Source organism: Ascaphus truei, unplaced genomic scaffold, assembly GCF_040206685.1.
Source record: "Ascaphus truei isolate aAscTru1 unplaced genomic scaffold, aAscTru1.hap1 HAP1_SCAFFOLD_792, whole genome shotgun sequence".
NCBI lineage: Eukaryota > Metazoa > Chordata > Amphibia > Anura > Ascaphidae > Ascaphus > Ascaphus truei.
Genome location: NW_027457127.1, coordinates 42,846 through 176,440, shown reverse-complemented (window position 1 = coordinate 176,440; position 133,595 = coordinate 42,846). Strand labels below are relative to the sequence as shown.

Below are 133,595 nucleotides of genomic sequence, written 5' to 3'. Positions count from 1 at the left end.
AACATGGGGAGGGGAGAGAGGGTGGGCGTGACTGGGTAACATGGGGGAGGGAGAGGTGGGCGTGACTGGGTAACATGGGGGGGGGATGAGGTGGGCGTTGACTGGGTAACATGGGGGGAGAGTGGCGTGACTGGGTAACATGGGAGGGAGAGGTGGCGTGACTGGGTAACATGGGAGGGAGAGGTGGGCGTTGACTGGGTAACATGGGAGGGGGAGAGGTGGGCGTGACTGGGTAACATGGGGAGGGAGAGGTTGGGCGTGACTGGGTAACATGGGGGGGAGAGGTGGGCGTGACTGGGTAACATGGGGAGGGAGAGGTGGGCGTGACTGGGTAACATGGGGGGAGAGGTGGGCGTGACTGGGTAACATGGGGGGGGAGAGGTGGGCGTGACTGGGTAACATGGGGGGGAGAGGTGGGCGTGACTGGGTAACATGGGAGGGAGAGGTGGGCGTGACTGGGTAACATGGGAGGGAGAGTGGGCGTGACTGGGTAACATGGGGGGGAGAGGTGGGCGTGACTGGGTAACATGGGAGGGAGAGGTGGGCGTGACTGGGTAACATGGGGGGGAGAGGTGGGCGTGACTGGGTAACATGGGGGGAGAGTGGGCGTGACTGGGTAACATGGGGGGGAGAGGTGGGCGTGACTGGGTAACATGGGGGGAGAGGTGGGCGTGACTGGGTAACATGGGGAGGGAGAGGTGGGCGTGACTGGGTAACATGGGGGGAGAGGTGGGCGTGACTGGGTAACATGGGGAGGGAGAGGTGGGCGTGACTGGGTAACATGGGGGGGAGAGGTGGGCGTGACTGGGTAACATGGGAGGGAGAGGTGGGCGTGACTGGGTAACATGGGGGGAGAGAGTGGGCGTGACTGGGTAACATGGGAGGGGAGAGGTGGGCGTGACTGGGTAACATGGGGGGGAGAGGTGGGCGTGACTGGGTAACATGGGAGGGAGAGGTGGGCGTGACTGGGTAACATGGGGGGGAGAGGTGGGCGTGACTGGGTAACATGGGGAGGGAGAGGTGGGCGTGACTGGGTAACATGGGGAGGGAGAGGTGGGCGTGACTGGGTAACATGGGGGGAGAGGTTGGGCGTGACTGGGTAACATGGGGGGGAGAGAGTGGGCGTGACTGGGTAACATGGGAGGGGAGAGGTGGGCGTGACTGGGTAACATGGGGGGAGAGGTGGCGTGACTGGGTAACATGGGGGGGAGAGAGTGGGCGTGACTGGGTAACATGGGGGGAGAGGTGGGCGTGACTGGGTAACATGGGGGGAGAGGTGGGCGTGACTGGGTAACATGGGGGGAGAGAGGTGGGCGTGACTGGGTAACATGGGGGGGGAGAGATGGGCGTGACTGGGTAACATGGGGGGGAGAGGTGGGCGTGACTGGGTAACATGGGGGGGAGAGAGGTGGGCGTGACTGGGTAACATGGAGGGAGAGGTGGGCGTGACTGGGTAACATGGGGGGGAGAGATGGGCGTGACTGGGTAACATGGGGGGGAGAGGATGGGCGTGACTGGGTAACATGGGGGGGAGAGAGTGGGCGTGACTGGGTAACATGGGGGGGAGAGGTGGGCGTGACTGGGTAACATGGGGGGGAGAGAGTGGGCGTGACTGGGTAACATGGGGGGGAGAGGTGGGCGTGACTGGGTAACATGGGGGGGAGAGGTGGGCGTGACTGGGTAACATGGGAGGGAGAGGTGGGCGTGACTGGGTAACATGGGGGGGAGAGGTGGGCGTGACTGGGTAACATGGGAGGGAGAGGTGGGCGTGACTGGGTAACATGGGGGGGAGAGGTGGGCGTGACTGGGTAACATGGGAGGGGAGAGGTGGGCGTGACTGGGTAACATGGGAGGGAGAGGTGGGCGTGACTGGGTAACATGGGAGGGAGAGGTGGGCGTGACTGGGTAACATGGGGGGGAGAGGTGGGCGTGACTGGGTAACATGGGGGGGAGAGGTGGGCGTGACTGGGTAACATGGGAGGGAGAGGTGGGCGTGACTGGGTAACATGGGAGGGGAGAGGTGGGCGTGACTGGGTAACATGGGGGGGAGAGGTGGGCGTGACTGGGTAACATGGGGGGAGAGGTGGGCGTGACTGGGTAACATGGGAGGGAGAGGTGGGCGTGACTGGGTAACATGGGAGGGGAGAGGTGGGCGTGACTGGGTAACATGGGGGGGAGAGGTGGGCGTGACTGGGTAACATGGGAGGGAGAGGTGGGCGTGACTGGGTAACATGGGAGGGAGAGGTGGGCGTGACTGGGTAACATGGGGGGGAGAGGTGGGCGTGACTGGGTAACATGGGAGGGAGAGGTGGGCGTGACTGGGTAACATGGGAGGGGAGAGGTGGGCGTGACTGGGTAACATGGGAGGGAGAGGTGGGCGTGACTGGGTAACATGGGGGGAGAGGTGGGCGTGACTGGGTAACATGGGAGGGAGAGGTGGGCGTGACTGGGTAACATGGGAGGGAGAGGTGGGCGTGACTGGGTAACATGGGAGGGAGAGGTGGGCCGTGACTGGGTAACATGGGGGGGAGAGGTGGGCGTGACTGGGTAACATGGGAGGGAGAGGTGGGCGTGACTGGTAACATGGGAGGGAGAGGTGGGCGTGACTGGGTAACATGGGGGGGAGAGGTGGGCGTGACTGGGTAACATGGGGGGGAGAGGTGGGCGTGACTGGGTAACATGGGGGGGAGAGGTGGGCGTGACTGGGTAACATGGGAGGGAGAGGTGGGCGTGACTGGGTAACATGGGGGGGAGAGGTGGGCGTGACTGGGTAACATGGGGGGAGAGGTGGGCGTGACTGGGTAACATGGGAGGGAGAGGTGGGCGTGACTGGGTAACATGGAGGGAGAGGTGGGCGTGACTGGGTAACATGGGAGGGAGAGGTGGGCGTGACTGGGTAACATGGGGGGGAGAGATGGGCGTGACTGGGTAACATGGGAGGGAGAGGTGGGCGTGACTGGGTAACATGGGAGGGAGAGGTGGGCGTGACTGGGTAACATGGGAGGGAGAGGGTGGGCGTGACTGGGTAACATGGGGGGGGAGAGATGGGCGTGACTGGGTAACATGGGAGGGAGAGGTGGGCGTGACTGGGTAACATGGGAGGGAGAGGTGGGCGTGACTGGGTAACATGGGGGGGAGAGGTGGGCGTGACTGGGTAACATGGGGGGGAGAGAGTGGGCGTGACTGGGTAACATGGCGGGGAGAGGTGGGCGTGACTGGGTAACATGGGAGGGAGAGGTGGGCGTGACTGGGTAACATGGGGGGGAGAGGTGGGCGTGACTGGGTAACATGGGGGGGAGAGGTTGGGCGTGACTGGGTAACATGGGGGGAGAGGTGGGCGTGACTGGGTAACATGGGGGGGGAGAGGTGGGGCGTGACTGGGTAACATGGGAGGAGAGGTGGGCGTGACTGGGTAACATGGGGGGGGAGAGGTGGGCGTGACTGGGTAACATGGGGGGGAGAGGTGGGCGTGACTGGGTAACATGGGGGGGGAGAGGTGGGCGTGACTGGGTAACATGGGGAGGGAGAGGTGGGCGTGACTGGGTAACATGGGAGGGAGAGATGGGCGTGACTGGGTAACATGGGGGGGAGAGGTGGGCGTGACTGGGTAACATGGGGGGAGAGGTGGGCGTGACTGGGTAACATGGGAGGAGAGGTGGGCGTGACTGGGTAACATGGGGGGAGAGGTGGGCGTGACTGGGTAACATGGGGGGAGAGGTGGGCGTGACTGGGTAACATGGGGGGGAGAGGTGGGCGTGACTGGGTAACATGGGAGGGAGAGATGGGCGTGACTGGGTAACATGGGGGGGAGAGGTGGGCGTGACTGGGTAACATGGGAGGAGAGGTGGGCGTGACTGGGTAACATGGGGGGGAGAGGTGGGCGTGACTGGGTAACATGGGAGGAGAGGTGGGCGTGACTGGGTAACATGGGGGGAGAGGTGGGCGTGACTGGGTAACATGGGGGGGAGAGGTGGGCGTGACTGGGTAACATGGGAGGGAGAGATGGGCGTGACTGGGTAACATGGGAGGGAGAGGTGGGCGTGACTGGGTAACATGGGGGGTAGAGGTGGGCGTGACTGGGTAACATGGGAGGGAGAGGTGGGCGTGACTGGGTAACATGGGGGGAGAGGTGGGCGTGACTGGGTAACATGGGGGGAGAGGTGGGTTTGACTGGGTAACATGGGGGGAGAGGTGGGCGTGACTGGGTAACATGGGGGGGAGAGGTGGGCGTGACTGGGTAACATGGGAGGGAGAGGTGGGCGTGACTGGGTAACATGGGGGGAGAGGTGGGCGTGACTGGGTAACATGGGGGAGAGGTGGGCGTGACTGGGTAACATGGGAGGGAGAGATGGGCGTGACTGGGTAACATGGGGGGAGAGGTGGGCGTGACTGGGGTAACATGGGAGGGAGAGGTGGGCGTGACTGGGTAACATGGGGGGGAGAGGTGGGCGTGACTGGGTAACATGGGGGGAGAGATGGGCGTGACTGGGTAACATGGGGGGGAGAGGTGGGCGTGACTGGGTAACATGGGGGGGAGAGGTGGGCGTGACTGGGTAACATGGGGGAGAGGTGGGCGTGACTGGGTAACATGGGGGGGAGAGGTGGGCGTGACTGGGTAACATGGGGGAGAGGTGGGCGTGACTGGGTAACATGGGGGGGAGAGGTGGTCGTGACTGGGTAACATGGGAGGGAGAGGTGGGCGTGACTGGGTAACATGGGTGGAGAGGTGGTCGTGACTGGGTAACATGGGGGGGAGAGGTGGGCGTGACTGGGTAACATGGGGGGAGAGGTGGTCGTGACTGGGTAACATGGGGGGGAGAGGTGGGCGTGACTGGGTAACATGGGGGGGAGAGGTGGGCGTGACTGGGTAACATGGGGGGACAGGTGGGCGTGACTGGGTAACATGGGGGGACAGGTGGGCGTGACTGGGTAACATGGGGGGAGAGGTGGGCGTGACTGGGTAACATGGGGGGAGAGGTGGGCGTGACTGGGTAACATGGGGGGGAGAGGTGGGCGTGACTGGGTAACATGGGGGGGAGAGGTGGGCGTGACTGGGTAACATGGGGGGGAGAGGTGGGCGTGACTGGGTAACATGGGGGGAGAGGTGGGGGTGACTGGGTAACATGGGGGGTGAGGTGGGCGTGTGACTGGGTAACATGGGGGGGAGAGGTGGGCGTGACTGGGTAACATGGGGGGAGAGGTGGGCGTGACTGGGTAACATGGGGGGAGAGGTGGGCGTGACTGGGTAACATGGGGGGGAGAGGTGGGTGTGTGACTGGGTAACATGGGGGGGGAGAGGTGGGTGTGACTGGGTAACATGGGGGGGAGAGGTGGGTGTGACTGGGTAACATGGGGGGGAGAGGTGGGTGTGACTGGGTAACATGGGGGGGAGAGGTGGGTGTGACTGGGTGACATGGGAGGGAGAGGTGGGCGTGACTGGGTAACATGGGGGAGAGGTGGGCGTGACTGGGTAACATGGGGGGGAGAGGTGGGCGTGACTGGGTAACATGGGGGGGAGAGGTGGGCGTGACTGGGTAACATGGGGGGAGAGGTGGGCGTGACTGGGTAACATGGGGGGGAGAGGTGGGCGTGACTGGGTAACATGGGGGGGAGAGGTGGGCGTGACTGGGTAACATGGGGGGGAGAGGTGGGCGTGACTGGGTAACATGGGGGGAGAGGTGGGCGTGACTGGGTAACATGGGGGGGAGAGGTGGGCGTGACTGGGTAACATGGGGGGAGAGGTGGGCGTGACTGGGTAACATGGGGGGGAGAGGTGGCGTGACTGGGTAACATGGGGGGGACAGGTGGGCGTGACTGGGTAACATGGGGGGGGAGAGATGGGCGTGACTGGGTAACATGGGGGGAGAGGTGGGCGTGACTGGGTAACATGGGGGGAGAGGTGGACGTGACTGGGTAACATGGGAGGAGAGGTGGGCGTGACTGGGGTAACATGGGGGGGAGAGGTGGGCGTGACTGGGTAACATGGGGGGAGAGGTGGGCGTGACTGGGTAACATGGGGGGGAGAGGTGGGCGTGACTGGGTAACATGGGAGGGAGAGGTGGGCGTGACTGGGTAACATGGGGGGAGAGGTGGGCGTGACTGGGTAACATGGGGGGAGAGGTGGGCGTGACTGGGTAACATGGGAGGGGAGAGCTGGGCCTGACTGGGTAACATGGGGGGGAGAGGTGGGAGTGACTGGGTAACATGGGAGGGAGAGGTGGGCCTGACTGGGTAACATGGGGGGGAGAGGTGGGCGTGACTGGGTAACATGGGAGGGAGAGGTGGGCGTGACTGGGTAACATGGGGGGAGAGGTGGGCGTGACTGGGTAACATGGGGGAGAGGTGGGCGTGACTGGGTAACATGGGGGGGAGAGGTGGGCGTGACTGGGTAACATGGGGGGGAGAGGTGGGCGTGACTGGGTAACATGGGGGGGAGAGGTGGGCGTGACTGGGTAACATGGGAGGGAGAGGTGGGCGTGACTGGGTAACATGGGAGGGAGAGGTGGGCGTGACTGGGTAACATGGGGGGAGAGGTGGGCGTGACTGGGTAACATGGGAGGGAGAGGTGGGCGTGACTGGGTAACATGGGAGGGAGAGGTGGGCGTGACTGGGTAACATGGGGGGAGAGGTGGACGTGACTGGGTAACATGGGGGGGAGAGGTGGGCGTGACTGGGTAACATGGGGGGGAGAGGTGGGCGTGACTGGGTAACATGGGAGGGAGAGGTGGGCGTGACTGGGTAACATGGGGGGGAGAGATGGGCGTGACTGGGTAACATGGGGGGAGAGATGGGCGTGACTGGGTAACATGGGAGGGAGAGGTGGGCGTGACTGGGTAACATGGGAGGGAGAGGTGGGCGTGACTGGGTAACATGGGAGGGGAGAGGTGGGCGTGACTGGGTAACATGGGGGGGAGAGATGGGCGTGACTGGGTAACATGGGAGGGGAGAGGTGGGCGTGACTGGGTAACATGGGAGGGAGAGGTGGGCGTGACTGGGTAACATGGGGGGGAGAGGTGGGCGTGACTGGGTAACATGGGGGGAGAGATGGGCGTGACTGGGTAACATGGGGGGAGAGGTGGGCGTGACTGGGTAACATGGGGGAGAGGTGGGCGTGACTGGGTAACATGGGGGGGAGAGGTGGGCGTGACTGGGTAACATGGGGGGGAGAGGTGGGCGTGACTGGGTAACATGGCGGGGAGAGGTGGGCGTGACTGGGTAACATGGGAGGGAGAGGTGGGCGTGACAGGGTAACATGGGGGGGAGAGATGGGCGTGACTGGGTAACATGGGGGGGAGAGGTGGGCGTGACTGGGTAACATGGGGGGAGAGGTGGGCGTGACTGGGTAACATGGGGGGGAGAGGTGGGCGTGACTGGGTAACATGGGAGGAGAGGTGGGCGTGACTGGGTAACATGGGGGGGAGAGGTGGGCGTGACTGGGTAACATGGGGGGGAGAGGTGGGCGTGACTGGGTAACATGGGGGGGAGAGGTGGGCGTGACTGGGTAACATGGGAGGGAGAGGTGGGCGTGACTGGGTAACATGGGAGGGAGAGATGGGCGTGACTGGGTAACATGGGGGGAGAGGTGGGCGTGACTGGGTAACATGGGGGGAGAGGTGGGCGTGACTGGGTAACATGGGAGGAGAGGTGGGCGTGACTGGGTAACATGGGGGAGAGGTGGGCGTGACTGGGTAACATGGGGGGGAGAGGTGGGCGTGACTGGGTAACATGGGGGGGAGAGGTGGGCGTGACTGGGTAACATGGGAGGGAGAGATGGGCGTGACTGGGGTAACATGGGGGGGGAGAGGTGGGCGTGACTGGGTAACATGGGGAGAGAGGGTGGGCGTGACTGGGTAACATGGGGGGGAGAGGTGGGCGTGACTGGGTAACATGGGAGGAGAGGTGGGCGTGACTGGGTAACATGGGGGGAGAGGTGGGCGTGACTGGGTAACATGGGGGGGAGAGGTGGGCGTGACTGGGTAACATGGGAGGGGAGAGATGGGCGTGACTGGGTAACATGGGAGGGAGAGGTGGGCGTGACTGGGTAACATGGGGGGTAGAGGTGGGCGTGACTGGGTAACATGGGAGGGAGAGGTGGGCGTGACTGGGTAACATGGGGGGAGAGGTGGGCGTGACTGGGTAACATGGGGGGAGAGGTGGGTTTGACTGGGTAACATGGGGGGGAGAGGTGGGCGTGACTGGGTAACATGGGGGGGAGAGGTGGGCGTGACTGGGTAACATGGGAGGGAGAGGTGGGCGTGACTGGGTAACATGGGGGGGAGAGGTGGGCGTGACTGGGTAACATGGGGGGAGAGAGGTGGGCGTGACTGGGTAACATGGGAGGGAGAGAGTGGGCGTGACTGGGTAACATGGGGGGAGAGGTGGGCGTGACTGGGTAACATGGGAGGGAGAGATGGGCGTGACTGGGTAACATGGGGGGAGAGGTGGGCGTGACTGGGTAACATGGGGGGGAGAGGTGGGCGTGACTGGGTAACATGGGAGGGAGAGGTGGGCGTGACTGGGTAACATGGGGGGGAGAGGTGGGCGTGACTGGGTAACATGGGGGGGAGAGGTGGGCGTGACTGGGTAACATGGGGGGAGAGGTGGGCGTGACTGGGTAACATGGGAGGGAGAGGTGGGCGTGACTGGGTAACATGGGGGGGAGAGGTGGGCGTGACTGGGTAACATGGGGGGGGAGAGGGTGGGCGTGACTGGGTAACATGGGAGGGAGAGGTGGGCGTGACTGGGTAACATGGGAGGGAGAGGTGGGCGTAACTGGGTAACATGGGGGGGGAGAGGTGGGCGTGACTGGGTAACATGGGGGGAGAGGTGGGCGTGACTGGGTAACATGGGGGGGAGAGGTGGCGTGACTGGGTAACATGGGGGGAGAGGTGGGCGTGACTGGGTAACATGGGAGGGAGAGGTGGGCGTGACTGGGTAACATGGGAGGAGAGGTGGGCGTGACTGGGTAACATGGGGGGGAGAGATGGGCGTGACTGGGTAACATGGGTGGAGAGGTGGGCGTGACTGGGTAACATGGGAGGGAGAGGTGGGCGTGACTGGGTAACATGGGAGGGAGAGGTGGGCGTGACTGGGTAACATGGGGGGGAGAGGTGGGCGTGACTGGGTAACATGGGGGGAGAGGTGGGCGTGACTGGGTAACATGGGGGGAGAGGTGGACGTGACTGGGTAACATGGGGGGGGAGGAGATGGGCGTGACTGGGTAACATGGGGGGGAGAGGTGGGCGTGACTGGGTAACATGGGGGGGAGAGGTGGGCGTGACTGGGTAACATGGGGGGGAGAGGTGGGCGTGACTGGGTAACATGGGAGGGAGAGGTGGGCGTGACTGGGTAACATGGGAGGGAGAGGTGGGCGTGACTGGGTAACATGGGAGGGAGAGGTGGGCGTGACTGGGTAACATGGGGGGGAGAGGTGGGCGTGACTGGGTAACATGGGGGGAGAGGTGGGCGTGACTGGGTAACATGGGGGGAGAGGTGGGTTTGACTGGGTAACATGGGGGGGAGAGGTGGGCGTGACTGGGTAACATGGGAGGGAGAGGTGGGCGTGACTGGGTAACATGGGAGGGAGAGGTGGGCGTGACTGGGTAACATGGGGGGGAGAGGTGGGCGTGACTGGGTAACATGGGGGGGGAGAGGTGGGCGTGACTGGGTAACATGGGGGGAGAGGTGGGCGTGACTGGGTAACATGGGAGGGAGAGGTGGGCGTGACTGGGTAACATGGGGGGAGAGGTGGGCGTGACTGGGTAACATGGGGGGGAGAGGTGGGTTTGACTGGGTAACATGGGGGGGAGAGGTGGGCGTGACTGGGTAACATGGGAGGGAGAGGTGGGCGTGACTGGGTAACATGGGGGGAGAGGTGGGCGTGACTGGGTAACATGGGAGGGAGAGGTGGGCGTGACTGGGTAACATGGGGGGGAGAGATGGGCGTGACTGGGTAACATGGGGGGGAGAGGTGGGCGTGACTGGGTAACATGGGGGGGAGAGGTGGGCGTGACTGGGTAACATGGGGGAGAGGTGGGCGTGACTGGGTAACATGGGGGGAGAGGTGGGCGTGACTGGGTAACATGGGGGGGAGAGGTGGGCGTGACTGGGTAACATGGGAGGGAGAGATGGGCGTGACTGGGTAACATGGGGGGGAGAGGTGGGCGTGACTGGGTAACATGGGAGGGAGAGGTGGGCGTGACTGGGTAACATGGCGGGGAGAGGTGGGCGTGACTGGGTAACATGGGAGGGAGAGGTGGGCGTGACTGGGTAACATGGGAGGGAGAGGTGGGCGTGACTGGGTAACATGGGGGGGAGAGGTGGGCGTGACTGGGTAACATGGGGGGGAGAGGTGGGCGTGACTGGGTAACATGGGGGGGGAGAGGTGGGCGTGACTGGGTAACATGGGGGGGAGAGGTGGGCGTGACTGGGTAACATGGGAGGGAGAGGTGGGCGTGACTGGGTAACATGGGGGGAGAGGTGGGCGTGACTAGGTAACATGGGGGGAGAGGTGGGTTTGACTGGGTAACATGGGGGGGAGAGGTGGGCGTGACTGGGTAACATGGGAGGGAGAGGTGGGCGTGACTGGGTAACATGGGGGGGGAGAGGTGGGCGTGACTGGGTAACATGGGAGGGAGAGGTGGGCGTGACTGGGTAACATGGGGGGGAGAGGTGGGCGTGACTGGGTAACATGGGGGAGAGGTGGGCGTGACTGGGTAACATGGGGGGAGAGGTGGGCGTGACTGGGTAACATGGGGGGGAGAGGTTGGGTGTGACTGGGTAACATGGCGGGGAGAGGTGGGCGTGACTGGGTAACATGGCGGGGAGAGGTGGGCGTGACTGGGTAACATGGGAGGGAGAGGTGGGCGTGACTGGGTAACATGGGGGAGAGGTGGGCGTGACTGGGTAACATGGGGGGGAGAGGTGGGCGTGACTGGGTAACATGGGAGGGGAGAGGTGGGCGTGACTGGGTAACATGGGAGGGAGAGGTGGGCGTGACTGGGTAACATGGGAGGGAGAGGTGGGCGTGACTGGGTAACATGGGGGGGAGAGATGGGCGTGACTGGGTAACATGGGGGGGAGAGGTGGGCGTGACTGGGTAACATGGGGGGGAGAGATGGGCGTGACTGGGTAACATGGGGGGAGAGGTGGGCGTGACTGGGTAACATGGGGGGGAGAGATGGGCGTGACTGGGTAACATGGGGGGGAGAGATGGGCGTGACTGGGTAACATGGGGGGGAGAGGTGGGCGTGACTGGGTAACATGGGGGGGAGAGGTGGGCGTGACTGGGTAACATGGGGGGGAGAGGATGGGCATGACTGGGTAACATGGGGGGGAGAGATGGGCGTGACTGGGTAACATGGGGGGGAGAAGTGGGCGTGATTGGGTAACATGGGGGGGAGAGATGGGCGTGACTGGGTAACATGGGGGGGAGAGATGGGCGTGACTGGGTAACATGGGGGGGGAGAGGTGGGCGTGACTGGGTAACATGGGGGGGAGAGGTGGGCGTGACTGGGTAACATGGGGGGAGAGGTGGGCGTGACTGGGTAACATGGGGGGGAGAGGTGGGCGTGACTGGGTAACATGGGAGGGAGAGGTGGGCGTGACTGGGTAACATGGGGGGGAGAGGTGGGCGTGACTGGGTAACATGGGGGGAGAGATGGGCGTGACTGGGTAACATGGGGGGGAGAGGTGGGCGTGACTGGGTAACATGGGGGGGAGAGGTGGGCGTGACTGGGTAACATGGGGGAGAGGTGGGCGTGACTGGGTAACATGGGGGGGGAGAGGTGGGCGTGACTGGGTAACATGGGGGAGAGGTGGGCGTGACTGGGTAACATGGGGGGGAGAGGTGGTCGTGACTGGGTAACATGGGAGGGAGAGGTGGGCGTGACCTGGGTAACATGGGTGGAGAGGTGGTCGTGACTGGGTAACATGGGGGGGAGAGGTGGGCGTGACTGGGGTAACATGGGGGGGAGAGGTGGTCGTGACTGGGTAACATGGGGGGGAGAGGTGGGCGTGACTGGGTAACATGGGGGGGAGAGGTGGGCGTGACTGGGTAACATGGGGGGACAGGTGGGCGTGACTGGGTAACATGGGGGGGACAGGTGGGCGTGACTGGGTAACATGGGGGGAGAGGTGGGCGTGACTGGGTAACATGGGGGGAGAGGTGGGCGTGACTGGGTAACATGGGGGGGAGAGGTGGGCGTGACTGGGTAACATGGGGGGGAGAGGTGGGCGTGACTGGGTAACATGGGGGGAGAGGTGGGCGTGACTGGGTAACATGGGGGGAGAGGTGGGGGTGACTGGGTAACATGGGGGGTGAGGTGGGCGTGACTGGGTAACATGGGGGGGAGAGGTGGGCGTGACTGGGTAACATGGGGGGAGAGGTGGGCGTGACTGGGTAACATGGGGGGAGAGGTGGGCGTGACTGGGTAACATGGGGGGGAGAGGTGGGTGTGACTGGGTAACATGGGGGGGAGAGGTGGGTGTGACTGGGTAACATGGGGGGGAGAGGTGGGTGTGACTGGGTAACATGGGGGGGAGAGGTGGGTGTGACTGGGTAACATGGGGGGGAGAGGTGGGCGTGACTGGGTGACATGGGAGGGAGAGGTGGGCGTGACTGGGTAACATGGGGGAGAGGTGGGCGTGACTGGGTAACATGGGGGGGAGAGGTGGGCGTGACTGGGTAACATGGGGGGAGAGGTGGGCGTGACTGGGTAACATGGGGGGAGAGGTGGGCGTGACTGGGTAACATGGGGGGGGGAGAGGTGGGCGTGACTGGGTAACATGGGGGGGAGAGGTGGGCGTGACTGGGTAACATGGGGGGAGAGGTGGGCGTGACTGGGTAACATGGGGGGAGAGGTGGGCGTGACTGGGTAACATGGGGGGAGAGGTGGGCGTGACTGGGTAACATGGGGGGAGAGGTGGGCGTGACTGGGTAACATGGGGGGAGAGGTGGGCGTGACTGGGTAACATGGGGGGGGACAGGTGGGCGTGACTGGGTAACATGGGGGGGAGAGATGGGCGTGACTGGGTAACATGGGGGGAGAGGTGGGCGTGACTGGGTAACATGGGGGGAGAGGTGGACGTGACTGGGTAACATGGGAGGAGAGGTGGGCGTGACTGGGTAACATGGGGGGGAGAGGTGGGCGTGACTGGGTAACATGGGGGGAGAGGTGGGCGTGACTGGGTAACATGGGGGGAGAGGTGGGCGTGACTGGGTAACATGGGAGGGAGAGGTGGGCGTGACTGGGTAACATGGGGGGAGAGGTGGGCGTGACTGGGTAACATGGGGGGAGAGGTGGGCGTGACTGGGTAACATGGGAGGGAGAGGTGGGCCTGACTGGGTAACATGGGGGGGAGAGGTGGGAGTGACTGGGTAACATGGGAGGGAGAGGTGGGCCTGACTGGGTAACATGGGGGGAGAGGTGGGCGTGACTGGGTAACATGGGAGGGAGAGGTGGGCGTGACTGGGTAACATGGGGGGAGAGGTGGGCGTGACTGGGTAACATGGGGGAGAGGTGGGCGTGACTGGGTAACATGGGGGGGAGAGGTGGGCGTGACTGGGTAACATGGGGGGGAGAGGTGGGCGTGACTGGTAACATGGGGGGGAGAGGTGGGCGTGACTGGGTAACATGGGGGGGGAGAGGTGGGCGTGACTGGGTAACATGGGTGGAGAGGTGGGCGTGACTGGGTAACATGGGAGGGAGAGGTGGGCGTGACTGGGTAACATGGGGGGGAGAGGTGGGCGTGACTGGGTAACATGGGGGGGAGAGGTGGGCGTGACTGGGTAACATGGGAGGGAGAGGTGGGCGTGACTGGGTAACATGGGGGGAGAGGTGGGCGTGACTGGGTAACATGGGGGGAGAGGTGGGCGTGACTGGGTAACATGGGGGGAGAGGTGGGCGTGACTGGGTAACATGGGGGGGAGAGGTGGAGAGGTGGGCGTGACTGGGTAACATGGGGGGAGAGGTGGGCGTGACTGGGTAACATGGGGGGAGAGGTGGGCGTGACTGGGTAACATGGGGGGAGAGGTGGCGTGACTGGGTAACATGGGGGAGAGGTGGGCGTGACTGGGTAACATGGGGGGGGAGAGGAGGGCGTGACTGGGTAACATGGGGGGGAGAGGTGGGCGTGACAGGGTAACATGGGGGGGAGAGGTGGACGTGACTGGGTAACATGGGGGGGAGAGATGGGCGTGACTGGGTAACATGGGGGGAGAGGTGGGCGTGACTGGGTAACATGGGGGGGAGAGATGGGCGTGACTGGGTAACATGGGGGGAGAGGTGGGCGTGACTGGGTAACATGGGGGGAGAGGTGGGCGTGACTGGGTAACATGGGGGGGAGAGGTGGGCGTGACTGGGTAACATGGGAGGGAGAGATGGGCGTGACTGGGTAACATGGGGGGGAGAGGTGGGCGTGACTGGGTAACATGGGGGGGAGAGATGGGCGTGACTGGGTAACATGGGGGGGAGAGGTGGGCGTGACTGGGTAACATGGGGGGGAGAGGTGGGCGTGACTGGGTAACATGGGGGGAGAGGTGGACGTGACTGGGTAACATGGGGGGGAGAGGTGGGCGTGACTGGTAACATGGGGGGGAGAGGTGGGCGTGACTGGGTAACATGGGGGGGAGAGGTGGGCGTGACTGGGTAACATGGGGGGAGAGGTGGGCGTGACTGGGTAACATGGGGGGGAGAGGTGGGCGTGACTGGGTAACATGGGGGGGAGAGGTGGGCGTGACTGGGTAACATGGGGAGAAGTGGGAAAGGTTGGGGGGGAATTGATGGGGATGGGAAATGTTGAGAGTAGAGAGGTTGGTGGGGGGGAGAGGTGTTGGGGGGGAGAGTTTGGGTATAGTGGGGGAGATGCTGGTCAGTGTAATGCAGGCCTGCACAACATGCGGCCCGCCTGGCCTCTCTGTGCGGCCCGCCTGGCCTCTCTGAGCGGCCCGCCTGGCCTCTCTGAGCGGCCCGCCTGGCCTCTCTGTGCGGCCCGCCTGGCCTCTCTGTGCGGCCCGCCTGGCCTCTCTGAGCGGCCCGCCTGGCCTCTCTGAGCGGCCCCGCCTGGCCTCTCTGTGCGGCCCGCCTGGCCTCTCTGTGCGGCCCGCCTGGCCTCTCTGAGCGGCCGCCTGGCCTCTCTGTGCGGCCGCCTGGCCTCTCTGAGCGGCCCGCCTGCCTCTCTGTGCAGCCCGCGATGACTCCTGCGGGCGCCAGTTAATTAATTAAATAATTAAAAAAAAAAAAGTTTAAAAAAATGGCGGCGATTCATCCCCCTTTCCATTACCACCCCCCCCCCCTCCTCCACCCCTCCCAGCCCCGAGTTTTGCGGTGCGCGGGGGCAGCAGCAGCATGAGGAGGATGCGGCAGCTGTGAGTATTTTTTTTTTCAATAGCAGGAAGCCGGGGGCGGGGCTTAGTACCGGGGAGAGGGGATGTGCTGAGCTGATCTAAAAGAGGTGCTGTGTGTGGGTATAACGGGCTGGTGGGGGTGGGTGTGAAAAACGGGCTGGTGGGGTGGGTGTGAAAAACGGGCTGGTGGGGGGTGGGTGGTTATAATGGGCTGGTGGGGGGTGGTGTGAAAAACGGGCTGGTGCAGACGTGGGGGGGGGGGAGGCTGCTGACATGTGAGGGGGGGTGGGCTGCTGACATGTGAGGGGGGGTGGGCTGCTGACATGTGAGGGGGGGTGGGCTGCTGACATGTGAGGGGGGGTGGGCTGCTGACATGTGAGGGGGGTGGGCTGCTGACATGTGAGGGGGTGGGCTGCTGACATGTGAGGGGGTGGGCTGCTGGCATGTGAGGGGGGTGGGCTGCTGGCATGTGAGGGGGGGTGGGCTGCTGGCATGTGAGGGGGGGTGGGCTGCTGGCATGTGGGGGGGGCTGCTGGCATGTGGGGGGGCTGCTGGCATGTGGGGGGGGCTGCTGGCATGTGAGGGGGGCTGCTGACATGTGAGGTGCAGGGGGGGAAGTGATGTGAGGTGCAGGGGGAGGGTATGATGTGAGTTGCAGGGGGGGGAGAGAGTGTCATATTGAGGGGAGGGGGAAAGAGTGTCATATTGAGGGGAGGGGGAGAGTGTGTCATAATGAGGGGAGGGGGAGAGTGTCATATTGAGGGGAGGGGGAGAGTGTCATATTGAGGGGAGGGGGATAGAGTGTCATATTGAGGAGAGGGGGAGAGAGTGTCATATTGAGGAGAGGGGGAGAGAGTGTCATATTGAGGGGAGGGGGAGAGAGTGTCATATTGAGGGGAGGGTAGAGTGTGTCATTTAGGGAGGGGAGAGTGTCATATTGAGGGGAGGGGGAGAGTGTCATATTGAGGGGAGGGGAAGAGTGTCATATTGAGGGGAGGGGGAGAGAGTGTCATATTGAGGGGAGGGGGAGAGAGTCATATTGAGAGGAGGGGGAGAGGGTGTGATTTAGGGGAGGGGAGAGTGTTATATTGAGGGAAGAGAGACATGCTGACTTGTGGGGGGGATGCTGACATGGGAGGCTGACTTGGGGGGGCTGCTGACATGGAATGGACTGGGGGATGTGGAGGGGGTATTGTGTTTGATGTGGAGGGGATTGTGTGTTTGATGTGGAGGGGGGTATTGTGTGGGTGAGGGGGAGAGATGGGGGTATGAGAGATAGATGGGGAGTATCGTAAAGGTTGATAGTGAGGGGTTCTGGGGAGAGATATGAGGATGAGGATGAGGATGAGGATGAGGATGAGGATGATGAGGATGATGAGGATGATGAGGATGATGATTTAACCCGTGCGGCCAAATTTTTTTTCCTTGAGGCAGTTCGGCCCTTCTCGCTTTACGAGTTGGGCAGGCCTGCTGTAATGATTGTTATCTGTTGCTCACCTGCACTGCATCCTCTTGAGTGTGAATCTTACGGCCCGTTAGTAACCTGAGGGAGACACAGAGACCGAGATACTGATAGATACTGCATCAAGTCAGTGACACGGAGACCCTTTTCCCATACACCCCAAATTGCGGGGACCTTTCCGCTAGCCGGGACCCTTTCCCCAACCACACCCCAACACAGGGACCCTTTCGCCAGCCACTCCTCAACACGGGGACTCTTTCCCAACCAAGGACCCTTTCCTCAACACGAGGACCCTTTCCCCAACCACTCCCCAACACGAGGACCCTTTCGCCAGCCACTCCTCAACACGGGGACTCTTTCCCAACCAAGGACCCTTTCCTCAACACGAGGACCCTTTCCCCAACCACTCCCCAACACGAGGACCCTTTCGCCAGCCACTCCTCAACACGGGGACTCTTTCCCAACCAGACCCTTTCCTCAACACGAGGACCCTTTCCCCAACCACTCCCAACACGAGGACCCTTTCCCAACACGAGGACCCTTTAGCCAACCCCTTCCCAACATGGTGACCCTTTCCCCAACCACTTCCCAACACGGTGACCCTTTCCCCAACCACTCCCCAACACAGGGACCCTTTCTCCAACCACTCCCCAACACAGGGACCCTTTCTCCAACCACTCCCCAAAAGCAGGGGCCCTTTCCCCTATGTAAACTCAGAGACCTTTCCCATCGATCCCCCAACACACAGAGTATTCACCATATACGCCCAAACACAGAGACCCTTCCACCAACTAGGGACCCTTCACCAACCACCCATAAACACAGAGACCCTTCCCCCAACCACCCATCAACACAGGGACCCTTCCACAACCACCCATCAACACAGGGACCCTTCCCCCAACCACCCATCAACACAGGGACCCTTCCCACAACCACCCATCAACACAGGGACCCTTCCCCCAACTACCCATCAACACAGGGACCCTTCCCCCATATACCACCCAAATTAGAGACCCTTCCCCCATACACCCCAACACAGAGATCCTTCCCCTGTAATCCCCAACAGATACACTCCACCTCTCCTCCCCCCACTCCTCCAATGACTTGCACTTACTCAGCCTCGAACTGGTTGGGCGTGATGATGTCGGCGACCGGGACCACCAGGTCCTTATAGACCGGGAGCAGCTCCTTAGGGACATACTAACAGAGAGGGGAGGGGGGGGGGCATACAGCCAGTGAGGGGGGGCATACTAACAGAGAGGGAGGGAGGGGGGGCATACAGCCAGTGAGGGGGGGCATACTAACAGAGAGGGGAGGGAGGGGGGGGGCATACAGCCAGTGAGGGGGGCATACTAACAGAGAGGGGAGGGAGTGGGGGCATACTAACAGAAAGGGGGGGCATACTACAGAGGGGAGGGAGGGGGGGCATACAGCCAGTGAGGGCGGGCATACTAATAGAGGGGAGGGAGGGGTGGCATACAGCCAGTGAGGGGGGGCATACTAACAGAGAGGGGAGGAAAGGGGGGGGGCATACAGCCAGTGAGGGGGGGCATACTAACAGAGGGGGCAGGGAGGGGGGGCAAACAGCCAGTGAGGGGGGCATACTAACAGAGAGGGAGGGGGCATAGAGCCAGTGAGGGGGGGCATACTAACAGAGGGGAGGGAGGGGGGGGGGCAAACAGCCAGTGAGAGGGGCATACTAACAGAGAGGGGACGGAGGGGCATACAGCCAGTGAGGGGGGGTGGGGCGCATAGTAACAAAGAGGGGAGGGGGGAGGGATACCGGCAGTGAGGGGGGGGGCATACTAACAGAGAGGGGAGGGGGGGAGGGATACCGGCAGTGAGGGGGGGCATAGTAACAGAGAGGGGAGGGGGGGAGGGATACCGGCAGTGAGGGGGGCATACTAACAGAAAGGGAGGGGGGAGGGATACCGGCAGTGAGGGGGGGCATACTAACAGAGAGGGGAGGGGGGGGAGGGATACCGGCAGTGAGGGGGGCATACTAACAGAGAGGGGAGGGGGGGAGGGATACCGGCAGTGAGGGGCGGCATACTAACAGAGAGGGAGGGGGGGAGGGATACCGGCAGTGAGGGGGGCATACTAACAGAGAGGGGAGGGGGGAGGGATACCGGCAGTGAGGGGGGGCATACTAACAGAGGGGAGGGGGGAGGGATACCGGCAGTGAGGGGGGGCATACTAACAGAGAGGGGGGCATACTACAGAGAGGGGAGGGGGGAGGGATACCGGCAGTGAGGGGGTTCATACTAACAGAGAGGGGAGGGGGGAGGATACCGGCAGTGAGGGGGGGCATACTAACAGAGAGGGGAGGGGGATGGATACCGGCAGTGAGGGGGGGCATACTAACAGAGAGGGAGGGGGGAGGGAAACCGGCAGTGAGGGGGGCATACTAACAGAGAGGGGGGGCATACTAACAGAGAGGGGAGGGGGGAGGGATACCGGCAGTGAGGGGGGGCATACTAACAGAGAGGGGAGGGGGGAGGGATACCGGCAGTGAGGGGGGGCATACTAACAGAGAGGGGAGGGGGGAGGGATACGGCAGTGAGGGGGGGCATACTAACAGAGAGGGGAGGGGGAGGGATACTGGCAGTGAGGGGGGCATACTAACAGAGAGGGGAGGGGGAGGGATACCGGCAGTGAGGGGGGGCATACTAACAGAGGGGGGGGGCATACTAACAGAGAGGGGAGGGGGGAGGGATACCGGCAGTGAGGGGGGGGCATACTAACAGAGAGGGAGGGGGGAGGGATACCGGCAGTGAGGGGGGGCATACTAACAGAGGGGGGGAGGGATACCGGCAGGTGAGGGGGGCATACTAACAGAGAGGGGGGGAGGGATACCGGCAGTGTGGGGGGCATACTAACAGAGAGGGGGGGCATACTAACAGATAGGGGGAGGGATACCGGCAGTGAGGGGGGGGGATACCGGCAGTGAGGGGGGGGGCATACTAACAGAGAGGGGGGTGTATTGGGAGGATACTCAGGGCTATGGTTCTGTATTAAGAGATGCGGGGGGGGGGGGGGGTTCTCCTACCATAGACCCTTCCCCGTTCCATTTGTCTCCCATGACTGGATCACAGACTGGGGGGGGGGGTATGGAGGGAGAGGGTATGGAGGGAGAGGGTACGGAGGGAGAGGTACGGAGGGAGAGGGTACGGAGGGAGAGAGAAAGAGGCAGGGAGAGGGACGGAGAGGGGAGAGAGAGACAGATGAAGAGGGAGGGAGGAAGGAGGGAGAGAAAGATGGGGAAAGAGAGATGGGGAGGAAGGGGAGAGATGGGGAGGGAGGGAGAGAGAGATGGGGAGGGAGGGAGAGAGAGATGGGGGGAAGGAGAGAGAGAGAGATGGGGGGAAGGAGAGAGAGAGATGGGGGGAAGGAGAGAAGATGGGGAAGGAGGGAGAGCGAGATGGGGGAGGAGGGAGAGCGAGATGGGGGAGGAGGGAGAGCGAGATGGGGGAGGAGGGAGAGCGAGATGGGGGAGAAGGGAGAGCGAGATGGGGGGAGGAGGGAGAGAAAGAGATGAGAGGTTACACAGAGCCTTTACACTCCCCTCCCTCTCATTGCCCCTATGCCCAACACCACACTCCTTCTCACCGTATATAAGCCGCGGGGTTTTTCTCTTTCAGCTCCTGTATTATATCCACAACCCGAGCCAGAAGGAGACATCCCGAGTGTAACCTGCGTGGGGGGCAGGGAGACCCCAATACATCAACCTCCAACACAGACCCTCTTCCCACCCCCCAATACATCAACCTCCAACACCAACCCAGACCCTCTTCCCACCCCCCAATACATCAACCTCCAACACCAACCCAGACCCTCTTCCCACCCCCCAATACATCAACCTCCAACACCAACCCAGACCCTCTTCCCACCCCCCAATACATCAACCTCCAACACCAAGCCAGACCCTCTTCCCCCTCCCAATACATCAACCTCCAACACCAACACAGACCCTCTTCCCACCACCCAATACATCAACCTCCAACACCAACCCAGACCCTCTTCCCCCCCAATACATCAACCTCCAACACCAAGCCAGACCCTCTTCCCCCCCCCCAATACATCAACCTCCAACACCAACCCAGACCCTCTCCCCCCTCCCAATACATCAACCTCCAACACCAACCCAGACCCTCTTCCCACCCCACCCCCCTCAATACATCAACCTCCAACACCAACCCAGACCCTCTTCCCACCCCCCAATACATCAACCTCCAACACCAACCCAGACCCTCTTCCCACCCCCCAATACATCAACCTCCAACACCAACCCAGACCCTCTTCCCATCCCCCAATACATCAACCTCCAACCCCAACCCTCTTCCCCCCCCAATACATCAACCTCCAACACCAACCCAGACCCTCTTCCCATCCCCAAAACATCAACCTTCAAAACCAACCCAGACCCTCTTCCCCCCCCCCCCTCAATACATCAACCTCCAACACCAACCCAAACCCTCTTCCCACCCCCCGTCAATACATCAGCCTCCAACACCAACCCAGACCCTCTTCCCATCCCCAATACATCAACCTCCAACACCAACCCAGACCCTCTTCCCATCCCCAATACATCAACCTCCAACACCAACCCAGACCCTCTTCCCACCCCCCCAATACATCAACCTCCAACACCAACCCAGACCCTCTTCCCACCCCCCAATACATCAACCTCCAACACCAACCCAGACCCTCTTTCCCCCCCCAATACATCAACCTCCAACACCAACCCAGACCCTCTTCCCACCGCCCCCCCCAATACATCAACCTCCAACACCAAACCAGACCCTCTTCCCACCCCCCCCAATACATCAACCTCCAACACCAACCCAGACCCTCTTCCCCCCCAATACATCAACCTCCAACCCAGACCCTCTTCCCATCCCCCCAATTCATCAACCTCCAAAACCAACCCAGACCCTCTCTCCCCCCCCACCCAATACATCAACCTCCAACACCAACCCAGACCCTCTTCCCCCCCCAATACATCAACCTCCAACACCAACCCAGACCCTCTTCCCCCCCCCCAATACATCAACCTCCAACACCAACCCAGACCCTCTTCCCACCCACCAATACATCAACCTCCAACACCAACACAGACCCTCTTCCCCCACCTCCCCAATACATCAACCTCCAACACCAACCCAGACCCTCTTCCCACCCCCAATACATCAACCTCCAACACCAACCCAGACCCTCTTCCCCCCCTCAATACATCAACCTCCAACACCAACACAGACCCTCTTCCCACCCCCCAATACATCAACCTCCAACACTAACCCAGACCCTCTTCCCATCCCCCAAACCAAAGACACTCCAACATCACCCAGAAACAAGACCCCACATCATACCAGAGACCCCCACACACCAGCCACAGGCCCCACAACAATAGCCTATCAGCTAAAGGCCCTCACTCACCATCCAGACGGCCACTCACCATCCAGACGGCCACTCACCATCCAGACGGCCACTCACCATCCAGACGGCCACTCACCATCCAGAGACGCCCACTCACCATCCAGAGACGCCCACTCACCATCCAGAGACGCCCACTCACCATCCAGAGACGCCCACTCACCATCCAGAGACGCCCACTCACCATCCAGAGACGCCCACTCACCATCCAGAGACGCCCACTCACCATCCAGAGACGCCCACTCACCATCCAGAGACGCCCACTCACCATCCAGAGACGCCCACTCACCATCCAGAGACGCCCACTCACCAGCCAGAGACACCCACTCACCAGCCAGAGACACCCACTCACCAGCCAGAGACGCCCACTCACCATCCAGAGACGCCCACTCACCATCCAGAGACGCCCACTCACCATCCAGAGACGCCCACTCACCATCCAGAGACGCCCACTCACCATCCAGAGACGCCCACTCACCATCCAGAGACGCCCACTCACCATCCAGAGACGCCCACTCATCACCCAGATAATCTACATTTACATTATATTAAATACAAATAGTAGAAAACTTCTAAAGACTAAACAAAGTGGGAGCAGAAAGGCAGAAGCAGATAAGATAATAGTACGGGTAGAAAAAAACTTAAATGCATGCTTGCAAATGCAAGAAGCCTGACAGATAAAATGGGGGAGCTTGAATTAATAGCTGCAAGGGAGCAGTTTGAGATCATAGGCATTACTGAAACATGGTGGGATGAAACTCATGACTGGACAGTTAATTTAGAGGGTTATTCCCTTTTTCGGAAGGATCGAACAAATAGAAGGGGAGGTGGAGTATGTCTATATGTTAAACCGGATCTAAAACCTATTATAAGGGATGATGTTTATGACGGGAATGATGAAAATGTAGAGACTTTGTGGATAGAAATTAGCAGTGGAGGTAAAAGTATAAAGAAAATGTTTGTGGGAATATGCTATAAACCACCAAATATCGGTGAGATTGAGGAAGCTAAAATACTTATGCAAATGGAGAAGGCATCAAAACTGGGTCATGTTAGCATAATGGGGGGGTTTTAATTATCCAGACTATAATGATAATATCATGACATATGTATTTTCATTAATCTGGTGCTTCAGGGGTTCATGTGATTGGAGTTTGATTTAAAAAATAGACAGAAATGTTTTATGGTTAAAGCATTGGCCAGGCCTGGTTTAGGACGGATAGAATCTAGAGATAAGAATACATGTTTTGCCAGAGATGGGAGTAACACGACACTGTTTAAAGGGATTTCAAAGCATTCCTGGGAGAGTGTAATGGACACTCCAGGGGGCGTGACTGTCACATACCATCAAAAAGATATGAAATATGGAATCAGGGACTTGATAGCGATGCTCGCCCAGACGTCTCCTGCACTCTCCGCGAGTGGGAAATGGCGAATCCTTTTCTGTGCTGCTCGCCCAGACGTCTCCTGCACTCTCCGCGAGTGGGAAATGGCGAATCCTTTTCTGTGCTGCTCGCCCGGAAGTCTCCTGCACTCTCCGCGAGTGGGAAATGGCGAATCCTTTTCTGTGCTGCTCGCCCAGACGTCTCCTGCACTCTCCGCGAGTGGGAAATGGCGAATCCTTTTCTGTGCTGCTCGCCCAGACGTCTCCTGCACTCTCCGCGAGTGGGAAATGGCGAATCCTTTTCTGTGCTGCTCGCCCAGACGTCTCCTGCACTCTCCGCGAGTGGGAAATGGCGAATCCTTTTCTGTGCTGCTCGCCCGGAAGTCTCCTGCACTCTCCGCGAGTGGGAAATGGCGAATCCTTTTCTGTGCTGCTCGCCCGGAAGTCTCCTGCACTCTCCGCGAGTGGGAAATGGCGAATCCTTTTCTGTGCTGCTCGCCCGGAAGTCTCCTGCACTCTCCGCGAGTGGGAAATGGCGAATCCTTTTCTGTGCTGCTCGCCCGGAAGTCTCCTGCACTCTCCGCGAGTGGGAAATGGCGAATCCTTTTCTGTGCTGCTCGCCCGGAAGTCTCCTGCACTCTCCGCGAGTGGGAAATGGCGAATCCTTTTCTGTGCTGCTCGCCCGGAAGTCTCCTGCACTCTCCGCGAGTGGGAAATGGCGAATCCTTTTCTGTGCTGCTCGCCCGGAAGTCTCCTGCACTCTCCGCGAGGGATACACCATTCTGATATATCCCTGTAGCTTTGAATTCTCTTAACATTGAGGTTCACTCTGATTGTTTAGCCTGGGCAGGCACTGGTATAAGCCCGCTTAGCAGTCTCTGGGTGGAGGTGTAATATCTAGGGAAGTACCACGGACTGTTCTAGTCCGTGGGAACGGGCTTATAGAAGGGGCATTGTAGGCCCCGAAACGTTGCCCCCCTATATACTATCACCTTGACCTGAGCGTTTGTTAAATATTGTCTTTACCCACTTTTTTCCCCCTGTATTGTTCCATTCCCCTTGTTTCCCCTCCACCCCCCCTCTCCCACTGAATTGTTCATTAACTGGTTTTACTCCATGATAAATATCCTCTAGGCCCTTGTCAGGGTTGGCATCGTATCTGTATCATATTTTTCAATATATTATTGCTATTTCTGAATTGACGTTTTGCCTGGTTTTTCTTTAGTGCTGGGAGCCACTATATCTATTAGTTATTGTCTTGAGGGGGTCTGAGGTCCCTCTCTGTTCCCTTGCACCATTCACTTGACTTACATTGTGGTGGAGTGCCACCTAGCTCGCATACTTTTTGTATTACTTATTAACTGTTTTAATATATATAAAAATACAGTGCTTATTTTACAGAAAAGGTATTACAAAATAAACATACATACAGTTACCATATAAGGCAGAACAGCTTCTTAAAATAAAATGATAAACAGAAAAGAAAATCTATACTTTACCAAATGACAGATTTTCCCCAGAGAGGTCACTGGTCGGAAACAATGGAATATCCCGTATCTGGTCTCAAATAGTCCTCTGTGGACATCTGATTTTCAGAATACTTGCTCAGACTTAAATACAATTCTTTTCCATTGAACAAAACCAAAACCCAGGCCCTGTCGTAAATCAGTGGTGAGATTGACAGTCTTACAACAGAGTAAAACACCTCCCCCAAAGGACGTTTAAAACTCCTTTTCATATCTAAATGTACTCATAACTTCACTTCTGTAATATTTACTTACATGTGACACACATCAATACATTCCGGCACACATGGTGGTCCCAATGAGACTAAACATAACAGTGTAATCCTAAAATTAAGAGAAATATTAATATCTGTCTCTTAGTACCTGCTAGACCTCATGTGTCTGTAATCATTATGTGTGACTCGGTTCCACACATGTAATTTTTAGCATGTTCAGCAGAGGACTTCTCATGATATTCTCATATTTAATAAGGTCACCCTTGGTTTCATACCTTCTGCAGCCACGCCCCTGGCCATCCATACACACTATTCTGAGGCCAGAGTCACGTGTGTATGAATAGCCCAGATAGCTTCAACTCGTCCCTGTTACAAGCACAACAAGTACTTTGTCTTTTCTTCACTTTATTGGGGAAAGCATAGATACACAAAGGCACTTGCGGAAGATGGTGTTGTGAGAGAATGTCTCTATGGTGAATGTGCTTAATAGTAGGGAAAGGTGAAAAGGATGAGGCCTTGCCAGTAGAGAGGTAACAGAACGTACTCACTCAGCCAATGTTGGAAGTAAAAGGAAGTGTGAGGGAATTCTGGGTAGCAGGAATAGTCTTGGGACAGACTATCTGGAAACAAGCAAGAGGGGAGGGCAGAATAGCCCATTCTGAGAAGAATCTCAGAGGTTGCTGCAGCAACTCACTGGCTACCTGCTCACAGGCAGAAAGGGCAACATATTGATACATCACACAGGCACGGTGTGTGTATATGGAACAAATGCATGCAGCTGAACTTAAGGAGCTGACAAGCAGAAGGGGGATCAGGCAGAAATGTGATTCTTGTTCCATGACACTCCCCATCTGGTATCTGGAGATACCACTATATAACTGAAATATGTGGAACATATGTGCAATGCATAACAAAGATAACATCACATTCTCAAACAATGCAAGAGTCCATGTCCACATAGCGATGTGACACCGGCCAGTATCACTGGTTTCAAAGTCCCTTGGCCAAGGTTTTTTTGCAAAGGATGCAGGGTGGATGCACAGCTCCAGCTTAGCTGGTTGCACCACAATGTCTTTGTGTAAAAGTCTCTGGCACTGTTTTCTTTAAGCTTTGAGAGAGAACAGTCCTTTTGTCTCTGTAGTTTTACCCACAGAATGCATCACCTTGTAGGTATGCCAGTCGTGGTAGCCTGTCACTCTATCACCTGGCGTTTGGCAGAAGGAGATGGCTTTTGGCTCCTTGCGGAAGCGGAACAACACTCCTGGAAGACTGGTTGTCGGGTCTAGTCCAGTAAAGAGGGCGTCGTTCAGGGAGACTCCCTGGAGCTGAGCGCTGGGGCTGAACACTACCCGAATTTAATCGGATTCCTGAGGGTGGTAGACCCCAGATGACTGGAGGTACCAGCATTCTTCACATTCCTTCGTTAGAGGTGCTGGCTTTGCGTGGCCGGTAAGGAGTATCTTCTGGATGAAGGCCACAAAGTTGTTTTTGGTCTCCGGTTTCCTTTGTAGGTCGCAGCGGTGCGAAGTGAACTTAGAGTTGGTATGTTCTCCATTGTTGGGGAGGCGCCTTCTTGGTGAACAGAAGTGTAGCGGGTTCGCTCAACTGCCCGGTCTGTCTTTGACGAGCTCCTTGACCGTTAACCTCAGGAATCCTTTATCTTCCATCGATGGTTTTTGCTTGTCGTCGTCCCTTGTTGTCTGGAACGCTGTGCACCCTAAGTCATCGGTGCATTCCTCTTGCACGAGAACGTCTCCACGTATTTTGGGGATACGCCTTTGTGTCTCTTTGTTGACTGCCCTCAGGAGGTTGTTTTCTCCCTGTACATGACGAAGAACAGTCTCTTTTGTCCTTGTAAATCCTTTTGTGAAATGTCTCTGCAACTGTCTCCTTTTACGTGTGTGAAAGAACAGTCTTTTTGCCCCTGTGGTTTCACCTGCAGGGTACAATCCTTTGTGGCTATTCCAGCCGTGGCAGCTGGCTGATTTGTCGCTTGACATTGTGGAGAGGAATGGCTGTACGTCTCAGCTGTGTCATTGCTCTCAGGAGGACTGTCTGATTGTTTCTTTTCTCTTGGGAGATCCTTTTGTCGGTCACCTTCAGGAGGTTACATTCTTCCTTCGGTGGAGTCGACTCGTCATCCTTGTCTGAACCACTAAGCATCATAGGGCATTGTCACATCCCCCTGTGAGGATGTTTTTGTTGATCTCAGGGGTATGACCTTGTCTCTTCACTTGGACCTCCTGTCACTTGGAGATGGCCAAGACATGGTTCAGAGAGGGGTGTGTCCACATTCTGTTATCACCATTCTGCGGGCATCAACATAGTCTGGTTCGTGCCCTTTGTCGGTGCACACGTTGCCCACTATCACCCATCCTAGGTCAAGTCTTTGGGCGTATGGTGCGTTGTGGGGTCCGTTACGCTGTTTACTGACTTTATGTACCCTCAGGATGTCCCTACCGAGCAGCAGCAGGATCTTGACGCCTTGTTCTACCGGCGGGATGTAGTTGGCTATTCCTCTGAGGTGTGGGTGATGGCGTGCCACGTCTGTTGTGGGAATCTCGTCCCTGTTTGCGGTCATGTGTTGCACTCAATGAGTGTGACGAGAGCTATCTTTACTCTGTTATCCACTGAACGTATGACATAACCGCTTGCTCTTCTCCCTGTTGTCTCAGTTGACCCTGCGCAGGTTCTGAGGGTGTAGGGTGAGGCATTGTCTTGTGAGTTGAATAAGTTGAAGAATTCCGTCTTCGCCAATGATCTGTTACTTTGATCGTCGAGGATTGCATACATCCAAATAGTCTTCTCAGGTTGTCCCTGGGGGTCCACTGCGACAAGGCATATTTTGTAGCAGGACATTTTGTCACTTCCTTTTCCGCAAACCTCGGTGCTGAGACGTGACAGATGTTGGCTTTCCTTCCTCCCTGCCATGCTCCGCTACGGAGGATTGGTTGTTGAGTTGGTGGAGTATCAGCGCCTCTGGATGTAGAGATGTTACGTGCTTGTCACTTTTGCACACTGCACATTTGATGGCCTCTTTACAGTCCTTGGCTAGGTGAGTCGTGGAATCGCAGCACCTGAAGCAAACTCCGAATTCTCAGGGTAACTTCGTGCGTTCATCTAGGGACTTCCTCCTGAACCCAAAGCACCTGTTAAGTGGGTGTGGCTTCATGTGTATGGGACATTCCCTGTTTGGGTCCCTTGGTTTCTCGTCTCCGGCGATCGACTGATCGGGAGTAGTTTGGGTCGTGCGAGACACGTCCGTCCTGTGGACCGAGATGGTTGTTTGAGTGTTACCGTATCTCGCCACTGGTCTCTCATTCCTCAGGCTGCTTGCACTGTGTGTGGTTTGTGCACCCAAGATGAAACTGGGATCGTTCCTTGTCCTTGCCGCTTCGCGGATGAAGCTCAAGAAGAATGAGAATGGGGGGAAGGCGACATGCTTCTCCCTTTTGTATTTGGAGCCTTGTGAAATCCACCTTTCTTGGAGGTTGAAGGATAGCTTCTCCAAGATAGGTCTCACTCCACGAGCTGAGTCCAAGACGTTGAGATCTGTTAAGGAATGGTCTTTTCTTGCAAACTCCAGCTCTTGCAGCAGGTCCCCGAGTTCTCGTAACTTGGAGTAGTCTTTAGCTGTGATCTTGGGAAAGTTGTCGACTCTTTTGAAGAGCGAATCTTCCACTGCTTCGGGGCTACCGTAGCACTCTTCTAGCCTTTCCCATACTAGGTCAAGACCTACTTGGGGGTGGTTCGCATTTGCTGCCCCGAGTCTCTTCGCGTGTTCCATGGATTCTTTTCCCAGCCATTTGGCTAGCAGTCTTAGTTCTTCCCTATCTGAGATGCCAAGGCTCTTGATTGCGTCCTTGAATGCGAACTTCCACATACGGTAGTTCTCGGGACGGTCGTCAAAGTTGGTAAGTCCTGTTTGTAACAGGTCACGCCGGATCATGTACTTGGCCATGTCTGTCAGACCTGAGGCATCGGCGTGTTGGTCACGTTCTGAGGTAGTTGCTGGGAGGGTCCATGCGGTCGCCTCTTTCTTGGCGTGGTCGCGTGATGACTGCTGGTCAGTGTGAGGGGCCATGTTCTCCCGTGTGGGTGTACCTGGATAGCGAGCCTGTTGTGGTGCATCCGTGTGCGCGCTGGCGTGTGGATCACTGTTGCGGCTGTGGCTGTCCCAGGTAGCATGTACCCTTAAAGGAACAGCGTCTTCTCCACATGGACCTAGCAAGTCTTCGGTGTCTGTTGAGTCACTCCCTTCGTGTTGAGATGGTGCGCTGGTGTTTACGCTGAAGAAGCTCCTTACGTAGTCTTCAGTGCGTTGGATTGGATCCTCTGAGGCTATCCGTCTGTACGGTTGCTCCCCGCCATCCTGTCTCGTGGCTGCTTCAAAGACTTCGGCTTGGGCTATGGCGGCGGCAGCAGCTTCCCTTTCTTGATTTAGGGCCTCTAGGTTAACGTCCACCTCTGTCTTTTTCCGTGCAGTGGTGGCAGTGGCTGCAGCGGCGGTGGCAGCGGCTGCAGCGGTGGTGGCAGCGGCTGTCTGCTCCTCCTCTTCTAAGCGGGCCCTTTCTAGTTTCATGGCTGCCTCTTTCTGAGCGTATGCGGCCCTGGCACGTGCGGCCTCTGCGGTGGCTCGCGCCTTGGTGGCGTTTGCGCTTGCGCTAGACACGTGAGATTGCGCTGATTTTGCTGACCTTGACGAGTGTCGGGATGTGCTGGAGCGCTGCGATGCGGTCTCCAGCAAAAAGGTCTTTTCTCTTACTCTCGGCTTCCATGATAGAGGTTCGCACGCGGCTGTCACGTGTCAAGTCAATGTTATGCTGCAAGTCCCTTTTTTGCAGGCTTTCGCCGGTGTTAGCCCTGGCCAAGTAAGTGACGTATGCCTCTGACAGCTTTTGGTAGCACGAGTGATCTATTTTTAATTGAGTTATTGCCTGCTCGAGCTGTTGTACATAATTGCCAGCGCCGGTGACATCGCGAATCCCAAGTGTGGTTCTTTCCCATGCCAACTCTAATTTAGCGCGGTGTGCTTCAATGTCAGTTTCGTACTTTTCGCGCGCCTTTTGAGTGAGTGTGACTATCAGTTTAGGCCTTGGGCCTTCCTGCGCCTGTTGCAGTCCTGCAGCAATCTCTGTGTTTGAGTGGTTACTCTCCTGCGTTGTGTCTGGTGGGGATCTGAGTTCTGCCATGCTGTAGGTGTGTGTAGGCCTTTAGCCAGTGCTGTTACCTGCGTCAGCGATGGGCAACTGTCTCAGATGATGCCGAGCGGTGTCCTGCAGCGTTCGGGTGGCTGTACTCACAGGTGTCTGGTGGCTCTGACACGTGTTCTGGCGGGTGTCCGGTAGCGTGGCCCTTGATGGCGCTAGCCGTGGGGACGTGCGCAGGGGTAGGTGAGATGGTAGCTCCTCACTATGGAGCTGTGCAGAGGGTGAACTCAAACAGAAAAGGGCAATCAAAGTTCTGTGTAAGATGCCCTGTCTGACTGCAGCTCTGCTGCCTTGAGTGTAGGTTGCAGGCTGTGTGCTGTGTAAGCTGCTTGCTGTACTGCTAGAAGTAGTGTAGGCTGCTTGCTTGTACTGCTGCAGGCTGTGTGCAGTGTAAACTGCTTGTTGTTTTTAAGGCTTATGTTGTAGAAAGTCTGTGCTCTTTGGTAGCAAGCCTGCTGCCCTGTCTGGCAGTGTAAAGCTGCTTGCTTGTCCTGGGGTGCAGAGACTGTTCTGTATAGCATAAGGGTTATGAGTACCAGTTCCTGTGTAAATCTCCAAGACACACGGTCTCCTTTTCACTATTCTGAGGCCAGAGTCATGTGTAGTATGAATAGCCCAGATAGGTTCAACTCGTTCCTGTTACAAGAACAACAAGTTCTTGTCTTTTCTTCACTTTATTGGGGAAAGCATAGATACACAAAGGCACTTGTGGATGATGGTGTTGTGAGAGAATGTCTCTATAGTGAGTGTGCTTTGTAGTAAGGGCAGGTGAAAAGAATGAGGCCTTGCCAGTAGAGAGGTAAAAGAACATACTCACTCAGCCAATGTTGGAAGTAAAAGGAAGTGTGAGGGAATTCTGGGTAGCAGGAATAGTCTTGGGACAGACTATCTGGAAACAAGCAAGAGGGGAGGGCAGAATAGCCTCTTCTGAGAGAAATCTCAGAGGTTGCTGCAGCAACTCACTGGCTACCTGCTCACAGGCAGAAAGGGCAACATATTGATACACCACACAGGCACGGTGTGTGTGTGGAACAAACGCCTGCAGCTGAACTTAAGGAGCTGACAAGCAGAAGGGGGGTCAGGCAGAAATGTGGTTCTTGTTCAATGATATACCCCCTGCCAAGAAATGCTTTGAAGCTCGGTCTCCTGTGTACAGAACGTTGTCACGGGGGCTATATTTTACACCCACGTCTCCAGACACTGCCCTTATCTCCAGCCATACACACTAGGCCTGCAGAAAGGTGTTAACAGAGTAAAGCCACTCTTTGTACTTTCCACACCCAACTTCAATCAAGCCCTTTTGAATCTAAACACAAAGCTGGAAAAAGTCCTGAAGTTACAACTCCAACAGATGTTATTTTATAATAAAACTCCAATCCCATTAACCCCTTAAGCACCAGAGGGATTAATACCCAATATCTCATGACATTATCATGACACAGACATATTGCACTATTGTATATATGCTTTGTCTTTTTCATGTACCTGCGCTCCCCGAAATATCTGGGCATCTACAACATTCACGGATTGAGAAAGCAATCAGAAATTAGGGTTTGAGCTGCAAATTTACATTTATTATTAGGGTGCATTTTATCACTTAATTACTCCACCTACTACTGGTAATATATGCACTTTTTCTTGTATATCAAATACTATTAAGTCACTGTATTCCTATTTAAGTAATACCACTGATTATAATTAAGCGCCACAAGGATAACACTTTGCTTGTTTGCACAATATGTTGTTACAAACGGAGCCTGAAGAAGAACATTCAGAGCTTTTAAATGAACTTTTTGCGTTACTGGATGAGGCTGGCTACAATTGAACACACGAAAAGTGAAGCTGCTGCTGCAGCTAGAAGAAGTACAATTTCCTGGTGTACTTATTGGTCCAGGACAGAGGAGGCCATTGCAGGAAAGGATTACAGCTATTTCTCCCTCCAGGTGCCAAATACTCAAAGCATTCCAGTTGTTGGATTGGTACATTTTTCTAGGGATTTCATAGAAGGATTTGCTGAAAAAGCCAAACCTTTATATGACCTCCTGGAAGGTCCTGATTCACTTTTTGGTCCTTGGACAGATAAGCAGCAGAATGCTTTTCAGATACTTAAAAAAAGAACGTCAAGTTTATTTGTTTATAAAATATTTTACCAGGAAGTAATACATTGAGAGTTACCTCTCGTTTTCAATATGTCCTGGGCAGAGTTAAAATGACAAATAATACATGGTTACAAATAGTTACATAAGTGAACAGGGTATACATTATATACAAGACACTGCGTGCAAAGTTAAAAAAAATATATATTATAGGCGTATGAAACAGTTACAGACCAGATTAAAATGTGAGACAGCCTTAGATTTGAAAGAACTTAAACTGGTGGATGTGAGAGTCTCTGGTAGGTTGTTCCAGTTTTGGGGTGCACGGTAAGAGAAGGAGGAACGGCCGGATACTTTGTTGAGCCTTGGACCATGAACAGTCTTTTGGAGTCTGATCTCAGGTGATAGGTGCTGCGTGTGGTAGGGGTGAGGAGCTTGTTCAGGTAGCTGGGTAGCTTGCCCAGAAAGTATTTGAGGGTGAGACAGGAAAGGTGAACTTTGCGCCTAGACTCTAGTGATGACCAATCTAGTTCTTTGAGCATTTCGCAGTGATGTGTGTTGTAGTTGCATTGGAGAACAAAACGACAAATTGAATTGTAGAGGGTGTCAAGTTTGCTAAGGTGGGTTTGAGGTGCCGAGCCATATACTATGTCTCCATAGTCAATAATTGGCATTAGCATCTGCTGTGCGATACGCTTTCTGACCAGGAGACTTAGGGAGGATTTGTTCCTGTAAAGTACCCCTAGTTTGGCATAGGTCTTGGTTTTCAGGGTATCAATGTGCATTCTGAATGTTAAGTGGGAGTCAAACCATAAGCCCAGGTATTTAAAACTAGTGACAGGGGTTAGGGTGGTGTTAGCGTTGGTTCTAATCAGGAGCTCAGTCACTGGAAGCTTTACAAATTTAGTCTTGGTCCCAAATACCATTGTTACAGTCTTGTCAGTGTTTAAAAACAGTTTGTTTTGGGAAATCCAGTTTTCGAGTCTCAAAAAGTCAGACTGAAGTATACATGTTGAAGGTCAGAGAGGCTATGGCTGTGTGCATATAGGATTGTGTCATCTGCATACATGTGTATTGAGGCTTCCTGACAAGCTGTGGGAATATCATTAATGAACACTGAGAAGAGTAGGGGCCCCAGAACAGAGCCTTGCGGGACACCACAGGTGATATCCAGGGGGTTGGAGTTAGAGCCTGAGATGGACACATGTTGGGATCTTCCTGATAGGTAGGACTGAAACCAGTTTAAAGCATGCTTCCCTATTCCAGAGCTCTGGAGTTTGTTGAGCAGGATAGCATGATCAACTGTGTCAAAAGCCTTTGCAAAATCTAGGAATACTGCACCAGTGAGTTGTCCCCGTTCCATTCCACACTGGATTTCATTGCAAACTTTTAGCAGGGTAGTTACGGTGGAGTGTTTGGGGCGAAAGGCAGATTGGAATTGGCTAGGGAAATTTGTCTTGGTATAGTAATCGCTTAATTGGGAGTGGACACATTTTCCCATGACTTTGGATAGAATTGGGAGAAGTGAGATTGGTCTGTAGTTTGAGACAGTGTTTTTGTCCCCACTTTTGAAGATTGGGACAACTCTGGCAGGTTTCCAGGTCTTAGGGATATGGCCTGCAGACAGGATAGAGTTGACTATGGAAGCAATTGGTTTGGCAATGGCTGGGGCATCAAGTCTTATGAACCTAGATTGTAGTAAGTCAGGTCCACATTGGCTGCTTAGTTTTAGTTTGAGGAGCACTTGTATAATCTCCTCTTCAGATACTGGGCCAAATTGAAAATTGTGGGCAGTGTTGGGAGAGGGTGGGGTTATAGGGGTACTCCTAGGATGAGATTCATGTTTGGGGTTTGGGCTGCGTTTCGCTAATAAGTTAGTGGCACACCCCACAAAGTAATCATTGAATGCATTTGCAATGTCGATGGGGTTTGTCAGAGTAATATCCCCCTTAGTGATATTACTTGGTTGTTGATGGTTAGGAGGCTGGAATATATTGTTGATAACCTTCCAGAAGTTAGCTGGGTTTGATGTATTCTGGAGGAGATTGTCAGAGTAATATTGTGCTTTTGCATGCCTTGTTTGCCTTGTGCACATTTCCGCATGCATCTGTAGTGATTGAGATCCTTGGTAGTGCCAGTTACTTTGTAGCTTTTCCACAAGGTATCCCTGAGCTGGAAGAGTGCAATAAGGTCAGTTGTAACCCACGGAAGGTGGGCCCCCCGTACCCTTATTTTGCGTAGTGGAGCATGGGTATCGCAGAGTTTTAAGAACTCGGATTGGAAATAGTCGAGCGCAGAATCAGGGTCGGGAATTTAACCGATTCTGTGCCATGGGCAGTTGGTAAGGTCATCCAGAAACTGTTGTGGCTTAAAGTTTTTAAATGTTGTAGTGAGGAGAACTTTAGTGCTTGAATGGGGCAGTTTAATTTTCCTTACACAGTACACTATTGCATGGTCACTGAAAATATCAGGAAGGATGCCAGAGGATTGGATTCTTCTGGGGTTTGAGGAGAGAATCCAGTCTAGCAAGGAATGGTTGTGAGATTTCAGGTTTGTCCGTGTGGGTTGGGAAATGAGTTGTGATAGGTTAAGTGACTTGAGTTGTATCTGGATTTTGTGGTTTTTAGGGTCAAGCCAATTGAAGTTGAAATCCCCAAGAACTAGCAGCTCACTCTTCTCATTCAGAGGAAATGGAGCCAAGAAACTGGGTGATATCAGTCAAGGATTGTAGAGGGGCTTTAGGGGGGCGGTAGATGCCAGCGAGCAAGATGGGCTTAGAAAAAGGGAGGCATATTCTGCCAACTAGAATTTCAAAAGAGGGTGGGCTTGGGGGGCAATTTAACAGTGTAAATTGTAAGGTGTCTGCAATATAAAATAACACCCCTCCGCCTCTCTTAGACCTATCTCTCCTAAAAATGGAGTATCCCTGAATGGCGATATTTGCATCAGGGGTTTTAGGGGTTAGCCATGTTTCTGTAAGAACGATGGCTTTGGGTTTATGCATAAGGCACCTACATTAGCCACAGTCAATCCTTCAGCACCCTTTGCACTTCGAGTTTTTACGCTTGAGACGGCTGTGCCAGCAGCGCTCCTGCAGTTACAAGGCGGGATTAGGACAGTGGGGAACTTTTCAAGGATTTCATCATCTTAAAAGTAGAATAACGTGTACTACATCGAATGTTATTTACATGATCAGGTGCCCCTGTGGGCTTCGTTATATTGGCAAGACCAATAGAATGGTAAAAAACAGATATATTAAACACAAGAGCAAAATCGGACATTCTGCAGAAGAAACGGCTCTCGTTAAACATTGTAATGATTTTAACCAGTAGATTGCTTCGCTCAAACTCATGTTTCGAAGGCTGGAGCAGGGATAGAAAAGGATACTTTTTTGCTCCAAAGGGAACCATATTGGATATTCACTCTTAATACAGTACACCCTAGGGGACTGAATGACAAGTTATCCTTAAGTGCTTTTCTGACAGGGAGATGCTGCCAGTTTTCACCCCTGCATTATACCCTTTGCCCTACGATAGGTCCCTGTTGCTGTGTTTGCCGTATAACACAGGACAACAATCACGGTCCCTTTTTGTATAGCTAACGCTGGATATCATGTATCATGGTTAGGACACAATGATATTGCTCTCCAGTGGGTTATATCCAACATGATCAGGATATTTGAATCTAAGTAACTTCCGTTTTCAAATGTGATTTTCACTATTCACTTTTAGTCACACGAGGCATAGGGCCTGTTGATAAAAAGTGCTTATCTGCGGTCTCCTCCCCCTTCACATAGACATGCGGGAAGAGGTCTCCTCCTCCTTCACACAGACATGCGGGAAGAGGTCTCCTCCCCCTTCACATAGACATGCGGGAAGAGGTCTCCTCCTCCTTCACAGACATGCGGGAAGAGGTCTCCTCCCCCTTCACATAGACATGCGGGAAGAGGTCCCCTCCTCCTTCACATAGACATGCGGGAAGAGGTCTCCTCCTCCTTCACACAGACATGCGGGAAGAGGTCTCCTCCCCCTTCACATAGACATGCGGGAAGAGGTCTCCTCCTCCTTCACAGACATGCGGGAAGAGGTCTCCTCCCCCTTCACATAGACATGCGGGAAGAGGTCCCCTCCTCCTTCACATAGACATGCGGGAAGAGGTCCCCTCCCCCTTCACATAGACATGCGGGAAGAGTTCCCCTCCCCCTTCACATAGACATGCGGGAAGAGTTCTCCTCCTCCTTCACATAGACATGCGGGAAGAGGTCTCCTCCTCCTTCACATAGACATGCGGGAAGAGGTCTCCTCCTCCTTCACATAGACATGCGGGAAGAGGTCCCCTCCCCCTTCACATAGACATGCGGGAAGAGGTCCCCTCCCCCTTCACATAGACATGCGGGAAGAGGTCCCCTCCCCCTTCACATAGACATGCGGGAAGAGGTCCCCTCCCCCTTCACATAGACATGCGGGAAGAGGTCCCCTCCTCCTTCACATAGACATGCGGGAAGAGGTCCCCTCCTCCTTCACATAGACATGCGGGAAGAGGTCTCCTCCCCCTTCACATAGACATGCGGGAAGAGGTCTCCTCCCCCTTCACATAGACATGCGGGAAGAGGTCCCCTCCTCCTTCACATAGACATGCGGGAAGAGGTCCCCTCCCCCTTCACATAGACATGCGGGAAGAGGTCCCCTCCCCCTTCACATAGACATGCGGGAAGAGGTCCCCTCCCCCTTCACATAGACATGCGGGAAGAGGTCCCCACCCCTTCACATAGACATGCGGGAAGAGGTCCCCTCCCCCTTCACATAGACATGCGGGAAGAGGTCCCCTCCCCCTTCACATAGACATGCGGGAAGAGGTCCCCTCCCCCTTCACATAGACATGCGGGAAGAGGTCCCCTCCCCCTTCACATAGACATGCGGGAAGAGGTCTCCTCCTCCACATAGACATGCGGGAATAGGTCTCCTCCTTCACACAGACATGCGGGAAGAGGTCTCCTCCTCCTTCACACAGACATGCGGGAAGAGGTCTCCTCCTCCTTCACACAGACATGCGGGAATAGGTCTCCTCCTTCACATAGACATGCGGGAAGAGGTCTCCTCCTCCTTCACACAGACATGCGGGAAGAGGTCTCCTCCTCCTTCACATAGACATGCGGGAATAGGTCTCCTCCTTCACACAGACATGCGGGAAGAGGTCTCCTCCTCCTTCACATAGACATGCGGGAAGAGGTCTCCTCCTCCTTCACATAGACATGCGGGAAGAGGTCTCCTCCCCCTTCACATAGACATGCGGGAAGAGGTCTCCTCCCCCTTCACAGACATGCGGGAAGAGGTCTCCTCCCCCTTCACATAGACATGCGGGAAGAGGTCCCCACCCCTTCACATAGACATGCGGGAAGAGGTCCCCTCCCCCTTCACATAGACATGCGGGAAGAGGTCCCCTCCCCCTTCACATAGACATGCGGGAAGAGGTCCCCTCCCCCTTCACATAGACATGCGGGAAGAGGTCCCCTCCCCCTTCACATAGACATGCGGGAAGAGGTCTCCTCCTCCTTCACATAGACATGCGGGAATAGGTCTCCTCCTTCACACAGACATGCGGGAAGAGGTCTCCTCCTCCTTCACACAGACATGCGGGAAGAGGTCTCCTCCTCCTTCACACAGACATGCGGGAATAGGTCTCCTCCTTCACATAGACATGCGGGAAGAGGTCTCCTCCTCCTTCACACAGACATGCGGGAAGAGGTCTCCTCCTCCTTCACATAGACATGCGGGAATAGGTCTCCTCCTTCACACAGACATGCGGGAAGAGGTCTCCTCCTCCTTCACATAGACATGCGGGAAGAGGTCTCCTCCTCCTTCACATAGACATGCGGGAAGAGGTCTCCTCCCCCTTCACATAGACATGCGGGAAGAGGTCTCCTCCTCCTTCACAGACATGCGGGAAGAGGTCTCCTCCTTCACATAGACATGCGGGAAGAGGTCTCCTCCTTCACACAGACATGTGGGAAGATGAAGATGCTCTGAATGGATTCCAATGGCTCTCTCACGATGACAATGATCCACTTTCGTCACTACACAATAACACATCAGGAAGAAGATCTCCGAGGAGGCTCAACAGGACTGGCGGGAAAACGTGAAAAGAAAATATTATAACGATGTGGCCTGGTAAAGAAGATACCGATGACTGGGAAGGAAATTGCTATACGTAGCATCGGTTGCAAAGCAGACGGCAAGGGGAACAACAACCCTCAGGTTTATCCCAGAAAGGTGGGAGAGAAAGAGAGGAGGAAAGGGACGGAGAGAGGAGGGAAAGGAGAGAATGGAGGAGAAGGGGGAAAGGAGAGGAGGGGGGACGGAGAGAATGGAGCGAAGGGGGAGGGAGAGAATGGATGGAAGGGGAGAGGGGGAGAATGGAGGGACACAGCCCAGATCCAGCCAAGAACACGCACGCTCCCTAAAATTTTATGCAGGACAGCCTGCGCTCACGCTTGGAGAGCTGCTGACGTCACCACGCTCAGCGGCAGCGGGGACACAGCCTCGTGTACTTTGTTAGACAAACCACGAGGAGAAAGGGGGCGGAGTTAGTGATCAATAAATACAGTTATATCTTGATTAGTTTTTTTTCTTCCAAGTAGTCTGCAAGGAACATCAGCAGCACGTGAGTGACACAAGTGACACACGTCTCTCTCTGTTCTATCATTTCCATCTGTAAGTAACACTAAGAATAAACTAGAACTGTGTCTGCTGAATAACAATCCCCAGGCGCACGGAATCTTTATGCACAAGGAATAAGTGAAATTATTATAACAGTCGCTTCTGTAGAAGTTTTTTTTACTTTGTCATAAAACGGTCAGTCTCTCAGCTGATTGACGACAGGAGCGGCTTAGGTTGTTTCAGGGGGGGGGGGAGAGAAATCACACTTAAGTCTGTGCAAAGTATTATGAAAATCAGATTTGAACACAGGTGTGTTTTGGATGAAACACACGAATTTTCATTTCTGCGCCAGTGACCTCTCTGGGGAAAACCGGACATACTGCATAGTAACATAGTGCATAGTAACATAGTGCATAGTAACATACTGCTTAGTAACATACTGCTTAGTAACATACTGCTTAGTAACATACTGCTTAGTAACATACTGCTTAGTAACATACTGCATAGTAACATACTGCATAGTAACATACTGCATAGTAACATACTGCATAGTAACATACTGCATAGTAACATACTGCATAGTAACATACTGCATAGTAACATACTGCATAGTAACATAGTGCATAGTAACATACTGCATAGTAACATAGTGCATAGTAACATAGTGCATAGTAACATAGTGCATAGTAACATAGTGCATAGTAACATAGTGCATAGTAACATAGTGCATAGTAACATAGTGCATAGTAACATAGTGCATAGTAACATAGTGCATAGTAACATAGTGCATAGTAACATAGTGCATAGTAACATAGTGCATAGTAACATAGTGCATAGTAACATAGTGCATAGTAACATAGTGCATAGTAACATAGTGCATAGTAACATAGTGCATAGTAACATAGTGCATAGTAACATCGTGCATAGGGATTCCTGGTTTTGTTTTATCCTGTTAGTTTAAGAAACTGTCCCGCAGTTACTGTAATTGTATACAAAAAGTATGAAGGATAGACAGCACTCTATGTGGAACCCAAGTGCAAAGAAAGTGGGGAGTGGGCAACGGGAACAAGGAGGGACGTCCTCTACAGACTAAATGTACAAAAAAGTGGCGTTCCCAGCACTCGAAGGAAAAAACGGGAAAAACAGAGGAATTTAATTTAATTTAGCAAAGGTCTACACACACTGTACACTAATGCAGAATGTACGTGAGGTATACATCGTGTAAACGAGAATAACAAACATGCACACAAAGAAAATGAATAATCTATAACTATACGGAATGCAACACGATGGAAGGGAGGGAAGACGGGGCAAGGGGAAGGAAGGGAGGGAAGGCGGGGCAAGGGGAAGGGAGGGAGGGAGGGAAGACGGGGCAAGGGGCAGGAAGGGAGGGAAGGCGGGGCAAGGGAGGGAAGGAGGGGCAAGGGGAAGGAAGGGAGGGAAGGCGGGGCAAGGGGAAGGGAGGGAGGGAGGGAGGGAGGGAGGGAAGGAGGGGCAAGGGGAAGGGAGGGAGGGAGGGAAGACGGGGCAAGGGGAAGGAAGGGAGGGAGGGAAGACGGGGCAAGGGGCAGGAAGGGAGGGAAGACGGGGCAAGGGGAAGGAAGGGAGGGAAGGAAGACGGGGCAAGGGGAAGGAAGGAGGGAGGGAGAAGACGGGGCAAGGGGAAGGAAGAGAGGGAGGGAAGACGGGGCAAGGGGAAGGGAGGGAGGGAAGGAAGACGGGGCAAGGGGAAGGAAGGGAGGGAAGGAAGACGGGGCAAGGGGAAGCAAGGGAGGGAAGGAAGACGGGGCAAGGGGAAGGAAGAGGAGGGAGGGAAGGAAGACAGGCGAAGAAGTAATATTGCTGAAATAAATATACTGTTGAAATTACTGAAAAGGACTGGGGGGTTTATGGAGAGAGGAAAATTGTTAGTGTGCAGAATCCATCTTGTCTTTGTGTTATATGTCAGTATGCGTGTTGATGCAAGACTGAACTTTGCTCCAGAGGGGGGGGTATGGACTGTGCCTTGTTGCTCAAATACTCAAGTGTTTTGGTCAGCTAAAAGGAACCGGTTTAGGGTAGATGAATTGATCTTTGGAGTCAGTCTGAGATAGATAAGAAGACCTGTAACTTGGTTGGTTTAGAAGAGGATTATCCCTCGTGTTCAGGAATGCTGGGATGTGATGTGATTATATTCTGCCTGGTAACCCATGTTAAACAAAGGAATCTAACATGTATATACAGCCTGCGTGGGCCCTCCCGTGGCAGAGTGTCTAATGGACCACGTTCGTGTATGATCATACTCTGTGGTGTACGTACAGGCAATAAACTACTCATTATCAACGAACCCTTGTTTGCGAGTTTGTAAATATCGACAGGGTAAGGGGAGGGAAGGGGGGGAAGACGGGATAAGGGGAAGGAGGGGGAAGGAAGACGGGATAAGGGGAAGGAGGGGGAGGGAAGACGGGATAAGGGGAAGGAGGGAGGGAAAGACAAGGAACACAAGGTACAGGGGAAGGAGGTGGGGCAACGTTTCAGGGGCGCAGGAGGTAAGCCCCTTCTTCAGGCCCATTCCAAAGATCAAAGGTACTTCCCTTAGCCCCTACGGCAAAAACCCTCCCTCCCACACATACACCAACTCATATAATACTTCCCTCCCACACATACACCAACTCATATAATACTTCCCTGACACACACACACACACTAACTCATATAATACTTCCCTGACACACATACACTAACTCATATAATACTTCCCTCCCACACATACACCAACTCATATAATACTTCCCTGACACACATACACTAACTCATATAATACTTCCCTGACACACACACACACACACACACACTAACTCATATAATACTTCCCTGACACACACACACACACACTAACTCATATAATACTTCCCTGCCACACATACACTAACTCATATAATACTTCCCTCCCACACATACACTAACTCATATAATACTTCCCTCCCACACATACACCAACTCATATAATACTTCCCTCCCACACATACACCAACTCATATAATACTCCCTGACACACATACACCAACTCATATAATACTTCCCTCCCACACATTCACTAACTCATATAATACTTCCCTCCCACACATACACCAACTCATATAATACTTCCCTCCCACACATACACCAACTCATATAATACTTCCCTCCCACACATACACCAACTCATATAATACTCCCTCCCACACATACACCAACTCATATAATACTTCCCTGACACACACACACACACACACACTAACTCATATAATACTTCCCTCCCACACACACACTAACTCATATAATACTTCCCTCCCACACATACACTAACTCATATAATACTTCCCTCCCACACATACACCAACTCATATAATACTTCCCTCCCACACATACACCAACTCATATAATACTTCCCTGACACACATACACTAACTCATATAATACTTCTCTGACACACATACACCAACTCATATAATACTTCCCTGACACACATACACTAACTCATATAATACTTCCCTCCCACACATACACTAACTCATATAATACTTCCCTGACACACATACACCAACTCATATAATACTTCCCTCCCACACATACACCAACTCATATAATACTTCCCTCCCACACATACACCAACTCATATAATACTTCCCTGACACACATACACCAACTCATATAATACTTCCCTCCCACACATACACCAACTCATATAATACTTCCCTCCCACACATACACCAACTCATATAATACTTCCCTCCCACACATACACCAACGCATATAATACTTCCCTCCCACACATACACCAACTCATATAATACTTCCCTCCCACACATACACCAACTCATATAATACTTCCCTCCCACACATACACCAACTCATATAATACTTCCCTCCCACACATACACCAACTCATATAATACTTCCCTCTCACACATACACCAACTCATATAATACTTCCCTCCCACACATACACCAACTCATATAATACTTCCCTCCCACACATACACCAACTCATATAATACTTCCCTCCCACACATACACTAACTCATATAATACTTCCCTGACACACATACTAACTCATATAATACTTCCCTCCCACACATACACCAACTCCTATAATACTTCCCTCCCACACATACACTAACTCATATAATACTCCCTGACACACATACACCAACTCATATAATACTTCCCTGACACACATACACCAACTCATATAATACTTCCCTCCCACACATACACTAACTCATATAATACTTCCCTCCCACACATACACCAACTCATATAATACTTCCCTCCCACACATACACCAACTCATATAATACTTCCCTCCCACACATACACCAACTCATATAATACTTCCCTCCCACACATACACCAACTCATATAATACTTCCCTGACACACATACACCAACTCATATAATACTTCCCTCCCACACATACACTAACTCATATAATACTTCCCTCCCACACATACACCAACTCATATAATACTTCCCTCTCACACATACACCAACTCATATAATACTTCCCTGACACACATACTAACTCATATAATACTTCCCTGACACACATACACCAACTCATATAATACTTCCGACACACATACTAACTCATATAATACTTCCCTCCCACACATACACCAACTCATATAATACTTCCCTGACACACATATACTAACTCATATAATACTTCCCTCCCACACATACACCAACTCATATAATACTTCCCTCCCACACATACACTAACTCATATAATACTTCCCTCCCACACATACACCAACTCATATAATACTTCCCTGACACACATACACCAACTCATATAATACTTCCCTGACACACATACACTAACTCATATAATACTTCCCTGACACATATACACTAACTCATATAATACTTCCCTCCCACACATACACTAACTCATATAATACTTCCCTACCACACATACACTAACTCATATAATACTTCCCTCCCACACATACACTAACTCATATAATACTTCCCTGACACATATACACCAACTCATATAATACTTCCCTCTCACACATACACCAACTCATATAATACTTCCCTGACACACATACTAACTCATATAATACTTCCCTCCCACACATACACTAACTCATATAATACTTCCCTGACACATATACACCAACTCATATAATACTTCCCTCTCACACATACACCAACGCATATAATACTTCCCTGACACACATACTAACTCATATAATACTTCCCTGACACACATACACTAACTCATATAATACTTCCGACACACATACTAACTCATATAATACTTCCCTGACACACATATACTAACTCATATAATACTTCCCTCCCACACATACACCAACTCATATAATACTTCCCTCCCACACATACACCAACTCATATAATACTTCCCTCTCACACATACACCAACTCATATAATACTTCCCTCCCACACATACACCAACTCATATAATACTTCCCTGACACACATACACTAACTCATATAATACTTCCCTGACACACATACACTAACTCATATAATACTTCCCTGACACATATACACCAACTCATATAATACTTCCCTCCCACACATACACCAACTCATATAATACTTCCCTGACACACATACACCAACTCATATAATACTTCCCTGACACACATACACTAACTCATATAATACTTCCCTCCCACACATACACCAACTCATATAATATTTCCCTGACACACATACACTAACTCATATAATACTTCCCTCCCACACATACACCAACTTATATAATACTTCCCTGACACACATACACCAACTCATATAATACTTCCCTGACACGCATACACTAACTCATATAATACTTCCCTCCCACACATACACTAACTCATATAATACTTCCCTGACACATATACACCAACTCATATAATACTTCCCTCCCACACATACACTAACTCATATAATACTTCCCTCCCACACATACACTAACTCATATAATACTTCCCTCCCACACATACACCAACTCATATAATACTCCCTCCCACACATACACCAACTCATATAATACTCCCTCCCACACATACACCAACTCATATAATACTTCCCTCCCACACATACACCAACTCATATAATACTTCCCTGACACACATACACTAACTCATATAATACTTCCCTCCCACACATACACTAACTCATATAATACTTCCCTGACACATATACACCAACTCATATAATACTTCCCTCTCACACATACACTAACTCATATAATACTTCCCTGACACATATACACCAACTCATATAATACTTCCCTCCCACACATACACCAACTCATATAATACTTCCCTCCCACACATACACTAACTCATATAATACTTCCCTCCCACACATACACCAACTCATATAATACTTCCCTCTCACACATACACCAACTCATATAATACTTCCCTGACACACATACTAACTCATATAATACTTCCCTGACACACATACACTAACTCATATAATACTTCCCTCCCACACATACACCAACTCATATAATACTTCCCTCCCACACATACACCAACTCATATAATACTTCCCTGACACACATATACTAACTCATATAATACTTCCCTCCCACACATACACCAACTCATATAATACTTCCGACACACATACACTAACTCATATAATACTTCCCTGACACATATACACCAACTCATATAATACTTCCCTCCCACACATACACCAACTCATATAATACTTCCCTGACACACATATACTAACTCATATAATACTTCCCTCCCACACATACACCAACTCATATAATACTTCCCTCCCACACATACACCAACTCATATAATACTTCCCTGACACACATACACTAACTCATATAATACTTCCCTGACACATATACACCAACTCATATAATACTTCCCTCCCACACATACACCAACTCATATAATACTTCCCTGACACACATATACTAACTCATATAATACTTCCCTCCCACACATACACTAACTCATATAATACTTCCCTCCCACACATACACCAACTCATATAATACTTCCCTGACACGCATACACTAACTCATATAATACTTCCCTGACACACATACACCAACTCATATAATACTTCCCTCACAAACATACACTAACTCATATAATACTTCCCTCCCACACATACACTAACTCATATAATACTTCCCTCCCACACATACACCAACTCATATAATACTTCCCTCCCACACATACACCAACTCATATAATACTTCCCTGACACACATACACTAACTCATATAATACTTCCCTGACACACACACACACACACACACACACACACTAACTCATATAATACTTCCCTGACACACACATACACTAACTCATATAATACTTCCCTCCCACACATACACCAACTCATATAATACTTCCCTGACACACATACTAACTCATATAATACTTCCCTGACACACATACACCAACTCATATAATACTTCCCTCCCACACATACACCAACTCATATAATACTTCCCTCCCACACATACACTAACTCATATAATACTTCCCTCCCACACATACACTAACTCATATAATACTTCCCTGACACACATACTAACTCATATAATACTTCCCTCCCAAACATACACCAACTCATATAATACTTCCCTCCCACACATACACCAACTCATATAATACTTTCCTGACACACATACACTAACTCATATAATACTTCCCTGACACACATACACTAACTCATATAATACTTCCCTCCCACACATACACCAACTCATATAATACTTCCCTGACACACATACTAACTCATATAATACTTCCCCGACACACATACACTAACTCATATAATACTTCCCTCCCACACATACACTAACTCATATAATACTTCCGACACACATACACCAACTCATATAATACTTCCGACACACATACTAACTCATATAATACTTCCCTGACACACATACACTAACTCATATAATACTTCCCTGACACACATACACTAAATGGTATAATACTTCCCTCCCAAACATACACTAACTCATATAATACTTCCCTCCCAAACATACACCAACTCATATAATACTTCCCCGACACACATACACTAACTCATATAATACTTCCCTCCCACACATACACCAACTCATATAATACTTCCCTCCCACACATACACCAACTCATATAATACTTCCCTCCCACACATACACTAACTCATATAATACTTCCGACACACATACACCAACTCATATAATACTTCCGACACACATACTAACTCATAATACTTCCCTCCCACACATACACCAACTCATATAATACTTCCCTGACACACATACACTAACTCATATAATACTTCCCTCCCACACATACACTAACTTGTATAATACTTCCCTCCCACACATACACTAACTCGTATAATACTCACGGACACACATCACTCAGTATATACGTTATCAGTCAGTACTCAGTCGCTATATACACCTTAAATATCAGTACGCAGCCGGTATACACACGTTTCCCATCAGTATAGAGTCGGTACACACACGTTACCCGGCAGTACTCAGTTGTTATATTACACGTTACCTGTCAGTACGTAGTCGTATTGTGTGACTTGGTTTAGTTTCAGACCCTCGTAAAGTTCCTCCAGCCCCTCCGCGTTCAGCATCTGCCCTTTCCAGTGAGCATACCCTGGAGGGGGAGGGGGTGCGGTGAGTGAGAGACTGGGGGGGGGGAGACTTGGGGAGAGTTTGTGAATGAGGAGGATGATGGGACAGAGAGTGTGTGGGGGACAGGAGGAGACTAGTGTGAAGAAGGAAAGGGATGGATATTGAGGGCAGTGGGGGAGAGCGAGAGAGTGGGGGGGGAGAAGGGGAAGGGAGAGAAAGGGAAGGCAGAAGGCTGAGAGATGGGAGAGAAGGGGAAGGCAGAAGGCTGAGAGGGGGAGAGAAGGGGAAGGCAGGAGGCTGAGAGGGGGAGAGAAGGGGAAGGCAGAAGGCTGAGAGGGGGAGAGAAGGGGAAGGCAGGAGGCTGAGAGGGGGAGAGAAGGGGAAGGCAGGAGGCTGGATGGGGATAAGGGGAAGGCAGAAGGCTGAGGGGGGAGAGAATGAGAAGGCAGGAGGCTGGATGGGGATAAGGGGAAGGCACAAAGCTGAGGGAGAGAGAAGGGGGAAGGCAGGAGGCTGGAGGGGAGAGAAGGAGAAGGCAGGAGGCTGAGAGGGGGAGAAGGGGAAGGCAGGAGGCTGGAGGGGAGAGAAGGGGAAGGCAGGAGGGGAGAGAAGGGGAAGGCAGGAGGGGAGAGAAGGGGAAGGCAGGAGGCTGGAGGGGAGAGAAGGGGAAGGCAGGAGGCTGAGGGGGGGAGAAGGGGAAGGTAGGAGGCTGAGAGGAGGGGAAGGCAAGAGGCAGGGAGGGGGAGAGAAGGGGAAGGCGGGAGGCTGCAAGGGGGAGAAAGGGAAGGCAGGAGGCTGCAAGTGGGAGAGAAGAGGAAGGCAGGAGGCTGAGGGGGGAGAGAAGGGGAAGGCAAGAGGCTGAGGGGGGAGAGAAGGGGAAGGCAGGAGGCTGAGGGGGGAGAGAAGGGGAAGGCAGGAGGCTGAGGGGAGAGAGAAGGGGAAGGCAGGAGGCTGAGAGGGGGAGAAGGGGAAGGCAGGAGGCTGACGGGGGAGAGAAGGGGAAGGCAGGAGGCTGAGGGGAGGAGAGGAAGGCAGGAAGCTGAGGGGTGGTGGTGGGAGAGTAGGAAACGGAGGGTGTGGGGAGAGGAAATGGTATGCCATGGCATTGTCAGTGAAGTGCTCAGAGGAAGGAGCATATCATGACACACGCATGAGACACGGGGTAGTAGGGGAGGGGGGATAACTCACCCGTGTGGTTGGAAAACTGGACGGAGTTCACAGTGTCCACCTCAAACCCCAAAACCTGCAGAGAGAGGAGTGTAAGAAGAGACCCCAAAACTGAGTGTCAGGGGATGACCCCAAAACCCGTTTTTACTCTGTTGTAACAGCTGTTTTACTACAGGGGTGAGCTTATATTGTTTCAATGGGGGGGAAAAAAATAGTGGTGTGTTTTGGACCAAACACGTGAAGTCTCCTTTCTGCGCCAGTGACCTCTGTGGGAGAAAACAACAACATCCAGGATCACTCCAAAGAAAAAACTGATGCTGCTAAATGAAAACTAGCAAGTCCCACACAAGAAAACCAGATCCATAAATCACTAATAAATGTCCATGAACATCTCTCCCGTTCACTAATCCACTGATAAACTGAATGCTTTAATGGCACCCCTTAGAAGTACATGGTTATAGACTAACACGGGTAGGGGCTAAATGTGGTAGGGAGGAATAAATAGCAGTGATACCGCCGTGTCTCCTAAAAGGAAGCACAGGCTAAGTACACCGCTACCCTCCGCCACTGCCCTCCTAAACCCGGTGTCAACCACGGACACAAGAATCCTCTCACGGAGGTAGGGGAAGGGAGATAACTCACGGTCTTGACTCGCCGGTCTCCGGTCTGCGATGACGTCACTGGACTGTGACCCGGAAGAGGAAATCAGCGTGCTCCAGCCCAAAGGTGAATATAACAAAAATAGAAAGTTGCGAGGCGGTCACTGCTATCGCAGACACGCAATAAAAATAAAAGGTATTTATTTGTGCATATTACACGGAAAAGTCAGCTGCAGAGCAAACTCTGACGCGTTTCGTTCCTAGCAGGAACTTTGTCAAAGTGCTAGGAACGAAACGCGTCAGAGTTTGCTCTGCAGCTGACTTTTCCGTGTAATATGCACAAATAAATACCTTTTATTTTTATTGCATGTCTGCATTCATACCCCGGCGATAGCAGTGACCGCCTCGCAACTTTCTATCTTTCTATTTCTATTTCTGTGGGAGAAAAGCCTGACATATGATAACGTAATGTATAGGATGTTATGTTTTATCCTGTTATTTTAAGAAACTGTCCTGTATTTACAGTAACTGTATGTTCTTGTAATCCTTTTTCTGTAATCTAAGCACTGTATTTTTATAGATTAAAACATTTAATAAGTGATGCTTTGGGCTCTGCATGAACTGTTACACGCTCTGGAGAGAGTATTTACCTTTTCGGACACATTTTGCTACAACAGATGTGTGTTAAGTGCTTAGTTTTTTCTATAATAAACTGGGACCAGAGACGCCGGCAGATATATTAATGACATATTTTTGCATAATTTCTCGGGTGGTGGTAGCGTATAGATATGTGTAAGGATAAAAATAATATATGCCAGCTGTGTTCCCTTCAGGGACTGAAAAGGTTAAAACAATATATGCCAGCTTCATTTTTCTTAGGGACCAAAATGGTTAATATAATATGTTAGTTTTGTCAGTTTTAGATAAACTGTTTCAGTGTCTCAAACACGGGAAGTAAAACCGCTGAACTTTCGGTCACCCCGCTAATAACTGATTTACTTCTCAGGAATGGCATTTCCAGATAGGATATGTAACCTCAAGCGTCTACTCTGCATGTCTGAATTTAGCTTGTAACTGAGGTTTAGAACTGATGAGGTTTTTTCTGCTTGCCCTTCTGTATAAATACACCGCTCGCCTAATCATTAAACCGATGTAAGAAAGCAGCAGCCTGTGTGTGTTTCTGTGTTCTTACTCTCCGAGCTCGTGCCATCATATCCGAGAACAAGAATATTCGGTGCCGTGGTGAAATCTCCCCGGGTCGAGTTTAGGGTGTGGTGTACCTGCCCTACGAATCGATCACTTGGATCGGATCTAACAATATGCATGGAAGAAGGGGTACCTTGCATCGAAACGTAGCCCCCCTTCTCCCGTTTATTCCCCTGTCCCACTGTTGTCTTACACCTGTGTTCCTTTATCCCTCCCCCCTGGATTTTTCCCACTGTATAGTGTTAACCCCTTCCCCCACCCCCTCTCCTTTTAGTTGTTAGCTCTGTTGTGTGTATACACTGATTTTCCATTGTCTGTTTGTCCTCTATATTTGGCAGTTTGTACAATATATTCTTAATTTATTTGGCATAAACCTAGTGTCATTTTCTCAGTTACTCCGAGTGCTGGGAGCCCTCCAATCCATGTATATAATCCGACAGGAGGGGGTCCCCCCCATGTATATCTCAGACAGGAGGGGGTCCCCCCCATGTACATCTCAGACAGGAGGGGGTCCCCCCCATGTATATCTCAGACAGGAGGGGGTCCCCCCCATGTATATCTCAGACAGGAGGGGGTCCCCCCCATGTATATCTCAGACAGGAGGGGGACCCCCCCATGTATATCTCAGACAGGGGAGGGGTCCCCCCATGTATATCTCAGAAAGGAGGGGGTTCCCCCCATGTATATCTCAGACAGGAGGGGTCCCCCCCCATGTATATCTCAGACAGGAGGGGTCCCCCCCCCATGTATATCTCAGACAGGAGGGGGTCCCCCCCATGTATGTCTCAGACAGGAGGGGGTCCCTCCATGTATACAGTCACGTGAAAAAGAAAGTGCACCCTCTTTGAATTCTATGGTTTTACATCTCAGGACATAATAACAATCATCTGTTCCTTAGCAGGTCTTAAAATTAGGTAAATACAACCTCAGATGAACAACAACACATGACATATTACACAGTGTGTGTGTGTGTGTGTGTACACATGACATATTACACTGTGTCATGATTTAACAAAAATAAAGCCAAAATCGAGAAGCTATGTATGAAAAACTAAGTGCATCCTTACTGCTTCCATAGGAATTAACTGGTCTGGAGCATTCAGGTGTTAACACAATGCCAAGGAGGAAAGACATCAGCAATGATCTTAGAGAAGCAATTGTTGCTGCCCATCAATCTGGGAAGTGTTATAAGGCCATTTCCAAACAATTTAAAGTCCATAATTCTACAGTGAGAAAGATTATTCAAAAGTGGAAAACATTCAAGACAGTTGCCAATCTTCAGAGGAGTGGACGTATGACGAAGCCACTAATTGAGTCAGCTGTGCTGAAGCAGGGATATCCTGAAAATCTGGCCTGTTTGCGGCCCTCGAGGACTGGAGTTCTGCAGGCCTGCATTTAAGGGATCAGTCACAAGGAAAAACACAGTAATTAAATAAAATTAGGTTTATTTTGGATAAGACCTCGGAAACACACAAGAAAATACAAAAATATACACACTTACGGGGTCTGGGGAATGAGATCTACCTTTCCTAGGTGCAGGGACCCACTTCAAATGGGTTTACCCTGTCTGCTTCTCTGCTTCAGGATAGAGAGCTGCACACAGCAGCCACCCTGACATGTACCTCCAGCTGGTCACAGTCCAACTCCACACTCCTTCCCAGAGGTGGACTTGTGATGACCTCCACATTCCTTCCCAGAGGTGGACTTGTGATGACCTCCACACTCCTTCCCAGAGGTGGACTTGTGATGACCTCCACATTCCTTCCCAGAGGTGGACTTGTGATGACCTCCACACTCCTTCCCAGAGGTGGACTTGTGATGACCTCCACACTCCTTCCCAGAGGTGGACTTGTGATGACCTCCACACTCCTTCCCAGAGGTGGACTTGTGATGACCTCCACACTCCTTCCCAGAGGTGGACTTCTGAAGGACTGATTAGCAGTGTTCCTTAGGCTTGGTCCCCACTGGCTGCTGCAGCGCCTGCGGGGACATGAGCCGCCTCTGAATGGGGCCGGGCCCACTGTAAGGGGTGGCCACCGCGCTGCGCGGCAAGTTTTTCTTGCAGAACCGAAATTTGAGATTAACACTGGCGATAGAGCGCTAGGCCACAGCCCCGCTGGTTCAGCCAATGAAGGCGAACCTGCTGGGTGACGTGAGGCCGGTTCCATACGCTCTGGTTCTTCCTCAGACAAGAACTCAAAGTCTTTGTGAGGAATCCCCGCAGCCCCCAGTTCCTGCTGCCGCAGAGCGCCGATACCCGTTAACCCTTGCACAACTAACCAGTGCGGGTCGGTCCCCGGACCAGTGGGACAGCTCTACCGGTAATCGCACCAAGAACCAGGACTGGTTTTATCTGTGTGCGCCCGTTCTCCAAGCGGCCCCCAGGACATTGCTGTACCCCATAACGGACTGTTTCCCCAACCCGGAAACAGAGGGACTATTGCGGCTCCCCCGGCACCACCTCCGGGTAACCTGCCCCGTGGGGAGAACCCCAAATCTATCCCGGGTTAGAGGTGGGTCACACAGTGGATAATTGTGCGTTTTGTGTGAAGCCAGGACTGGTTCTTGGCTGCCTGCCCTCCCTGGCAGTAAGCCCTGGTAAGAGCAGGCCTGCCAGTACCCATCATGGGTTTTCCCCACTCCCTGCAGTGTCCTTGAGTTACAAGGGAGGAGGTGGACCTAGGCCTGAGTATACCCAATCCTGGGTCAGACCTGGTGCCCTCCTCCTGGCAATACTTAAGGGGATTGTCGCCCAAATTTAGTCAGTGCCTCTCCCCACTTCAGAGAGTCAGGTCACCCACAGGTTGCCCGAATAGTGGCCTTCTCTGTTCCTCTTCCCCTCGGAGAGAGCGAGTGTGCACCTTACCTTGGCTCCTGATACTGGGGGTTGGTAAGAGCTGGGACTGCTGCGGGGGCCCTGACCCGTAGTGCAGGTCCAGGGACCATCCTACAGCTGGGTATCCGAGCCAGACACTGTATTGGGCAGACGCCTGCCGTGGCTGTGTGGCCGACAGAATAAACCGTTCCTGTTTATACACCTCCTGCCCGGTGTGTGATCTTACAGGGGAAGGAGAGGGGTCGTTTCTACCGTAGGAGATCGCCACCATACTTCTGGAGCCTGCGGCAGGTGGAGGCGCTGCGCTGCTAGGGAACCACGTGGGGTATGTACCCCAGGAACCTGTCCTGTGTCCCCACAAACATCGGCGGACGACTCAGCCCTCCTGCTTACCAACAGGTAGCACGTACCACACCCGCTGTAATGGCGGAATCTCCCAGGGGGGGCGGGAAACACCGTTGCATGCCGGTCTGCTCAGTACCGTTACGGCCGCGTTATAGGAGGGGGGGGGGCGCGTTATAGGAGGAGGGGGGGAGCGTTATAGGAGGAGGGGGGGCGCGTTATAGGAGGAGGGGGGGCGCGTTATAGGAGGAGGGGGGCGCGTTATAGGGAGGAGGGGGGGCGCGTTATAGGGAGGAGGGGGGGGCGCGTTATAGGGAGGAGGGGGGGCGCGTTATAGGGAGGAGGGGGGGGCGCGTTATAGGGAGGAGGGGGGGGCGCGTTATAGGAGGAGGCTGCCCCCTCCTACCTTCTAATACTGACACCCCCGGGTTTTATTACCCCCCATTGTGCCCCCCCAGCGCACTCACCTGTAAGGGGAACGCGGCGGCTTTATTTCCCACATACCCCCGCACCACGTGACTCTGGATGGAAAGTACCCGGCACTCGCTGGCTCCGGGGGCATCCATGGGGCAACTGGAGGGGCAAGCTGGAGATCCGGGGGCATCCATGGGGCAGCTGGAGGTGCAAGCACCGCCGGGAAGATGGAGATCCGGGGGCTGAACAGAGACCGAGACAGGCAGCGCCAGGGACACCTAACCACAGAGGAGGAGGAGAAGAGACAGTGAGTGGGGGGGGAGGCTGAGGAGAGAGAGAGATGGGGGAGAAGAGTATGAGAGAGAGGGGGGAGAGAGTATGAGAGAGAGGGGGGAGAGAGTATGAGAGAGATGGGGGAGGCTGAGGAGAGAGAGATGGGGGAGAGTATGAGAGAGAGAGGGGGGAGAAAGTATGAGAGAGAGGGGGGAGAGAGTATGAGAGAGAGGGGGGAGAGAGTATGAGAGAGATGGGGGGTATGAGAGAGATGGGGGAGAGTATGAGAGAGAGATGGGGGAGAGTATGAGAGAGAGATGGGGGAGAGTATGAGAGAGATGGGTGGGAGAGTATGAGAGAGGGAGAGTATGAGACAGATGGGGGGGTGGGGGAGAGTATGAGAGGGGGGAGAGTATGAGAGAGAGATGGGGGAGAGTATGAGAGAGATGGGGGAGAGTATGAGAGAGATGGGGGGGGGGAGAGTATGAGAGGGGGAGAGTATGAGACAGATGGGGGGGTGGGGGAGAGTATGAGAGGGGGGAGAGAGTATGTGTCCTGGAACAGGATTGTCTATTTCTGTTCCCCCCCCCCCCCCTTATCGCAGCTTACGGCTGAGTCCATGGTGCCTTCGCCCGTGCGGAGGCGCGCTGAGGGAGAGCGGGTGCTTTCCCTGGCCTAAGTTCCCGCGTCGTCCGGGGGCGGGCCGGAGACGTCACGGAGCTGGTTCGCCCTCAATGGGCGAACCGCTCACGTGACCGGCCCTGCGCTCTTGTGAGCGCCAAAACTAAAAAAAAAATGTAAGACCTACGCCTCCGCACGCCTGCGCGAGCCCCTGCTAAAGCCGCTCTCATTGTGGCTGCAGGGGCTCAGTGACAAGCGTCAGCGCTGACCATGGACGCAGCTTTACACTGCTACACAGAACCTGCAGCCCCTACGCAGCAAAACATGCAGCTTTACACTGCTACACAGAACCTGCAGCCCCTACACAGCAAAACATGCAGCTTTACACTGCTACACAGAACCTGCAGCCCCTACACAGCAAAACATGCAGCTTTACACTGCTACACAGAGCCTGCAGCCCCTACACAGCAAAACATGCAGCTTTACACTGCTACACAGAGCCTGCAGCCCCTACACAGCAAAACATGCAGCTTTACACTGCTACACAGAACCTGCAGCCCCTACACAGCAAAACATGCAGCTTTACACTGCTACACAGAACCTGCAGCCCCTACACAGCAAAACAAGCAGCTTTACACCGCTACACAGAGCCTGCAGCCCCTACACAGCAAAACATGCAGCTTTACACCGCTACACAGAACCTGCAGCCCCTACACAGCAAAACATGCAGCTTTACACTACTACACAGAACCTGCAGCCCCTACACAGCAAAACATGCAGCTTTACACCGCTACACAGAACCTGCAGCCCCTACACAGCAAAACAAGCAGCTTTACACCGCTACACAGAACCTGCAGCCCCTACACAGCAAAACATGCAGCTTTACACCTACACAGAGCCTGCAGCCCCTACACAGCAAAACATGCAGCTTTACACTGCTACACAGAACCTGCAGCCCCTACGCAGCAAAACATGCAGCTTTACACCTACACAGAACCTGCAGCCCCTACACAGCAAAACATGCAGCTTTACACCGCTACACAGAACCTGCAGCCCCTACACAGCAAAACATGCAGCTTTACACCTACACAGAACCTGCAGCCCCTACACAGCAAAACATGCAGCTTTACACCTACACAGAACCTGCAGCCCCTACACAGCAAAACATGCAGCTTTACACCTACACAGAACCTGCAGCCCCTACACAGCAAAACAAGCAGCTTTACACTGCTACACAGAACCTGCAGCCCCTACACAGCAAAACATGCAGCTTTACACCTACACAGAACCTGCAGCCCCTACACAGCAAAACAAGCAGCTTTACACCGCTACACAGAGCCTGCAGCCCCTACACAGCAAAACATGCAGCTTTACACCGCTACACAGAACCTGCAGCCCCTACACAGCAAAACATGCAGCTTTACACTACTACACAGAACCTGCAGCCCCTACACAGCAAAACATGCAGCTTTACACCGCTACACAGAACCTGCAGCCCCTACACAGCAAAACAAGCAGCTTTACACCGCTACACAGAACCTGCAGCCCCTACACAGCAAAACATGCAGCTTTACACCTACACAGAGCCTGCAGCCCCTACACAGCAAAACATGCAGCTTTACACTGCTACACAGAACCTGCAGCCCCTACACAGCAAAACATGCAGCTTTACACCTACACAGAACCTGCAGCCCCTACACAGCAAAACAAGCAGCTTTACACCGCTACACAGAGCCTGCAGCCCCTACACAGCAAAACATGCAGCTTTACACCTACACAGAACCTGCAGCCCCTACACAGCAAAACATGCAGCTTTACACTGCTACACAGAGCCTGCAGCCCCTACACAGCAAAACAAGCAGCTTTACACTGCTACACAGAGCCTGCAGCCCCTACACAGCAAAACATGCAGCTTTACACTGCTACACAGAACCTGCAGCCCCTACACAGCAAAACATGCAGCTTTACACCTACACAGAACCTGCAGCCCCTACACAGCAAAACAAGCAGCTTTACACCGCTACACAGAGCCTGCAGCCCCTACACAGCAAAACATGCAGCTTTACACCTACACAGAACCTGCAGCCCCTACACAGCAAAACATGCAGCTTTACACTGCTACACAGAGCCTGCAGCCCCTACACAGCAAAACAAGCAGCTTTACACTGCTACACAGAGCCTGCAGCCCCTACACAGCAAAACATGCAGCTTTACACCGCTACACAGAACCTGCAGCCCCTACACAGCAAAACATGCAGCTTTACACTGCTACACAGAACCTGCAGCCCCTACACAGCAAAACATGCAGCTTTACACCGCTACACAGATCCTGCAGCCCCTACACAGCAAAACAAGCAGCTTTACACCGCTACACAGAGCCTGCAGCCCCTACACAGCAAAACATGCAGCTTTACACCTACACAGAACCTGCAGCCCCTACACAGCAAAACATGCAGCTTTACACCGCTACACAGAGCCTGCAGCCCCTACACAGCAAAACATGCAGCTTTACACCGCTACACAGAGCCTGCAGCCCCTACACAGCAAAACATGCAGCTTTACACCTACACAGAACCTGCAGCCCCTACACAGCAAAACAAGCAGCTTTACACTGCTACACAGAACCTGCAGCCCCTACACAGCAAAACATGCAGCTTTACACCGCTACACAGAACCTGCAGCCCCTACACAGCAAAACAAGCAGCTTTACACTGCTACACAGAGCCTGCAGCCCCTACACAGCAAAACATGCAGCTTTACACCGCTACACAGAACCTGCAGCCCCTACACAGCAAAACATGCAGCTTTACACTGCTACACAGAACCTGCAGCCCCTACACAGCAAAACATGCAGCTTTACACCGCTACACAGAACCTGCAGCCCCTACACAGCAAAACAAGCAGCTTTACACCTACACAGAGCCTGCAGCCCCTACACAGCAAAACAAGCAGCTTTACACTGCTACACAGAACCTGCAGCCCCTACACAGCAAAACATGCAGCTTTACACCGCTACACAGAGCCTGCAGCCCCTACACAGCAAAACATGCAGCTTTACACCGCTACACAGAACCTGCAGCCCCTACACAGCAAAACAAGCAGCTTTACACCTACACAGAACCTGCAGCCCCTACACAGCAAAACATGCAGCTTTACACCTACACAGAACCTGCAGCCCCTACACAGCAAAACATGCAGCTTTACACCTACACAGAACCTGCAGCCCCTACACAGCAAAACATGCAGCTTTACACCTACACAGAGCCTGCAGCCCCTACACAGCAAAACATGCAGCTTTACACCGCTACACAGAACCTGCAGCCCCTACACAGCAAAACATGCAGCTTTACACTGCTACACAGAACCTGCAGCCCCTACACAGCAAAACAAGCAGCTTTACACCGCTACACAGAACCTGCAGCCCCTACACAGCAAAACATGCAGCTTTACACTGCTACACAGAACCTGCAGCCCCTACACAGCAAAACATGCAGCTTTACACCTACACAGAACCTGCAGCCCCTACACAGCAAAACATGCAGCTTTACACCTACACAGAGCCTGCAGCCCCTACACAGCAAAACATGCAGCTTTACACTGCTACACAGAACCTGCAGCCCCTACACAGCAAAACATGCAGCTTTACACCTACACAGAACCTGCAGCCCCTACACAGCAAAACAAGCAGCTTTACACTGCTACACAGAACCTGCAGCCCCTACACAGCAAAACATGCAGCTTTACACCTACACAGAACCTGCAGCCCCTACACAGCAAAACAAGCAGCTTTACACTGCTACACAGAACCTGCAGCCCCTACACAGCAAAACATGCAGCTTTACACCTACACAGAACCTGCAGCCCCTACACAGCAAAACATGCAGCTTTACACCGCTACACAGAACCTGCAGCCCCTACACAGCAAAACATGCAGCTTTACACTGCTACACAGAACCTGCAGCCCCTACACAGCAAAACATGCAGCTTTACACCGCTACACAGAACCTGCAGCCCCTACACAGCAAAACAAGCAGCTTTACACCTACACAGAGCCTGCAGCCCCTACACAGCAAAACAAGCAGCTTTACACCTACACAGAACCTGCAGCCCCTACACAGCAAAACATGCAGCTTTACACCGCTACACAGAACCTGCAGCCCCTACACAGCAAAACAAGCAGCTTTACACCTACACAGAGCCTGCAGCCCCTACACAGCAAAACATGCAGCTTTACACTGCTACACAGAACCTGCAGCCCCTACACAGCAAAACATGCAGCTTTACACCGCTACACAGAACCTGCAGCCCCTACACAGCAAAACATGCAGCTTTACACCGCTACACAGAGCCTGCAGCCCCTACACAGCAAAACATGCAGCTTTACACCGCTACACAGAGCCTGCAGCCCCTACACAGCAAAACAAGCAGCTTTACACCGCTACACAGAACCTGCAGCCCCTACACAGCAAAACATGCAGCTTTACACTGCTACACAGAACCTGCAGCCCCTACACAGCAAAACATGCAGCTTTACACTGCTACACAGAACCTGCAGCCCCTACACAGCAAAACAAGCAGCTTTACACTGCTACACAGAGCCTGCAGCCCCTACACAGCAAAACAAGCAGCTTTACACCGCTACACAGAGCCTGCAGCCCCTACACAGCAAAACATGCAGCTTTACACTGCTACACAGAGCCTGCAGCCCCTACACAGCAAAACATGCAGCTTTACACCTACACAGAACCTGCAGCCCCTACGCAGCAAAACAAGCAGCTTTACACTGCTACACAGAGCCTGCAGCCCCTACACAGCAAAACATGCAGCTTTACACCGCTACACAGAACCTGCAGCCCATACACAGCAAAACAAGCAGCTTTACACCGCTACACAGAACCTGCAGCCCCTACACAGCAAAACATGCAGCTTTACACTGCTACACAGAGCCTGCAGCCCCTACACAGCAAAACATGCAGCTTTACACTGCTACACAGAACCTGCAGCCCCTACACAGCAAAACATGCAGCTTTACACCGCTACACAGAACCTGCAGCCCCTACACAGCAAAACAAGCAGCTTTACACCGCTACACAGAGCCTGCAGCCCCTACACAGCAAAACATGCAGCTTTACACTGCTACACAGAACCTGCAGCCCCTACACAGCAAAACAAGCAGCTTTACACCGCTACACAGAACCTGCAGCCCCTACACAGCAAAACATGCAGCTTTACACCGCTACACAGAACCTGCAGCCCCTACACAGCAAAACATGCAGCTTTACACCGCTACACAGAGCCTGCAGCCCCTACACAGCAAAACATGCAGCTTTACACCGCTACACAGAACCTGCAGCCCCTACACAGCAAAACATGCAGCTTTACACCTACACAGAACCTGCAGCCCCTACACAGCAAAACAAGCAGCTTTACACCTACACAGAACCTGCAGCCCCTACACAGCAAAACATGCAGCTTTACACCGCTACACAGAACCTGCAGCCCCTACACAGCAAAACAAGCAGCTTTACACCTACACAGAGCCTGCAGCCCCTACACAGCAAAACATGCAGCTTTACACCTACACAGAACCTGCAGCCCCTACACAGCAAAACAAGCAGCTTTACACTGCTACACAGAACCTGCAGCCCCTACACAGCAAAACATGCAGCTTTACACCGCTACACAGAACCTGCAGCCCCTACACAGCAAAACATGCAGCTTTACACCGCTACACAGAACCTGCAGCCCCTACACAGCAAAACATGCAGCTTTACACCTACACAGAACCTGCAGCCCCTACACAGCAAAACAAGCAGCTTTACACCGCTACACAGAACCTGCAGCCCCTACACAGCAAAACATGCAGCTTTACACTGCTACACAGAGCCTGCAGCCCCTACACAGCAAAACAAGCAGCTTTACACCGCTACACAGAACCTGCAGCCCCTACACAGCAAAACATGCAGCTTTACACCGCTACACAGAGCCTGCAGCCCCTACACAGCAAAACAAGCAGCTTTACACCTACACAGAACCTGCAGCCCCTACACAGCAAAACATGCAGCTTTACACTGCTACACAGAACCTGCAGCCCCTACACAGCAAAACATGCAGCTTTACACCGCTACACAGAGCCTGCAGCCCCTACACAGCAAAACAAGCAGCTTTACACCTACACAGAACCTGCAGCCCCTACACAGCAAAACATGCAGCTTTACACTGCTACACAGAACCTGCAGCCCCTACACAGCAAAACAAGCAGCTTTACACCTACACAGAACCTGCAGCCCCTACACAGCAAAACATGCAGCTTTACACTGCTACACAGAACCTGCAGCCCCTACACAGCAAAACATGCAGCTTTACACCTACACAGAACCTGCAGCCCCTACACAGCAAAACATGCAGCTTTACACTGCTACACAGAACCTGCAGCCCCTACACAGCAAAACATGCAGCTTTACACTGCTACACAGAACCTGCAGCCCCTACGCAGCAAAACATGCAGCTTTACACCTACACAGAACCTGCAGCCCCTACACAGCAAAACAAGCAGCTTTACACCTACACAGAACCTGCAGCCCCTACACAGCAAAACAAGCAGCTTTACACCTACACAGAGCCTGCAGCCCCTACACAGCAAAACATGCAGCTTTACACCGCTACACAGAACCTGCAGCCCCTACACAGCAAAACATGCAGCTTTACACCTACACAGAGCCTGCAGCCCCTACACAGCAAAACATGCAGCTTTACACCTACACAGAACCTGCAGCCCCTACACAGCAAAACAAGCAGCTTTACACTGCTACACAGAACCTGCAGCCCCTACACAGCAAAACATGCAGCTTTACACTGCTACACAGAACCTGCAGCCCCTACACAGCAAAACAAGCAGCTTTACACTGCTACACAGAACCTGCAGCCCCTACACAGCAAAACATGCAGCTTTACACCTACACAGAGCCTGCAGCCCCTACACAGCAAAACAAGCAGCTTTACACCTACACAGAACCTGCAGCCCCTACACAGCAAAACAAGCAGCTTTACACTGCTACACAGAGCCTGCAGCCCCTACACAGCAAAACATGCAGCTTTACACCTACACAGAACCTGCAGCCCCTACACAGCAAAACATGCAGCTTTACACCGCTACACAGAACCTGCAGCCCCTACACAGCAAAACATGCAGCTTTACACTGCTACACAGAACCTGCAGCCCCTACACAGCAAAACATGCAGCTTTACACCTACACAGAACCTGCAGCCCCTACACAGCAAAACAAGCAGCTTTACACTGCTACACAGAACCTGCAGCCCCTACACAGCAAAACATGCAGCTTTACACTGCTACACAGAACCTGCAGCCCCTACACAGCAAAACAAGCAGCTTTACACTGCTACACAGAGCCTGCAGCCCCTACACAGCAAAACAAGCAGCTTTACACCTACACAGAGCCTGCAGCCCCTACACAGCAAAACATGCAGCTTTACACCGCTACACAGAACCTGCAGCCCCTACACAGCAAAACAAGCAGCTTTACACTGCTACACAGAACCTGCAGCCCCTACACAGCAAAACATGCAGCTTTACACTGCTACACAGAACCTGCAGCCCCTACACAGCAAAACAAGCAGCTTTACACTGCTACACAGAACCTGCAGCCCCTACACAGCAAAACAAGCAGCTTTACACTGCTACACAGAACCTGCAGCCCCTACACAGCAAAACATGCAGCTTTACACCGCTACACAGAACCTGCAGCCCCTACACAGCAAAACAAGCAGCTTTACACCGCTACACAGAACCTGCAGCCCCTACACAGCAAAACATGCAGCTTTACACCGCTACACAGAACCTGCAGCCCCTACACAGCAAAACATGCAGCTTTACACTGCTACACAGAACCTGCAGCCCCTACACAGCAAAACATGCAGCTTTACACTGCTACACAGAACCTGCAGCCCCTACACAGCAAAACATGCAGCTTTACACCGCTACACAGAGCCTGCAGCCCCTACACAGCAAAACAAGCAGCTTTACACCGCTACACAGAACCTGCAGCCCCTACACAGCAAAACATGCAGCTTTACACTGCTACACAGAACCTGCAGCCCCTACACAGCAAAACATGCAGCTTTACACTGCTACACAGAACCTGCAGCCCCTACACAGCAAAACATGCAGCTTTACACCGCTACACAGAACCTGCAACCCCTACACAGCAAAACATGCAGCTTTACACCTACACAGAACCTGCAGCCCCTACACAGCAAAACATGCAGCTTTACACCTACACAGAGCCTGCAGCCCCTACACAGCAAAACATGCAGCTTTACACCGCTACACAGAACCTGCAGCCCCTACACAGCAAAACATGCAGCTTTACACCTACACAGAACCTGCAGCCCCTACACAGCAAAACATGCAGCTTTACACCTACACAGAACCTGCAGCCCCTACACAGCAAAACATGCAGCTTTACACCGCTACACAGAACCTGCAGCCCCTACACAGCAAAACATGCAGCTTTACACTGCTACACAGAACCTGCAGCCCCTACACAGCAAAACATGCAGCTTTACACTGCTACACAGAGCCTGCAGCCCCTACACAGCAAAACAAGCAGCTTTACACCGCTACACAGAACCTGCAGCCCCTACACAGCAAAACAAGCAGCTTTACACTGCTACACAGAACCTGCAGCCCCTACACAGCAAAACATGCAGCTTTACACCGCTACACAGAACCTGCAGCCCCTACACAGCAAAACATGCAGCTTTACACTGCTACACAGAACCTGCAGCCCCTACACAGCAAAACATGCAGCTTTACACCGCTACACAGAACCTGCAGCCCCTACACAGCAAAACATGCAGCTTTACACTGCTACACAGAACCTGCAGCCCCTACACAGCAAAACAAGCAGCTTTACACTGCTACACAGAGCCTGCAGCCCCTACACAGCAAAACAAGCAGCTTTACACTGCTACACAGAACCTGCAGCCCCTACACAGCAAAACATGCAGCTTTACACCGCTACACAGAACCTGCAGCCCCTACACAGCAAAACATGCAGCTTTACACTGCTACACAGAGCCTGCAGCCCCTACACAGCAAAACATGCAGCTTTACACTGCTACACAGAACCTGCAGCCCCTACACAGCAAAACATGCAGCTTTACACCGCTACACAGAACCTGCAGCCCCTACACAGCAAAACAAGCAGCTTTACACTGCTACACAGAACCTGCAGCCCCTACACAGCAAAACAAGCAGCTTTACACTGCTACACAGAACCTGCAGCCCCTACACAGCAAAACAAGCAGCTTTACACTGCTACACAGAACCTGCAGCCCCTACACAGCAAAACATGCAGCTTTACACCTACACAGAGCCTGCAGCCCCTACACAGCAAAACATGCAGCTTTACACTGCTACACAGAACCTGCAGCCCCTACACAGCAAAACATGCAGCTTTACACTGCTACACAGAACCTGCAGCCCCTACACAGCAAAACATGCAGCTTTACACTGCTACACAGAGCCTGCAGCCCCTACACAGCAAAACAAGCAGCTTTACACCGCTACACAGAACCTGCAGCCCCTACACAGCAAAACATGCAGCTTTACACTGCTACACAGAGCCTGCAGCCCCTACACAGCAAAACAAGCAGCTTTACACCTACACAGAGCCTGCAGCCCCTACACAGCAAAACATGCAGCTTTACACTGCTACACAGAACCTGCAGCCCCTACACAGGAAAACATGCAGCTTTACACTGCTACACAGAACCTGCAGCCCCTACACAGCAAAACATGCAGCTTTACACTGCTACACAGAACCTGCAGCCCCTACACAGCAAAACAAGCAGCTTTACACCGCTACACAGAGCCTGCAGCCCCTACACAGCAAAACATGCAGCTTTACACCTACACAGAGCCTGCAGCCCCTACACAGCAAAACATGCAGCTTTACACCTACACAGAACCTGCAGCCCCTACACAGCAAAACAAGCAGCTTTACACCGCTACACAGAACCTGCAGCCCCTACACAGCAAAACATGCAGCTTTACACTGCTACACAGAACCTGCAGCCCCTACACAGCAAAACATGCAGCTTTACACCGCTACACAGAACCTGCAGCCCCTACACAGCAAAACAAGCAGCTTTACACTGCTACACAGAACCTGCAGCCCCTACACAGCAAAACAAGCAGCTTTACACTGCTACACAGAACCTGCAGCCCCTACACAGCAAAACAAGCAGCTTTACACTGCTACACAGAACCTGCAGCCCCTACACAGCAAAACAAGCAGCTTTACACTGCTACACAGAACCTGCAGCCCCTACACAGCAAAACAAGCAGCTTTACACTGCTACACAGAGCCTGCAGCCCCTACACAGCAAAACAAGCAGCTTTACACCTACACAGAACCTGCAGCCCCTACACAGCAAAACATGCAGCTTTACACCTACACAGAACCTGCAGCCCCTACACAGCAAAACAAGCAGCTTTACACTGCTACACAGAGCCTGCAGCCCCTACACAGCAAAACATGCAGCTTTACACCTACACAGAGCCTGCAGCCCCTACACAGCAAAACATGCAGCTTTACACCTACACAGAACCTGCAGCCCCTACACAGCAAAACATGCAGCTTTACACCGCTACACAGAACCTGCAGCCCCTACACAGCAAAACAAGCAGCTTTACACCGCTACACAGAACCTGCAGCCCCTACACAGCAAAACAAGCAGCTTTACACCTACACAGAACCTGCAGCCCCTACACAGCAAAACATGCAGCTTTACACCGCTACACAGAACCTGCAGCCCCTACACAGCAAAACATGCAGCTTTACACCGCTACACAGAACCTGCAGCCCCTACACAGCAAAACAAGCAGCTTTACACCTACACAGAACCTGTAGCCCCTACACAGCAAAACAAGCAGCTTTACACCTACACAGAACCTGCAGCCCCTACACAGCAAAACATGCAGCTTTACACCGCTACACAGAACCTGCAGCCCCTACACAGCAAAACATGCAGCTTTACACCGCTACACAGAACCTGCAGCCCCTACACAGCAAAACATGCAGCTTTACACCTACACAGAACCTGCAGCCCCTACACAGCAAAACAAGCAGCTTTACACTGCTACACAGAACCTGCAGCCCCTACACAGCAAAACATGCAGCTTTACACTGCTACACAGAACCTGCAGCCCCTACACAGCAAAACATGCAGCTTTACACCGCTACACAGAACCTGCAGCCCCTACACAGCAAAACATGCAGCTTTACACTGCTACACAGAGCCTGCAGCCCCTACACAGCAAAACATGCAGCTTTACACTGCTACACAGAACCTGCAGCCCCTACACAGCAAAACATGCAGCTTTACACCGCTACACAGAACCTGCAGCCCCTACACAGGAAAACAAGCAGCTTTACACCTACACAGAGCCTCCAGCCCCTACACAGCAAAACCTGCAGCTTTACACTGCTACACAGAACCTGCAGCCCCTACACAGCAAAACAAGCAGCTTTACACCGCTACACAGAACCTGCAGCCCCTACACAGCAAAACATGCAGCTTTACACCTACACAGAGCCTGCAGCCCCTACACAGCAAAACAAGCAGCTTTACACCGCTACACAGAACCTGCAGCCCCTACACAGCAACACAAGCAGCTTTACACCTACACAGAACCTGCAGCCCCTACACAGCAAAACATGCAGCTTTACACCTACACAGAGCCTGCAGCCCCTACACAGCAAAACAAGCAGCTTTACACCTACACAGAACCTGCAGCCCCTACACAGCAAAACATGCAGCTTTACACTGCTACACAGAACCTGCAGCCCCTACACCGCAAAACATGCAGCTTTACACCTACACAGAACCTGCAGCCCCTACACAGCAAAACATGCAGCTTTACACCTACACAGAGCCTGCAGCCCCTACACAGCAAAACATGCAGCTTTACACCTACACAGAGCCTGCAGCCCCTACACAGCAAAACAAGCAGCTTTACACCGCTACACAGAACCTGCAGCCCCTACACAGCAAAACAAGCAGCTTTACACCTACACAGAGCCTGCAGCCCCTACACAGCAAAACATGCAGCTTTACACCGCTACACAGAACCTGCAGCCCCTACACAGCAAAACATGCAGCTTTACACCGCTACACAGAACCTGCAGCCCCTACACAGCAAAACAAGCAGCTTTACACCTACACAGAACCTGCAGCCCCTACACAGCAAAACATGCAGCTTTACACCGCTACACAGAACCTGCAGCCCCTACACAGCAAAACAAGCAGCTTTACACCTACACAGAACCTGCAGCCCCTACACAGCAAAACATGCAGCTTTACACCGCTACACAGAGCCTGCAGCCCCTACACAGCAAAACATGCAGCTTTACACTGCTACACAGAGCCTGCAGCCCCTACACAGCAAAACATGCAGCTTTACACTGCTACACAGAACCTGCAGCCCCTACACAGCAAAACATGCAGCTTTACACCGCTACACAGAGCCTGCAGCCCCTACACAGCAAAACATGCAGCTTTACACCTACACAGAACCTGCAGCCCCTACACAGCAAAACATGCAGCTTTACACCGCTACACAGAACCTGCAGCCCCTACACAGCAAAACAAGCAGCTTTACACTACTACACAGAACCTGCAGCCCCTACACAGCAAAACAAGCAGCTTTACACTGCTACACAGAACCTGCAGCCCCTACACAGCAAAACATGCAGCTTTACACTGCTACACAGAGCCTGCAGCCCCTACACAGCAAAACATGCAGCTTTACACCTACACAGAGCCTGCAGCCCCTACACAGCAAAACCTGCAGCTTTACACTGCTACACAGAACCTGCAGCCCCTACACAGCAAAACATGCAGCTTTACACCTACACAGAACCTGCAGCCCCTACACAGCAAAACAAGCAGCTTTACACTGCTACACAGAGCCTGCAGCCCCTACACAGCAAAACAAGCAGCTTTACACCGCTACACAGAACCTGCAGCCCCTACACAGCAAAACATGCAGCTTTACACTGCTACACAGAACCTGCAGCCCCTACACAGCAAAACATGCAGCTTTACACCGCTACACAGAACCTGCAGCCCCTACACAGCAAAACATGCAGCTTTACACTGCTACACAGAACCTGCAGCCCCTACACAGCAAAACATGCAGCTTTACACCGCTACACAGAACCTGCAGCCCCTACACAGCAAAACATGCAGCTTTACACCGCTACACAGAGCCTGCAGCCCCTACACAGCAAAACATGCAGCTTTACACTGCTACACAGAGCCTGCAGCCCCTACACAGCAAAACATGCAGCTTTACACTGCTACACAGAACCTGCAGCCCCTACACAGCAAAACATGCAGCTTTACACCTACACAGAACCTGCAGCCCCTACACAGCAAAACATGCAGCTTTACACCGCTACACAGAACCTGCAGCCCCTACACAGCAAAACATGCAGCTTTACACCTACACAGAACCTGCAGCCCCTACACAGCAAAACAAGCAGCTTTACACCGCTACACAGAACCTGCAGCCCCTACACAGCAAAACATGCAGCTTTACACCTACACAGAACCTGCAGCCCCTACACAGCAAAACAAGCAGCTTTACACCTACACAGAACCTGCAGCCCCTACACAGCAAAACATGCAGCTTTACACCGCTACACAGAACCTGCAGCCCCTACACAGCAAAACATGCAGCTTTACACCGCTACACAGAACCTGCAGCCCCTACACAGCAAAACATGCAGCTTTACACTGCTACACAGAACCTGCAGCCCCTACGCAGCAAAACAAGCAGCTTTACACTGCTACACAGAACCTGCAGCCCCTACACAGCAAAACAAGCAGCTTTACACTGCTACACAGAACCTGCAGCCCCTACACAGCAAAACATGCAGCTTTACACCGCTACACAGAGCCTGCAGCCCCTACACAGCAAAACAAGCAGCTTTACACTGCTACACAGAACCTGCAGCCCCTACACAGCAAAACATGCAGCTTTACACTGCTACACAGAACCTGCAGCCCCTACACAGCAAAACAAGCAGCTTTACACCGCTACACAGAACCTGCAGCCCCTACACAGCAAAACATGCAGCTTTACACCGCTACACAGAACCTGCAGCCCCTACACAGCAAAACATGCAGCTTTACACTGCTACACAGAGCCTGCAGCCCCTACACAGCAAAACATGCAGCTTTACACTGCTACACAGAACCTGCAGCCCCTACACAGCAAAACAAGCAGCTTTACACTGCTACACAGAGCCTGCAGCCCCTACACAGCAAAACATGCAGCTTTACACTGCTACACAGAACCTGCAGCCCCTACACAGCAAAACATGCAGCTTTACACTGCTACACAGAACCTGCAGCCCCTACACAGCAAAACATGCAGCTTTACACTGCTACACAGAGCCTGCAGCCCCTACACAGCAAAACATGCAGCTTTACACCGCTACACAGAGCCTGCAGCCCCTACACAGCAAAACATGCAGCTTTACACTGCTACACAGAACCTGCAGCCCCTACACAGCAAAACATGCAGCTTTACACTGCTACACAGAACCTGCAGCCCCTACACAGCAAAACATGCAGCTTTACACCGCTACACAGAACCTGCAGCCCCTACACAGCAAAACAAGCAGCTTTACACCGCTACACAGAACCTGCAGCCCCTACACAGCAAAACATGCAGCTTTACACCGCTACACAGAGCCTGCAGCCCCTACACAGCAAAACATGCAGCTTTACACCTACACAGAACCTGCAGCCCCTACACAGCAAAACATGCAGCTTTACACCGCTACACAGAGCCTGCAGCCCCTACACAGCAAAACATGCAGCTTTACACCTACACAGAACCTGCAGCCCCTACACAGCAAAACATGCAGCTTTACACTGCTACACAGAGCCTGCAGCCCCTACACAGCAAAACAAGCAGCTTTACACTGCTACACAGAACCTGCAGCCCCTACACAGCAAAACATGCAGCTTTACACCGCTACACAGAGCCTGCAGCCCCTACACAGCAAAACATGCAGCTTTACACTGCTACACAGAACCTGCAGCCCCTACACAGCAAAACATGCAGCTTTACACTGCTACACAGAACCTGCAGCCCCTACACAGCAAAACAAGCAGCTTTACACTGCTACACAGAGCCTGCAGCCCCTACACAGCAAAACATGCAGCTTTACACTGCTACACAGAACCTGCAGCCCCTACACAGCAAAACAAGCAGCTTTACACTGCTACACAGAGCCTGCAGCCCCTACACAGCAAAACAAGCAGCTTTACACCGCTACACAGAACCTGCAGCCCCTACACAGCAAAACATGCAGCTTTACACTGCTACACAGAACCTGCAGCCCCTACACAGCAAAACAAGCAGCTTTACACCGCTACACAGAACCTGCAGCCCCTACACAGCAAAACAAGCAGCTTTACACCGCTACACAGAACCTGCAGCCCCTACACAGCAAAACATGCAGCTTTACACTGCTACACAGAACCTGCAGCCCCTACACAGCAAAACATGCAGCTTTACACCGCTACACAGAACCTGCAGCCCCTACACAGCAAAACAAGCAGCTTTACACCTACACAGAACCTGCAGCCCCTACACAGCAAAACATGCAGCTTTACACCTACACAGAGCCTGCAGCCCCTACACAGCAAAACATGCAGCTTTACACTGCTACACAGAACCTGCAGCCCCTACACAGCAAAACATGCAGCTTTACACCGCTACACAGAACCTGCAGCCCCTACACAGCAAAACATGCAGCTTTACACTGCTACACAGAACCTGCAGCCCCTACACAGCAAAACATGCAGCTTTACACCGCTACACAGAACCTGCAGCCCCTACACAGCAAAACATGCAGCTTTACACCTACACAGAACCTGCAGCCCCTACACAGCAAAACATGCAGCTTTACACCTACACAGAGCCTGCAGCCCCTACACAGCAAAACATGCAGCTTTACACCGCTACAGAGCCTGCAGCCCCTACACAGCAAAACAAGCAGCTTTACACCTACACAGAACCTGCAGCCCCTACACAGCAAAACATGCAGCTTTACACCTACACAGAACCTGCAGCCCCTACACAGCAAAACATGCAGCTTTACACCTACACAGAACCTGCAGCCCCTACACAGCAAAACATGCAGCTTTACACCTACACAGAACCTGCAGCCCCTACACAGCAAAACATGCAGCTTTACACCTACACAGAGCCTGCAGCCCCTACACAGCAAAACATGCAGCTTTACACTGCTACACAGAACCTGCAGCCCCTACACAGCAAAACATGCAGCTTTACACCTACACAGAACCTGCAGCCCCTACACAGCAAAACATGCAGCTTTACACCGCTACACAGAACCTGCAGCCCCTACACAGCAAAACATGCAGCTTTACACCTACACAGAGCCTGCAGCCCCTACACAGCAAAACATGCAGCTTTACACTGCTACACAGAACCTGCAGCCCCTACACAGCAAAACAAGCAGCTTTACACCGCTACACAGAGCCTGCAGCCCCTACACAGCAAAACATGCAGCTTTACACCGCTACACAGAACCTGCAGCCCCTACACAGCAAAACAAGCAGCTTTACACTGCTACACAGAGCCTGCAGCCCCTACACAGCAAAACATGCAGCTTTACACTGCTACACAGAACCTGCAGCCCCTACACAGCAAAACATGCAGCTTTACACTGCTACACAGAACCTGCAGCCCCTACACAGCAAAACATGCAGCTTTACACTGCTACACAGAACCTGCAGCCCCTACACAGCAAAACATGCAGCTTTACACTGCTACACAGAACCTGCAGCCCCTACACAGCAAAACATGCAGCTTTACACTGCTACACAGAACCTGCAGCCCCTACACAGCAAAACAAGCAGCTTTACACTGCTACACAGAACCTGCAGCCCCTACACAGCAAAACATGCAGCTTTACACCGCTACACAGAACCTGCAGCCCCTACACAGCAAAACAAGCAGCTTTACACCGCTACACAGAACCTGCAGCCCCTACACAGCAAAACATGCAGCTTTACACTGCTACACAGAACCTGCAGCCCCTACACAGCAAAACATGCAGCTTTACACCTACACAGAACCTGCAGCCCCTACACAGCAAAACAAGCAGCTTTACACCGCTACACAGAACCTGCAGCCCCTACACAGCAAAACAAGCAGCTTTACACTGCTACACAGAACCTGCAGCCCCTACACAGCAAAACATGCAGCTTTACACCGCTACACAGAACCTGCAGCCCCTACACAGCAAAACATGCAGCTTTACACTGCTACACAGAACCTGCAGCCCCTACGCAGCAAAACAAGCAGCTTTACACTGCTACACAGAACCTGCAGCCCCTACACAGCAAAACATGCAGCTTTACACTGCTACACAGAACCTGCAGCCCCTACACAGCAAAACATGCAGCTTTACACCGCTACACAGAACCTGCAGCCCCTACACAGCAAAACATGCAGCTTTACACCGCTACACAGAACCTGCAGCCCCTACACAGCAAAACATGCAGCTTTACACCTACACAGAACCTGCAGCCCCTACACAGCAAAACATGCAGCTTTACACCGCTACACAGAACCTGCAGCCCCTACACAGCAAAACAAGCAGCTTTACACCGCTACACAGAACCTGCAGCCCCTACACAGCAAAACATGCAGCTTTACACTGCTACACAGAACCTGCAGCCCCTACACAGCAAAACATGCAGCTTTACACCTACACAGAACCTGCAGCCCCTACACAGCAAAACATGCAGCTTTACACCGCTACACAGAGCCTGCAGCCCCTACACAGCAAAACATGCAGCTTTACACTGCTACACAGAACCTGCAGCCCCTACACAGCAAAACATGCAGCTTTACACTGCTACACAGAACCTGCAGCCCCTACACAGCAAAACAAGCAGCTTTACACTGCTACACAGAGCCCGCAGCCCCTACACAGCAAAACAAGCAGCTTTACACTGCTACACAGAACCTGCAGCCCCTACACAGCAAAACATGCAGCTTTACACCTACACAGAACCTGCAGCCCCTACACAGCAAAACATGCAGCTTTACACCGCTACACAGAACCTGCAGCCCCTACACAGCAAAACATGCAGCTTTACACTGCTACACAGAACCTGCAGCCCCTACACAGCAAAACATGCAGCTTTACACCTACACAGAGCCTGCAGCCCCTACACAGCAAAACATGCAGCTTTACACCGCTACACAGAACCTGCAGCCCCTACACAGCAAAACATGCAGCTTTACACTGCTACACAGAACCTGCAGCCCCTACACAGCAAAACATGCAGCTTTACACCGCTACACAGAACCTGCAGCCCCTACACAGCAAAACATGCAGCTTTACACTGCTACACAGAACCTGCAGCCCCTACACAGCAAAACATGCAGCTTTACACCGCTACACAGAACCTGCAGCCCCTACACAGCAAAACATGCAGCTTTACACTGCTACACAGAACCTGCAGCCCCTACACAGCAAAACATGCAGCTTTACACCGCTACACAGAACCTGCAGCCCCTACACAGCAAAACATGCAGCTTTACACCGCTACACAGAGCCTGCAGCCCCTACACAGCAAAACAAGCAGCTTTACACCTACACAGAACCTGCAGCCCCTACACAGCAAAACATGCAGCTTTACACTGCTACACAGAACCTGCAGCCCCTACACAGCAAAACATGCAGCTTTACACCGCTACACAGAACCTGCAGCCCCTACACAGCAAAACATGCAGCTTTACACTGCTACACAGAGCCTGCAGCCCCTACACAGCAAAACATGCAGCTTTACACTGCTACACAGAGCCTGCAGCCCCTACACAGCAAAACATGCAGCTTTACACTGCTACACAGAGCCTGCAGCCCCTACACAGCAAAACATGCAGCTTTACACTGCTACACAGAACCTGCAGCCCCTACACAGCAAAACATGCAGCTTTACACTGCTACACAGAACCTGCAGCCCCTACACAGCAAAACATGCAGCTTTACACTGCTACACAGAACCTGCAGCCCCTACACAGCAAAACATGCAGCTTTACACTGCTACACAGAACCTGCAGCCCCTACACAGCAAAACATGCAGCTTTACACTGCTACACAGAACCTGCAGCCCCTACACAGCAAAACAAGCAGCTTTACACTGCTACACAGAACCTGCAGCCCCTACACAGCAAAACATGCAGCTTTACACCGCTACACAGAACCTGCAGCCCCTACACAGCAAAACAAGCAGCTTTACACCGCTACACAGAACCTGCAGCCCCTACACAGCAAAACATGCAGCTTTACACTGCTACACAGAACCTGCAGCCCCTACACAGCAAAACATGCAGCTTTACACCTACACAGAACCTGCAGCCCCTACACAGCAAAACAAGCAGCTTTACACCGCTACACAGAACCTGCAGCCCCTACACAGCAAAACAAGCAGCTTTACACTGCTACACAGAACCTGCAGCCCCTACACAGCAAAACATGCAGCTTTACACCGCTACACAGAACCTGCAGCCCCTACACAGCAAAACATGCAGCTTTACACTGCTACACAGAACCTGCAGCCCCTACGCAGCAAAACAAGCAGCTTTACACTGCTACACAGAACCTGCAGCCCCTACACAGCAAAACATGCAGCTTTACACTGCTACACAGAACCTGCAGCCCCTACACAGCAAAACATGCAGCTTTACACCGCTACACAGAACCTGCAGCCCCTACACAGCAAAACATGCAGCTTTACACCGCTACACAGAACCTGCAGCCCCTACACAGCAAAACATGCAGCTTTACACCTACACAGAACCTGCAGCCCCTACACAGCAAAACATGCAGCTTTACACTGCTACACAGAGCCTGCAGCCCCTACACAGCAAAACATGCAGCTTTACACTGCTACACAGAACCTGCAGCCCCTACACAGCAAAACATGCAGCTTTACACTGCTACACAGAACCTGCAGCCCCTACACAGCAAAACATGCAGCTTTACACCTACACAGAACCTGCAGCCCCTACACAGCAAAACATGCAGCTTTACACCGCTACACAGAACCTGCAGCCCCTACACAGCAAAACATGCAGCTTTACACCGCTACACAGAACCTGCAGCCCCTACACAGCAAAACATGCAGCTTTACACTGCTACACAGAACCTGCAGCCCCTACACAGCAAAACATGCAGCTTTACACCTACACAGAACCTGCAGCCCCTACACAGCAAAACATGCAGCTTTACACTGCTACACAGAACCTGCAGCCCCTACACAGCAAAACATGCAGCTTTACACCGCTACACAGAACCTGCAGCCCCTACACAGCAAAACATGCAGCTTTACACTGCTACACAGAACCTGCAGCCCCTACACAGCAAAACATGCAGCTTTACACCGCTACACAGAACCTGCAGCCCCTACACAGCAAAACATGCAGCTTTACACTGCTACACAGAACCTGCAGCCCCTACACAGCAAAACATGCAGCTTTACACCGCTACACAGAACCTGCAGCCCCTACACAGCAAAACATGCAGCTTTACACTGCTACACAGAACCTGCAGCCCCTACACAGCAAAACATGCAGCTTTACACCGCTACACAGAACCTGCAGCCCCTACACAGCAAAACATGCAGCTTTACACCGCTACACAGAGCCTGCAGCCCCTACACAGCAAAACAAGCAGCTTTACACCTACACAGAACCTGCAGCCCCTACACAGCAAAACATGCAGCTTTACACCTACACAGAACCTGCAGCCCCTACACAGCAAAACAAGCAGCTTTACACTGCTACACAGAACCTGCAGCCCCTACACAGCAAAACATGCAGCTTTACACCGCTACACAGAGCCTGCAGCCCCTACACAGCAAAACAAGCAGCTTTACACCGCTACACAGAACCTGCAGCCCCTACACAGCAAAACATGCAGCTTTACACCGCTACACAGAACCTGCAGCCCCTACACAGCAAAACATGCAGCTTTACACTGCTACACAGAACCTGCAGCCCCTACACAGCAAAACATGCAGCTTTACACTGCTACACAGAACCTGCAGCCCCTACACAGCAAAACATGCAGCTTTACACTGCTACACAGAACCTGCAGCCCCTACACAGCAAAACAAGCAGCTTTACACCGCTACACAGAACCTGCAGCCCCTACACAGCAAAACAAGCAGCTTTACACCGCTACACAGAACCTGCAGCCCCTACACAGCAAAACAAGCAGCTTTACACTGCTACACAGAACCTGCAGCCCCTACACAGCAAAACATGCAGCTTTACACTGCTACACAGAGCCTGCAGCCCCTACACAGCAAAACATGCAGCTTTACACTGCTACACAGAACCTGCAGCCCCTACACAGCAAAACAAGCAGCTTTACACTGCTACACAGAACCTGCAGCCCCTACACAGCAAAACAAGCAGCTTTACACTGCTACACAGAACCTGCAGCCCCTACACAGCAAAACAAGCAGCTTTACACCTACACAGAACCTGCAGCCCCTACACAGCAAAACATGCAGCTTTACACCTACACAGAACCTGCAGCCCCTACACAGCAAAACATGCAGCTTTACACCGCTACACAGAACCTGCAGCCCCTACACAGCAAAACATGCAGCTTTACACCGCTACACAGAACCTGCAGCCCCTACACAGCAAAACATGCAGCTTTACACTGCTACACAGAGCCTGCAGCCCCTACACAGCAAAACATGCAGCTTTACACTGCTACACAGAACCTGCAGCCCCTACACAGCAAAACATGCAGCTTTACACTGCTACACAGAACCTGCAGCCCCTACACAGCAAAACATGCAGCTTTACACCGCTACACAGAGCCTGCAGCCCCTACACAGCAAAACAAGCAGCTTTACACCGCTACACAGAACCTGCAGCCCCTACACAGCAAAACATGCAGCTTTACACCGCTACACAGAACCTGCAACCCCTACACAGCAAAACATGCAGCTTTACACCGCTACACAGAGCCTGCAGCCCCTACACAGCAAAACATGCAGCTTTACACTGCTACACAGAACCTGCAGCCCCTACACAGCAAAACATGCAGCTTTACACCTACACAGAACCTGCAGCCCCTACACAGCAAAACATGCAGCTTTACACCGCTACACAGAGCCTGCAGCCCCTACACAGCAAAACATGCAGCTTTACACTGCTACACAGAACCTGCAGCCCCTACACAGCAAAACATGCAGCTTTACACCGCTACACAGAACCTGCAGCCCCTACACAGCAACACAAGCAGCTTTACACCTACACAGAACCTGCAGCCCCTACACAGCAAAACATGCAGCTTTACACTGCTACACAGAGCCTGCAGCCCCTACACAGCAAAACATGCAGCTTTACACCTACACAGAGCCTGCAGCCCCTACACAGCAAAACAAGCAGCTTTACACTGCTACACAGAACCTGCAGCCCCTACACAGCAAAACATGCAGCTTTACACTGCTACACAGAACCTGCAGCCCCTACACAGCAAAACATGCAGCTTTACACCGCTACACAGAACCTGCAGCCCCTACACAGCAAAACAAGCAGCTTTACACCGCTACACAGAACCTGCAGCCCCTACACAGCAAAACAAGCAGCTTTACACTGCTACACAGAACCTGCAGCCCCTACACAGCAAAACATGCAGCTTTACACCTACACAGAACCTGCAGCCCCTACACAGCAAAACATGCAGCTTTACACCTACACAGAACCTGCAGCCCCTACACAGCAAAACAAGCAGCTTTACACCGCTACACAGAACCTGCAGCCCCTACACAGCAAAACATGCAGCTTTACACCGCTACACAGAGCCTGCAGCCCCTACACAGCAAAACATGCAGCTTTACACCGCTACACAGAACCTGCAGCCCCTACACAGCAAAACATGCAGCTTTACACCTACACAGAACCTGCAGCCCCTACACAGCAAAACATGCAGCTTTACACTGCTACACAGAGCCTGCAGCCCCTACACAGCAAAACAAGCAGCTTTACACTGCTACACAGAACCTGCAGCCCCTACACAGCAAAACAAGCAGCTTTACACCGCTACACAGAACCTGCAGCCCCTACACAGCAAAACATGCAGCTTTACACTGCTACACAGAACCTGCAGCCCCTACACAGCAAAACATGCAGCTTTACACCTACACAGAACCTGCAGCCCCTACACAGCAAAACATGCAGCTTTACACTGCTACACAGAGCCTGCAGCCCCTACACAGCAAAACATGCAGCTTTACACCTACACAGAACCTGCAGCCCCTACACAGCAAAACATGCAGCTTTACACTGCTACACAGAACCTGCAGCCCCTACACAGCAAAACATGCAGCTTTACACTGCTACACAGAACCTGCAGCCCCTACACAGCAAAACATGCAGCTTTACACCTACACAGAACCTGCAGCCCCTACACAGCAAAACATGCAGCTTTACACTGCTACACAGAACCTGCAGCCCCTACACAGCAAAACATGCAGCTTTACACCTACACAGAACCTGCAGCCCCTACACAGCAAAACAAGCAGCTTTACACTGCTACACAGAACCTGCAGCCCCTACACAGCAAAACAAGCAGCTTTACACTGCTACACAGAACCTGCAGCCCCTACACAGCAAAACATGCAGCTTTACACTGCTACACAGAACCTGCAGCCCCTACACAGCAAAACATGCAGCTTTACACCTACACAGAACCTGCAGCCCCTACACAGCAAAACATGCAGCTTTACACTGCTACACAGAGCCTGCAGCCCCTACACAGCAAAACATGCAGCTTTACACCTACACAGAACCTGCAGCCCCTACACAGCAAAACATGCAGCTTTACACTGCTACACAGAACCTGCAGCCCCTACACAGCAAAACATGCAGCTTTACACCTACACAGAACCTGCAGCCCCTACACAGCAAAACATGCAGCTTTACACTGCTACACAGAACCTGCAGCCCCTACACAGCAAAACAAGCAGCTTTACACCGCTACACAGAACCTGCAGCCCCTACACAGCAAAACATGCAGCTTTACACCTACACAGAACCTGCAGCCCCTACACAGCAAAACAAGCAGCTTTACACTGCTACACAGAACCTGCAGCCCCTACACAGCAAAACATGCAGCTTTACACCTACACAGAACCTGCAGCCCCTACACAGCAAAACAAGCAGCTTTACACTGCTACACAGAACCTGCAGCCCCTACACAGCAAAACAAGCAGCTTTACACTGCTACACAGAGCCTGCAGCCCCTACACAGCAAAACAAGCAGCTTTACACTGCTACACAGAGCCTGCAGCCCCTACACAGCAAAACAAGCAGCTTTACACCTACACAGAACCTGCAGCCCCTACACAGCAAAACAAGCAGCTTTACACCTACACAGAGCCTGCAGCCCCTACACAGCAAAACATGCAGCTTTACACTGCTACACAGAGCCTGCAGCCCCTACACAGCAAAACAAGCAGCTTTACACTGCTACACAGAACCTGCAGCCCCTACACAGCAAAACATGCAGCTTTACACTGCTACACAGAACCTGCAGCCCCTACACAGCAAAACATGCAGCTTTACACCGCTACACAGAACCTGCAGCCCCTACACAGCAAAACATGCAGCTTTACACCGCTACACAGAACCTGCAGCCCCTACACAGCAAAACAAGCAGCTTTACACTGCTACACAGAACCTGCAGCCCCTACACAGCAAAACAAGCAGCTTTACACTGCTACACAGAACCTGCAGCCCCTACACAGCAAAACATGCAGCTTTACACTGCTACACAGAACCTGCAGCCCCTACACAGCAAAACATGCAGCTTTACACCGCTACACAGAGCCTGCAGCCCCTACACAGCAAAACATGCAGCTTTACACCGCTACACAGAACCTGCAGCCCCTACACAGCAAAACATGCAGCTTTACACCGCTACACAGAACCTGCAGCCCCTACACAGCAAAACAAGCAGCTTTACACTGCTACACAGAGCCTGCAGCCCCTACACAGCAAAACAAGCAGCTTTACACCGCTACACAGAGCCTGCAGCCCCTACACAGCAAAACATGCAGCTTTACACCGCTACACAGAACCTGCAGCCCCTACACAGCAAAACATGCAGCTTTACACCGCTACACAGAACCTGCAGCCCCTACACAGCAAAACATGCAGCTTTACACCTACACAGAGCCTGCAGCCCCTACACAGCAAAACATGCAGCTTTACACCGCTACACAGAACCTGCAGCCCCTACACAGCAAAACATGCAGCTTTACACCGCTACACAGAACCTGCAGCCCCTACACAGCAAAACAAGCAGCTTTACACCTACACAGAACCTGCAGCCCCTACACAGCAAAACAAGCAGCTTTACACCTACACAGAGCCTGCAGCCCCTACACAGCAAAACATGCAGCTTTACACCTACACAGAACCTGCAGCCCCTACACAGCAAAACAAGCAGCTTTACACCTACACAGAACCTGCAGCCCCTACACAGCAAAACATGCAGCTTTACACTGCTACACAGAGCCTGCAGCCCCTACACAGCAAAACATGCAGCTTTACACCTACACAGAACCTGCAGCCCCTACACAGCAAAACATGCAGCTTTACACCGCTACACAGAGCCTGCAGCCCCTACACAGCAAAACATGCAGCTTTACACTGCTACACAGAACCTGCAGCCCCTACACAGCAAAACATGCAGCTTTACACCTACACAGAACCTGCAGCCCCTACACAGCAAAACAAGCAGCTTTACACCTACACAGAACCTGCAGCCCCTACACAGCAAAACATGCAGCTTTACACTGCTACACAGAGCCTGCAGCCCCTACACAGCAAAACATGCAGCTTTACACCTACACAGAACCTGCAGCCCCTACACAGCAAAACAAGCAGCTTTACACCTACACAGAGCCTGCAGCCCCTACACAGCAAAACAAGCAGCTTTACACCGCTACACAGAACCTGCAGCCCCTACACAGCAAAACATGCAGCTTTACACCTACACAGAACCTGCAGCCCCTACACAGCAAAACATGCAGCTTTACACTGCTACACAGAACCTGCAGCCCCTACACAGCAAAACATGCAGCTTTACACCTACACAGAACCTGCAGCCCCTACACAGCAAAACATGCAGCTTTACACCTACACAGAACCTGCAGCCCCTACACAGCAAAACATGCAGCTTTACACCGCTACACAGAACCTGCAGCCCCTACACAGCAAAACAAGCAGCTTTACACCGCTACACAGAGCCTGCAGCCCCTACACAGCAAAACATGCAGCTTTACACTGCTACACAGAACCTGCAGCCCCTACACAGCAAAACATGCAGCTTTACACTGCTACACAGAACCTGCAGCCCCTACACAGCAAAACATGCAGCTTTACACTGCTACACAGAACCTGCAGCCCCTACACAGCAAAACATGCAGCTTTACACTGCTACACAGAACCTGCAGCCCCTACACAGCAAAACATGCAGCTTTACACTGCTACACAGAACCTGCAGCCCCTACACAGCAAAACATGCAGCTTTACACTGCTACACAGAACCTGCAGCCCCTACACAGCAAAACAAGCAGCTTTACACTGCTACACAGAACCTGCAGCCCCTACACAGCAAAACATGCAGCTTTACACCGCTACACAGAACCTGCAGCCCCTACACAGCAAAACAAGCAGCTTTACACCTACACAGAACCTGCAGCCCCTACACAGCAAAACATGCAGCTTTACACTGCTACACAGAACCTGCAGCCCCTACACAGCAAAACATGCAGCTTTACACTGCTACACAGAACCTGCAGCCCCTACACAGCAAAACATGCAGCTTTACACCTACACAGAACCTGCAGCCCCTACACAGCAAAACATGCAGCTTTACACTGCTACACAGAACCTGCAGCCCCTACACAGCAAAACATGCAGCTTTACACTGCTACACAGAACCTGCAGCCCCTACACAGCAAAACATGCAGCTTTACACCGCTACACAGAGCCTGCAGCCCCTACACAGCAAAACATGCAGCTTTACACTGCTACACAGAACCTGCAGCCCCTACACAGCAAAACAAGCAGCTTTACACCGCTACACAGAACCTGCAGCCCCTACACAGCAAAACATGCAGCTTTACACTGCTACACAGAACCTGCAGCCCCTACACAGCAAAACATGCAGCTTTACACTGCTACACAGAACCTGCAGCCCCTACACAGCAAAACATGCAGCTTTACACTGCTACACAGAACCTGCAGCCCCTACACAGCAAAACATGCAGCTTTACACTGCTACACAGAACCTGCAGCCCCTACACAGCAAAACATGCAGCTTTACACCTACACAGAGCCTGCAGCCCCTACACAGCAAAACATGCAGCTTTACACCTACACAGAACCTGCAGCCCCTACACAGCAAAACATGCAGCTTTACACCTACACAGAACCTGCAGCCCCTACACAGCAAAACATGCAGCTTTACACTGCTACACAGAACCTGCAGCCCCTACACAGCAAAACATGCAGCTTTACACTGCTACACAGAACCTGCAGCCCCTACACAGCAAAACATGCAGCTTTACACCGCTACACAGAGCCTGCAGCCCCTACACAGCAAAACATGCAGCTTTACACCTACACAGAGCCTGCAGCCCCTACACAGCAAAACAAGCAGCTTTACACCGCTACACAGAGCCTGCAGCCCCTACACAGCAAAACATGCAGCTTTACACCGCTACACAGAACCTGCAGCCCCTACACAGCAAAACAAGCAGCTTTACACCTACACAGAGCCTGCAGCCCCTACACAGCAAAACATGCAGCTTTACACTGCTACACAGAACCTGCAGCCCCTACACAGCAAAACAAGCAGCTTTACACTGCTACACAGAACCTGCAGCCCCTACACAGCAAAACAAGCAGCTTTACACTGCTACACAGAACCTGCAGCCCCTACACAGCAAAACATGCAGCTTTACACCTACACAGAGCCTGCAGCCCCTACACAGCAAAACATGCAGCTTTACACCTACACAGAACCTGCAGCCCCTACACAGCAAAACATGCAGCTTTACACCTACACAGAACCTGCAGCCCCTACACAGCAAAACATGCAGCTTTACACTGCTACACAGAACCTGCAGCCCCTACACAGCAAAACATGCAGCTTTACACTGCTACACAGAACCTGCAGCCCCTACACAGCAAAACAAGCAGCTTTACACCTACACAGAACCTGCAGCCCCTACACAGCAAAACATGCAGCTTTACACTGCTACACAGAACCTGCAGCCCCTACACAGCAAAACAAGCAGCTTTACACCGCTACACAGAGCCTGCAGCCCCTACACAGCAAAACATGCAGCTTTACACCGCTACACAGAACCTGCAGCCCCTACACAGCAAAACATGCAGCTTTACACCGCTACACAGAACCTGCAGCCCCTACACAGCAAAACAAGCAGCTTTACACTGCTACACAGAACCTGCAGCCCCTACACAGCAAAACAAGCAGCTTTACACCTACACAGAACCTGCAGCCCCTACACAGCAAAACATGCAGCTTTACACCTACACAGAACCTGCAGCCCCTACACAGCAAAACATGCAGCTTTACACCTACACAGAACCTGCAGCCCCTACACAGCAAAACAAGCAGCTTTACACCGCTACACAGAACCTGCAGCCCCTACACAGCAAAACATGCAGCTTTACACTGCTACACAGAGCCTGCAGCCCCTACACAGCAAAACATGCAGCTTTACACCGCTACACAGAACCTGCAGCCCCTACACAGCAAAACATGCAGCTTTACACCGCTACACAGAACCTGCAGCCCCTACACAGCAAAACAAGCAGCTTTACACTGCTACACAGAACCTGCAGCCCCTACACAGCAAAACATGCAGCTTTACACCTACACAGAACCTGCAGCCCCTACACAGCAAAACATGCAGCTTTACACTGCTACACAGAACCTGCAGCCCCTACACAGCAAAACAAGCAGCTTTACACCGCTACACAGAACCTGCAGCCCCTACACAGCAAAACAAGCAGCTTTACACTGCTACACAGAACCTGCAGCCCCTACACAGCAAAACATGCAGCTTTACACCGCTACACAGAACCTGCAGCCCCTACACAGCAAAACATGCAGCTTTACACCGCTACACAGAACCTGCAGCCCCTACACAGCAAAACAAGCAGCTTTACACTGCTACACAGAGCCTGCAGCCCCTACACAGCAAAACAAGCAGCTTTACACTGCTACACAGAACCTGCAGCCCCTACACAGCAAAACATGCAGCTTTACACCGCTACACAGAACCTGCAGCCCCTACACAGCAAAACAAGCAGCTTTACACTGCTACACAGAGCCTGCAGCCCCTACACAGCAAAACATGCAGCTTTACACCGCTACACAGAACCTGCAGCCCCTACACAGCAAAACATGCAGCTTTACACTGCTACACAGAACCTGCAGCCCCTACACAGCAAAACATGCAGCTTTACACCGCTACACAGAACCTGCAGCCCCTACACAGCAAAACATGCAGCTTTACACCGCTACACAGAACCTGCAGCCCCTACACAGCAAAACATGCAGCTTTACACTGCTACACAGAACCTGCAGCCCCTACACAGCAAAACATGCAGCTTTACACCGCTACACAGAACCTGCAGCCCCTACACAGCAAAACAAGCAGCTTTACACCGCTACACAGAACCTGCAGCCCCTACACAGCAAAACATGCAGCTTTACACCTACACAGAGCCTGCAGCCCCTACACAGCAAAACATGCAGCTTTACACTGCTACACAGAACCTGCAGCCCCTACACAGCAAAACATGCAGCTTTACACCGCTACACAGAACCTGCAGCCCCTACACAGCAAAACAAGCAGCTTTACACTGCTACACAGAGCCTGCAGCCCCTACACAGCAAAACAAGCAGCTTTACACCGCTACACAGAGCCTGCAGCCCCTACACAGCAAAACATGCAGCTTTACACCGCTACACAGAACCTGCAGCCCCTACACAGCAAAACATGCAGCTTTACACTGCTACACAGAGCCTGCAGCCCCTACACAGCAAAACAAGCAGCTTTACACCTACACAGAACCTGCAGCCCCTACACAGCAAAACATGCAGCTTTACACTGCTACACAGAACCTGCAGCCCCTACACAGCAAAACAAGCAGCTTTACACTGCTACACAGAACCTGCAGCCCCTACACAGCAAAACAAGCAGCTTTACACCGCTACACAGAACCTGCAGCCCCTACACAGCAAAACATGCAGCTTTACACTGCTACACAGAACCTGCAGCCCCTACACAGCAAAACATGCAGCTTTACACTGCTACACAGAACCTGCAGCCCCTACACAGCAAAACAAGCAGCTTTACACTGCTACACAGAACCTGCAGCCCCTACACAGCAAAACATGCAGCTTTACACCGCTACACAGAACCTGCAGCCCCTACACAGCAAAACATGCAGCTTTACACCTACACAGAACCTGCAGCCCCTACACAGCAAAACAAGCAGCTTTACACCGCTACACAGAACCTGCAGCCCCTACACAGCAAAACATGCAGCTTTACACTGCTACACAGAACCTGCAGCCCCTACGCAGCAAAACATGCAGCTTTACACTGCTACACAGAACCTGCAGCCCCTACACAGCAAAACATGCAGCTTTACACTGCTACACAGAACCTGCAGCCCCTACACAGCAAAACATGCAGCTTTACACTGCTACACAGAACCTGCAGCCCCTACACAGCAAAACATGCAGCTTTACACTGCTACACAGAACCTGCAGCCCCTACACAGCAAAACAAGCAGCTTTACACCGCTACACAGAACCTGCAGCCCCTACACAGCAAAACATGCAGCTTTACACCGCTACACAGAACCTGCAGCCCCTACACAGCAAAACATGCAGCTTTACACTGCTACACAGAACCTGCAGCCCCTACACAGCAAAACATGCAGCTTTACACTGCTACACAGAGCCTGCAGCCCCTACACAGCAAAACATGCAGCTTTACACCGCTACACAGAACCTGCAGCCCCTACACAGCAAAACATGCAGCTTTACACCTACACAGAACCTGCAGCCCCTACACAGCAAAACAAGCAGCTTTACACCGCTACACAGAACCTGCAGCCCCTACACAGCAAAACATGCAGCTTTACACTGCTACACAGAACCTGCAGCCCCTACGCAGCAAAACATGCAGCTTTACACTGCTACACAGAACCTGCAGCCCCTACACAGCAAAACATGCAGCTTTACACTGCTACACAGAACCTGCAGCCCCTACACAGCAAAACATGCAGCTTTACACTGCTACACAGAACCTGCAGCCCCTACACAGCAAAACATGCAGCTTTACACTGCTACACAGAACCTGCAGCCCCTACACAGCAAAACAAGCAGCTTTACACCGCTACACAGAACCTGCAGCCCCTACACAGCAAAACATGCAGCTTTACACCGCTACACAGAACCTGCAGCCCCTACACAGCAAAACATGCAGCTTTACACTGCTACACAGAACCTGCAGCCCCTACACAGCAAAACAAGCAGCTTTACACTGCTACACAGAACCTGCAGCCCCTACACAGCAAAACATGCAGCTTTACACTGCTACACAGAACCTGCAGCCCCTACACAGCAAAACATGCAGCTTTACACTGCTACACAGAACCTGCAGCCCCTACACAGCAAAACATGCAGCTTTACACCTACACAGAGCCTGCAGCCCCTACACAGCAAAACATGCAGCTTTACACCGCTACACAGAACCTGCAGCCCCTACACAGCAAAACATGCAGCTTTACACCGCTACACAGAACCTGCAGCCCCTACACAGCAAAACAAGCAGCTTTACACTGCTACACAGAGCCTGCAGCCCCTACACAGCAAAACAAGCAGCTTTACACTGCTACACAGAACCTGCAGCCCCTACACAGCAAAACAAGCAGCTTTACACCGCTACACAGAACCTGCAGCCCCTACACAGCAAAACATGCAGCTTTACACCTACACAGAGCCTGCAGCCCCTACACAGCAAAACATGCAGCTTTACACTGCTACACAGAACCTGCAGCCCCTACACAGCAAAACATGCAGCTTTACACTGCTACACAGAACCTGCAGCCCCTACACAGCAAAACATGCAGCTTTACACCGCTACACAGAACCTGCAGCCCCTACACAGCAAAACATGCAGCTTTACACTGCTACACAGAACCTGCAGCCCCTACACAGCAAAACATGCAGCTTTACACCGCTACACAGAACCTGCAGCCCCTACACAGCAAAACATGCAGCTTTACACTGCTACACAGAACCTGCAGCCCCTACACAGCAAAACAAGCAGCTTTACACTGCTACACAGAACCTGCAGCCCCTACACAGCAAAACATGCAGCTTTACACCGCTACACAGAACCTGCAGCCCCTACACAGCAAAACATGCAGCTTTACACCTACACAGAACCTGCAGCCCCTACACAGCAAAACAAGCAGCTTTACACCGCTACACAGAACCTGCAGCCCCTACACAGCAAAACATGCAGCTTTACACCTACACAGAACCTGCAGCCCCTACGCAGCAAAACATGCAGCTTTACACTGCTACACAGAACCTGCAGCCCCTACGCAGCAAAACATGCAGCTTTACACTGCTACACAGAACCTGCAGCCCCTACACAGCAAAACATGCAGCTTTACACTGCTACACAGAACCTGCAGCCCCTACGCAGCAAAACATGCAGCTTTACACTGCTACACAGAACCTGCAGCCCCTACACAGCAAAACATGCAGCTTTACACTGCTACACAGAACCTGCAGCCCCTACACAGCAAAACATGCAGCTTTACACCGCTACACAGAACCTGCAGCCCCTACACAGCAAAACATGCAGCTTTACACCTACACAGAGCCTGCAGCCCCTACACAGCAAAACAAGCAGCTTTACACTGCTACACAGAGCCTGCAGCCCCTACACAGCAAAACAAGCAGCTTTACACTGCTACACAGAGCCTGCAGCCCCTACACAGCAAAACATGCAGCTTTACACTGCTACACAGAACCTGCATCCCCTACACAGCAAAACATGCAGCTTTACACCTACACAGAACCTGCAGCCCCTACACAGCAAAACATGCAGCTTTACACTGCTACACAGAACCTGCAGCCCCTACACAGCAAAACATGCAGCTTTACACCTACACAGAACCTGCAGCCCCTACACAGCAAAACATGCAGCTTTACACTGCTACACAGAACCTGCAGCCCCTACACAGCAAAACATGCAGCTTTACACTGCTACACAGAACCTGCAGCCCCTACACAGCAAAACAAGCAGCTTTACACCTACACAGAACCTGCAGCCCCTACGCAGCAAAACATGCAGCTTTACACTGCTACACAGAACCTGCAGCCCCTACACAGCAAAACATGCAGCTTTACACCGCTACACAGAACCTGCAGCCCCTACACAGCAAAACATGCAGCTTTACACTGCTACACAGAACCTGCAGCCCCTACACAGCAAAACATGCAGCTTTACACCTACACAGAACCTGCAGCCCCTACACAGCAAAACATGCAGCTTTACACTGCTACACAGAACCTGCAGCCCCTACACAGCAAAACATGCAGCTTTACACCTACACAGAACCTGCAGCCCCTACACAGCAAAACAAGCAGCTTTACACTGCTACACAGAACCTGCAGCCCCTACACAGCAAAACATGCAGCTTTACACCGCTACACAGAACCTGCAGCCCCTACACAGCAAAACAAGCAGCTTTACACTGCTACACAGAACCTGCAGCCCCTACACAGCAAAACAAGCAGCTTTACACTGCTACACAGAACCTGCAGCCCCTACACAGCAAAACATGCAGCTTTACACCGCTACACAGAACCTGCAGCCCCTACACAGCAAAACATGCAGCTTTACACCGCTACACAGAACCTGCAGCCCCTACACAGCAAAACAAGCAGCTTTACACTGCTACACAGAGCCTGCAGCCCCTACACAGCAAAACAAGCAGCTTTACACTGCTACACAGAACCTGCAGCCCCTACACAGCAAAACAAGCAGCTTTACACCGCTACACAGAACCTGCAGCCCCTACACAGCAAAACATGCAGCTTTACACCTACACAGAGCCTGCAGCCCCTACACAGCAAAACATGCAGCTTTACACTGCTACACAGAACCTGCAGCCCCTACACAGCAAAACATGCAGCTTTACACTGCTACACAGAACCTGCAGCCCCTACACAGCAAAACAAGCAGCTTTACACTGCTACACAGAACCTGCAGCCCCTACACAGCAAAACATGCAGCTTTACACCGCTACACAGAACCTGCAGCCCCTACACAGCAAAACATGCAGCTTTACACCGCTACACAGAACCTGCAGCCCCTACACCGCAAAACAAGCAGCTTTACACCGCTACACAGAGCCTGCAGCCCCTACACAGCAAAACATGCAGCTTTACACCGCTACACAGAACCTGCAGCCCCTACACAGCAAAACATGCAGCTTTACACTGCTACACAGAACCTGCAGCCCCTACACAGCAAAACATGCAGCTTTACACCGCTACACAGAACCTGCAGCCCCTACACAGCAAAACATGCAGCTTTACACTGCTACACAGAACCTGCAGCCCCTACACAGCAAAACAAGCAGCTTTACACTGCTACACAGAACCTGCAGCCCCTACACAGCAAAACATGCAGCTTTACACCGCTACACAGAACCTGCAGCCCCTACACAGCAAAACATGCAGCTTTACACCTACACAGAACCTGCAGCCCCTACACAGCAAAACAAGCAGCTTTACACCGCTACACAGAACCTGCAGCCCCTACACAGCAAAACATGCAGCTTTACACCTACACAGAACCTGCAGCCCCTACGCAGCAAAACATGCAGCTTTACACTGCTACACAGAACCTGCAGCCCCTACGCAGCAAAACATGCAGCTTTACACTGCTACACAGAACCTGCAGCCCCTACACAGCAAAACATGCAGCTTTACACTGCTACACAGAACCTGCAGCCCCTACGCAGCAAAACATGCAGCTTTACACTGCTACACAGAACCTGCAGCCCCTACACAGCAAAACATGCAGCTTTACACTGCTACACAGAACCTGCAGCCCCTACACAGCAAAACATGCAGCTTTACACCTACACAGAACCTGCAGCCCCTACACAGCAAAACAAGCAGCTTTACACTGCTACACAGAACCTGCAGCCCCTACACAGCAAAACATGCAGCTTTACACCTACACAGAGCCTGCAGCCCCTACACAGCAAAACAAGCAGCTTTACACTGCTACACAGAGCCTGCAGCCCCTACACAGCAAAACAAGCAGCTTTACACTGCTACACAGAACCTGCAGCCCCTACACAGCAAAACATGCAGCTTTACACCTACACAGAACCTGCAGCCCCTACACAGCAAAACATGCAGCTTTACACCTACACAGAGCCTGCAGCCCCTACACAGCAAAACATGCAGCTTTACACTGCTACACAGAACCTGCATCCCCTACACAGCAAAACATGCAGCTTTACACCTACACAGAACCTGCAGCCCCTACACAGCAAAACATGCAGCTTTACACTGCTACACAGAACCTGCAGCCCCTACACAGCAAAACATGCAGCTTTACACCTACACAGAACCTGCAGCCCCTACACAGCAAAACATGCAGCTTTACACTGCTACACAGAACCTGCAGCCCCTACACAGCAAAACATGCAGCTTTACACTGCTACACAGAACCTGCAGCCCCTACACAGCAAAACAAGCAGCTTTACACCTACACAGAACCTGCAGCCCCTACGCAGCAAAACATGCAGCTTTACACTGCTACACAGAACCTGCAGCCCCTACACAGCAAAACAAGCAGCTTTACACTGCTACACAGAACCTGCAGCCCCTACACAGCAAAACAAGCAGCTTTACACCGCTACACAGAACCTGCAGCCCCTACACAGCAAAACAAGCAGCTTTACACTGCTACACAGAACCTGCAGCCCCTACACAGCAAAACATGCAGCTTTACACCGCTACACAGAACCTGCAGCCCCTACACAGCAAAACATGCAGCTTTACACTGCTACACAGAACCTGCAGCCCCTACACAGCAAAACAAGCAGCTTTACACTGCTACACAGAACCTGCAGCCCCTACACAGCAAAACATGCAGCTTTACACCGCTACACAGAACCTGCAGCCCCTACACAGCAAAACATGCAGCTTTACACCGCTACACAGAACCTGCAGCCCCTACACAGCAAAACAAGCAGCTTTACACTGCTACACAGAGCCTGCAGCCCCTACACAGCAAAACAAGCAGCTTTACACTGCTACACAGAACCTGCAGCCCCTACACAGCAAAACAAGCAGCTTTACACCGCTACACAGAACCTGCAGCCCCTACACAGCAAAACATGCAGCTTTACACCTACACAGAGCCTGCAGCCCCTACACAGCAAAACATGCAGCTTTACACTGCTACACAGAACCTGCAGCCCCTACACAGCAAAACATGCAGCTTTACACTGCTACACAGAACCTGCAGCCCCTACACAGCAAAACAAGCAGCTTTACACTGCTACACAGAACCTGCAGCCCCTACACAGCAAAACATGCAGCTTTACACCGCTACACAGAACCTGCAGCCCCTACACAGCAAAACATGCAGCTTTACACTGCTACACAGAACCTGCAGCCCCTACACAGCAAAACATGCAGCTTTACACCTACACAGAACCTGCAGCCCCTACACAGCAAAACAAGCAGCTTTACACTGCTACACAGAACCTGCAGCCCCTACACAGCAAAACATGCAGCTTTACACCGCTACACAGAACCTGCAGCCCCTACACAGCAAAACATGCAGCTTTACACCTACACAGAACCTGCAGCCCCTACACAGCAAAACATGCAGCTTTACACCGCTACACAGAACCTGCAGCCCCTACACAGCAAAACATGCAGCTTTACACCGCTACACAGAACCTGCAGCCCCTACACAGCAAAACAAGCAGCTTTACACCGCTACACAGAACCTGCAGCCCCTACACAGCAAAACATGCAGCTTTACACCTACACAGAACCTGCAGCCCCTACACAGCAAAACAAGCAGCTTTACACCGCTACACAGAACCTGCAGCCCCTACACAGCAAAACATGCAGCTTTACACCGCTACACAGAACCTGCAGCCCCTACACAGCAAAACATGCAGCTTTACACTGCTACACAGAACCTGCAGCCCCTACGCAGCAAAACATGCAGCTTTACACTGCTACACAGAACCTGCAGCCCCTACACAGCAAAACATGCAGCTTTACACTGCTACACAGAACCTGCAGCCCCTACACAGCAAAACATGCAGCTTTACACCGCTACACAGAGCCTGCAGCCCCTACACAGCAAAACATGCAGCTTTACACTGCTACACAGAACCTGCATCCCCTACACAGCAAAACATGCAGCTTTACACCTACACAGAACCTGCAGCCCCTACACAGCAAAACATGCAGCTTTACACTGCTACACAGAACCTGCAGCCCCTACACAGCAAAACATGCAGCTTTACACCTACACAGAACCTGCAGCCCCTACACAGCAAAACAAGCAGCTTTACACCGCTACACAGAACCTGCAGCCCCTACACAGCAAAACAAGCAGCTTTACACCTACACAGAGCCTGCAGCCCCTACACAGCAAAACATGCAGCTTTACACCGCTACACAGAACCTGCAGCCCCTACACAGCAAAACATGCAGCTTTACACTGCTACACAGAGCCTGCAGCCCCTACACAGCAAAACATGCAGCTTTACACCGCTACACAGAACCTGCAGCCCCTACACAGCAAAACATGCAGCTTTACACCTACACAGAACCTGCAGCCCCTACACAGCAAAACATGCAGCTTTACACCGCTACACAGAACCTGCAGCCCCTACACAGCAAAACATGCAGCTTTACACCGCTACACAGAGCCTGCAGCCCCTACACAGCAAAACAAGCAGCTTTACACCGCTACACAGAACCTGCAGCCCCTACACAGCAAAACATGCAGCTTTACACCGCTACACAGAACCTGCAGCCCCTACACAGCAAAACATGCAGCTTTACACCGCTACACAGAACCTGCAGCCCCTACACAGCAAAACAAGCAGCTTTACACCGCTACACAGAACCTGCAGCCCCTACACAGCAAAACAAGCAGCTTTACACCTACACAGAGCCTGCAGCCCCTACACAGCAAAACATGCAGCTTTACACCGCTACACAGAACCTGCAGCCCCTACACAGCAAAACATGCAGCTTTACACTGCTACACAGTACCTGCAGCCCCTACACAGCAAAACATGCAGCTTTACACCGCTACACAGAACCTGCAGCCCCTACACAGCAAAACAAGCAGCTTTACACTGCTACACAGAACCTGCAGCCCCTACACAGCAAAACAAGCAGCTTTACACTGCTACACAGAACCTGCAGCCCCTACACAGCAAAACATGCAGCTTTACACCGCTACACAGAACCTGCAGCCCCTACACAGCAAAACAAGCAGCTTTACACCTACACAGAGCCTGCAGCCCCTACACAGCAAAACATGCAGCTTTACACTGCTACACAGAACCTGCAGCCCCTACACAGCAAAACAAGCAGCTTTACACTGCTACACAGAACCTGCAGCCCCTACACAGCAAAACATGCAGCTTTACACTGCTACACAGTACCTGCAGCCCCTACACAGCAAAACATGCAGCTTTACACCTACACAGAGCCTGCAGCCCCTACACAGCAAAACATGCAGCTTTACACCGCTACACAGAGCCTGCAGCCCCTACACAGCAAAACATGCAGCTTTACACCGCTACACAGAGCCTGCAGCCCCTACACAGCAAAACATGCAGCTTTACACTGCTACACAGAACCTGCAGCCCCTACACAGCAAAACATGCAGCTTTACACTGCTACACAGAGCCTGCAGCCCCTACACAGCAAAACATGCAGCTTTACACCGCTACACAGAGCCTGCAGCCCCTACACAGCAAAACATGCAGCTTTACACCTACACAGAACCTGCAGCCCCTACACAGCAAAACATGCAGCTTTACACCGCTACACAGAACCTGCAGCCCCTACACAGCAAAACATGCAGCTTTACACCGCTACACAGAACCTGCAGCCCCTACACAGCAAAACATGCAGCTTTACACCTACACAGAACCTGCAGCCCCTACACAGCAAAACATGCAGCTTTACACCGCTACACAGTACCTGCAGCCCCTACACAGCAAAACATGCAGCTTTACACCGCTACACAGAGCCTGCAGCCCCTACACAGCAAAACATGCAGCTTTACACCGCTACACAGAACCTGCAGCCCCTACACAGCAAAACATGCAGCTTTACACCTACACAGAACCTGCAGCCCCTACACAGCAAAACAAGCAGCTTTACACCGCTACACAGAACCTGCAGCCCCTACACAGCAAAACATGCAGCTTTACACCGCTACACAGAACCTGCAGCCCCTACACAGCAAAACATGCAGCTTTACACTGCTACACAGAACCTGCAGCCCCTACGCAGCAAAACATGCAGCTTTACACTGCTACACAGAACCTGCAGCCCCTACACAGCAAAACATGCAGCTTTACACTGCTACACAGAACCTGCAGCCCCTACACAGCAAAACATGCAGCTTTACACCGCTACACAGAGCCTGCAGCCCCTACACAGCAAAACATGCAGCTTTACACTGCTACACAGAACCTGCATCCCCTACACAGCAAAACATGCAGCTTTACACCTACACAGAACCTGCAGCCCCTACACAGCAAAACATGCAGCTTTACACTGCTACACAGAACCTGCAGCCCCTACACAGCAAAACATGCAGCTTTACACCTACACAGAACCTGCAGCCCCTACACAGCAAAACAAGCAGCTTTACACCGCTACACAGAGCCTGCAGCCCCTACACAGCAAAACAAGCAGCTTTACACCTACACAGAGCCTGCAGCCCCTACACAGCAAAACATGCAGCTTTACACCGCTACACAGAACCTGCAGCCCCTACACAGCAAAACATGCAGCTTTACACCGCTACACAGAACCTGCAGCCCCTACACAGCAAAACAAGCAGCTTTACACTGCTACACAGAACCTGCAGCCCCTACACAGCAAAACATGCAGCTTTACACCGCTACACAGAACCTGCAGCCCCTACACAGCAAAACAAGCAGCTTTACACTGCTACACAGAACCTGCAGCCCCTACACAGCAAAACATGCAGCTTTACACTGCTACACAGAGCCTGCAGCCCCTACACAGCAAAACATGCAGCTTTACACTGCTACACAGAACCTGCAGCCCCTACACAGCAAAACATGCAGCTTTACACCTACACAGAACCTGCAGCCCCTACACAGCAAAACATGCAGCTTTACACCGCTACACAGAACCTGCAGCCCCTACACAGCAAAACATGCAGCTTTACACTGCTACACAGAACCTGCAGCCCCTACACAGCAAAACATGCAGCTTTACACCGCTACACAGAACCTGCAGCCCCTACACAGCAAAACATGCAGCTTTACACTGCTACACAGAACCTGCAGCCCCTACACAGCAAAACATGCAGCTTTACACCGCTACACAGAACCTGCAGCCCCTACACAGCAAAACATGCAGCTTTACACCGCTACACAGAACCTGCAGCCCCTACACAGCAAAACAAGCAGCTTTACACCTACACAGAACCTGCAGCCCCTACACAGCAAAACATGCAGCTTTACACTGCTACACAGAACCTGCAGCCCCTACACAGCAAAACAAGCAGCTTTACACCGCTACACAGAACCTGCAGCCCCTACACAGCAAAACATGCAGCTTTACACTGCTACACAGAACCTGCAGCCCCTACACAGCAAAACATGCAGCTTTACACTGCTACACAGAACCTGCAGCCCCTACACAGCAAAACATGCAGCTTTACACTGCTACACAGAGCCTGCAGCCCCTACACAGCAAAACATGCAGCTTTACACCTACACAGAACCTGCAGCCCCTACACAGCAAAACAAGCAGCTTTACACCGCTACACAGAGCCTGCAGCCCCTACACAGCAAAACAAGCAGCTTTACACCTACACAGAACCTGCAGCCCCTACACAGCAAAACATGCAGCTTTACACCTACACAGAACCTGCAGCCCCTACACAGCAAAACATGCAGCTTTACACCTACACAGAACCTGCAGCCCCTACACAGCAAAACAAGCAGCTTTACACCGCTACACAGAACCTGCAGCCCCTACACAGCAAAACATGCAGCTTTACACTGCTACACAGAACCTGCAGCCCCTACACAGCAAAACATGCAGCTTTACACCTACACAGAACCTGCAGCCCCTACACAGCAAAACATGCAGCTTTACACTGCTACACAGAGCCTGCAGCCCCTACACAGCAAAACAAGCAGCTTTACACCGCTACACAGAACCTGCAGCCCCTACACAGCAAAACATGCAGCTTTACACCTACACAGAGCCTGCAGCCCCTACACAGCAAAACAAGCAGCTTTACACCTACACAGAACCTGCAGCCCCTACACAGCAAAACATGCAGCTTTACACCTACACAGAGCCTGCAGCCCCTACACAGCAAAACATGCAGCTTTACACCTACACAGAGCCTGCAGCCCCTACACAGCAAAACAAGCAGCTTTACACCGCTACACAGAGCCTGCAGCCCCTACACAGCAAAACATGCAGCTTTACACCGCTACACAGAACCTGCAGCCCCTACACAGCAAAACATGCAGCTTTACACTGCTACACAGAACCTGCAGCCCCTACACAGCAAAACATGCAGCTTTACACCGCTACACAGAACCTGCAGCCCCTACACAGCAAAACATGCAGCTTTACACACCTACACAGAACCTGCAGCCCCTACACAGCAAAACAAGCAGCTTTACACCGCTACACAGAGCCTGCAGCCCCTACACAGCAAAACATGCAGCTTTACACCGCTACACAGAACCTGCAGCCCCTACACAGCAAAACATGCAGCTTTACACTGCTACACAGAACCTGCAGCCCCTACACAGCAAAACATGCAGCTTTACACCGCTACACAGAGCCTGCAGCCCCTACACAGCAAAACAAGCAGCTTTACACTGCTACACAGAACCTGCAGCCCCTACACAGCAAAACATGCAGCTTTACACTGCTACACAGAACCTGCAGCCCCTACACAGCAAAACAAGCAGCTTTACACCGCTACACAGAACCTGCAGCCCCTACACAGCAAAACATGCAGCTTTACACCTACACAGAGCCTGCAGCCCCTACACAGCAAAACATGCAGCTTTACACCGCTACACAGAACCTGCAGCCCCTACACAGCAAAACATGCAGCTTTACACTGCTACACAGAACCTGCAGCCCCTACACAGCAAAACATGCAGCTTTACACTGCTACACAGAACCTGCAGCCCCTACACAGCAAAACATGCAGCTTTACACCGCTACACAGAGCCTGCAGCCCCTACACAGCAAAACATGCAGCTTTACACTGCTACACAGAGCCTGCAGCCCCTACACAGCAAAACATGCAGCTTTACACCTACACAGAACCTGCAGCCCCTACACAGCAAAACAAGCAGCTTTACACCGCTACACAGAACCTGCAGCCCCTACACAGCAAAACATGCAGCTTTACACCGCTACACAGAACCTGCAGCCCCTACACAGCAAAACATGCAGCTTTACACCGCTACACAGAACCTGCAGCCCCTACACAGCAAAACATGCAGCTTTACACTGCTACACAGAACCTGCAGCCCCTACACAGCAAAACAAGCAGCTTTACACCGCTACACAGAACCTGCAGCCCCTACACAGCAAAACATGCAGCTTTACACTGCTACACAGAACCTGCAGCCCCTACACAGCAAAACAAGCAGCTTTACACTGCTACACAGAACCTGCAGCCCATACACAGCAAAACATGCAGCTTTACACCGCTACACAGAACCTGCAGCCCCTACACAGCAAAACATGCAGCTTTACACCGCTACACAGAACCTGCAGCCCCTACACAGAACCTGCAGCCCCTACACAGAACCTGCAGCCCCTACACAGCAAAACATGCAGCTTTACACCGCTACACAGAGCCTGCAGCCCCTACACAGCAAAACATGCAGCTTTACACCGCTACACAGAGCCTGCAGCCCCTACACAGCAAAACATGCAGCTTTACACCGCTACACAGAACCTGCAGCCCCTACACAGCAAAACAAGCAGCTTTACACCTACACAGAACCTGCAGCCCCTACACAGCAAAACATGCAGCTTTACACCGCTACACAGAACCTGCAGCCCCTACACAGCAAAACATGCAGCTTTACACTGCTACACAGAACCTGCAGCCCCTACACAGCAAAACATGCAGCTTTACACCTACACAGAACCTGCAGCCCCTACACAGCAAAACAAGCAGCTTTACACCGCTACACAGAACCTGCAGCCCCTACACAGCAAAACATGCAGCTTTACACTGCTACACAGAACCTGCAGCCCCTACACAGCAAAACAAGCAGCTTTACACTGCTACACAGAACCTGCAGCCCCTACACAGCAAAACATGCAGCTTTACACCGCTACACAGAACCTGCAGCCCCTACACAGCAAAACAAGCAGCTTTACACCGCTACACAGAACCTGCAGCCCCTACACAGCAAAACAAGCAGCTTTACACCTACACAGAGCCTGCAGCCCCTACACAGCAAAACATGCAGCTTTACACTGCTACACAGAACCTGCAGCCCCTACACAGCAAAACATGCAGCTTTACACCTACACAGAGCCTGCAGCCCCTACACAGCAAAACATGCAGCTTTACACTGCTACACAGAACCTGCAGCCCCTACACAGCAAAACATGCAGCTTTACACTGCTACACAGAACCTGCAGCCCCTACACAGCAAAACAAGCAGCTTTACACTGCTACACAGAGCCTGCAGCCCCTACACAGCAAAACAAGCAGCTTTACACTGCTACACAGAACCTGCAGCCCCTACACAGCAAAACAAGCAGCTTTACACTGCTACACAGAACCTGCAGCCCCTACACAGCAAAACATGCAGCTTTACACCTACACAGAACCTGCAGCCCCTACACAGCAAAACATGCAGCTTTACACCGCTACACAGAGCCTGCAGCCCCTACACAGCAAAACATGCAGCTTTACACTGCTACACAGAGCCTGCAGCCCCTACACAGCAAAACAAGCAGCTTTACACTGCTACACAGAACCTGCAGCCCCTACACAGCAAAACATGCAGCTTTACACTGCTACACAGAACCTGCAGCCCCTACACAGCAAAACATGCAGCTTTACACCGCTACACAGAACCTGCAGCCCCTACACAGCAAAACAAGCAGCTTTACACTGCTACACAGAGCCTGCAGCCCCTACACAGCAAAACATGCAGCTTTACACTGCTACACAGAACCTGCAGCCCCTACACAGCAAAACATGCAGCTTTACACCGCTACACAGAACCTGCAGCCCCTACACAGCAAAACATGCAGCTTTACACCGCTACACAGAACCTGCAGCCCCTACACAGCAAAACATGCAGCTTTACACTGCTACACAGAACCTGCAGCCCCTACACAGCAAAACATGCAGCTTTACACCGCTACACAGAACCTGCAGCCCCTACACAGCAAAACAAGCAGCTTTACACTGCTACACAGAACCTGCAGCCCCTACACAGCAAAACAAGCAGCTTTACACCTACACAGAACCTGCAGCCCCTACACAGCAAAACAAGCAGCTTTACACCTACACAGAGCCTGCAGCCCCTACACAGCAAAACAAGCAGCTTTACACCGCTACACAGAACCTGCAGCCCCTACACAGCAAAACATGCAGCTTTACACTGCTACACAGAACCTGCAGCCCCTACACAGCAAAACATGCAGCTTTACACTGCTACACAGAACCTGCAGCCCCTACACAGCAAAACATGCAGCTTTACACTGCTACACAGAACCTGCAGCCCCTACACAGCAAAACATGCAGCTTTACACCTACACAGAACCTGCAGCCCCTACACAGCAAAACATGCAGCTTTACACCGCTACACAGAGCCTGCAGCCCCTACACAGCAAAACATGCAGCTTTACACTGCTACACAGAGCCTGCAGCCCCTACACAGCAAAACATGCAGCTTTACACCGCTACACAGAACCTGCAGCCCCTACACAGCAAAACATGCAGCTTTACACCTACACAGAGCCTGCAGCCCCTACACAGCAAAACAAGCAGCTTTACACTGCTACACAGAACCTGCAGCCCCTACACAGCAAAACATGCAGCTTTACACCGCTACACAGAACCTGCAGCCCCTACACAGCAAAACATGCAGCTTTACACTGCTACACAGAACCTGCAGCCCCTACACAGCAAAACATGCAGCTTTACACTGCTACACAGAGCCTGCAGCCCCTACACAGCAAAACATGCAGCTTTACACTGCTACACAGAACCTGCAGCCCCTACACAGCAAAACATGCAGCTTTACACTGCTACACAGAACCTGCAGCCCCTACACAGCAAAACATGCAGCTTTACACTGCTACACAGAACCTGCAGCCCCTACACAGCAAAACAAGCAGCTTTACACTGCTACACAGAACCTGCAGCCCCTACACAGCAAAACATGCAGCTTTACACCGCTACACAGAACCTGCAGCCCCTACACAGCAAAACAAGCAGCTTTACACCTACACAGAACCTGCAGCCCCTACACAGCAAAACATGCAGCTTTACACTGCTACACAGAGCCTGCAGCCCCTACACAGCAAAACATGCAGCTTTACACCTACACAGAACCTGCAGCCCCTACACAGCAAAACATGCAGCTTTACACCTACACAGAACCTGCAGCCCCTACACAGCAAAACATGCAGCTTTACACTGCTACACAGAGCCTGCAGCCCCTACACAGCAAAACAAGCAGCTTTACACTGCTACACAGAACCTGCAGCCCCTACACAGCAAAACATGCAGCTTTACACCTACACAGAGCCTGCAGCCCCTACACAGCAAAACATGCAGCTTTACACCTACACAGAACCTGCAGCCCCTACACAGCAAAACATGCAGCTTTACACTGCTACACAGAGCCTGCAGCCCCTACACAGCAAAACATGCAGCTTTACACTGCTACACAGAACCTGCAGCCCCTACACAGCAAAACAAGCAGCTTTACACTGCTACACAGAGCCTGCAGCCCCTACACAGCAAAACAAGCAGCTTTACACTGCTACACAGAACCTGCAGCCCCTACACAGCAAAACAAGCAGCTTTACACTGCTACACAGAACCTGCAGCCCCTACACAGCAAAACATGCAGCTTTACACTGCTACACAGAACCTGCAGCCCCTACACAGCAAAACATGCAGCTTTACACTGCTACACAGAACCTGCAGCCCCTACACAGCAAAACATGCAGCTTTACACTACTACACAGAACCTGCAGCCCCTACACAGCAAAACATGCAGCTTTACACCGCTACACAGAACCTGCAGCCCCTACACAGCAAAACATGCAGCTTTACACTGCTACACAGAACCTGCAGCCCCTACACAGCAAAACATGCAGCTTTACACCGCTACACAGAACCTGCAGCCCCTACACAGCAAAACAAGCAGCTTTACACTGCTACACAGAACCTGCAGCCCCTACACAGCAAAACAAGCAGCTTTACACTGCTACACAGAACCTGCAGCCCCTACACAGCAAAACATGCAGCTTTACACCGCTACACAGAACCTGCAGCCCCTACACAGCAAAACAAGCAGCTTTACACCTACACAGAACCTGCAGCCCCTACACAGCAAAACAAGCAGCTTTACACTGCTACACAGAACCTGCAGCCCCTACACAGCAAAACATGCAGCTTTACACCGCTACACAGAGCCTGCAGCCCCTACACAGCAAAACAAGCAGCTTTACACCTACACAGAGCCTGCAGCCCCTACACAGCAAAACATGCAGCTTTACACCGCTACACAGAACCTGCAGCCCCTACACAGCAAAACATGCAGCTTTACACTACTACACAGAACCTGCAGCCCCTACACAGCAAAACATGCAGCTTTACACTGCTACACAGAACCTGCAGCCCCTACACAGCAAAACAAGCAGCTTTACACCTACACAGAACCTGCAGCCCCTACACAGCAAAACATGCAGCTTTACACCGCTACACAGAACCTGCAGCCCCTACACAGCAAAACATGCAGCTTTACACCTACACAGAACCTGCAGCCCCTACACAGCAAAACATGCAGCTTTACACTGCTACACAGAGCCTGCAGCCCCTACACAGCAAAACATGCAGCTTTACACTGCTACACAGAACCTGCAGCCCCTACACAGCAAAACAAGCAGCTTTACACTGCTACACAGAACCTGCAGCCCCTACACAGCAAAACATGCAGCTTTACACCGCTACACAGAGCCTGCAGCCCCTACACAGCAAAACAAGCAGCTTTACACTGCTACACAGAACCTGCAGCCCCTACACAGCAAAACAAGCAGCTTTACACTGCTACACAGAACCTGCAGCCCCTACACAGCAAAACATGCAGCTTTACACTGCTACACAGAACCTGCAGCCCCTACACAGCAAAACATGCAGCTTTACACTGCTACACAGAACCTGCAGCCCCTACACAGCAAAACATGCAGCTTTACACTACTACACAGAACCTGCAGCCCCTACACAGCAAAACATGCAGCTTTACACCGCTACACAGAACCTGCAGCCCCTACACAGCAAAACATGCAGCTTTACACTGCTACACAGAACCTGCAGCCCCTACACAGCAAAACATGCAGCTTTACACCGCTACACAGAACCTGCAGCCCCTACACAGCAAAACAAGCAGCTTTACACTGCTACACAGAACCTGCAGCCCCTACACAGCAAAACATGCAGCTTTACACCGCTACACAGAACCTGCAGCCCCTACACAGCAAAACATGCAGCTTTACACCGCTACACAGAACCTGCAGCCCCTACACAGCAAAACATGCAGCTTTACACCGCTACACAGAACCTGCAGCCCCTACACAGCAAAACAAGCAGCTTTACACCTACACAGAACCTGCAGCCCCTACACAGCAAAACAAGCAGCTTTACACTGCTACACAGAACCTGCAGCCCCTACACAGCAAAACATGCAGCTTTACACCGCTACACAGAGCCTGCAGCCCCTACACAGCAAAACAAGCAGCTTTACACCGCTACACAGAACCTGCAGCCCCTACACAGCAAAACATGCAGCTTTACACTGCTACACAGAACCTGCAGCCCCTACACAGCAAAACAAGCAGCTTTACACCGCTACACAGAACCTGCAGCCCCTACACAGCAAAACATGCAGCTTTACACCGCTACACAGAACCTGCAGCCCCTACACAGCAAAACATGCAGCTTTACACCGCTACACAGAACCTGCAGCCCCTACACAGCAAAACAAGCAGCTTTACACCGCTACACAGAGCCTGCAGCCCCTACACAGCAAAACAAGCAGCTTTACACCGCTACACAGAACCTGCAGCCCCTACACAGCAAAACATGCAGCTTTACACTGCTACACAGAACCTGCAGCCCCTACACAGCAAAACATGCAGCTTTACACCGCTACACAGAACCTGCAGCCCCTACACAGCAAAACATGCAGCTTTACACTGCTACACAGAACCTGCAGCCCCTACACCGCAAAACAAGCAGCTTTACACCTACACAGAACCTGCAGCCCCTACACAGCAAAACATGCAGCTTTACACCGCTACACAGAACCTGCAGCCCCTACACAGCAAAACATGCAGCTTTACACCGCTACACAGAACCTGCAGCCCCTACACAGCAAAACATGCAGCTTTACACTGCTACACAGAACCTGCAGCCCCTACACAGCAAAACATGCAGCTTTACACCTACACAGAACCTGCAGCCCCTACACAGCAAAACATGCAGCTTTACACTGCTACACAGAACCTGCAGCCCCTACACAGCAAAACAAGCAGCTTTACACTGCTACACAGAACCTGCAGCCCCTACACAGCAAAACATGCAGCTTTACACCGCTACACAGAGCCTGCAGCCCCTACACAGCAAAACAAGCAGCTTTACACTGCTACACAGAACCTGCAGCCCCTACGCAGCAAAACAAGCAGCTTTAAAACAGCAACAGTAAAAAAGGCAGCAGCACTGCTACAGACAGTGCACTATACACAGAACTTTCACTGCCCTTTTCTGCACAGCTACACAGTGAGGAGCTACCATCCCACCTGCCTCGTGCCACGTTCCCACGGCTAGCGCCACCAAGGGCCACACCACCGGACATCTGCCAGGACACGGGTCAGAGCCACCGGACACCTGTAAGTACAGCTACCCCTACGCTGACGCTGCAAGACACCGACAGGCACTATCTGAGACAGTCGCCCATCGCTGACGCAGGTAACGGACCGCATGCCACACGCACTGGCTAAAGGCCTACACACACCTACAGCATGGCAGACCTCAGAGCCTCACCAGACATCACGCAGGAGAGTGACCACTCAGACACAGAGACCGCTGCAGGACTGCAACAGGCGCAAGGCCCAAACGGACAGTCACACTAACACAAAAGCGAAAAATATGAGGCCGACATTGAAGCGCACTGCGCTAAATTAGAAAAGGCCTGGGAAAAAAAACACTTGGAATACGCAATGTCGCCGGCAATTATGTACAACAGCTCGAGCAGGCAATAACTCAATTAAGGACTGATCACTCGTGCTACCAGGAGCAGTCAGAGGCATACGCCACTTACCTGACCAGGGCCAACACCAGCGAAAGCCTGCAAGAAAGGGACCTACAGAGTAACATTGACCTGACACGCGACAGCCGCGTGCGGACCGCGATCACAGAAACTGCGAGTAGGAGAAAGGACCTGGCACTGGAGACCCCATCGCAGCGCTCCAGCACATCCAGGCGCTCATCAAGGGCCGCTACATCAGTGCAGTCTAATGTGTCCAGCGCAAGCGCTACGAAGGCGCGAGCCACCGCAGAGGCCACACACGCTCAGAAAGAGGCAGCCATGAAACTAGAAAGGGCCCGCATAGAAGAGGAGGAGCAGACCGCTACTGCCACCGTTGCGCGTAAAATGACAGGAGGTGGACGTGAACCTAGAAGCCGTAAATCAAGAGAGGGAAGCTGCTGACGCCATAGCCCAAGCCGAAGTCCTAGAAGCGGCCGCGAGACAGGACGGCGGGGAGCGACCGTACAGTCTGATAGCCCCAGAGGATCCGACCCAACGCACTGAAGACTACGTAAGGAGCCTCTTCAGCGTAAACACCAGCGCGCCATCTCAACACGACGAGGGAGACGGCACATATGCCGAAGACTTACTCGGTCCACGTGGAGAGGATGCTGTTCCTTCAAGGGTACACGCAACCTGGGTTAGGCACAGCTGCAACAGTGATCCACACGCCAGCACGCACACGGATGCACCACAACAGGCTCGCAATCCAGGTACGCCCACGCGGAGAAACAGATTCTCACACTGACCAGCAGTCATCACACGGCCACACCAAGGAAGAGGCGACCTCAGGGCCCCTCCGGCAACCACATCAGAACGCGACCAACACACCGATGCATCAGGCCTGACAGACATGGGCAAGTACATGATCCGGCGTGACATGGTGCAAACAGGACCAACAAACTTCGACGACCGTCCTGAGAATTACCACATATGGAAGTTCACATTCAAGGACACGATCAAGAGTCTGGGCTTCTCCGAGAGGGAAGAACTCGGCCTACTAACCAAATGGCTGGGGAAATAATCCGTGGAACATGCGAAGAGGCTCAGGGCAGCGACCGTGAACCACCCCCAAGTAGGTTTTTACCTAGTATGGGAAAGGCTAGAGGAGTGCTATGGTAGCCCCGAAGCAGTCGAAGACGAACTCTTCAAGAGAGTTGACGACTTTCCCAGAATTACAGCCAAAGACTACTCGAAGTTACGAGAGCTGGGGATCTGCTGCAGGAGCTGGAGTCTGCAAGAACAGACCAATCCCTAACAGGTCTCAACGTCCTGGACTCAGCTCGCGGAGTGAGGCCCACCTTGGAGAAGCTACCCTACAACCTCCAAGAAAGATGGACGTCACAAGGCTCCAAATACAAAAGGGAGAAGCAAGTCGCCTTCCCTCCCTTCTCATTCTTCTTGAGCTTCATTCGCGAAGCAGCAAGAACAAGAAACGATCCCAGCTTCATCCTAGGCACATCAACTGTACCCAGCGTGAGCAGCCTAAAGAATGAAGGACCGGTGACAAGATACGGCAGCACCAGAACGCCTATCTCGATCCACAGGACAGACGTGTCCCCTGAAACATCTACATGTCCCAATCATTCTACCGCTCCAAGCAGGGGACCCAAATAGGGAATGCCCCATACACAAGAAGCCACGCCCACTTAACAAGTGCTTCGGGTTCAGGATGAAGTCCATAGAGGAACGCAAGAAGTTAATCGGAGAGTTTGGAGTTTGCTTCAGGTGTCCTGCGATTCCACAACCCATCTAGCCAAAGACTGTAAAGAAGCCATCAAATGTGTAGTGTGCACCATCTAAGTGCCAGCAATCACCAATACGAGGACTTTACTGTAGTTCCAGTATCTACATATCCTGAATCGCCAAGTATTCTGACACCAGCAATGCTCCTAACACCAAAGGTAGGAGACATCCCTACCCCAGTCAGAGACATTAATACAAAAGCCATGTATAAACGCCAGTGGAGCTAGGTGCAACGCCTCGATAACACACTTTGGGACCGCTGGAGGCGCGAGTATCCTGTGACACCTCAGGAATGCCACAAATGGCAAGCTGTCCAATCAGACATTCACGAATGAGACATTGTTCTCTTAAAAGGAGAACGGACTAACCATTCTATAGACTCTGAAAGACATTGTGGAGCACTCAGCTAGCCTGAACAGTGCGCCCACCTGACATCCCTTGCAAGGAACCTTGGAGCCAGTGGTATCGGCCTGGTATCACACCGGGATGTGGACATGTCATGTTATGTATTGTTATGTATTTACATATGTTCCACATAATCTTGTTATAGTGGTATCTCCAGATACCAGACGGGGAGAGTCCTGGAACAGGATTGTCTATTTCAGTTCCCCGCCCGCCCCCCATTGTTGCTAGCCCTTTATTTGGATGTAAGCTTTCCTTGCAGCTATTACTACTAGTGCAGGGGGGAATGGATACATTTAGATACTTCCCAATTCTCCAGCCTGCTAGAAGTTGGTTGCTGTGACAACCCCTTTAATTCCCCTGGCTAAAGGACTTTTCCATACTCCCCTGTCTGTATTCACAGGTAGCTTAGCCCTGTCCCTATTCCTGTGTGACAAACATTACCCACTTCCTTTCTTACCCAGCTACTGAGTGAGTGCTCCCATTCTTACTTACTCCCTTCCAAAGCAATCCGTGTGCCTGTCCCTTGATACAGAAGCACTTCACACAGAGAAGCCCTCTCTACCCACACAACACACAGAGAAGCCCTCTCTACCCACACAACACACAGAGAAGCCCTCTCTACCCACACAACACACAGAGAAGCCCTCTCTACCCACACAACACACAGAGAAGCCCTCTCTACCCACACAACACACAGAGAAGCCCTCTCTACCCACACAACACACAGAGAAGCCCTCTCTACCCACACAACACACAGAGAAGCCCTCTCTACCCACACAACACACAGAGAAGCCCCCTCTACCCACACAACACACAGAGAAGCCCCCTCTACCCACACAACACACAGAGAAGCCCTCTCTACCCACACAACACACAGAGAAGCCCTCTCTACCCACACAACACACAGAGAAGCCCTCTCTACCCACACAACACACAGAGAAGCCCTCTCTACCCACACAACACACAGAGAAGCCCCCTCTACCCACACAACACACAGAGAAGCCCTCTCTACCCACACAACACACAGAGAAGCCCCCTCTACCCACACAACACACAGAGAAGCCCTCTCTACCCACACAACACACAGAGAAGCCCTCTCTACCCACACAACACACAGAGAAGCCCCCTCTACCCACACAACACACAGAGAAGCCCTCTCTAACCACACAACACACAGAGAAGCCCCCTCTACCCACACAACACACAGAGAAGCCCTCTGTACCCACACAACACACAGAGAAGCCCTCTCTACCCACACAACACACAGAGAAGCCCTCTCTACCCACACAACACACAGAGAAGCCCCCTCTACCCACACAACACACAGAGAAGCCCTCTCTACCCACACAACACACAGAGAAGCCCTCTCTACCCACACAACACACAGAGAAGCCCTCTCTACCCACACAACACACAGAGAAGCCCCCTCTACCCACACAACACACAGAGAAGCCCTCTCTACCCACACAACACACAGAGAAGCCCTCTCTACCCACACAACACACAGAGAAGCCCCCTCTACCCACACAACACACAGAGAAGCCCTCTCTACCCACACAACACACAGAGAAGCCCTCTCTACCCACACAACACACAGAGAAGCCCTCTCTACCCACACAACACACAGAGAAGCCCCCTCTACCCACACAACACACAGAGAAGCCCCCTCTACCCACACAACGACACAGGAACCTTTCATTTCTGTAACTCCCTCAATAAAGTTAAGAAAAGACAAAAGGACGTGTTGTGCTTCCAAAGGGGGATGAGTTCAGCTATCTGGCCATACTTATATCTACAGTAGCATATACCCTGTGTCTACTGAATAGTATGAGAGGGGGGAGAGAGTATGAGGGAATGCGAGAGAGAGCGAGGTGTAGAGCATGAGCGCGCGAGAGGGGGGGGGCAGAGCGGGAGAGAGGGGGGGGCAGAGCGCGAGAGAGAGAGGGGGCAGAGCGGGAGAGAGGGGGGGGGCAGAGCGGGAGAGAGGGGGGGGCAGAGCGCGAGAGAGGGGGGGGCAGAGCGCGAGAGAGGGGGGGGCAGAGCGCGAGAGAGAGAGGGGGCAGAGCGCGAGAGAGGGGGGGGGCAGAGCGCGAGAGAGGGGGGGGCAGAGCGCGAGAGAGGGGGGGCAGAGCGCGAGAGAGGGGGGGGCAGAGCGCGAGAGAGGGGGGGGGCAGAGCGCGAGAGAGGGGGGGGCAGAGCGGGAAAGGGAGAGGGGGCAGAGCGGGAAAGAGAGAGGGGGCAGAGCGGGAGAGAGAGAGGGGGCAGAGCGGGAGAGGGAGAGGGGGCAGAGCGGGAGAGAGAGAGGACGCAGAGCGGGAAAGGGAGAGGACGCAGAGCGGGAAAGGGAGAGGGGGCAGAGCGGGAGAGAGAGAGGGGGCAGAGCGCGAGAGAGAGAGGGGGCAGAGCGGGAGAGAGGGGGCAGAGCGGGAGAGAGAGAGGGGGCAGAGCGGGAAAGGGAGAGGGGGCAGAGCGGGAAAGGGAGAGGGGGCAGAGCGGGAAAGAGAGAGGGGGCAGAGCGGGAAAGAGAGAGGGGGCAGAGCGGGAAAGGGAGAGGGGGCAGAGCGGGAAAGGGAGAGGGGGCAGAGCGGGAAAGAGAGAGGGGGCAGAGCGGGAAAGAGAGAGGGGGCAGAGCGGGAAAGGGAGAGGGGGCAGAGCGGGAAAGAGAGAGGGGGCAGAGCGGGAGAGAGGGGGGGGGGCAGAGCGGGAAAGAGAGAGGGGGCAGAGCGGGAAAGAGAGAGGGGGCAGAGCGGGAAAGAGAGAGGGGGCAGAGCGGGAAAGAGAGAGGGGGCAGAGCGGGAAAGGGAGAGGGGGCAGAGCGGGAAAGAGAGAGGGGGCAGAGCGGGAAAGGGAGAGGGGGCAGAGCGGGAAAGAGAGAGGGGGCAGAGCGGGAAAGAGAGAGGGGGCAGAGCGGGAAAGAGAGAGGGGACAGAGTAGGAGACGGAGAGGGGGCAGAGAGGGAGAGAGGGGGGAGAGTATGAGAGAGGGGGGCAGAGTATGAGAGGGGGGGCAGAGTATGAGAGGGGGGGCAGAGTATGAGAGGGGGGGCAGAGTATGAGAGGGGGGGCAGAGTATGAGACGGGGGGCAGAGTATGAGAGGGGGGGCAGAGTATGAGAGGGGGGGCAGAGTATGAGAGGGGGGGCAGAGTATCAGAGGGGGGGGCAGAGTATGAGAGGAGGGGCAGAGCAGGAAAGAGAGAGGGGGCAGAGTAGGAGACGGAGAGGGGGAAGAGTATGAGAGGGAGAGAGGGGGGAGAGTATGAGAGAGGGGGGCAGAGTATGAGAGGGGGGGGCAGAATATGAGGGTATGAGGGGGGAGAGTATGAGAGAGGGTATGAGGGGGGAGAGTATGAGGGGAGCAGAGCATGAGAGGGGGACAGGCACTCACTGATCAGAGAGACAGCTGCGCGGGGCTCAGGGACACCTCCTCATGACAGCGGATCAGAGTGACAGCGCGAGCTCTGAGCAGGCACTGCGCGGACACCCTGCCGGCTCTGGGCCTTTGAGCGTGAGAAACCAACGGAGGGGTCCTCGGTGTAGTGACGTAACATGAAACCGCCCTATCCGATGCACAAGCGGTCTAAAGACGCAATCCGGCCAGAAGCGGCCATGTTTGATATGGGCAGAATGCCCTGAGTTCCAGCCAATCCGCAGAGCTATAGGAAAACACGTGACCCCCAGAGTGTCACAAATACACACGTGACTGATATCACAAGACAGCTGCTACTGCTCCCATTACAGGCAGGGTCAGGAGGTCACATGGCAGCAGGGTCAGGAGGTCGCATTGCGGGCAGGGTCAGGAGGTCGCATTGCGGGCAGGGTCAGGAGGTCGCATTGCAGCAGCGTCAGGAGGTCACATTGCGGGCAGGTTCAGGGGTCACATTGCGAGCAGGGTCAGGAGGTCGCATTGCGGGCAGGGTCAGAAGGTCGCATTGCTGGCAGGGTCAGGAGGTCGCATTGCGGGCAGGGTCAGGAGGTCACATTGCTGGCAGGGTCAGGGGGTCACATTGCTGGCAGGGTCAGGGGGTCACATTGCGGGCAGGGTCAGGAGGTCGCATTGCGGGCACGGTCAGGAGGTCACATTGCGGGCATGGTCAGGAGGTCGCATTGCAGCAGGGTCAGGGGGTCACATTGCTGGCAGGGTCAGGGGGTCACATTGCGGGCAGGGTCAGGAGGTCACATTGCGGGCAGGGTCAGGAGGTCGCATTGCGGGCATGGTCAGGAGGTCACATTGCGGGCAGGGTCAGGAGGTCACATTGCTGGCAGGGTCAGGGGGTCGCATTGCTGGCAGGGTCAGGGGGTCGCATTGCGGGCAGGGTCAGGAGGTCACATTGCGGGCAGGGTCAGGAGGTCGCATTGCTGGCAGGGTCAGGGGGTCACATTGCGGGCAGGGTCAGGAGGTCGCATTGCTGGCAGGGTCAGGGGGTCACATTGCGAGCAGGGTCAGGAGGTCGCATTGCGGGCAGGGTCAGGGGGTCACATTGCAGCAGGGTCAGGAGGTCGCATTGCGGGCAGGGGCAGGGGTCACATTGCGGGCAGGGTCAGGAGGTCGCATTGCTGGCAGGGGCAGGAGGTCGCATTGCTGGCAGGGTCAGGGGGTCACATTGCGGGCAGGGTCAGGAGGTCGCATTGCGGGCAGGGTCAGGGGGTCACATTGCGGGCAGGGTCAGGGGTCACATTGCAGCAGGGTCAGGAGGTCACATTGCGGGCAGGGTCAGGAGGTCGCATTGCGGGCAGGGTCAGGGGGTCGCATTGCGGGCAGGGTCACGGGGTCACATTGCGAGCAGGGTCAGGAGGTCACATTGCAGCAGGGTCAGGAGGTCACATTGCGGGCAGGGTCAGGAGGTCGCATTGCGGGCAGGGTCAGGGGTCACATTGCAGCACGGTCAGGAGGTCACATTGCGGGCAGGGTCAGGAGGTCACATTGCGGGCAGGGTCAGGAGGTCGCATTGCGGGCAGGGTCAGGGGGTCGCATTGCGGGCAGGGTCAGGAGGTCGCATTGAGGGCAGGGTCAGGAGGTCGCATTGCGGGCAGGGTCAGAAGGTCGCATTGCGGGCAGGGTCAGGAGGTCACATTGCGGGCAGGGTCAGGAGGTCACATTGCGGGCAGGGTCAGGAGGTCGCATTGCGGGCAGGGTCAGGGGGTCGCATTGCGAGCAGGGTCAGGAGGTCGCATTGAGGGCAGGGTCAGGAGGTCACATTGCGGGCAGTGTCAGGAGGTCACATTGCGGGCAGGTTCAGGGGTCACATTGCGGGCAGGGTCAGGAGGTCACATTGCAGCAGGGTCAGGAGGTCGCATTGCGGGCAGGGTCAGGAGGTCGCATTGCTGGCAGGGTCAGGGGGTCACATTGCGGGCAGGGTCAGGTCGCATTGCGGGCAGGGTCAGGAGGTCGCATTGAGGGCAGGGTCAGGAGGTCGCATTGCTGGCAGGGTCAGGGGTCACATTGCGGGCAGGGTCAGGAGGTCGGATTGCGGGCAGGGTCAGGAGGTCACATTGCGGGCAGGGTCAGGAGGTCACATTGCAGCAGGGTCAGGAGGTCACATTGCGGGCAGGGTCAGGAGGTCACATTGCGGGCAGGGTCAGGGGGTCGCATTGCGGGCAGGGTCACGGGGTCACATTGCGAGCAGGGTCAGGAGGTCACATTGCAGCAGGGTCAGGAGGTCACATTGCGGGCAGGGTCAGGAGGTCGCATTGCGGGCAGGGTCAGGGGGTCGCATTGCGAGCAGGGTCAGGAGGTCGCATTGAGGGCAGGGTCAGAAGGTCGCATTGCGGGCAGGGTCAGGAGGTCACATTGCGGGCAGGGTCAGGGGGTCGCATTGCGAGCAGGGTCAGGAGGTCGCATTGCGGGCAGGGTCAGGAGGTCACATTGCGGGCAGTGTCAGGAGGTCACATTGCAGGCAGGTTCAGGGGTCACATTGCGAGCAGGGTCAGGAGGTCGCATTGAGGGCAGGGTCAGGAGGTCGCATTGCGGGCAGGGTCAGGAGGTCGCATTGCGGGCAGGGTCAGGAGGTCACATTGCGGGCAGGGGCAGGGGGTCGCATTGCGGGCAGGGTCGGGGTAGCATTGAGGGCAGGGTCAGAAGGTCGCATTGCGGGCAGGGTCAGGAGGTCACATTGCGGGCAGGGTCAGGGGGTCGCATTGCGGGCAGGGTCAGGGGTAGCATTGAGGGCAGGGTCAGAAGGTCGCATTGCGGGCAGGGTCAGGAGGTCACATTGCGGGCAGGGTCAGGAGGTCACATTGCGGGCAGGGTCAGGAGGTCACATTGCAGCACGGTCAGGAGGTCACATTGCGGGCAGGGTCAGGAGGTCACATTGCGGGCAGGGTCAGGGGGTCGCATTGCGTGCAGGGTCAGGGGGTCGCATTGCGGGCAGGGTCAGGAGGTCACATTGCAGCAGGGTCAGGAGGTCACATTGCGGGCAGGGTCAGGAGGTCACATTGCGGGCAGGGTCAGGAGGTCACATTGCAGCACGGTCAGGAGGTCACATTGCGGGCAGGGTCAGGAGGTCACATTGCGGGCAGGGTCAGGGGGTCGCATTGCGGGCAGGGGCAGGGGGTCGCATTGCGGCAGGGTCAGAGGTCGCATTGCAGCAGGGTCAGGAGGTCACATTGCAAGCAGAGTCAGGAGGTCACATTGCGGGCAGGGTCAGGAGGTCACATTGCGGGCAGGGTCAGGAGGTCACATTGCGGGCAGGGTCAGGAGGTCACATGGCGGGCAGGGTCAGGAGGTCACATTGCGGCAGGGTCAGGAGGTCGCATTGCGGGCAGGGTCAGGAGGTCGCATTGAGGGCAGGGTCAGGAGGTCGCATTGCTGGCAGGGTCAGGGGTCACATTGCGGGCAGGGTCAGGAGGTCGCATTGCGGGCAGGGTCAGGAGGTCGCATTGCGGGCAGGGTCAGGAGGTCACATTGCAGCAGGGTCAGGAGGTCACATTGCGGGCAGGGTCAGGAGGTCACATTGCGGGCAGGGTCAGGGGGTCGCATTGCGGGCAGGGTCACGGGGTCACATTGCGAGCAGGGTCAGGAGGTCACATTGCAGCAGGGTCAGGAGGTCACATTGCGGGCAGGGTCAGGAGGTCGCATTGCGGGCAGGGTCAGGGGGTCGCATTGCGAGCAGGGTCAGGAGGTCGCATTGAGGGCAGGGTCAGGAGGTCGCATTGCGGGCAGGGTCAGGAGGTCACATTGCGGGCAGGGTCAGGGGGTCACATTGCGAGCAGGGTCAGGAGGTCGCATTGAGGGCAGGGTCAGGAGGTCGCATTGCGGGCAGGGTCAGGAGGTCACATTGCGGGCAGGGTCAGGAGGTCACATTGCGGGCAGGGGCAGGGGGTCGCATTGCGGGCAGGATCGGGGTAGCATTGAGGGCAGGGTCAGAAGGTCGCATTGCGGGCAGGGTCAGGAGGTCACATTGCGGGCAGGGTCAGGGGGTCACATTGCGGGCAGGGTCGGGGGGTCGCATTGCGTGCAGGGTCAGGGGGTCGCATTGCGGGCAGGGTCAGGAGGTCACATTGCGGGCAGGGTCAGGAGGTCACATTGCGGGCAGGGTCAGGAGGTCATATTGCAGCAGGGTCAAGAGGTCACATTGCGGGCAGGGTCAGGAGGTCACATTTGCGGGCAGGGTCAGGGGGTCGCATTGCGTGCAGGGTCAGGAGGTCGCATTGCAGCAGGGTCAGGAGGTCACATTGCGGGCAGGGTCAGGAGGTCACATTGCGGGCAGGGTCAGGAGGTCACATTGCGGGCAGGGTCAGGAGGTCACATTGCAGCACGGTCAGGAGGTCACATTGCGGGCAGGGTCAGGAGGTCACAATGCGGGCAGGGTCAGGGGGTCGCATTGCGGCAGGGTCAGGAGGTCACATTGCAGCACGGTCAGGAGGTCACATTGCGGGCAGGGTCAGGAGGTCACATTGCGGCAGGGTCAGGAGGTCACATTGCGGGCAGGGTCAGGGGGTCGCATTGCGGGCAGGGTCAGGAGGTCGCATTGCAGCAGGGTCAGGAGGTCACATTGCGAGCAGAGTCAGGAGGTCACATTGTGGGCAGGGTCAGGAGGTCACATTGCGGGCAGGGTCAGGAGGTCACATTGTTTTCAGGGTCAGGAGGTCACATGGCGGGCAGGGTCAGGAGGTCACATGGTGGCAGGGTCAGGAGGTCACATTGCGGGCAGGGTCAGGAGGTCACATTGCGGCAGGGTCAGGAGGTCACATTGCGGGCAGGGACAGGGGGTCGCATTGCGGGCAGGGTCAGGGGGTCGCATTGCGGGCAGGGTCAGGAGGTCGCATTGCAGCAGGGTCAGGAGGTCACATTGCAGCAGGGTCAGGAGGTCACATTGCAGCAGGGTCAGGAGGTCGCATTGCGGGCAGGGTCAGGAGGTTGCATTGCGGGCAGGGTCAGGGGGTCACATTGCGGGCAGGGTCAGGAGGTCACATTGCAGCAGGGTCAGGAGGTCGCATTTCGGGCAGGTCAGGAGGTCACATTGCAGGAGGGTCAGGAGGTCACATTGCGGGCAGGGTCAGGAGGTCACATTGCAGCAGGGGCAGGAGGTCACATTGCAGCAGGGTCAGGAGGTCGCATTGCGGGCAGGGTCAGGAGGTCACATTGCAGCAGGGGCAGGACGTCGCATTGTTCTTCCTTCCCACCTCAGTACCGGGGTCTTGTCAGGTTTGTGGGCAGCACGAGCGTGGCCGTGGCAGTTACTAGGCAGGAGGTAGATGGACTGCAATGACAGGAGCTGATATCCTATTATTGGGACCCTGTCATGGCTGGAGGCGCTGCACCATGAGTGTGAGTAACTAAGAAGTGTCCCTAAAGCTTGTCCCATTGCCCATACCATCGCACAGCTCAGCTTCTCCTCACACCACAGGTAGGCTTCAGCAGCACACAAGAAGCAGTAACCACGGTAGTTTCCCACAGGGTTACACAGGGCACAACACAATAATGAAATAAAATGAGGTTTATTCGGATAAGACATCGGAAACACAGAAATACAAAATACAGATAATATACTGTACATGTAACCCTGCTTCTCCCCCCCCCCCCCCCTCCCAATCTATTCTGGGGTATGTTGTGGGAAAGCCTACTCTGGTTACTCATCTTTGTGTGGTGCATACCTGCTGGTAACAGGGTACCTCCATAAGCCAGGGACCAGGGATGATACATGCTGGAGAATAAAATGACCCTGTTTTTTCCTATTTCATGTTCCCTTAGCCCTAGAACTGTGACATTCTTTGTGTGTCAGTTTTAGGGGGGATATTTGGGTGGCAATACAATTATTTTGGTTGGGGGGCCACTGTTGCCGACAGTCATTTAATTCTCCCCAGCGAGCAGGCATTATTTGCCGGTACACAGGGAGTCAACCCCCGGACCCCTACAGTACCCCCCCCCCCCCCTCGAGGATCGGACTCCGGACGATCGTCCCAGGGTTTATGGGGAAACTTTTGATGAAAACGCCCGAGCAAAGACGGAGCATGGAGTTCAAGCCGTGAGACCCAGGAGCGTTCCTCCGGTCCATACCCCTTCCAGTGGACCAAGAACTGGACCTTGCCTCGGGAGATGCAAGAGTCAATGATGGACCGGATCTCAAATTCCTGTTGTCCTTGTACCATAACTGGAGGAGGCCTGTGTGGATGGTGAGGGAACTGAGCACTGGAGATGAACGGTTTTAAGAGGGAAACATGGAGGACTGACAGAATCTTCATGGACGGCGGGACGGTTAGCCACAGGATTTACCTGTTGTAGAATAGAGAAGGGGCCAAGGAACCTAGGAGATAACTTCGGAGAAGGCGTCTTCAACATGATATTCTTGGAAGAGAGCCAGACCTTATCTCCAGGTCTACATTTGTGTGCTTCTTGACGAAGACGATCCGCCTGTATCTTCTGTCTCTGGCCTGTCAGCTTTACTGATTACTGCAGCACCACTGTCAACTATTGTGACTACACACATGTAGAGCTTGAACTCCTTGTAGAACTACTAACTTTGGACAGTGCTGTGTCTTATATAACTTAGGGAATAGCTCCACCTCCTGTGTCACTAATGTAGCCAGGTCCCCCCTGCCTGTCAGCACCCCCCTCACCCTTGCGGCGATCGCAGGTGCCGCCGAGTCCAATGGTGGCCCCGCCAGCCGATCGCAAGGGTGAGGGCGGTCAGGCTCCTGCTCGGGGTTTGCCAGGGACGCGTGCGGCCGGTTACCAAGGCGTTGCAGGGCTTCCGGCGCTCCCTAAGCCGGGCGGCAAGGGCGCCGCCATCTTCTTGTTGTTCGCGCATGCGCAGAGTAGATCTAGGTGCAGGGGCCAGCAGGAGAGCTCGCGCATGCGCAGGGATTAGCCCGCGAAACCCTAGCCTACCAGGGAAGGTTCTAAGCAGGGACTAGGAGTCCCATGAGCCTCTGTACACCCCACATGACGCCAGGGAGCCAATAGGGCTTAGGATCTCCCTGCAGAGAGATACATTTCACGCGCTGAGCCCACGCGAGGGCAGTTGGAGCTGGGAGCTAGGAGGGAGCAGGAAGGGTGTAGGGAGCAAGTGAAGCTCCTGCACCAGGTAGGTCCCCCCATATCCCAGGTAGGTCCCAACTCACCCTCAGGCTAGTGGGTAATTGACAAGGGACGGCCCTAGGTTAGGGACGCTGCTTTTAGGTTCGTGAGGTGCCTTAGTGTCCGGTCACAGCGGTCAGTGCTGTGAGGGCGGACAAGAGGGCATAGTGTTAGGTTGCAGTGCGTTGCTGCCAGGATTAGGAGAGGTTAGGTAGGAGTGAGTCAGAGGGGACCCGGGTGGGTATGCGAGAGGTAGTGTGGGTGCAGGGGGTCAGGGACCCACCTGCATAGGATAGGCGACCCCGTAGGCCCCTAGGAGTTTTCCCCAAAAGCCATTCAAGGTTGCTGTGCTGTAGGGACGGCCTATAGTACAGCGAGTGTCACCGTAGTTCATAGGAGTCAGTTAGGGACTCGGCGGACGCTGCGCATTCGTGCAGCGAGTTGGGCGTAGGTTTTAGTGGCGGCTGCAGCAGTCATCCGGGTGGGATCGTCCTGGATGGTGGTTCCGGTGTTCTTCGGTCGCCGGATCCTTTGTGAAGCCAGTTGCAGATCCGAGCACGGGAGTGATCGGCAGGTACTCTAAATCTACAAGTGCACCAACGGGCCCATTAGTTTCAATAGTGACTGCGCAGTCACACATATCCTCTCTCTGTAGGAGTGCGGACTTTGTGTGGGAGTTGTTGGACACGGGGTGGGATCACCCGGTGAAGGGGGAAGCGTCCTGCGCGACGCCATAGTCAGTGTCGCCTCTAGAGAGGGACACCCGTCATTCTGTGTATGGTAATTGTGTCTTATGTTCCCAAGTAAAGGTATTAGTTATTATACTTACGGTGTGCTAGTTATTTGTATTTGTCCTGCGAGGAACAATTCCTGCTCTGCTGGGAACCATCGCAGGTGGAGGCTCTGCACCGAGTACAGGGTTACTCCTAATATAATTGCCCCAGGTTCCCCGTGGCGGAAGCTCAGACCTCCTGTGAGCCTAACAGGTACCGCACCACACCTGGTAACACTAAGTTCCCCGTACACACACTATATCTGCGATTGGGTGGGGTGGAATACCCGTTACACTAACAATGGACACAAGGTATGTTACCACTCCCCTTGACTACATATGGACATCTTTTTAGATGGGAAAGGTATACAGGGATATACCAAATAAGTATACATGGGAAGGATGTTGATCCAGGGATTAATCTGATTGCCAATTCTTGGAGTCAGGAAGGAATTAATTTTTCCCCTTAATGGGGTTTTTTGTTTGCCTTTCTCTGGATCAATAAGTATAGATATAGGATACAGTATCTGTTGTCTAAATTTAGCATAGGTTGAGACTTTTTGGTTCATTTCAAGCCTGAAAATGAACCAAAAATATCTAAAGTCTCCAGAATAACAGGGAAGGCGATTTCGGCTCTGTTAATAAACAATAGAGTGTCATCCACATACATGGCAATACTGATCTCAGTCTTCCCTATCCTGATCCCTTCAAATTCTTGGCAATTCCTCAAATAGATAGCCACGGGTACAAGGGCGATAGCAAACAGTAGAGGAGAGCGTGGGCAGCCCTGTCTAGTCCCTCTCTTTAAATCAAATATTTCTGAAGGGAAGGTGCCCGCAAAAACCCTAGCTATTGGGTTGGTATAAATCCCTTTAATAGCATTCTCAAATTCACCCACAATCTCAAATTTCTGCAGCGCAGTATATAAATAATCCCACACTACCATATCGAAGGCCTTCTCAGCATCCAGACTGAGAAGGCATGGGGACGCTTTAGTCCTATTATTTTGTACTTGCTGGATCGCAGCCAACACCTTCCTAATATTTGAAGTAGGATTTCTTCCCCATATGAACCCAGTTTGGTCTGGAGATATTATAGATGGTAAATGGACCTTTAATCTTTCTGCCAGAACTTTCGCATATAATTTATAATCAATGTTTACTAACGAGATTGGTCTATTTGAGTAGGGAAAATGAATTACTGCACACTTATATAAAAATCAAATAAGGTACAACTACCGGTGCTCCTGGTTCAGGATTCTCAGTATCAATCCCGGGTAAAGAGAAAGGAAGAGAATCAGGGCTCCACGGATTTGCTCAACAAACTAATTTATTGCCAATAGACTTAACGTTTCGGCCACACAGGCCTTTCTCACAAGCAGAAATGGCACGCATCACCTGGGCTCCTGCCCGCTTTATGAATTACTTTGATATCTGCCTGCGTAAAGCTGCTAGGACACTCGTCATCATTTAATAAATGGTTAAATAGTCTCGTTAAAGGGTCTACCACACTCTCAGCAAGTGTCTTACAGAATTCAGCTGCAAAGCCATCTGGCCCTGGAGCTTTTAAACATTTTAAGGCGTTGATTGCCTTTTGAACCTCCGTTCCCTGGATTGGATTGTTCAAATCTGCTCGTGCTTGCTCTGAGATTTTGGGGGTAAGATTTTACTCCAAATAGTCTCCTTATTTTGGGAGGAAATACTTTTTTGGGAATAAAGATCCCTATAAAAAATCTCAAATTGTTTGGCTATGTCCTCCGGAGAGGTGCAAACTTTCCCTGGGTTTCTATCTCTTATTGAACTAATGAGGTTCTGAGGTCCGGAGCCTCTAACTGGGTCGGCCAGGAGTCTCCCAGATTTATTGCCGTATTTATACAGTTTAAATGTAAAATAGCCAAGGTTGGCTTCTTCTCTTTCCTGGGCTATCAATTCAAATTCCTCCTGTTTTAATATAAAAATGTGTTTATGGGCAGTTGAGGGATTTGTTTTGTGTTCATCGTATGCTTTAGTTAGATTTTAATTGGCTACTATAAATTTCTTGTTAAGCGTTCTATTGCGTCTTATGGAGAAGCCAATGATTTCACCCCTCATCGCCGCCTTCCCTGCTTCCCAAGACAAGGCTGGGTTATCTATGTGTTGTTTATTGTTGTCGGCATAGGCCTTCCATTTTTCCACTAGAAAATCCCGAAAATATGGTCTATTGGTTAGTATACTCGGGAATCTCCATACCCTCTGCGTTGGCAGCTTCATTTCTATTTCGAGGTCTACCCATATAGGGGCATGGTCTGATAGTACTATATTCTCAATATGTGTGGATTTGACCCTTGGAAGTAAGTTAACCCGCCCCCCCCATCAGATAATCTATATGTGAGAAAGAGTTGGGCTGCGGTCCCAGTGATCACTGTGACACGCGCGCCCGGCGGGGGGGGGGGGGCTTCGCGTGCACAGCGCTACCCGCGATCTGCGGTCTTTAGGGAGAAAGGGAAATTGCGACGGGAGGGGGCTTGGTCGGGGTTTTGCGGGGGTGTGGTCATGACTTCACGTGGCTGGTTCGCCCTCATTGGGTGAACCGCCGGCAGGGGGGGGGGCGTGGCCACGCCTCTGTCGCCAGTTCTGAACTCAATTCCATTGAGTTAAAAAAAACTGCGAGTACAGCGCGGCTGCACCTTCAGCGGGAAGGTGAGTACTGGGCCCAGCCCCATTGAGGGGCGGTGCTTACACGCACAGCGCACGCCGAGGTGTGCGCTGTTACAGTGACTATTACAGCCTTATGCGTACTTGAAAAATATGAGTATTCCCTATCCAGTGGATGAAGAGTCCTCCAAGCATCCACCAGCCTCAGAGATTTCTTAATATACGTTAAATCAATTGGTAAGTATGGTTTCTTAGTCTTTATCTTTTTCCCTTTCCCTGGTGCGGAGGACCTATCCATTATCCAATTGTCTGTTACATTGAAATCTCCTCCTAGAATAATTTGCGAGTTCTCTTCCATCCCCACTGTATTTATGACTAGCTGAGAGACCCGGCGTTGCCCGGGATGTAATGTTCCCGCTCCTCTCTCTCTCCTCTCCCCTTCCCCCTCTCTCTGTTCGTCCCCCATTCACATCAATCCAGTTCCCCCCCCTCCCTCCTTTACAGCTTCATGCAGTGTGTGTGCGTTAGTCATTGTGTGTGCGTCAGTCAGTCACTGTGTGTGTGTGTGCGCGCGCGTCAGTGAGTCTGACGCTGAAACACAAACACACACACAGACTGACTGACGCACACACACACACAGTCAGTGTGTGCGTGTGTGTGTGCCTCAGTCAGTCAGTGTGTGCGTGCGTCAGTCAGGGTGCGTGCGTGCGTCAGTCAGGGAGTGTGCGTGCGTCAGTCAGGGTGTGTGCGTGCGTCAGTCAGGGTGTGTGCGTGCGTCAGTCAGGGTGTGTGCGTGCGTCAGTCAGGGTGTGTGCGTGCGTCAGTCAGGGTGTGTGCGTGCGTAAGTCAAAGGGCAGGCGTGGGGGGGTGAAGGGCAGGGGTAGGGGGGTGAAGGGTAGGGGGGGTGAAGGGTAGGGGGGGTGAAGGGCAGGGGTTGTGGGGGGTGAAGGGCAGGGGTTGGGGGGGTGAAGGGCAGGGGTTGGGGGGGTGAAGGGCAGGGGTTGGGGGGGTGAAGGGCAGGGGTTGGGGGGGTGAAGGGCAGGGGTAGGGGGGGTGAAGGGCAGAGGTAGGGGGGTGAAGGGCAGGGGTAGGGGGGGTGAAGGGCAGGGGTTGGGGGGGTGAAGGGCAGGGGTAGGGGGGGTGAAGGGCAGAGGTAGGGGGGGTGAAGGGCAGGGGTAGGGGGGGGGTGAAGGGCAGGGGTAGGGGAGGGTGAAGGGCAGGGGTAGGGGAGGGTGAAGGGCAGGGGTAGGGGGGGTGAAGGGCAGAGGTAGGGGGGGTGAAGGGCAGTGGTTGTGGGGGGTGAAGGGCAGGGGTTGTGGGGGGTGAAGGGCAGGGGTTGGGGGGGTGAAGGGCAGGGGTAGGGGGGGTGAAGGGCAGAGGTAGGGGGGGTGAAGGGCAGGGGTAGGGGGGGTGAAGGGCAGGGGTTGGGGGGGTGAAGGGCAGGGGTAGGGGGGGTGAAGGGCAGAGGTAGGGGGGGTGAAGGGCAGGGGTAGGGGGGGGTGAAGGGCAGGGGTAGGGGAGGGCAGGGGTAGGGGAGGGTGAAGGGCAGGGGTAGGGGAGGGCAGGGGTAGGGGAGGGTGAAGGGCAGGGGTCCACACACAGACACACACACACACAGACACACACACACACAGACACACACACACACAGACACACACACACACACACGACGGGAGTGAGAGGTGGTGGAGAGTGGGACTGCCGCAGATCCGAGGAGGCTGCTTGGCCCCCCAGCGGCCGGGGAGTTAGCGGCCGAGGGGTAAGGGAGCGCCGGGGAGGTAAGGGAGCGTTGGCGGCTGGGGTAGGAGGGCCGCGCTTACCCTCCGTCCGGGAGCCGGTGCAGGGTGGCGGCGCACGTGGTGGGAATGTTGCGGAGAGGTAAGGGTGCGGCGGGGAGTAGCGGCGGTGAGGTAGCGCCTCGCTTCCCCTCTGTCTTTCCAGGAGCCGGTTGAGAGCGAGGGGGGAGGAGCCTGAAGTTGGCGGCAGGGGCAGGAGGGCCGCGCTTCCCCTCCGTCCGGGAGCCGGTGCAGGGCGGCGCACGTGATGGGGGTGGGGGGACCGTGTGTGTGTGTGTGTCCCCTTTGGCCCTTCACTCCGCCTCAGGCCAATGAGAGGTGTGCGGGGGCGGGCGGGCCAAGGGACCAATCTCATTGGCCTGGCCCAAGGTCCAATCTGATTGCCGCTAGGGACACAGGGAGGGACACAGGGAGACACATACAGACATAGCCACATATGACTGTTTGAGAAATATATAGTAGATATCTAGAAAAAACTCTTTAGAGTAGACATTGGGGGCATAGATATGTAGCCACGTCACCCCTCTTTGCCCTGCGACCCCCATTACCTCCGTGGCCAGGATTGATGGTGGGTGCTGCCGGAGCCAAGCGGCAGACCCGACAGCCATTCTGGAGGGTGGGGGCCGAGCAGGGAGCGCTCCGGAGGTCCCCGGGGGCTCTCGTGCAGGGCGTCGCCATGTTGTGCGAGGTTGCGCATGCACAGTGATTGCCGGCGGCCCTTATGAGTCGCGCATGCGCAGTGATAAGCGTGCAAAGCTAGCCTACCAGGGAAGGCTCTTGGAAGGGACTACAAGTCCCATGAGCCTCAGCAGCACCCCATGTGACGCCAGGGAGCCAATAGGGCTGAAGGATTGCCCTGCAGACCAGAAAGAGATACATTTCGCGCGCTGGAGAAGCGAGGCAGTGCAGACCAGGAAGAGGTAGGGGAAGGAGGTGAGTGCAGGGGTCTTTGACCCACTGCATTAGGCCAGCAACCCCCCCTAGGCCCCAGATAGGTCCTGAGCCACCTTATAGCTTGTGGTGCTGTAGGGACAGGCCCTAGGTTAGGGAACCTGCCCCGTTAGCCGTTTGCTAGTTAGGGACACAGCGGACGCTGCGCTTCCCGCCAAGAGGCTTGGGCTCAAGTCTCCGCCATTAAAGAGAGCTGGACTGGCGTGCCGATGACGTCAACCAAGACGGAGGGGTAAGAAGAGAGCTCCAGAGACCCGCATAAATAAAACGAATTTTAACTAAATTTACCCCGAAAATTAAGACACCAAAAGACACAGGACGGACCCCTAAACAAGCAGGGATGTCCCAAAAACCGAAAAACCAGCCTGGACCTGGGGTTGCGAAGTTTTTCACCCCGTCAAAACAGAACACCGAGGCCACCGCCAGAAAACAAGATGGCGCCTCCCCGCCCGGCGCACGAGCCGCCAGGCCGGCTACAACAAGCCAAGTGAACCCTCCCGATATAATGACTGCAGAGCAGGGGATCACAAAGGCCTACCTGGAAGAACTTCACAGCAAACTGTGTAGATCCCTGCAGTCAGACCTGAGAGAGGCAGTCGACGAATTGAAACGAGACATAACAGGGCTCACCAAACGGACTGCATCCCTGGAGGCCAGGTTAGAAGAGGCCCTCACTCACCAGAAAGAAGCAGATGAGGAAATCACCAGACTCGGAGCGGAGGTGAACGCACTCAAAGATGGGCTCGAGGATCAAGAGAACCGGGACCGCCGCCAGAATATTAGACTGCGCGGGGTCCCGGAGGAGGTCCTCCCTAATCAGATCCGGGGATACCTAAAAGAATTCTTCACTACAGTCTGTGAAGACCTGGACGAGAGAGAGCTCGAAATTGACAGAGCCCATCGCGCTCTAGGCCCGAGATCCGAGGCCCCAAACAGAAGAAGGGACGTGATCATCCGTATGCATAGTTACACGGCCAAAGAAAAAATTATGTCTGCATGCCGTGAGAAAGACCCCATACAATACCAGGGGGAGGACATACAAGTCTACACTGACCTGTCCAAAAAGACCGTGGATAGACGCAAAGGATTACGCCCCTTAACTTTACTACTACGAGAAAAGGGAATAAAATATAAATGGGGGTTTCCTTTCAGATTGACAATCCACCACAAGGGAAAATTCTATACTATCAGATACCCCGAAGACATGACCCCACTGGTCCAAGCCCTAGGATTAACCCCCCCTGCCTCCTGGGAAAATAAAGAACGCCACCCCCCGAACCAGGAACCTGATGATCCCCCGGTCCGAGCATCGGTAAGACTCGCGGGACAACGCCACACGAATATGAAGTAGTGGCCCCTGTGAAAAGCTGCACCTCCACGTCCATGGAGGCATCCGACACTCCTTCCCAGCCCCCGAAGACATCCCCCCTGTGACAAAGGGGGAAAAAAAAAGAAAAACAAGCCCAGAGATACTCACCCGAGACGGAGGCAACCGCAACACAGACCGACCGACCGACGACCACCGCACACCAACACAAGTGATCAACAGGAACCTCGCGAGACTACGTCTCTTCCCGACCGCGACCGGCGTACCATCCGTTCCTCCCCGGAGTGAAGGGAGAGGAGCCGCGGTGTCCACCGCTTGTTATTTCTTTAACCGAATCACAGACCAGCCGCGCAACTTGCGGACCTGACGACGACGCGGTCTTTGCCGGCGGGAAAGACTAAGCCCCCGAACTCTAAACCCAGAGGACTTCAGAACGGGTCTGTAACCCAATCTAGTTTAAAGACCTAGTAGGTCATCAGTTGGTAGTCCAAATTAAAGTTGAAGTTGTGGCAGTTATGTTAGAAATTTAGTTAATTATTGTTTCTATCACCAGTTGTGTAAAAGTTAATAGATAAATCAATCCCCCTGTTAAAACTACCCATCCCGTATTTCCCCCCCTCCCTTACCCCCACCCCGGTTAACATAAGCTATATATTATAGTTTAACGGAGGAAGCCGCTTGCATGCTTCCCCCCGCACCTCCCCCACACCCCTACCCTTCCTCACCTGAAATCTGAAGAAACTCTGCCTAGAGGCTCACTGATCTGAAGCCCCAAAGTAAGAACGCTTCACTGAAAAAGAATGGGCATGGTTACCCCTGACAAAACAGGGAAGAAAAATAATAACAATATGCACCAGAGCTTAGAAGATATATATATACTCCCTCCCTATCCCCCCCATGCCTTCCCCCCCCCCTACGCCTACCCCCCACCCCCCCCCCTATCGGGTTACCGTGCTCCCGTCCCCCCCCCTTCCCCTTCCCCCCCTTCTTCTCGCCCCCCTTCCCCTCGCCCCCCCTCCTCCTCTATCTCCCCCCCAAAAGATATAAAGATTTTAAGACCTAGAGAGAAACTCCCCCCCTGATCAAAAAGTGGATATATTTCAACGTGAAACAATAGTAAATATGTGTACTGTATTGCTAAATGTCAATCAAAGGGCCATACACATGATAGCACATTGATGTACAGACGCTTTACCGCAGAGGATTACACATTGCAGAATGTTCATATATAAGTATCCCCCCTGTTCCCTCCCTCCCCACCCCCATTCCCACCCCCAATCCCCCCCCCCATCCTCCACCTTCTCCCCTACCTCCTCCACCCTTACCCTCCCACTCCCCACGTCCCCGTCCCCTCCAATCTCCCCCCCCCTCCCCTTACCATTTCCCTCCCAAAGGAATAAAGAGTTTAATATCTAGAGGGGAGGGGGAAAAAAAAAAAAAAAAAAAAAAAAAAAAAAAATTTAAAAAAAAAATATATATATATATATATATACATATTCCCCCCTGGTCAAAAGGTGGAAATAATAGTAAATACATGGAATGTAATGCTAAATGTCAACTGAAAGGGTCACTCTTACGAACTCTATAGCGCATTGAGGTAGAGGTTGTCATTTTTGGTACTCTATACCACTGAGGATTACACATTGTAGAGAGTATGTTTTAGACAAATGAGCCATGTACATGTACTCCCCCCGCCCCCCTCTCCCCACCCACTTCCTACCCCCTCCCCGCCCCCCCCCCTCCTTCCCCACCCCTGTTCCCCCCCTCCCCACCCCCTGCTCCTCCCCTCCTCCCCTCCCGTCCCCACCACCCTCCTACCCCCATCCCCCCCTCCCTTTCCCCCTCCCTCCCCGCCCCCCCTACCCCCCTCCCCCTTCCCCTCCTAGCCCCCTATCCCTAATTAGAATGAAGGACGCCCCGGAAGAGGCACTGACACTTGACTCAAAGATATCCACGGTTATATAATACATAGTAAAAGATGTATATAATGCTAAAGAGTTCGACTATTGCTACCTCTCTCCTGAGACTACGACAAAGGAAAATGCACAGAGCCATAAAAGTGGAATGTTCTCCCATTAAAGTAATAGGTAAATCAAGAATGTATAAATGGGGCTACCACTTCCAATGTAAATCCTGTCAAAAAGAACACTCTTCTCTCTCTTCCCTCCCTCCTACCCCTTCCCCCCCACCCCCCTCTCCTAACCCCCCCACCTAGTTACAGAACTAACAAGGAGGCCAACCTATACCCGCCAAGGATAACCACATCCCTTGGGAAGGGCATTAGGGATAAAAGTAACACCCCGCTAACTTAGGCCAACCCACATTAAACAAGATACATACTCGAACATAAGGGGTCTATTTAGGACCTAGCAGAAGAAATCAAGTATAAAGGGCCAAGGTACATCCCTGTCCCTAACCCTTGCCGACTACTTTCCCCTCCCCATCCCCACCCACCCCTCAAACCTACCCTATCCACCCACTACCCCCACCCAGCAAATAGAGGACTCCCAAGCTGAAGAAGGGTAAGGCAAGCCAGTTATGGAGTACTGGATCCGCACTACACCAAGACCCCCATCGTATAAGCTCCACCCCTGCGCCCCCCTCTCTTCACCGAGAAAATGAAGGGGAAAAGCGGGTAAAATATTGAACTATAGGGTCTCTACCTCGCCCACTTCGGACGGTTACCGTCACCGGACCCACCCCCCAAGGGTTCTTTACCCGACAAACCGACTACCCGTTAGGTCGGTCTTGTTCTATTAAGACCAGAACAAGGTCTACTTTCATCTCTTACTGTTACCTGCTGACACTTTCCCAGCAGGCCCCCTCCCACCCTCTCCCCCCCCCCACACCCTGGTCAACTAAGGCCCATAAAAGACGAGAGTAACATCTAACTGAATACCCAGCCTCTGATCCTTCCGAGAGAAAAAAAAAAAAAAAAAAAAAAAAAAAAAAAAAAATCACATAGACAAAGGAGATAATGGCTAAGCAAGGACCAATTAAACTAGTGTCTCTTAATGTAAAGGGACTACAGAATAATAGGAAAAGAAGGCTAGCCCTTCAAGAATTAAAAAGGCTCAATGGTGATATTGTCTTTCTCCAGGAGACGCACTTCACTGCGCAGGAGCCACCCAAAACTTTCCAAAATGCTTACCCTATGAGTTACTACTCAACATTCAGTAGCAAAAAACGGGGAGTGGCCATTTTGATCAGGCAAGGCACCCCCTTCAATTTAACAAAAGTCACAACGGACCCAGAGGGTAGATTTGTTGTGGTGTATGGCTCTCTGGCAGGATCCGCGATCGCCCTGATCAACCTCTATGCCCCTAATGAGAATCAGCCGATCTTCCTCAGAAAAGTCCTTGAGGAGATTGATCCGGAATATTTATCCTCCCTGATAATAGGAGGAGATCTAAACATGGTCCTAAACCCAGTAGAGGACAAATCAACCATACCGGGACGCCCGCATCCGCCCCAAGCAATAAGATTGGGGAAAAACTTTAGGGACATTATAAAGGAATTCTCTCTAGTAGACATTTGGAGAGCACAACATCAGGGACAACGAGATTATACATTTTTCTCGGCCCCTCACCAGACCTATTCCCGTATTGACTGTTTCCTTGCTACCAAGAATGTTCTAGAAGCAACAACCAACACAGATATTGGCCCAATCACATGGTCCGATCACGCCCCGATTTCTCTCATTCTCACGGCCCCATTTGTAAAAACATTCACATATAATTGGAGACTAAACGACTCCCTCTTAAACAATAAAGAGATAGAAAAAGAGATCAAAAGAGCCCTAAAGAATTATTTCAGACTAAATCTAGGCTCGGTGGACTCCCCAGCTACCCTGTGGGAAGCCCACAAAGCGGCTATCAGGGGCCAACTTATCTCGATAGCATCATATAGGAAGAAAGTTAAAATAAAACTAACCAAAGAGCTCACTGACAAAATTATACAACTAGAACAGCAACATAAACAAAACCCGTCCCGGAAAATTTACAAATTATTGACAGCTACCAGAGTTAAACTAAAAGATATACAATTAGAAAATGTAGAAAAAGCTTTAAAATGGACGGGCCAGAAGTATTACGACAAAGGGAACAAAGCCGATAGACTTCTTGCTAGCAGGTTAAGAGGCATGCAAAAAAGATCACAGATTACAGCGATCAAGAATAGGTCTGGTGAGATAGTCTATAATGAGAAAAAAATAGCGGAGGAATTTACCAAATTCTACACTAAATTATACAATCTGAGATCCAACTCCGCTATCCCAAAGTTAACCGCAGAAGCATCAATAACAAATTACCTTGCCGATTGTAACCTCCCCTCCCTGACAGAGGAGGAGAACAAAAGGCTAAACGGTAAAATAACAGTGGAAGAACTGTCAGCGGCCGTAAAAGCATCCAAATCCGCCAAAGCGCCGGGACCTGACGGCTATACAAATTCCTACTACAAGAAGTTCCTACCCATATTGACACCTCATCTCCTAAACCTATTTAACTCCTTTATGGAGGGGACTCCAATACCAAACTCTATGTCCTCAGCTAACTTAGCAATAATCCACAAGGAAGGGAAGGACCCAACCCAATGTGGAAGTTATAGGCCCATATCTCTTCTGAATAACGATTTAAAACTGTACAGTAAAATACTTGCGAATAGGCTAAATCCCATATTACCCAGACTTATCCACTCAGACCAAGTTGGATTCGTCTCAGGACGCCAAGCAGCGGACAATACGCGAAAAATAATAAACATAGTTGACCATGCCCATATGTCCAAAACAAGAACGATGATACTGAGCCTAGATGCAGAGAAGGCATTCGATAGGATAGACTGGTTATTCCTAGACAAGGCCTTGGAAAAATTTGGCTTCAAAGATAAGTTCCTGGAAGGAGTCCGGGCTCTCTACCAGAACCCTTCCGCCGCGGTTAAACTCCCAGGTGGAACGGGTGAGAGATTTCAAATCAAAAATGGCACAAGGCAGGGTTGCCCCTTATCCCCTCTTCTTTTCGCCCTCACGATTGAACCACTTGCGACCAAAATTCGAAACAATATAAATATACAGGGTGTCGAGATAGGTGAAACAAATTTTAAAATATCCCTATTCGCCGACGATATCATTCTGACCCTGACCAGACCCCAAACTTCTCTTCCGAACCTTCAAAGAGAACTATCGGATTTTGGTAAAGTGTCTGGGTACAAAATAAACAATGGAAAATCGGAGGCCTTAAATATCAGCCTACCAGATGAGGAAGTGAAATTACTCAAACTAAATTTCAATTACCGGTGGTGTCCTGCATATATTAAATATTTGGGGGTAAATATATCAAGACACTACAGAGCTCTATACCAAGATAACTACCCAGCGCTTTGGGGTACAATTAAGAAAGATTTGGAACAGTGGCAAGGTTACCAGATATCATGGATTGGGAGAATGATCTCCGTTAAGATGAATATTCTCCCTAGACTTTTATACTACTTTCAGACACTCCCGGTCCATGTGCCTGGCGCTGATCTAAAGAGCATACAAAACAGAATGTTTAACTTCATTTGGCAGGGCAAAAGGCCCAGAGTAGCAAGATCGGTCCTGTTGGCGCCAAGAGGAAGGGGAGGTATGGCCGTCCCAGATATACACAAATATTACATAGCAGCACAATTGAAACAAGCGGTTATGTGGAATGCCGACCCAGCCAAACATTGCTGGATCGATATTGAATCTAAATATGCCAGAATGCCTTCTCTGCAGGCATGCCTATGGAGCTTAGATAAAGGAGATAAGCAGACACACAACCTAAAACTACAAGCGTCCATGTTTACATGGGAAATATGGTCAAAACACAAGACTAGATTCGGGCTGTGCTCAGCTAACCCACAACTCACGCCCCTAACCAACAACCCAAAATTCCCTCCGGGATGCGGTTCTAAGCTATACGACCGACTAAAAGAGAGGGGGATCGGGACGATCGCGGACCTTCTGAGCCTGGACACGCTCCTGAGCTACCAAGAAGTTAAAGCCAAATATAAAATTAGGGAACTGGACACATTCAAATACCTACAAATCCGTCATTTTGCCCAAAAGGTGTGCCCAACCCCAGAATTCCCCTCCCTCACAAAATTTGAACGACTGTGTCAAGCGAACACATATCAAAGGGGATTAATCTCCGATATATATTCCATTCTAGAAAACTCAACAGCCACCCAAGATCATGATTACATGCTCAAATGGGCGGCAGACCTGAATATCACAATAGAAAGGGAGATTTGGGAGGAAATTTGGCAGGCAGCCTCAGGAACGTCCCTATGCACCATAACAAAGGAGAATATATATAAAATTCTCTTCCACTGGTACCTCACCCCAGCGAGGTTGAACCAGATCTACCCCCTGGCGTCAGATTTATGTTGGAGAGGCTGCGGTCATAGAGGGGACATGGCCCACATCTGGTGGACCTGTCCGGAAATTGTTAAGTATTGGACTAAGGTCCAAAATTTGATAAAAGAGGTCACAGACCTAGAACTGCCTATAGAACCGCAGACCTTCCTACTTGCAAGGCCAATACCAGGTATTGTCCGGACAACTGGGAAATTAATCTCCCATATTTTAACTGCGGCCAGATGTGAGATAGCGGCATCCTGGAAGAGACAAACAACACCATCCAAAAACTCCATTAAAAAAAGGATCAATGAAGTGATGATAATGGAAAAGTTGACGGCCATGCTAAGGCAAAAGCTTATAGCCTTTGATACGATATGGGAACCCTGGTGGCTCCTCAATAGATGAAGGCCCTAAAAGGAAACCAGACTCCCCCCGAACCCCAGAGCCAACTCACTGGGTCTAAGGGCCACAGAGATAGGGCCCCCGGGATGTGAAATCCCAACCCCCCCTCACCCTCTCCCCCCCCTCCTTCCCCTCTATCCTCACTCTTAGAGGACCCCTTCTTCTAGGACAACCAAGGTTGCCCCTTCTTTACCCCAGAAAAAGTTAAAATGTTTACGTATTAGGCAATGTATTGAAACTGTAAATCATATGTTGTATCAATGCCTAATAAAACTATTTGAAAAAAAAAAAGAGAGCTGGACTATGTTCCGGGTGGGATCGCCCCTGACGGATCACCTCTCGGGTGGATCCTGGATGTCGTGCAGGAACTCGTCTGATCCTTTGAGAAGATCCTTTAAAGCCAGGTGCCGCCGCACCAGGCAGGTATCGTTATAAGTGCACCAACAAAGTACTCACACATAGTGGCAGCGCTGACCGCGGGACAAGGGGGTTATACTGTGGACACGGTGTGGGGGTACACGGTGGTGGGCACGGGGTACACGCTCCTAGCGGGAGTGACTGACACTTGAGACTTTGGTACAGTTATTGAGTTGCTAATATATATATGGTTAATGTGTTGTGTTATTGATGCTGCATATAGTAAATGGTTATACCTATACTCCATTGTATGTGATTACTATATGCGGGTCCTGTGTAGGGGACATTCTATACTCCTAGAATCCTGCACAGGTGGAGGTGCTGATCAAGAGACGTTCCAGAGAGCACCCCAGGTTCCCAGCAAGCGGAGGCTCAGGCCTCTTGTGAACCTGCAGGTATACGCACCACCTGGTAACACATAGGTTCCCCCTCACATACACTCTATATGCGGTTGGGTGGGGGAATACCCGTTAGATTTGGAGGCGCTGCTGAGAGGTCAGAACTGGGGTGCCCCACTCAGTTATTAATTATGTCACCACCATTACCATCACCATCACGCTCAGAAGTGTATGACTGGGCCGTGGAGCTGCAAGTGCCGCCGCTCCACACACTCGCGGTGAGCCGGATCCCTGCTGATACTCCGTCTTCGGCAATACGAATGGCCTTGAGGCAGCACCCACATATCCAGGATGCCGCCAAAATAA

General features: G+C 52.8%; 1 protein-coding gene across 1 annotated transcript; it reads right to left on the bottom strand.

Moving 5' to 3' along the window:
- Positions 1-16,828: 16,828 nt before the first annotated feature.
- On the bottom strand, positions 16,829-111,308 carry LOC142486227 (pyridoxal kinase-like). The gene is given in 10 exon segments (XM_075584866.1): positions 16,829-16,889; positions 17,923-18,008; positions 19,858-19,904; positions 20,418-20,433; positions 20,435-20,478; positions 20,481-20,501; positions 47,873-47,977; positions 49,144-49,198; positions 54,573-54,797; positions 111,087-111,308. Coding segments are annotated over 9 exon segments (576 nt in total). The 5' UTR covers positions 54,714-54,797; positions 111,087-111,308.
- Between the last annotated feature and the right edge of the window lie 22,287 nt (positions 111,309-133,595).